Below are 144,179 nucleotides of genomic sequence, written 5' to 3'. Positions count from 1 at the left end.
GTTTGGGGTAAAATGAAACTAGGTGAATGAAAATGTATAATCTATCTAAAATGACATATTTATGTATATGTATATACATATATATATACATATATATATGTATATATACATATATATATGTATATATATATATATATATATATATATATATATATATATATATATATATATATATATATATATATATATATATATATATATATATATATATATACACTAAGGTCAATAATTTCTAATACTAACTCTCAAGGTTTGGGTTATGTGTACTCAGATGCACCACAGGACTGATCTGAGTTGTTCCTTAATCCAGTCTTAACAGCAGATATAATGTCAAAATAGAAATTTTGAAAGACACACAGACAGACAGATACCTTATTATTCCAGAGACCACCAGAAGACAAAGAGCAACCAATGAGCATGTAGACTCTAGGACCAGTAGTATGTAAGTAGTGATCATGAGACCTATCTAGTTGCATCCTAAACCCAAAATCTACCTACCCTTCTTGCATATCTCCAGAAGAAAGAAATGAGATTCAGTCTCCAGGCAACATATCCAGGAGCAGAGATATCTTTGCTTATGTCAACTATTAATTCTATTCTAGTCAGGCCTCACATGATCATTCCTACAAAAACACAACCCCCTCCATCATAGACTATGAAAGCTTCCCTTGGAGGTTAGAAGACAATTTATATTTTACATGTTCTCAGTTCCATGCTAGATCATATATTCCCTAGTGTCATTGGGATCCTTGCCTCTTAATATGGAAAGTAATTTGGGACTACAAGGTCCTGTCTTGTCAACAACAAAAAAAAGCTTCCCCCTTGTTTTAGTCACATGGTACATTATTGCCCCTTAAATAAGACCTATTGTTCTTATGGAAGTTATAAGTAAAGTAAAGCAAGTCCAAATTATATCTGACATTTACTGTATGTTATATTTTATATTTACAAAGAATCATATATACACATATATAGTATACGTTATCTCATTTGGTTATGCAACAGCTTTCTAAGATAAGCTGTTTTACAGGTAAGTAAACTAGGGCTCAGAAAAATTGAGTAACTTTCTGATCATCACACCTCTTGAAAGGAGTAGAAGCAATATTCAAACTCATATCTCAATTCTAAACCAATTGATTTACTCACTATCCAGTCACCATATTCTTTGAACTGATAAGTTATTGCTTAATAATTACACAATTAGGAGCTCTCAAATCATATAGAAGCTTCTTTGTTGTTGTTATATTGGTGGTCATTTTATCTTTTAGGTCAACTTTCTGGGGGTGCAGAGCCAAGACGGCAGAGGAACAGTATGGACTTCCTAGGGCTCTCCTCCCAAACCCAGGCATATACCTGTAAAAAATGACTCTAAACAAGTTCTGGAGCTGTAGAACCCACAGAATAGTGGAGTGAAACAAATCTCTAGCCCAAGATAGCCTGGAAGGCCATCGGGTATTTGCAGCATCCCGTAAATTTTGGCAGATTGTCTCATTATTATCATTCTCTTGAATGAAGTTATTGATTATTTCTACAATTTCTTGTTTAGTCCACTAATTCTTTAGGATTAGATTATTTAGTTTCCAATTAATTTTTGGTCTACCTTTCCATAGCCTTTTATTGTATATAATTTTATTGCATTATGTTCTGAGAAGGATGCATTGACTATCTCTGCCTTTCTGCACTGGATTGTGAGGCTTTTTATGCCCATCATCAATTTTTGTCTGTGTGCCTTGTACCACTGAGAAAAATGTACATTCCTTTCTATCCCCATTCAGAGATCTATCCTATCTACCTTATCCAGAGATCCATTCACCTCCTTAACTTCTTTTTTGTTTATTTTGAGGTTAGATTTATCAAGTTCAGAGAGGGGGAGGTTAACATCCCCCCAATAGTTTTGCTGTCTATTTCTTCCTATAATTCCCTCAACTTTTCCTCTAAGAATTTGGATGCTATACCACTTGGTGCATATAAGTTTAGTAATGATAGGGGGGCAGAGCCAAGATGGCGGAGTAGAAAGACACACATACACTAGCTCCGAACCCACAGCCCATAAAATATCTGTAAAAAAGAACTCCTAACAAATTCTGGAGCAGCAGAAGCCACAGAACAACAGAGTGGAGGAGTTTTCTGTTCCAGAGAGCCCTGAAAACCTCTTGCAAAAAGTCCGTTGTGCCCTGGGCCCAGAGCCAAGCCCAGCCCTGCCTTGGCCACGCAGCACTGAGAGGAGTGGATCCCAGTGGGCTTCAAGGATGGAATCTCCAGCAGCCATGTGGGTCCCTCCACCCACGGGAGCCAAAGGTTGGTGAGAGGGTCTTCTTGGCTTACTGAGAGGGGAGTGGGGTGCCCCCATAACTCAGGCCCCCTTAGGAGGCAGCAGTGGAGGAAGGAGCAGACCAGGGCTCCCCAAGCAGGCAGGAGCCTGGATCCATTGTTGAATGTCTCTGCATAAACCCCCTGAGGGAACTGAGCCCCATGTGGCGTCCCTGCCCCCACCTGAGCACCTAAACTTAATGTCACACTAAATAGCAGCCCCGTGCCCGCCAAAAGCCTTGAGGATGGGAAGCAGCATTTGAATCTCAGACCCCAAGTGCTGGCTGAGAGGATCTGGAGGCAAAGTGGGTGTGAAGAGAATACTCAGAAGTCAAGTCACTGGCTGGGAAAATGCCCAGAAAAGGGAAAAAAAATAAGACTATAGAAGGCTACTTTCTTGGTGAACAGGTATTTCCTCCCTTCCTTTCTGATGAGGAAGAACAATGCTTACCATCAGGGAAAGACACAGAAGTCAAGGCTTTTGTATCCCAGCCCACCCAATGGGCTCAGGCCATGGAAGAGCTCAAAAAGGATTTTGAAAATCAAGTTAGAGAGGTGGAGGAAAAACTGGGAAGAGAAATGAGAGATGCAAGTAAAGCATGAAAAGCAGGTCAACACCCTGCTGAAGGAGACCCAAAAAAATGCTGAAGAAAATAACACCTTGAAAAATAGGCTAACTCAACTAGCAAAAGAGGTTCAAAAAGCCAATGAGGAGAAGAATGCTTTCAAAAACAGAATTAGCCAGATGGAAAAGGAGATTCAAAAGCTCACTGAAGAAAATAGTTCTTTCAAAATTAGAATGGGACAGATGGAGGCCAATGACTTTAGGAGAAACCAAGAAATCACAAAACAAAACCAAAAGAATGAAAAAATGGAAGATCATGTGAAATATCTCATTGCAAAAACAACTGACCTGGAAAATAGATCCAGGAGAGACAATTTAAAAATTATGGGCCTACCTGAAAGCCATGATCAAAAAAAGAGCCTAGACATCATCTTTCATGAAATTATCAAGGAAAACTGCCCTGAGATTCTAGAACCAGAGGGCAAAATAAGTATTCAAGGAATCCACCAATCACCGCCTGAAAGAGATCCAAAAAGAGAAACTCCTAGGAACATTGTAGCCAAATCCCAGAGTTCCCAGGTCAAGGAGAAAATATTGCAAGCAGCTGGAAAGAAACAATTCAAGTATTGTGGAAATACAATCAGGATGACACAAGTTCTAGCAGCTTCTACATTAAGGGATCGAAGGGCATGGAATAGGATATTCCAGAAGTCAAAAGAACTAGGACTAAAACCAAGAATCACTTACCCAGCAAAACTGAGTATAATACTTCAAGGGAAAAATTGGTCTTTAAATGAAATAGAGGACTTTCAAGCATTCTTGATGAAAAGACCAGAGCTGAAAAGAAAATTTGACTTTCAAACACAAGAATGAAGAGAAGCATGAAAAGATAAACAGCAAAGAGAAGTCATAAGGGACTTACTAAAGTTGAACTGTTTACATTCCTACATGGAATGACAATATTTGTAACTCTTGAAACTTTTCAGTATCTGGGTACTGGGTGGGATTACACACACACACACACACACACACACAGACACACACACACATGCACATATGCACACACACACACACACATAGAGACAGAGTGCACAGAGTGAATTGAAGAGGATGGGATCATATCTTAAAAAAATGAAATCAAGCAGTGAGAGAGAAATATATTTGGAGGAGAAAGGGAGAAATGGAATGGGGCAAATTATCTCTCATAAAAGAGGCAAGCAAAAGACTTTTTTAGTTTGAGGAAAAAGAGGGGAGGTGAGAGAAAAACATGAAGTTTACTCTCATCACATTCCACTAAAGGAAGGAATAAAATGCACACTCATTTTGGTATGAAAACCTATCTTACAATACAGGAAAGTGGGGGATAAGGGGATAAGCAGGGTAGGGGATATGATGGAAGGGAGGGCATGGGGAGGAGGGAGCAATTTGAGGTCGACACTCATGGGGAGGGACAGGATCAAAAGAGAGAATAGAAGTAATGGGGGGCAGGATAGGATGGAGGGAAATATAGTTAGTCTTATACAACACGACTGTTAGGGAAGTCATTTGCAAAACTACACAGATATGGCCTATATTGAATTGCTTGCCCTCCAAAGGGAAGGAGTGGGGAGGGAGGGAGGAAGAGAAGTTGGAACTCAAAGTTTTAGGAACAACTGTCGAGTACCGTTCTTGCTACTAGGAAACAAGAAATACAGGTAAAGGGTTATAGAAAGTTATTTGGCCCTACAGGACAAAAGAGAAGATGGAGATGGGCAGAGAGGGATAATAGAAGAGAGGGCAGATTGGTGATAGGGGCAATTAGAATGCTCAGTGTTTTGGGGTGGGGGGAGGGGACAAAAGGGGAGAAAATTTGGAAAACAAAATTTTGTGATAATGAATGTTAAAAGTTAAATAAATAAATAAATAAATAAAATCAACATAAAAAAAAAGTTTAGTAATGATACTGCTTCTTTGTCTATGGTGCCTTTTAGCAGGATATAGTCTCCTTCCTTATCTCTTTTGATTAGATCTATTTCTGCTTTTGCTTTCTCTGAGATTAGGATTGCTACTCCTGCTTTTTTTACATCAGCTGAAGCGCAATATATTCTAAACCAACCTTTTACCTTTACTCTGCGTGTATCTCTCTGTTTCCAATGTGTTTCTTGTAAACAGCATATTGTTGGATTATGGTTTTTACTTCATTCTGCTATCTGCCTCTATTTCATGGGAGAGTTCATCTCATTCACATTCACAGTTATAATTACTATCTGTGTCTTTCCCTTCATCTTATTTCTTCACATTTATGCTTTTAGTTCTTCCTTCTCGCTTCCCCTCCACACCAGGGTTTTAATTTTTGACCACCACCTCCCTCAGTCTTCCCTCCCTTCTTTCAGCACCCCTCCTGTTTTTCCCCTTTTTCCTTTACTACTTCTTCCTCCCTTTTAGCCTCCCCTCCCTTTTCTTTCCCCTTTCCCCTCCTACCACCTATATGGCAAATTAGATTTCTGTACTTAACCAAGTGTGTTGTTCCCTCCTTGAACCAAATCAGATGACAGTAAATCTCCAACAGTTCTCATCTCCCTCACCTCTTTCCCTCTACTATAATGTTTTATGTCTCTTCCTGTGATGTAATTTACCTTTTTCTGCCTCCTCCTTTTCACATCTCCCATTATAATTCATTTGCACCCTTAAATCACTTTTTTATCATCATATCATTTAATTTGTACATACTCCCTCTATCTATGTATATCCCTTTTAAATATCATAATAAATATAAAATTCCCAAGATTAACAAGTATCATCTTCCCTTATAGGAATGTAAACAGCTTGCCCATATTGAATAACAAGTTTTTCCCCCTGTTTACTTTTTTATGCCTCTCGAGACTTGCATTTGAAGATCAAATTTTCTACTGAGGTCTGGCCTTTTCATCAGGAAAGTCTGGAAATTCCTTATTTCATTGAATGTCCATCTCCTTGTCTGAAATATTATGCTCAGTTTTGCTGGGTAATTGATCCTTGGTTGCAGTCCAAGCTCCTTTGCCTAATGAAATATTATGTTCCAGTCCCTTCAATTTTTTAATGTAGAAGTTGCAAGGTCCCATGTGATCCTGACTGCAGTTCCTCAATATATGAATTGTTTCTTTCTGTCTGCTTACAGTTTTTTCTCCTAGATTTGATAGTTCTGGAATTTGGCAATAATATTCTCTTGTGTTTTCAGTTTGGTATCTCTTTCAGGAGGTGATTGGTAGATTCTTTCGATGATTATTTTGCCCTCTGGATCTAAGACCTCTGTGCAGTTTTTCTTGATGTTTTCTTGGAAGATATTGTCCAGGTTCTTTTTTTCATCATGGCTTTCTGGTAGCCCAATAATTCTCAGATTTTCTCTCCTGGATCTATTTTCCAGGTCAGTTGTTTTTCCAATGAAATATTTTACATTTTCTTCTATTTTTTTCATTCTTTAGTTTCTGTTTGACTGATTCTTGATGTCTCATGGAATCATAGATTTTTTTCTTCATTTAACTTTTGTATCTCCTTTTCTATTTGTCCAGTTGTTCCAGTTAGGTTTTGTATCTCTTTATCCATGTGTTCAATTTTCGTTTTAAATTTTTCTTGAATTTTTTTCATATTTTTTAACTCATTGGCTAATTTTTCTTCTGCCTCTCTAATTTGTCTTTTAAAATCCTTCTTGAGCTCTTCCTGTGCTCTTTGGGCTTGAGACCAGTTCATATTCTAATGTCTTTTTTTTTTCTAGTTTGCTTTCTGTTCATGGTGATTGCCTTTTTTCTGGGTTTTAGAGTGGATGTCTACTTCTGGGGCACAGGAGGCTCTTTCCTGTAGTTCTTGTGCTTCGAACTCTGTGCATTGTTGCCTCTGGTTCTTTCAGTTAGAAGCTAGAATGCTGCAATTTACCTGATATTGAGCTGGCTAGTGTGCCAAAGCAGAGGCCACATGAAGTCTTTGTGAGTTTTCCTGGACCTCACTGCATGTGGGAATGTGCAAGGGGTGGTCTGGCTACAGGAGTTCTCCTCTCCTGAGCTAGATTATGGGCAGGCTCAGTGGTTGGTGAACCCCATCTGCACTAGTGTCTTTCCCATTTCCTTGGCTGTGCTAAGGCATGCCTGGGATCCTGGTGTTGGTGCTTACAGCTCCATCCCCCCTAGGACTCAGGATCTCCTTCTGGTTTGCTGAGGTGGGGCTGTCTGGGATGGCTCAGGTCTTGCACTGGTCCCCTTCAGCCACAGGAAGAGGGACCCCCCACTTTGTGATTTTCCTGGCCTCTCAAGCTAAAAGACTGTTTACCCCTTCAGATCATCCCACTATTCCAGGATTTTTTCCTGGGGAAATATTCTCTGGGTTTTTCAAAGTCAACAAGGGGACGGAGATAGTACTTACAGATCATACCACCATCTTGGCTTCCGGAAGTTCAAGTAGGTGACTGACAGGCATTTAATCTGCAGGCTGATAGTCTCCCAAGTGGCTGCTGTTGTTACCAGGCGTCCTGTGCTTCTCTCTCACTCAACTCCACTGCACTCCAGTCCTGGGCTGATATGTTTGAGAATCCTCTCTGCTGCTTCTACTTCAGATTGCCCAGGGCTTCCTGATCAGCTTTGCTATGGTGGGGTCCATGCTGGTACAGCTTGTGTGCTGTGCACTCTGCCTCTTCCAGCCCCATGCAACAGATCCCTCCCATCAAACTTCCAGGTTGTCCTTCACTGAAAGTCTGCTACACTCTGTCTCCTAGATGATTCTGCCACTATAAAATTTGTTCAGATTCTCTTTTTAGAGGTATCTGAAGGAGTTTATCTTAGAGCTTAGGTGAGTATGTACTCTCACTCCACCACCTTGACTCCACCCAAGAAAAAGTCTTTTCAATGGAGTGAAAAAGGTAGAGGTGAGAGGGAAAGAATGAACCTTATTCTCATTGCATTTGCCTTGAGGAGGGAATAACATACACACTCAATTTGGCATGAAAATCTGTCTTACACTACAGGACAACTTTTTGCCTCTAAGATAGAAATGAACCAGCAAGTTTAGTGTATTACTTTGAGAGATGAGTTCATTTCATGGAATGGGGAGTAAGATAAATGTTTAGAGTGGGGTATGATTAAACATCTGTCTGTCAAATCGTAAGGATGAAAATGTGATGACACAAATGTCATTCATATTGCAGTAATATGCATGATCTTTTGCTTATTCAGTAGTTTGAATTACCTTTTCACTATTCCTTTCCATTCATAGGCAATAGAAAGTTAACTACATTCTCTGTTACATATTTTTGCATTAACTACTGCCTTCTTGAGCTGCTCAGCCCAACAAGGTAATTCTTGTATCAACAGTTTCTAGTTGCAATAATACAAGGTACCTCCTACCTGAGATCAATGCAAGAAGTGAGTCATAATTTTATATCTCCTGGTAACCTGGGGAGTAGCGGCAAGAAAAAAAGAGAACAGGGAAATAGACACATAGCTATTCATCAAAAATAAGTACTCCCTGAAACACAACAGAAAACATCCTATATTAGAAAACACAATTTATGGATTTAAGAGGCCCTGAATCTAAAATTCAGATAAATTCATTCTTAATAAGAAGCCCTAAAAAAAGCAAAAAGAAAAGTGGGGAAAAAGACTTTTTAAAAAAAGGTTCCCAAAGACTTTACAGCTTGACAAATTGGCAAATCCCAGTACTTTACTCTATAACCTTCCACAGACTTCTCCTGAGACTTTATAACAGGGTCAAAGTGTCTGTGTGATCACTTTTACTGTTTACAAAAAAAAAATTCTAAAGTTTTAAGATCTTTCTAAATATTTATTTTTATGACCTTTTGAACTCAGATTGAGAAGAATGCAGATGGAATAGTTTTAAGAAAAGGAATAACAAATAGTCCAGAAGAAAATAAGTAATATTGCAACTAATTTTAAGGCTGCATACTGCTCCTCTTATAAAAATATTTGTCAATTGATGATTTACCGTAATTTTATATTTTTTAAAAAAAATTTCTAAATCTGTTTTTCCCATAAATATTTATAAATGAAATATGAATACCATAAAATAATATCCAAGTGTGGCATTCTTGATAAAAAATATTTCAATACTAAGTGATTTTAGAATAGATTTTGAATACAAAGAATAAAGGATTCCCTTTCTGTTGATTTTCCTCCTCCATTAGTAAAATATTTGTTGTGTTTTGATTGAATCTCAATTCAACTTTTCATCCATGTATAATTTGTGACAATTGGAATAGTATTGTATATATTATCATTGCAAACAGATCTCACAAAAGTTGATTTTTTAATCCACACTAAAAAACAAATCATCTTCAAAAACCTGTGGGTTGAAGTTTGTGGATGTTCACTTTCAACACTGAAGCTATTCTGAAAGAAATCACATGTAACTTTCATTAACTTTCATAATCATCATTAAAAATGCCTTCATGTTAGGAAGATCTTGGATCCTTTTCCTTTAGACTAGTTTAGGGACAAAGATTTCCCAAACATTTTTTATCATTTTCCCACAACTTAAAATCTATTTTTACTATAAAACAGCTTTACATCTTCTACAAAATTTTGAGCTCAATACATAGTCTTATAGAATATTAGTGTTGAAAGGGGATAATTAATTTTCCTATTTTTCCATACTTATTCAAAATGGAAAACTGGTTAACAATTTTCATGTATCTGAAGAACATCATTTTATCATCGTCAGAGAAATCTATATCTGTGAAACAGAAGTAACATTAGAAACCTAATTCATCTTATCACCTATTATCAAATTAAGTTAAACATGTATTTATTTTGAAAGATTTTTTTTTACTTATTGGGTTAAATATTTTCCAATAACTTATAAAAGATTTTTAACAATTTTTTTAAATTTTGAGTTCCAAATTCTCTGCCTCCCTCCTGCCCCTTCCTTGAGAAGGTAAATAATTTTATTGCAATTATACATGTGAGGTCATGCCAAACACACTTACATATTAGGAATATTGCCACAGAAAACACAAACAAATTAAACAAAGAAAAGAAAGATGATTATTTTTTTAAAGCATGCTTCAATCTGAATTTGGAGCTCATAAGTTCTCTCTGTGGAGGTGGATAGCATTTTTCATCATGTGTCCTTTGGAATTGTCTTGATCAGAATATCCAGGTCTTTTACAGTTATCGTTTACAGTACTGCTATTGTTATGTACAATATTCCTCTGGTTCTGCTCACTTTACATTGCATCAGTCCATATAAGTCTTTCTAGGTTTTTCTACAACTATCCTACTCGTCATTTTTTATGACTCAATAGTATTCCATCATGATCATACACCACAAGTTGTTGAGCTATTCTTCACATGATACAAATCCTTTCAATTCCCAATTCTTTGCCACCACAAAAAGCTTTGCTATAAGTATTTTTGTACAAATATGTCCTTTTCCCTTTTCTTTGATCTCTTTGGGATACAGACTTAGTAGCAGTATTGCTGAGTGATACTGCATAGTTTTACAGCCCCTTGAGTGCAGTTCCACCTTGCTCTCCAGAATGGCTGGACTAATTTACAACTCCATCAATAGTTCATTAGTGTTCTAATTTTTCCACATTCTTGCTACCATTACAGAAATTTATCTTATTCAACAGGGTAGTAGGACAAGAAGGGAATAAGAGAAGGGGAAGGTGACAAAAGGGGTGGCAGATAAAAGTAGGCAGCATTCAGAAGCAAAGCAGACTTTAGAGGAGGGACCAGATAGAAAGAAAAAAGATAGCCAGAAGAAAATAGGATGAAAGGAAATGCACAGTGAGTAATAATAACTGTGAATGTGAATGGGATGAACTCACCCATAAAATGGAAACAGAAGAATGGATTAAAAGCAAGAATACAGGAATATGTTGTTTATAGGAAACACACCTGAAACAGAGAGACACACACTAAATAAGGGTCTGGAACAGAGTTTATAATGTTTCAACTGAAGGAAAGAAAGACACAAATAGCAATCATGATCTCAGAAAAGACAAAAGTAAAAATAGGCCTAATTGAAAGAGATAAGCAGAGAAACTACACCTTGATGAAAGGAGCCATAGACAATGAAATAATATCAATACTACAATATATGTATCATATGGAATAGCATCAAAATTCTTATGTGAAAGTCAAATGAATTACAGGAGGAAATAGAAAATAAAACTACAGTAGTGAGGGACCTCAACTTTTTTCTTTCAGAGCTACATAAAAATAGCCATAAAATAAATAAAAAAGAAGCTGAACAGATGAATAGAAGTTTAGAAAAGTTAGATATGATAGACCTCTGGAGACATTTTTGAATAGCGTCAAAAATGAAAATAGTGAATGCATCACCAATGAAGATGAAATTAAAGTAATTATTAGGATTTATTTTGCCCAACGACATGCCAGTAAAACTGACAATCTAAGTGATATGGATGAATATTTGCAAAAATATAAAGTGCTCAGATTAGCAGAAGAGGAAATAGAATGCTTAAATAAACCTATCTTAGAAAAAGAAATCAAATGAGCCATCAATGCATGTCCTCAGAAAATATCCCTAGGACCAGATGGATTCATAAGTAATTCTGTTGAACACTTACAGAACAATTAAATCTAGTACTATATAGACTACTTGAAAAAATAAGTAAAGAAGGAGTCCAATCAAATCCTTTTACAATACAAATTTGCTTTCGATACCTAAATTATGGAGAAGTAAAACAGAAAATGAAAACTATGGACCAATTTCCCTAATGAATATTGGTGCAAAAATTTTTGACCTGGAATCTCTGGAATTTGGCTATAATATTCCTAGGAGTTTTCATTCAAGGATCTCTTTTAGGTGGCAATCAGTAGATTCTTTCCATTTCTATTTTACCCTCTGGTTGTAGGATATTGGAACAGTTTTTCTTGATAATTTCTTGAATTATGATGTCTATGGTGTTTCTTTGCTCATGGTTTTCAGGTAATCCAATAATTCTTAAGTTATCTCTCATTCATTTATTTTCCATGTCAGTTATCTTCCCAATTATATATTTCATATTTTCTTCTATTTTTTTCTTTCATTTGATTTTGTTCTATTGTTTCTTAATGATTACCTTCCAATTGCCCAAGTCTAACTTTTAAGGAATTATTGTCTTCAGCGAGCTTTTGCACCTCTTTTTACATTCAGCCAATTCTGCTTTTTAAGAAGTTATTTTAATAAGCATATTTTTGTACTCCTATTTCCATTTGGTCAATTCTATTTTTAAGATATCATTTTCTTCAGTACCTTTTGTGCCTCTTTTACCAAACTGTTAATTCTCTTTTAATAATTTTCCTCTTTTGCTTTCATTTCTTTATCTATTTTTTCCTATGACACTTTTATTTGGTAATGTGGGACTGGAGCTTAGAACTCTGTAAACTTTTTATAACATTTCATAAAGCAACCTGTTTTGTTGTTGAGGAGGCTCTTACTATTATAACAATTTTCCTTCTATTAAGCTGAAATCTAGTTTGTAACTTCCATTCATTGGTGGAAAAAAGCAGTATGCCATTGTGGCATTATAATGAGGTTGCTATCAACTACAATTTCTGTTATGATGATAATAGGATACATATGCTGTCCAGGTGCAATCTTAAGAATAGATTGCTCATTCAATAAATGATGATTTGATTACTTCACAATGTCATACAGGTATTAAAGTAGCTGACCAAACTGGGTTGACAACGAATTTCATTGTTACAAAGATAATTAAGAGTTTGGAGATTTTTTAAGGTGTTTCTTCAACACCTTTTTAAAACCAAAAAAAGAAAAATTAAATCTGATAGAGTGGAAAGAGCACTGACTCAGTCAGAAGACCTGTGTTAGAATTCCATCTCCGATAGTCATTACCTGTGTGGCTGAATGTAATGTTAATTAGAGTTCAAGAGCTCAGGTACCTTTTGTTACTTTCTAATGAGGCACTGGGTCACAGGGTCATGCCCTCTGGCTCTGAAAAGTGCATATATACTTTGAGGTGAGGTGAGGCTTACTCTTTAGAAGAAGGTTCATGTGTTGGATGAGACTCTGGGTAGCTGTTAAGGAGCCCCTGCTTTGAAAACCCAGATGTTGGTGCTTCTCTCTCTGGTAACTATGTATGTATGTAATGGTCAGACAGCTGGATATGTCTATCGATCTCTGATGTATGTATTGCTTATTATCAGACAGTTAGAAGCACTGTCTCTTGGTCTTTATTTCTCTGCATGTATTTTCTCTGTTGGTGAATTAAAGTTGCTTTCCTTACAAAAGCATATCTAAGAACTTGTGACAGCAGGCCCTCCTGTGTATACCAGGGTACTTGCTGCTTCACTGTGGAAAAATCTCTAAACCTCCATTGGTTTCAACTTTTTTATTTGTAAAATGAGGGAGATGGATAAGATGGTGTCTAGAGTTCCAGCTCTAGCTCTATGATTCCCTTATAAAATGGAAGCAAAGATTAAAAGATTTTTTAAAAAAAAGTACTGAGCACAAGCATATGAAGTGGTTTAGTCCAGCCAAATTTGTTTTTAATTGTAACACTACACCTTGGTTCACATGTTATGGTATGTTTCATGTGTGTAGTTTTTTTTTTTTTATAAATCAGCAAACTAAGTCAAAAATTATGCATACACTAACTGAATTGAAAAACTTTCAGATCACTAATCTGAATGACTGAGTCATAATTTCAGGTTTTTTCCTCAATAGAAAATTTCACCTCCTTTAATATTTAATCTCCCTTTGCCTGTGTATAAGCAGTTTCTGTGGATAAAGGGGGCATTCCACATGGAATTGAATGCATTTGCCTTTCCATCAGGATCCTTGAGGCTTTGTTCTACATGTTCAACCTTAGGCTATTCTTTTAAATTACCACAATGAATTCTAAAAGATGATGTTTAAAGCACAAAAGGAACTCAGGAGATCAAAATAATATACCAAAAGGTCATAGGAAGAGAATTTTATTTCTATCTTATGTTACCTAAATGTTAAAAGCTATTTCAAATTACTTATTAATTTGTGGATGCCTTTGTATGTAGATTTTTCAGTAACAATTAAAATTATGAAAATCATTCCCAATGCTAGTCATGATTTATCCATGTTGAAAGTCAAAGCTTGATTCTTTTTTTTCACTTAACATTTAATAATGTCTCACATCTGTGTGCACATGTAATTGAATCATGCAAAAGGGCAAGATCCAAATGATATCTAACTGAGCGACTTTAGTTGCTTAAAATTTCTAGACCTCAGTCTACTTGTGTAAAGTAAGAGGATTGGACTAAATGATGCCCTTTCCAGTTCCAAATCTAGAATAATCAAAGATCAGATCTAAAGAAACAAATGTATATTGCCAAATTTGTAGGTAACCAGGCCACAGAGTAACATCAAAACAACCAATTCCTAACTGTGCTTGCAGCCCAACTTCCAGTGCTCAAAATGGGTTCTTGATGCACAGAAAAAAAGTTGAAAAGGAAGGAAAACTTTTTTTTCTTGGAGCCAGCTAAAATTTCATCAGGTGTCAGTCTTCAGCAGTATTGGCAGAGTCAAATTCCTCTTAGCACTTACTTGATTATAAGTACCAAAAAATAGAGGGATTTATTGACAAACCAGATGGGAAACAATAATTAGTTCTGTCCTAAGAGCAATGGATCTGGACTTGGAGAATAGTAAGCAATTCAAATGCCCTCTTTGTCACACAGTAGGTAAATCACTGACCTTAGGTAAGTCACTTAATGTCTTTAGTCTATTAACACATTTTTAAAATGAGAGAGTTGGGTAGATGACCTGGACCACTTCCAGTGATAAATCTGTGATCCAATAACCCTTACTGCCTATGTAATCCACAGAGCAGTCTTAATCTCATGGGTGGGACTTGGGATAAATCCACATTCATCCTTTGATGTTTGAATACATTCACTAGAAATTAAATTTTAGCAAGGTAAGTACCCATTAAGCTTTAAGACTATTTTGGCTTAAAATAGGGATGGGGGGGGAGCAAGTATCATACTGAAAATCCTGAAAAGTCAAAAGGAATTTTATTTGAAAATAGCACTTGTAGCTAGCTGTGGTGAACAGCTATAATTATATCACATCTACGCCTTAATGTCTTTTGTTTCTTTCAACTTTGTGGCTTATTTAAAATACAAAATACTTACTTTCAAACATGCAAAAAAAAACCCAAAATTTTTAAAATGAATAACCCCATAGGAAGTAGAATCAAGGAGGTTTTCTATGATGTGAAGATCAGATTTGAAAATAAAAGAAAACCATAGAAGCAAGGGAAGTAATCCATAGAAACAAGATTATTTGAATTGATCTTGAGCCAATGAAAAACATTCACATTCTCTTTGAATTTCTATGGGGACTTAAGTACAAATTTCGACTTTTTATGTCATCTTTTGCTTTATAGTTTCAAAATCACACCCAAAAATAAGCAACTGTTTTCTTTTAAAAGCCATTTATTAAATTAGAGTGATGATTTCCCTTGAAAGGAGCTGGATGGAAAGGAAAAGAGAAGTAGACAGATTAGCAGAACTAAGTAAGTATACGTGGTTGTAAAAAATATTTTAAAATCCAATTATTTACAGATTCTGGACTAGGAGAAATTAAACAAGGTAAAAGGTAAAAAAAGGTAAAAAAATTCTGAACTCACATAAGTGGCAGAGAAGTATTAAAGAGATAATTGGCAACTATATCCTAAAAGGATTATGGCAAAATCCTGGTGTGTTAGAACCTGAAGGGACTCAAGTCCCCTACAAATATCCCAGTTCTAAAAATGTACCAGGAGAAACAAAGATAAAGCAAACAAAAGGATATGAATGGCTCTGTCCAGGGAAAAATTGCACAAAAATGCTACGAGAATCCTACAGAAGTACAGATCAAAGAAAAGAAGATATAGGAACACTAAAATTTAAAACAGATTGATTTCACAGTATAATACAGAGCCAGAGCAGGATCTCCATAAGGGGCAAGAGACAGGATTAGATCAGCATCCAAACACCCTGGGCCTGAAACTTGGCAACATACAAGAACAAACAATTTCTGAAAAAAGACAAGGCCTATTCGTAGTCACTAAAGTCAAGATCAAGCAAAGCCTACCCATACCAACCAACGCATAAGAGTACTGTTTGACCTAAGCATAAGCTTGCAATCCAAACCCTGAGGCTGGTGATAGGAGTAGATATAAGAAAATATTGAAAACAATGAAGAAATACCTTGGCCTGAGAGGAGCCCAAGTGATAAGCCCACTAGAAGAAATCAATTCTACAAGTATAAATTGAATTGAGGGGGGGAGGGGGCACGGGGAATGATTGGACTTTGTAATGCTAAGTACTGAGAAGAAATTAAACAAAAGGGAACCAAAATTAGAAAGCAGAGGTAGCAACCCAGCTGGATTCCCCCAAAGATCACCTCCAAAGAATTTTAAAATAATGCCCCAAATCAAATTTTGGAGCAGCAGAGCCAAAAAAAGGTCAAGATGACACATTTTTCCAGCCAAGACTTGAGAGGTCAGCAGGAGAGGTCTGTGACACCATGGTGGAAGCCTGCACAGAGCACATGCAGGCAGTAGCAACACCAGTTGTGGCTACTGGAGGTGGCCACAACTGTGGGGGCGGTGGCAGCTTTGGGAGCTCTTAGCCTGTAAGGGAGTCATACAACTGGTCAGAAAAAGATTACAGCTGACCCTTTGCTGGCACTGTGTACAGCTGGTGCTAATTGGCAACTCTATTATCCATAAGCAGTTCTGGGTCAGGGTAGAGAGGAGTGCTTGTGGTTCATCACAAGGGAACAGAGGCCCACAATTTAGGGTCAAAGAAGAGCACTAGCACTTGTGGCAGCAGGACAGCAGAGAAAAGTAGAGTGGTAGAGGAAGAACTGGGGGGGGGATGAGAGTGATGCAAGAAAATTATGGGAAAAGAATTAACAGCTTGATTAGAGAGGCACAAGATAATCTTGAAGAAAATAACACCCTAAACAACAAAGGTGGCCTAATGGTAAAAGAGACACAAAAACTCACTCAAGAAGAGTTCCTTAGAAAGCTGAAGAGGCCAAATAGAAAAGGAGGTATAAAAAATTCACTGAAGAAAAGAATTCCTTAAAAAACACAGTTGGCAAAATGAAAAAAGAGGTACAAAAGCTCATTGAAGAAAATGATTCTTTAAATATTAGAATTGGGCAGGTGGAAACTAATGACCCATGAGACATCAAGAAACAATAACATAAAATTGACAGAATAAAAAATAGAAGAAAATGTGAAATATCTCATCAGAAAAACAGCTGATCTGGAAAACAGATTAAGAAGAGATAATTTAAGAATCATTGGACTACCTGAAATCCATAATCAAAGAAAAGCCTACGTATATTTCAAGAAATCAAAAGGGGAAATTGCCCTGATAACTCAGATCTAAAAAATAAATACACTGAAGAAAATCTTAAAAACAAATCTACCAATAAGCTCCTAAAAGATATCACAAAATAAAAACTCCCAAAAATATTATAACCAAATTCCAGAGCTCCCAGATAAAGGAGAAAATATTTCAAGCAACCAGAAAGAAACAATTCAAATGTCATAGAACCACTGTAGAGATCACAAAAGATTTAGCAGCTTCCATGTTTGTGGAACAAGGGGCTTGGAATATTGTATTCCATAAGGAAAAGGAGCTAGAATTACAATCAAGAGTGACCTATCTGGGAGAATAGATACTTAATCAAATAGAGACATTTTGAGTGTTCCTGAAGAGTAAATCAGAGCTGAATAGAAAAATCTGACGCTGAAACACAAGACTCAAGAGAAGCAAAGAAAGGTAAATATGAAAGAGAATTCACAAGGGACTTAACATGCTTAAACCACTTACATTCCTATATGGGAAAGTTATACTTGTGATTTCTAAGAACTTTCTCATTATTAGGACAGTTGGAAGGAGTTTACATAGACAGAGGGCACAAGTGTGAGTTGAGATGGGATGATACCCAAAAAATCAGTGAAAGAGTAAGAAAGAGGGATGTGCAAGTAGAAGGGGGAAGGGAGAGGTAGAATGGAGAAATGTTTCTCACATCAAAGAGGCACACGAGGAAAAACCTTTACAGTGGAAGGAATAATTGTGGGATGGGCAGTGCTTGATTACCACTCTCATCAAAATTGGTTCAAAGAAGGAAGAATATATATAAATACACACACATACATATATACATATATGTGTATATATACATATCATATGCCAGGCCTAGAGGCCTGTGTGGGCTACCCGAGTCTTCTTACCTCACCTCCGAGGTCTTCGGTTGGCCAAAACCGGATGCTCATATGAGAGAAAGGACGTTCCAGAGTCGAACAAGGGTTGAGTTTTATTTCAGGGTCTCGGTTACAAGTGCAGGAGGGTCTTCCTTAGGAGGAAGAGGGGGAGATTTCCTAAGGAGGCTAAGATCTTAGGGGATTGGAAGTAGAAGTACAAGCGGGGAGAGAGGGGGAGGGGAGAGAGGAAAGAAGAGAAGCGGAGCCTACTGTCCTCTTGGCTCCTCACGTGCTAAGAGAGCTTTCAGGCTTCCTCAATCCTACTTAACCTTCAGCCGCATAGTTTGCATCTGAATACGGTGCTGTTAGATAACAATAGTGTGCCCAGATCCAGGACAATCTCGAGGGCGGGGAGATCTCTCTCCCATCACGTTTCTCATGGGAAGAGGCGGAATTACTCGAGATAGCTCGGTTCACCTCGATTCCCTGCCGTTTCCTGGGGGGGTCTCGTGAGAGCTCTAAGATTTAGAAGCTCCCACCTTTACCCGCCCGAGACTGTCCACACGGAATTGAGCTTCCAATCCCAACAATCATATATATACATACATATATATACATATACGTGTATATGTAGATATTGTATATATATATATATTTACTTGGGTATAGAAATCTGACTCTAGGGAAATAGGAGGTGAAGGGGATAAGAGATATGGGGTGCTGATAAAAGGGAGGGGGTATTATGAAAGGCATTGGTCAGAAGCAATTTTGAGGAGAGAACAGGATAAAAAGAGAGAGGAGAATTATAAGAAAATAGGATGGAGGGAAATACACAATTAGTCATTATAATTGTGAATGTGAGTGGGATGAGCTTACCCATAAAATGAAATTGTATAAACTGAAACCCAGCAGTATGTTACCTACAAGAGAGACACTTGAAATAAGAAGCCCAATAAGAAGTCAAAGAGTTATTATAAAAGGCTAGAGCAGAAGCTATTTAGCTTCAGCTGCAGTAAAAAAGGAAGTAATAGCAATCATGATCTCAGAGAAAGCAAAAACAAAAATAGACCTAATTAAAAGAGATAATCAGGGAAACTACATTTTACTAAAAGGCACCATAGTACCTTTAAAGTAATATTTTTTTAAATTACCACAAGTTTCTCTAATAAAGGTCTCACTTCTCAAATATATCAGAAACTGAGTCAAAGAACCCTTCCCCAATTGACAAAGGGTTAAAGGATATGAACAGGAAGCTTTCAGAAGAAGAAATCAAGGCAATTAACAGCTTCATAAATCTTCTATAACTATTGATTAGAGAAATACAAATCAAAATAACTCTGGAGTAACACCCTACACCTTTCAAAAATGATAAATGCTAGAGGTGATGAGGGAAAATAGATTACACTAAATAAGCTATTGGTGGCATTATGAACTAGTCCAATCATTCTGGAAAACAATTTAGAACTATGCCCAATGAGTTTTAAAACTATATATACCCTGTGACCCAGGAATAACACTACTAGTTCTTTACCCCAAAGAGATCAAAGTGGGGGGAAAGGACTTACATGTACAAAAATATTTATAGCAGGTATTTTTGTGGAGGCAAAAAACTGGACATAGAAGGAATGCTCATCTATTGGATAATAACTAAACAAGTTGTGGCATATAATTATGATAGAGGAAATAATAAGAGGGTAGTTTCAGGGGGAAAAAAACATGAGAAGACCTATATGAATTGCAAAATTAAGTGAGAAGTGGAAGATCATTGGGCACAGTAACAGTAATACTATAGTGATAACTGTGAAAGACTTGGCTGCTCTGATCAATACAATGATACTTGGATGATTCCAAAGGACTCATAATTAAGAATACTATAGACCTCAGGAAAGAGAACTGAAAATTCCTGAGTGCAAAATGAAGGATATTATTTGTCATTTTCTTTATTTCTTGTTTGCTTTTTTTGCAATGTGGTTAATGTAAAAATATATTTTGTATGATTTCACATGTATAATTTATTCAATTTTGATTGCCTTCTCAGTGGATGGAGAGAGGTAACAGGGAGTGAGAGAATTTGGAACTCAAATTATTAAAAGGAAATAATGTTGTGAATAAATAATAAATTCATTTTTAAGAAAACAAATAAATGAAATAACCCACCAAAATGCAGAAAAGCAGAAATCTTAAACACATCCTTTCTTGATCACAATGTAATAATAACTACAGCAAAAATTGGACTTATGAAGAAAATTAAAATTAGTTTTTAAAAAAGTTAATCTTAATGATTTGGTCAGTCAAAAAAATAAATTGTGAAAACAACAGAAAATTTCATTAAACAAAATGACAGCACTGAAACAAAGGATGAAATATTATGGGATGGAGTATTGAGGGTAGAAATATATATTTCCAAACATTTTCATGAGCAAAAGAAAGAAATAACAAATCACTGAATTCAGCATGTAAATAAAAAGCTAGAAAAGCAACAAATGAAAGTCCCTAACTAAATTCCCAACTAGACATTTGAAAATTAAAATAGAAATTAACAAAATTGAAATAAAAATTGAACTGATAAATAAAAGTAGGGGCTATTTTTAAAAACTGATAAAAATAAATAAACAAGTAGCTAATCTGATTTTTAGAGTAAGAGAGTAGGAATCAAATTATTCACATCAAAAGCAACGATGGGATGCTTGGGTGCATGTACTTGAATCCTGAGTTCTAAAATCATATTTCTCTCTAAAAATCACATTTCTACCTAGCCTCTAAACACTATGCCAGGCAGTTTTTCCCCAGCCCAAGGACACAGCCTGCCCCACAAAAAACTGTTATCTCCTTTTCTGCTATAGTAGCCAGATACACCTATAGAATTTATTAGTTTGAGCCAGCTGTGTACTAGTTAAACTGACTGTGTACTGGGTCATAATGACATTTACGACTCACTGACCAATCATATGTATCCTAGACTTAGACATATGTATACTCCCTTACATTTACTTGTCTAACAAGACATTGATGAGAGCAGCCTGGTACTCCTTTGTCAGTTGACTTAATGACTTTTCAGGCCTAAAACCACACTTCCATGTAGCACCCTCTTGGCCTATTTCCCAATGAACTCTGGGTAAAAGATCTGTGCAGTAGATACTAAAAGTTTATGCTCCTTTAAGAACTAAGCACTCCTTAATAACTCCCCCATCTCACCCTGAATCACCCAGTTAGCATATTTGGCACGTTTTACTACAGAATATGCATATAAACTTTACCATGCCCCTCTAAGGTTGCAGGTTCAATAAGAACTCTTACCCACTGAAAAGCATAACAAATCTTTACCACCTTGACCTCAACAATACTTGAGTAGTGAATTCTTTTCCAAACGGCCCACACAGGGAACTCGTCTTGAAGTTGCTGTACCTCTATCTCTCTAATCCTCATCAATGAAAGAGTAGAATTCAAATAAATTGGAAATGGAAGGAAAGGAAATTATGAGAAACTGTTTTGATCAATAATATGCTAACAAAATTGATAACTTAAATAAAGTGGATTAAATAGTATATTAATGACAGAACAAATAAATTATTCAAGTAGCTCAATAGAAAAAGATTTTTTTGAATAAGGCCTAAGTGAACTCCCAAGGGAAAAACTATAGGACCAGATACATTACAAATGAATTCTAATAAACATTCAGAAATCAGTTAATTCCAATATTATATAAACTATTTGCAAAATATAAGAAAAATAAATAATTCTTCCAAACTATTTTTGTAAGTCAGATAGGGTCCTGATACCTGAACTAGATAGAGATCAAGTCAATGAAGTTAAGTGAACTATAGGACAAAATCACTAATCAGCATTAATTCAAACATATTCAAATATTTTATTTTACTAGCATTAAATAAAATATTAGCAAATAAGCTACCACAACATGTTAAAATTTATAAGTTAGATTTGTGTTCTATGAATACTAAGATTGTAAGGTGGGTTAAGTATAAGGAAAATTGTAGACAATGATATTAAAAGTATTTTAAAAATACATAATTTTGAAAGACTTAAGAATTCTAATTAATACAATGACCAACCACAATTCCAGAGGACTTTATTCTAAAGCATTCTCCCCACCTCTAGACAATGAGGTGATGGACTCAAGTTGCATAATACAAACATTTCCGACAGTCTATGTTTGGATGTGACTTACTTGCTTATGCATACTTTCTGCAGGGGCTTTCTTATTCTAATGGTGATGGGATGGGGGAAGAGGGAAGGGCAAAATGGTATAGATCAGTAAAAAAAAAAAAAAAAACAAGGAAAGGGATCATTGAGATATCATGCTTTAAAATGCAGATAAAAAATGAAGGAAGACCTGAAATTAACGAAGACAAGCAGGAAAGCTTTAAAAGTTCCAGAATGAATGCTACACATACAAATACATATGCATATGCATATATACACATATGTGTGTATACACACATACATATATAATACATATACGCATATGTGTTTATATACTTATATGTGCTTATACATATGTATGCAAAAGAAAAGCTACATATAACAGAGATCCACAGATTCATTATATCCCTCTTTTTCTGTTCTTTTATATATATGGAAATACCCATTTTATTTGGCATTTGTTAAATTCCAAATAAAAATAAAGCCTATTTTTAAAACTCTATCCTAAATACCACTTGAGAAAAAACTTAAATAAATAGGACAGATGACTGTGAAAAGGAGCTGGGGCAGCCCCTAAGTGGTAGAAAGATGATCAGACAAATATTTAAAGAAGGAAGAGAGCAAACAGTAATCAAAGATGACCAAAACACTGACCACCGATGGTATATAGCCAACTGATATTAAAAGGACAATGAGTCAGCCCCTTTCCCTCTTGAAATATCCCCAGCTTTCTCTTTCCAACTATTAGTCTCAAATAGATAGCCTGGAACAGTGGGATGATAACTGGCTCTGAAATCAGAGGACTAAGATTCCAGTTCTGTTTATGAAACTTGCTTTTTATGTGACCTTAAGTAAGTCACCAAGAGACTGAATTTTTCTTGAGGGCAGGGACTGCCTTTTACCTCTTGTTGTATCCTCAGAATTTAGCACTTAGTTCCTGGCACCCAGAAGGAACTTAATAAATCAGTTTTATCATCTGTAAGACAAGGAAGCTAAACTATGTGGTAGCTGGGTAGTGCAGTGGATAGAACATTGTAATTGGACTCAGGATTAGAATCCTATCTCAGATTCTAGCTGTGTGTGTGACCTTGCCTGGGTCAATTTACTTACCTGTGAAACAGGGGATAACAATAGCATCTATTTCAAAGGGTTATGGGGGTCAAATGAGATATACAGGGTGTTCTAAAGGTCCTAGTACAGTTTAATCTGCTAAAGCTTAAAACTGCCCTAATACTTTCAGTACACCTTTTACATAAAACACTTTGTAAACCTTTAAATCCTATATAAATGTTGGGGACTGTGATTATAAATGGTATCTAAAATGGTATTATCTCTATGAGATAGTCAGAAGAAAGTTGCAGATACAGAGTAGTATCTGTAGGGCAAAACAACGCTGGTCCCTTCCTCTCCAAGAATGCCCTCCATCTATTCTGTAGATATAGTGTATGCAGATATATATATATACATATACATATATCTGTTCTCTCTTCCATTAGAATATAAGCTCCCTAAGAGCAGGAACTGTTTCTGGGTTGGTTTGGTTTTTCTTTTCATCCTCTGGGCTTAATAGTCTCTAACACGTAGTAAATACTTAAATGTTTTAAAAGGGGCAGCCCTTAACAAATGCTTTTTAAACATTATTAATCAAATAGAGAATAGGGTGGAGTTAGAAGGAGAAAGTGATAGAGATAATCTGTGGATTTGTGGAAGCCCTTATGTAGACAATATATGAAGAATTTTAAATACCATTGACCTCTAACTGCAGGAAACAGATTGAAAGGCCTGACTATTGCAAATAGAAAATCAATATTCACACTATATTTTAATATAACATTTCTCATTTAAAGAAATCTATAAATAAGCATTAAAATTTTCATGTAAATATTATTTCATCTTGTTTCTCTAACTCCCCAAGGGGCAAATAAAATTCTCTAAGATGCATTGACTTCTAAAAACTGCTATTAGTGGACTGATTAACTTCATTAATTTCCACCACATTTTTTAAACGGACAATTAGCATTTCTCATTACATAAGATGAAATTGGTGTGGACACATTATGCAGATTGCCTATTGCTCCTGTTTCTTATTTCAGTTGTTTTCCTGTTTATTCAGGATGAGTAGTCTAATGGAAGATTGTTTGCATCCTCAGGAGAATCAAGTATAATGAGAATAAAATGTCACATTACAGTGACTAATTAGATGACCAAAGGGATTGAACAGGAGGGTGAAAAAACACATCAAGTTTATGTTCCCCAGTGATGATTGTAACTTTCCAAATATTGTGAATTTCAAGAGTTTGTTTTGACAGAAGTTCCACATACTGGATGTTTAAACAACTATCTAAACTGCTCAAGCTTCAAAAACTAGGCAGTTTTTTTAAATGGAATTTTTTGGTGAAGATTTTTGGTATTTAACATTTCCAGCTAGACTAGACATAAGAGGGTTTCTTTTTGTATGATTTCAGCAAGCATTCCATCAGTACAGGAATAACAATGAGGGGAACTTTGAAAGGAAGTAAGCACAGTTTCTCAAGAGTTTGAGATGGTTAAGGAGGGGAAATCTAGACTTGATCTTAAAAAAGGAATCATAGTATATAATTGACAACAAAAAGAAGAGGACAACAGAAGGTGAGAGGAATAGATAGTATCATGGAAACAGTGAACATGAGCTTGGAAAGACTTCGGGAGATAGTGGAGGATAGAAGAGGCTGGCATGCTATGGTTTATGGGGTAATAAAAGTTGGAAGTGACTAAATGACCAAACAAAAAGTAATGGAAAGAATAAAACCTGGGTTCTACTCTTGTTTCAAACACCTAGCTGTGAGACCCTGGGCAAGTCACTAACTTGGGCCTCAGATTCAACGATCTCTAAAGTCACTTCTAGCTCTAAATCTATGATACTAGATGTTAATGGTTCTAGAGTCAGGGAACATGGGTTTTGGTTTATCTTTGTTCACTACCAACGTGACCTTGTGTAAGGCACTTAACTAAGGGAATTTCCTCAATTTTTTTCATCTGTAAATTGAAGAGGTTGGGTTAGATGGCCTCTAATGCCTCTCTTAGTTCTAGATCTATTGTCTCAAAATAGGAGTGGGTAATGACATACAGTCAGATAAAGACAGCCTTGGAGTCTGAGGACATGAGTTTGAATCCTAGTTCTTATTATCAATATCACCTAAGAAAAATCACTTTACCACCCTGGTGTTCAGTATCCTTACCTGAAATATGAAGGGCTTGGAGTAGATGACAGCTGAGGTCACTGTGGGGTCCATATCTTTGAACCTATACTAGATATCCTTGACTTGAAAATAGAAAGTTTCAAAGAGTTTAGAGGAAAAAAAATAACTAGGATTTTATAATCCAGATTTCAGAGGGGAAGATGTCTCAAGAAAATTAGAAATCTTTAAAGAACCAAAGAGCATCTGGGTGGCACAGGGTTTGCACTTGACCTAGAGTGAGGAAGAACTGAGTTCAGATCCAGCTTCAGACACTTACTAGCTGTATGACTCTGGGCAAGTCACTTAACTCTGCCTCAGTTTTCTCATCTGTAAAATTACTTGGAGAAGGAAATGGCAAACCACTGCAGTATCTTTGCCAAGAAAACGCTCAATGGGGTAAAAAAGAATTGGACATGGCTGACATGAGTGAATAACAAAAAGAGTCAAATGAGGAAGAAAAGGGGGATGGGAGATCTTATATATACACACACATACACACATATACAATAGAAATAAGTTAAGGTTGTCTACAAAAGCATGACTACAAAAGAGTGGGATTGTCATATAAGAGTAATAATAAGAAAGCTGTAGCCTAGAATGAACCAAGGCATGTTGTGTTTTCTTCGTTCTCGAAGTGGACCATAACATCAAGATGATATGACTTGCAGTTGACTTTGATTTGAGTGAGGGAGGGCAGTGCAAGGTCACCAACCTCCTTTTCTCCTCCAGAGCCATCTGGGTCCAGTGGCCTGATATTCATTAGAATGACTGGAGATGGCCCAGGATGAAATGTGAGAACCTGGCCATTTTAGGCTAAGGTCTTATCCCATTCTCACTTTGAGTGAGACACATTCATTCAATGAATAGGACTCTTTAAGTAATTACACAAGGGATGGCCCCTTTAAAAAAATCAAACTGGGAGGGGAAGACCCAGTGGACACCTGAATAAAAGAGAAACAGTTGCTATTTAGTGTTTACATTCACTCTGTGCTAGGTGAGCAGGGACCTGTAGTCCAGTCTATGAGCTCCAGAGTAGTCAAGGCACCTAACAAATGCTAAAGTGTATTTCAGATATATTGAGGGAAAGAGGAAGGGTTAGAACCAATATTTGAGGAAATAATGGATTATGAAGGAAAGAAAAAAATTTTCAGTTAGTATTTCACTTCTGTTTTCCCTAGTAAGGAGAATATCTTCAGTCTGGCAACCACAGAACAAAGGTGATTAACAGGTTTTGAAACAAAGACAAACGAATAGATGGTAAAAGAGAACCTAGCAGCATTCATTTACTTCAAATTACCAAACCTGAATGAAGTACACCCCAGGTTTCTGAAAGAACCGGAAGATGTGATGGCTGATCTCTCCAAAAACATCGTAAAGACTAGGACTGGAGGTAATAATGTCTATTTTATAAACTATAAATCAGTTAAGTTTTATTTCAATTCCTGGCAAAATTGTAGTAAATATTAAAAAGAATGTTTGTGAGTAGTTAGAATGGTCATCAATACAAGTCTGCACAGATACATCTAGCACAAGTCATCAAAAACTAACTTTACTTCTTTTTTTAGACAGGGCTTCTAAAATATTTGATGAGAATATAATGGACCTGGCATACCTGAACTTAGACAAAATATTTAACAAAATCTTTCAACATGTTTTTGTTGTTGTTTTTTAAATAAGTGAGGTCAATTTGGAATTGGTTCAAGACTTGTATCCAAAAAGTATTTATGATTGACTCCGTATCAACATGGAGAGCCAGCAGACAGGCAAAGGACTCTGTGTTCAGCCCCGTTACATTCAATGATTTTATCAGTGATCTCACTGAATGTATAGGTGATGTGTATTAATTGTATGCATGGCACAAAGTTGGGAAGAATAGCAGGGGTCAGAGCCTTCAAGGTTGTCTTCTCCCTAGTTGTGTAATTCCTGCTCAGGAAGAAATCAGAAGTATGAGGTGCCTCTGGCATGTATCTTAGGGGTACATGGTTCTGAGTTGAGGAACAAGTGTCAGGATCCAGAGTACAAGTGAGCAGGTAAGAAGATATGGTCCAGGGTCACCTTTCAGGCTTCTGACCTTATTTGAAAAACACCAGTGGCTCGCTGTTACTAACGAAAGGAAGCATCGCTACAATAGTTCATTTGAAAAACACCTCTTGGTTTTATTGCACTGGACATTCCATACATAATATCAAAAAAAAAGCCAAACAAAGACAGAACTAATGACACCCAGGGATAAAGAAAGGATCAGACAAGAACAGGGGCAAGGGTAGAAAGTTTCAGAGCAAAGAATACCACTGGGTTTCATTTGTGAGGGGTGGTAGATGCACCACAATTTTGTATGCAGTGGTATTCAGATTATGGCAAAATTATGGTAAGAGAAAACAAGTTGAGCAATAGTCTTTCAGAAAGGCTGCCATCAGACTTGCCACACCCAACTTCTAGCTTGCCCCACTCTCATGTGTGGGACCTGTGGGTTCCAACAGCTCCACAATCAGGGCAGCCCAACTCTTCATAATACATGGTCCTTGCTTTTTTGTAGAGATGAAAAACCAATGTTCCTGCTCTTTAGTCATCAGAAGTCACATCAATCAATCACTCACCATATATTAAGTGCCCATTATGTGCTAAACACTGGGGCCAAAAGAAGCAAAAGACAATCCTTACTCTCCAGGAATTTACGATCTAATGTGGGAGATAACATGCAAACAGATATACACAAGACAAATAGAGGTTAAATAGAAAATAATTAACAGAGGGAAATAACTAGAACTAAGAGGGGTTAGAGAAGGCTTCCTATTGAAGACAGGGTTGTAGTTGAGACTTAAAAATATGAATTCAAATCCAGCCTCAGACACTTACTAGTTGTGTGACCCTAGGCAAGTAACTATGTAAAATGAAGACATGCTAGTGAAGCAAATGTCAAACCACTCCAGTATCTTTGCCAAGGAAACTCCACATAAAGTCATACACAACTAAATGACTGAGCCACAAAGGAAGCCAGCGAGGTCAGTGGCCAGACAGAGCTGAAGAGGGAAAATATTTCAGGTATGAGAGATAGGCAGATAAAATTTCCAGAGCTGAGAGATGGTTTCTTGTTCCTGAAACAACTAGGAGGCCAGTATCACTGGATTAAAGAATACATGTTGGGGAATAAGATGTAAAAACACTGGAAAGGAAGGACAGGGCCAGGTTATGAAGGGCTTTGAATGCCAAACAGAGGATTTTGTATTTGATCTTAGAGGCAATAGGAAGTCACTGGAGTTTAATGAGTAGGGAGTGACATAAGACCTGCGCTTTAGAAAAATCACTTTAGCAGCTGAATGAAAGATGAATTGGAGTAGGGACAGACTTGAAGTAGACAGACCCACCAACAGACTTTTATAATAATCTAGATGTGAAGTGATAAGGATCTGTACTAGAGTGGTAGCAGGGTCAGGGAAACACAGGGAGTATTCAAGAGATATTATGAAGGTAATTCAACAGGATGTAGCAAGCTTTGGTGTTGTTCTCTATGGTAATAAGGAAGGTAGGACTGCGGGAGAGTTTAGGGGCAAAGATAATGAATTCTGTTTCAGACATATTAAGCTTAAAACAGTTACTGGATATCCAATCTGAGATATCTGAAAGGCAAATTGGAGATCTGAAGAGACATTGGGACAGGATAGACGGATTTGAGAATCATCAGCATGAAGATAGTTGTTATATCCATAGAAGCTGTTGAGATCACCAAGTAAAGTAGTATAGAGAGAAAAGAAGAGGGTCCAAGACAGAAACCTGAGGGACATCTACAGTTAGGAGGTATGATCTGAAGGAGGATCTAGCAAAGGAGCAGGTGGTCAATAAATGTCTCTTTACAATCCCTGACTTCATAAGTAAGGAACAACACAAAATGCTAAAAGGGAGATTACATGTGCATGTTTTTCTACATCTTTGTATAGGAGTCAAGAGACTGGGAAGTCTAGGGGGCCTCTTAGTTGGACAATGTCTTCAGCATTCTGTCACTAGATAGTATGGAGCACCTTACTGCCAAATATAGGTGGAGATATTTAAAAATTGTTTGAGATGCTAAAGGTCAAGGTCATGATGATAAAGTGACTTCATAACTTAGTTTTCTTTAAAACCATGTGGAGCAAAAAAAATGCTTTGCTTGAATAATTTCTCCAAAAGGATGAAACTGACAACTCTAATAACAGTAATTCTTGAGCAGTTCCCATCTAATGTTGGTGTTAACTATTGATCATTTTCTTAATTTTTGATTCTGCTTTCTCAGTTTTAAGCTGTCCAGTGGCCACCTCTGAATTAAAACAGTCTCTTTGAGTAATAGAAGCACTTAAAATTGAACATTTCATAAGAAAACTGTACTGGAAACTTTCAATAATGCTACATGTGTATAGCATAAAATTTGGCATAATGTGACTCTAAGAAAGTTGCCTGTAGAACTGCAAGATTAAGGGACCTGCCTAGGATCATATAGTCAATGTGTGTTAGAGATAGGACTTGAACTCAGCTCTTCCAGCTCTGAGGCCCAGTTTCTGTCCCTACATCAATGATGTGGCAGGTAGGATATAAATCGTTATTATGGCTGTGATCACCACCACCATCATCTTGTAGGTCTGCATTCAGTCCATACAGGTGGGATACCTGCTATACCAAAAGAGTCTTTTCTTAAGATTGTCTTACCATTATAGCATGGACGTCATGTAGAGGGTTATAGTGCTGCTACCAATAAGTTAAGTGATCCTAATATTCCCTTCACCTAAGTGGTAACTGTCCTATAATTTATAGCCTTTGGCTGTGCCGGAGAAAGTGTGAGGTTAAAAATTTAACCAAAAATCATTCAATCAGCGTAAGCCAGAGGCAAGGCCTGAACCCAGGTCATTCTAATTCTAAGGGCAGATCTCTGCCCACTGAACCACCTTGCTTCTCCATTAATAAATTGCCATAAATGTCTGCTGGAGATAATGATAATGATAGAGAAGCTTATATCCAGTAAGACCTGGGAATAAAAATTCTCATCTTAGTCATCATCTGTCTTTAGTAGAGAGATAAAGATGTCTTAAAAGAAAAAAATGCTTTCCCTTACATGCCCATGCTGCCATAAACACAGACATGCCATTAGTCTGGGAGCTAAGGCAGATGAATCACTTTTTGGTGAGAAAATGAAATCTACGCCTTCCCTTCTATCAACAATCCAGATAGTAACCACAATTTTCTTTCTGCATCAACTCCAGATGATGAAACTGATGCCCAGACTCAAATGTTCAGCTATCAGAAAATAAACAGCTTTCCATCAAGAATGACTTAAAACACTGACTCCAGAGATGTATACGTTTGCAATCCATATGCAGCTCTATTTACTTTTCTATTATCAGTGTGAGTTGACAAACACTATTTGAAAATTGTTTTAAGGTATGAATGAGAGGTTTCTAAGTCTACTCAAAAATGCAAAGCTGCATTATTTTTTACTAGCATTAGCATATCAAAAAAGAGCAGATATATGAATATTCCCCCAGAGCAATGACCTTTTGTAATCCTGGACTCATATTTAAAGGGTTTTCGTTCAACATTGAACTTACACCGTCAATGTTTAGATATACCTTCAGTGGTCTTAGCTCAAAATCAAGAGTCAGAGACTGAGAAATGTTAAGTCTTAGATCTGTCACCAATACCCATTCTGGCATAGGGAAAAAGAGAGGAGGTAAAGCACAGGAATAGAGAGATGTGAGTTAGAGCCACTTTGTACTATTAAAGTTGATTTTTGAATCCACTTTATATGGTAACACTTTATATGAAGTTCTATTCAATTCCATGTTGTTCACTAAGGAAGACTAGAGGTGACGGCAGAGGAAGTCAAAGGAGATTGGCAATGAGAACATGGGAAAGGAGTGAAAGACAAAAGTTATGTATTTCTTTTACTCGAAAATATGAGTGCTACTAAGTTATACCATGTTAGGAATAAAGTATGATATCAGACAAATCTGGCTAGCTTTAAATATTACCACTTAATGAACATTTGCTTTATCAGAATTCATTTGATAAAATAATAAATAAAAATTCAACTTACACAAAGGGTGTTCTGCGTCCATGAGGTGCAGTCATCACCTTGGGGAGTGCGCTTCCCTTCTCATGAGTCATAATGGAGGAAAAATCATTCAAAATCCTACAACCAAAACCAGGTCTATGTTCTTCTCACATCAATGGAAACAAAAGTCAAAGATTATGTTAGCCTAATAACTAAACCCAGCTTCTCCATTCTTCTCACAATATGTTCTAAAACACCAGATGCAGGATCATTTGGCTCCTTTCTTGGCTACTCTTTAATAAGACCAGAAAAATGTTTATCCCAGAACACACTTGGTTCTCTTTCAGTTCAAGTGAGCTTTATAAGAGCAGTAGCAGGTAACAAGCCTTTTGATAAAGGTCTGGATATGGGACAATAAGTAATTCCGTAACAAAAAAACCACAAAGCAATTACCTAGAAGCACCCTTTCTCCAAGGAAATGGGTGTGAACATAGAATAAGGTTTTTTTTAATTATCAAGCAACTATAAGTGCTACAAAGTGACTTGCCTTAGAAGTTCTATAATGGAAAAAAGAAATATAATTAAGGGTTTGGATTAAAGATGAATATCAGCTGTAATGAATGCATCATCAAGAACTGTGATTACTCAGGATAAGGTTAAAAAAAATTGGAGGACTAAAAGTCAATAAGATGAAAAATACAAGATAAAATGTTTGACTTCTCATGCGAGGTAGTCTGTAGGGGTGAGAGATACGTGTTATGATGTTGTGCAAATTACTTGGACAAGCAATCCTTTAGATGAGATGTCATTTGAGGACAGCAATGTTCATAAATCCATACTAATTAATCCTCAGAAAACAAAAACTTTCAGAGGTACACCTGGATGACATGTTACTGAATTTTGTATAGCATATTATAGTCACTGAGTCAATTCAGAATGTCTGACCTCAACCAACGGAAACTAGATTGGGATAATTTTTCCACCATTAATTAGTTTTTTATCCATTGGGTTCTGGATTTCTGTCATGCATGTTTTTCACTGATTTTTGTTGTATTCTGTGATTTTTAAGCTAGATGGTATTCCAAGGAAATGGGCAAAAGTTTAAGTTCTGAACACACATACTTCATTTACAGAGTCCGCTGATGGTAGAGTAGCTATAGAGTAGCCACACCTGGAGTCAGGAAGACTTGAGTTCAAATGCTGCATCAGACAACAACTAACTGTGTCCCTAGTCAAGTCACTTAACCTCTTTTCAGTTTCTTCAGTGATAAAATGAGGATAATAATAGCATGCTCCTCACAGGTAAAAAGGGTTTAGCACAATGCCTGGCATATGGTAGGTGCTATATAAATAATTATTGCAATACCTTTTGGTGTGGAGGAAGTAAAGCATTTCAAATATCGGTCAAGTATGCAATGAAATACAATGTATGAAAAGTCTAGTCGAAAATTAAAAAAAAAAGATCAATGCCAAGAACTGACAAATTATTGCATAAAAACAAACTAATTAATCCTTAGAAAACAAAGACTTTCAGAGAAAGTTGATAACTTAGATGAATTGTTATTGAATTCCATATAGTGTGTTACAGACTTTCTGATATTAGAATATCAATAAGATCAAAAAAATACATACTAAAATTGTAATGAAAATTTTAAAAAAACTTGTCATAGTTAAGACATTACAAAAAGGAGAGGATTGAAGATTAATATGCATAATGATATCGTGGACAGGGCACTGGACTTAGAATTAGGAAGACCTGGATTCAAATAATATCTAAAATTTCTATTAACTGTAAGACCCAGTGACCAAGTGACCAATTCACTTAACATTAGTTTCTCATCTGGAAAATAAGGGGAAGAAAGACAGTACCTCTAGGGATCCTTCTAGCCCTTAATGTATTACAGGAAAAAAGTTAAGTTTTACTGATGAAACTCAATTTTTCATTCAAGGCTACTCCAAAACTATTAGAAGCACAGGTGAGCCTATAAGGTTTGGGAATCTTCATCAGACTATAAAATAATCCACCAGAAATGTTTTGATAATTTTTACTTCTTGTGGACTTGTAATTTTGTTCTCATTGAGGAATGAACTCTAATAAATATATTGATATAGTGATGTAATACTGTTGGGTCTCACTGTAGAGCACAGAGTTGACAGCCTAGCACTTGATTTTTTCTCTCCTTTCCTCTCTGCTGGATAGGGCAGAGCTGACTTTTTCCCAGGATTTGTATTTCCACCCTAGTAGTGATTTAGGGCATGATTTTTCTTTGGCCACCACCATGACCTCCTTAATCTGTCTGGAGACTTTTATCAGCCACATCCTGTTACAACTATTAGCTCAGCTTTGGGGGTAGATGCAATATGATTGCACGCAGCTCCACATGGTCTCCACCTTTGTTCATTTATAGAAATTATATCAGACAAAAAGTTGTTAATGCAATCATAATAACCTGTAGCCTTCAGTTAGGAAAATGCCTAACATTCATGTAGAGATTTGGCTCTCTGTTCCAATTTCAGTACTTGCATATATCCAAGATGGGCAGCTAGGTGGTGCAGTGGATAGAGCACCAGTGCAGGAGTCAGGAGGACCTCAGACACTTGACATTTACTAGCTGTGTGACCTTGGGCAAGTCATTTAGCCCCAGTGGCCTCATCCTGGGTCATCTCTAGTCATCCTGATGAATATCTGGTCACTGGATTCAGATGGCTCTGGAGGAGAAGTGAGTCTGGTGACCTTCACAGCCCTCCCCTCACTCAAAACAAAGTCAAGTGCAAGTCATGTCATTATTTTTCTTATGGCATGGTCTTCTTTGGCAACAAAGGATGAACACACATATATCCAAGATATAGGAAACATTAAGTAAAGGAAGCCAATAAAGGCTATTACAGGGTCTTTTACTGGACAAGCATAAAGAAGATAAATTTAGGAAAGGAGCCTACCTTTCTTTTGGGAAACTCCCTCCATTCATGAAAGGGTGAATAAAATGGTCACTTCAGTCTGAATACTCCATATCAAAATACCTGGAGAAGTCTAATGGACCACTTAGACCTCTCCTTTCTCTCCTGTAACTTTGCACCCTTTTAAAATCCTTTTGATTTCTTCTAGTAGTGCCACCAATACTTACCAAATCTCCCCACTGAGTCTCAGGTAAAACTGGGAATGTCATTTCTCAGATCTGTCTTCTTAGTCTGTTTCTGTGAAGGCTATGTGTGTCTCCTTTAAAAGTTCTGCGTATAACTCAAGTCCCTCTATTCTCAAAAATCACAATATTTAAATAACTTAATATTCAAATGTCACAAAATTAAAAATAAATAATTTTAATATATTATAGATTATATCCTATCGTATTATATAATATTTTTATATATCATATAATATTATATATCCTATCATATATTGTTATGTTGCATAATATATATCATATCATTATATATTATAGTATATCATATTATTTATGTTGCATTATGTTACATGTTATATATTGTATCATGTAATATATCATATCATATTATTATGTATAATTATATGCATTGTTATGTTATATATAATATATTATATGTTAACATATATTATTGTGTTATATTACCTATTTTACTGCTTATATATTATATGTCATTAATATATTGATATTTTTATAACTATTAACAATAATAATAATAATTTAAAACTCAGGACTACAAATGAATGCGTGTTCTCTGAAGTACAAAATCCAGATTTGTTGGGGGTGTAAGCTCAGTTCCATGTGGACAGTCTCGGACGGGTAAAGGTGGGAACTTCTAAATCTTAGAGTTCTCATGAGGCCCCCCAGGAAACAGCAGGGAATCGAGGAGTGAGACCGAGCTATCTAGTGTATTTCCGCCTCTTCCCGTGAGAACGTGATGGGAGAGGCATCCCCGCCCTCGAGACTGGCCTGGATCTGGGCACAAATATTGTTATCTAACAGGCACGGTATTCAGGTGCAAACTATGCGGCAGGAGAGCTTAATTAGGGTCAGGAAAGCCCGAAGGCGCTCTTAGCACTGAGGGGCCCTTACAGGACAGAAGGCCCCTCTTCCCTCTCCCCTCTCTCCCCACTTCCACTTCTGCTTTCATTCTCTTACTGTAAGATCTTTGCCTCCTTGGGAGATTTCCCTCTCTCCTAAGGAAGAATTTCCCCTGCACATGTAACCAAGACCCTGAATAAAGCCTAACCCTTGTTCGACTCCGGAAAGTCTCTTCTCTCATACGTTTATCCGGTTTGGCCAGCCGAAGACCTACGATAGGTAAGGTAAGACTCGGGTAGCCTTCAGGCCTCTAGGCCTGGCACAGATTGATTCTTTTTTTTTCAGTTTTCAACATTCACTTCCGCAAAATTTTGAATTTCAAATTTTCTACCCATCTCCCTTTTCCCCCCACCCCAGGACAGGATGTATTCTGATTAATTATCCTTTCCTCCAATCTACTTTCCCTTCTATCACCATCCGCCTTTATTCCCTTCCCTTCTATTTCCTGGAGGGCAAGCTATATTTCTATACCCCATTGCCTATATATCTTATTTCCTAGTTGCATGTAAAAATCATTTTTAAAGCTTTGAGTTCCATAGTCTCTCCCTTTCCCCTTACCATCCACCCTCATTGAGAAGGCAAACAATTCGATATAGGTTATGCATGTATATCCATATAAAACACTTCCATAACAGTCATAGTTTGAAAGACTAACTATATTTGCCTCTATCCTGTCCTACCTTCTATTTATTCTATTCTCTCCTTTGACCTGTCCCTCTAACAAAGTGTTTGCTTCTGATTACCACTTCCCCCAATCTGACATTCCTTCTGTTATCCTCCCTCTCTTATCCCCTTCCCTCCTGCTTTCCTGTAGGGTAAGATGAACTTCCATACCCAATTAAGTGTGTATGTTATTCCCTCCTGAAGTCAAATCCAATGAAAGGAAGGCTCATTTATTACCTCTCATTTTACCCTTCTTCCCCACCATGGTAAAAGCTCTTTCTTGCCTCTTTTATGTGAGATGATTTACTACATTCTACCTTTCCCTTTCTCTTTCTCCCAGTACATTGCTCTCAACCCTTAATTTTTCTTTTTATATATCATTCCTTCATATTCAGCTCACTTTGTGGCCTCTCTCTCACCCTCTCTCTCTCCCCCTCCCTCACTCCCTTTCTCTCTCTTTCTCTCTCTCTTTCTATAAATATACATATACAATATATATGTACACACACATGCATATGTATATACACATATACATATGTATACGTGTGTATATATATATATATATATGCATACATACATATATATTCCCTCCAACTATTCTAATACTGAAAAAGGTCTCATGAGTTACAAATATCATCTCTCCAAGTAGAAATGCAAACAGTTCTACTTTAATAAGTCCCTTATGTTCTCTCTTTTCTGTTTACCTTTTCATGCTTCTCTTGATTCTTGCATTTGAAATTCAAAGTTTTTGTTCAGTTCTGGTCTTTTCAACAAGAATTCTTGGAAGTCCTCTATTTCATTGAAACACCGTTATTTTCTCCTGAAGTATTATACTCAGATTAGCTGGGTAGGTGATTCTTGTTTTTAGTCCTAGCTCCTTTGACATCTGGAATATCACATTCCAAGCCCTCTGATCTCTTAGTATAGAAGCTGCTAAATCTTACATTATCCTGATTGTATTTCCACAGTCTTTGAACTGTTTCTTTCTGGTTGCTTATAACATTTTCTTCTTGACCTGGGAACTCTCCAACTTGGCTATAATATTCCTAGGAGCTTTCCTTTTGGGATCACTTTCAGGAGGTAATTGGTGGGTTCTTTCCATTTCTATTTTACCCTGTGGTTCTAGAATATGAGAGCAGGTGTTTTTTTTTATAATTTCTTGAAAGATGATATCTAGTCTCTTTTTTTGATCATGGCTTTCAGGTAGTCCAATAATTTTTAAATTATCTCTCCTGGATCCAATTTCCAGGTCAGTTATTTTTCCATTGAGATACTTCACATTGTCTTCTATTTTTTCATTCTTTTGTTTTGTTTTATAATTTCTTGATTTCTCATAAAGTCATTAGCTTCCATTTGCTTCATTCTAATTTTTATGAAATCATTTTCTTCCATGGGCTTTTGGACCTATTTTTTCATTTGGTCCATTCTGCTTTTTAAGGCGTTCTTCCCCTGATTGGCTTTTTGGAGGTCTTTTGCCATTTGGATTAGTCTAATTCAAAGCTGCTGTTTTCTTCAGCATTTGGGGGAGAGGGGTTTCCTTTAGCAAGCTGTTGACTCATTTTTCATGATTTTCTTGCATCACTATCATTTCTCTTCCCAATTTTTCCTCTACTTCTCTTACTTGATTTTCAAAATCTTTTTTTTGCACTCTCTATGGCATGAAACCAATTCATATTTTTTATTGGAGGTTTTGGATTCAGGAGCTTTGGCTTTGTTCTCTTCTTCTGGTGGTATGCTTTGATCTTCGTCATCACCAGTGACATAAGAAAATATCCCTTAATTGAGAAAGTAAGAATCTATAGTCTGGTTTTTCCCCCCACTTGCTCATTTTCCTAGCCAATTACTTGGCTTTTGAGCTCTTTGTTAAGTGGACAGCTCCAGATTCCTTAGCAGTGGCTGCCATTGCCCTGGGACTGGGGCTAGTGATGGGGTCAGATCATGCTCCCCTCTCAATCAGGTGAGAGACACTCCCCACTGACCTTCAAAGCTATCTTTGGCATTTGTGGGTTGAAAAGTCTAGAAACCGCAGCAGTCGCCAGCAATTCAGTCCCCTAAGGCCTACTCCAGTTCCATCTATGTTGGTATGGCCCTGGTCAAACTATGTTTCACTCCCAGTGCTTTGTAATAGACCTTTCCTGTTGACCTTCCAGATTGTCTTGGGCTGGAAATTTGCTTCAGTCTGTCATTTTGTGGATTCTGCTGCTCTAGAATTTGTTTAAAGTCATTTTTACAGGTTTTTTGAGGGGTTTGGAGGGAGAGTCCTAGCAGGTCCCTGCTTCTACTCTGCCATCTTAGCCCAAATTGGTTTTTAAACCCCTCTTACATTGAGAAACAGAATTGTTCTGAAATAACAGAAATTCCAAAAGGGTAGTGGAATACTACAACATGACCTTCTAGCATGACACATGTCACAAAAGGTTGACAAGGTTATTCAAAAGTTAGATATAAGCATGTTCAGTTGGCCTAAGGATTTGTCTGACTTTAACTCTATTAAAAACCCATGGGCTCTCATTAAGACCAGACATGGGAAAAAATGAACCATTTGTCAAAGATAAGATATGCAATGTGGTAAAAATGTGATTCCATGTTCAAGAATTAAAGTTGTCAAATCTTATGAATTCAGTGTCATCATTTAAAAAAAGTGATGACAACAAAAGGAGGACTTGATACACATTAAAAGTTTTTGTTTTAAATGTAAAAATATCATTAGATTGTTGTGAAAGTCAATAAGTTTACTTTGTCCCCATTAATTTACACACTGCTATAAGTAGGAAGTGTGTTCCCACCAAAATAAATGCAGATTTTAACTATTCTAATACTCAGAGAAAAATTACTGAAAAACAATGGTAAAAGACCCATCCCTGTAGATAATATAGGGCTTTTCTCTACTAAAATCCTATAATGATACTTCATCATAGTCTAGGGGTGACCCTGGGTTTCCAAAAGCTATTCCAACAGAGCAAGCTTTTTGAGTTACCACCTTCAAACATGGGCTTGGAATCAGGAAAACCTGATTCAAATCTGGTCTCAGACATTTACTAGCTAAGCAAGCCATTTAATGTGTGTCTACCTCAGTTTCGTCAACTATAAAAGGGGGGCAATATTAACAACTACTTCCCAAGGTTGTTCTAAAGATCAAATGAGACATGTTTTAAGCATTTAGCACATACTCTGGTACATAGTAGATACTTAAAAATGTTTGCCTTCTTCCTACCAAAAGGAAGAGGTTTAAAGCAGAGCTTATTGTGGACTATGTGCCTCTTCTCTGGGAAAAGCTCACAAACAAAAAAGATGACCAGCAACTGACAAACTTTGGGGCCTTGGCATCTCAAAAAGACTATCTATTAAAGACACGAAGATATCTATTTATGTAAATGGAGAAAAGATCCACAATGGAGAAACTGCAAATCTGAAGTACTGAAGACATTTATTGCAGTTGGGTCCCTTGAAAGATCTTTATTAAGTAAGAAGGTATCGTGAGAGTCTTTAAAATAGCTTAGAACTGCTCAACACTTGTGAGAGGCAAAATTGCAAAGCTGAATACTCTCTTGGTTTCATTTAATAAGATCCTGAAATAAAAATATACACAGAGACTAAAATAATGTAAATGAAAACAATGCTAAAAGGCAATTGAACGCTGATTAACAGTTGAAAGGACTTTCTCAATTTCCATAGTTATCCTGAATGTCTAAAGATAAAAGATATATCTTTACTCACAAAAGAAAGGAAGGGGGCTATGGAAGTGTAATAAGATATCTTTCTTCAGACTTCATCATCATCTTGTTTCTTGGTTTTCCTTAAATGGTTTTCTTTGTTATATGGAAAACTTTAATGGTAGAGTAGGGAAAAGTTTGCAAAGTTCTTTTTTTAAAAAATATTGCCTAAATTGAGCTTTTCAATAATTCAGGGAGGTTATTATTATTCCTGCTATTTTTCCCACATTAGAGATGAGAAAACTGAGGTAGACAGAGATTAAGTGACTTAGCAAGAATCAAACAGCTGGAAAGTATCTGAGGCAGGATTTAAATGCAGGTTTTTGAGACTCCAGACCCAGTGTTCCATGGACTGCACCACCTAGCTGTTTCATACAGTGGCTAACATTTGTCCTTGCCATCAGTGGAAATCCCTTCATCATTTGCAAATAATGAATGAAAGCTATGACAGCAATTAATTTCAAAACATCTGTTGTTCTTACCATAGAGAAACAACGCCACAGATTCATGTCCTCATTGTACAGATGATTGAGGTTTTGAAGCAATGATAGAAACTGAGTCTGAGGTTTTACTCCCATAAAAAGAGACCCTAAAAAATAAGGAACTAATCCAGATTGAACTAGAAAATGATATAGACAAGGAGGACTGGAAAGTTCTCCTCACTGTACTTAAGATGAACATGAAAGTTATTAGCCTTATCTTCTTTAAAGATCCCTTTGCAAATTTTGACTGGAAATTATCCAAACTTTAATTGAAGTCTTAGAGTTCCAAGAAGAATTAATGAGATGATTGAGGGTTCATGCAGGAAGGAGTATTACTCAAAGTAACTATCTTTCAATGCGTAGTTTATGCACAAACACTGAGCACTTTATTAGTTAAACCCAAGCCAATCCAAAAAACATGGCATCATGTCCAAAGCAATCTGATGCATGTATGGCAATAGCAAAACTAACAAATCTCATAGTCCTCAAGGAGCTTATATTTTGCTGGGGCAGATTGATAAATAAACTGATAAATAAACATAAGATAATTGGAGGAAAGAGATAGAATCAACAATTATGGAAATCAAGAAAGGTTTCATGTTGCAATGACATATGGGCTGAACTTGAAGAAAGCTAGGGATTTTAAGAAGTAGAGGTAAAAAAAAAAAGAGTATATTCCAGGTATGGAAAACAGCCAATGCAAAGGCCCAGGGATAGGCAATGGGGAGTTTGGAGAATAACAAACATGACAGTTTGGTTAAAACACAGAAAGAGTGAGGGGAGCATACAGTTTAAAAGCAAGATACAGATGATGATCCAGCTATGGAAAGTGAGAACCATCAGGAAGAGAATCACCAAAGATCCAATGAAAGTGACTATATGACAGTATCAAGGAAGAGTAAGTGGACAACAGTAAAAAAAAAAAAAAAAAAAAAATTTAAAAGCTTCAAGGGAATTAGAAAAGGAGCCTGAGTCCTTGAGGGGCTGGGGGATTCTAATATCATTGTTCACAAGCTTCCACCCAATTTGTTCTACATTGATTAACAACCAGACTTAATTAGTTTTTTAGAGAAGGGTTTTACTAAAGTGTTAACACTTGCTACAAAACATTTCCCAAAAAATCTGGGATACACACAGTACACACTGTGTAAGTACATGCAGTACATACAGGTCCTTAGGAATGATGAACAATTATAATGGTGGTAAGGCAAAGAGGTAATTCACAACTCTTGATTACTGGAAATTCTTTATCCTTTTATGGAGTGCTCTGAAATTCCCCATATGTATAGGTCTCTGCTGGGTCTGAGAGTCAGTGCCCTAGGAGAGTTCTAAAGCTGTCTTTCCTCTATGCATCTAATTTTTCCTAGTGTGTCTCCCACTTCCTGGCTGGATGCATTGTTTGCTCCTCATCCACTCTCTACTCCCAAGATCTGGAAAAAGGAAAAATATAGTTCACTGCACAATTCACAACTTTGCTTTATTGAGAAGTCTGGTACTTCTAGGTTTAACTGAGGTGAGCTGGATCCCCTTCTCTTGCCCATATAATACCTATCTCACAAGGTTCTATGAGGAAAGTACTTTGTACATTTGAAAGAGTAAAGGATTTTGATCATTATCATTTTATCTTCATAACAATCCTATGACAGAATTCAATTATCACCTTTGTCAAATCCATGAAGTTTTTAGTGGTAGAGCTGGGACTTGAAACCCCATTTCCTAACTCCAAATTCAATGCTTTTCCTACTACAACATAATTATCTTCATCATATCCCAACATGATTACAGCAGTTCTTGTCTTTCCCTGAACCTTGCCCCTCATGCTTCTACAGTGATAAATTCTATTGCCCCTGGTATCTGACCTAACCTGAATCTCTCCCACTATATCTTTTTCTTTCCTCTAGATAAGCTCTTGTAGAGGGTCAAGGGATCTGACAGGTAAAACATACTGTATGGAAAGTCACAGATGAATAATAAACCATCAGGTGGAATAAAAGTCCACATCTAAAATGTACAGATACACTATTCCAGAGAAGCTTTCAATAACTATATCCAATTAATACTTAGATAACCACATCACACCTTATGGAAGTCATTACAATCTTGCAGGACCCCAGTGATGAAACGAGCTGCCAGTTCATGGTACAGGGGAAGCAGGTCACAGGAACCTTCTGTAATTGATTTCATAATAGCAAATAAAGCAGACAGCTGGCATAAAAGGCAGCTGAAGTCTGGAAGGCCAAGTTCAAAGCAAGCAAAGCTCAGGCACAGAGCTCTAGGTTCAATGAGTCACAGAGAACCTTGGGGAAAGGTAGTTCAGATTCTTGGCTAATTCCCTGAAACAGAAATTTCTCTGACAGTGTCTAATGTCCTACTGAGACATTTTATTCTAAAGTCCCAAGACGAACCCTGTGGATTCTGGTTCTAAGTAAAATGCTGGTTCTTAAAGGGACCTTGTTTATGGAGGGGGAACTTGTTTATGCCTTGTTTAACATCTAGGAAGGAGAGCATTGTCCTTGCTGCCCAGAGTTTTAAATTTCCACATCAAATGGAAGAAATACATCTTCTTACACAACTTGGGGTTCTACAGTGAAGCTCATTTTCCGAGTCAGACAAAGTGGACAGAATAGGGGTTACTGGTAGTCTTCAACACTGGATGCTGATCATGCTGGACTATGCCCAAACCTTTAACATAATCAGGAGGACTGAAGTTGCTTCTCAAAGAAAAACACAAAAACAAGTATTATTTTTGTGTGTCTGTACTTCCAGGCCTATCATAAAGTGCTGGGGGCAACGGGAGGAGAGAGCTATAAAACCAAGTATTAAAGTTTGAACATTTGACATAATATTAAAGTATCATCAACTAAGAGATGGAAGGAACCTCAGGGACAGTCTAGTCCAGCCTTCTCATTTCATCGATGATAAAACAAAGGTCTCCAAACATTCTCTTCTTTCCAGTATTGATGATCTCATATTCTTCAGTTTCAAAACAGCTCTCTTCCAGAAATCTCAGCAGATTTCACAAGACTTACTTTCATCCATCTTTATCAACCCTTATTCTTATATCCTTTGGTCTTAGCAAGAACTACAAGTTCAACTGCAAGAACTGCTGTTAAAGGCAAATGCAGTCAAAGGAACAAGAAGTGACCACTTTGACTTTTAGAATACTTTTGGTGCTTTCTTAAGTTCCTTTGTCTCTAACACGGATTCCAGAGCAATCAAAAAATACTTGTCTTTCAGATTCTCACTTCTATTTTCAATGACAAAACATGTAACTTTTGACACATAGCATAGACACAGACATATAGACTGGCATAGAATGTGGGCCAGATATGTCCAGCACATACTCTATGCTTGCTACCTAAAAATAGTGTATATAAAAATATGTTTCTGCCTTATATTCCTTGTAAATGATCTCTAATGAGTATATATCTGACTAGCCAAATAAAAGACTCCACCTTTATTTTTGGGTTTATCTCTGGACTCCTACTTATTCACTGAACCTGTCCTCATGAACCCATTGAGACTGATGCATAGTGATCCCTGAAGGTCAACTTTAAATTTAATTCCACCACAGCCATCTTAAAGAAGTGAGGGAGAAATTCTAGGCAGAAGCCCATGCTTCCTTCCCCAAGGCCAGAGTTTGGTCTAGTTTCCTTATCCAGTGTTCCCTTGCAGAATATTTAAAGATATGTCTAGAGGGACCAAGCCAAGATGGCGGAGTAGGTGGATGCATCTGCTGTAGCTCTCCCCCCATATCCCATAAAATACCTGCAAAAATGACACCAAACAAATTGTAGAGCAGCAGAATCCACAAAACAACAGAGTAAAAGAGATTTCTAGCCCAAGACAGCCTGGAAGGCCAAAAGGAAAGGTCTATCACACTGGACTCAAAGTGGAGCACAGCCCATGGAGTGTAACCCAGCCTTGGCTGCACCACACAGCAAGGACAGGACTGGAGCAGGCTTCATGGCACAGAATCACAGGTAGCAGGTGCAGTTCCCAGATTACTTAACTCACAAGTACCAAAGACCACTTCAAAGATCAGTGAGAAAGCTCCTGCACCTGGATGAGAAGGGAGCAGGATCCTGCCCTAGCCCCAGCCCTGGCCCATGGAAGTCACTGCAGCAGCATCCCCTTTTGGAGGCCTGAGCCTAAAGACCCTGGGGAAATCAAGCAACTGATCCGAATCTCAGCCCTGAGTGATAGCCCTGGGGTGAGGAGGAACTCTGGCATGGTAAAGCTGGAGGTAGTTGTGGAGAGGGAACACTACTTGCAGACCCTGGGCAGAAAAACTTCTGGCTGTTCCCAGACCAGAGCTCAAGCCAGGAAAGGAGTAAACCTTGTTTGTGCCACGTTGGAGGAACTGAGAACTTGCAGGTCCCTAGAGTATACATTTTGCTTGACAAAGCATTCAAAGATCAAGTAACTGACTGGGAAAATGCCAAAAAAAAGTGGGGGGGGAATCAGACTATAGAAGATTACGTTTTGATGAACAGGTATTTTCCTCCATCCTTTCAGATGAAGAAGAACAAAACATATAATCATAGGAAGACATAAGAGTCAAGACTTCTTCATCCAAAACCTCTAAAATAAATTTGCAATGGTCTCAGGCCATGGAAGAGCTCAAAAGAGATTTTGAAAATCAAGTAAGAGAGGTGGAGGAAAATCTGGAAAGAGAAATGAGAGCAATGCAAGAAAATCATGAAAAGTGAATCAACAGCATGCTAAAGGAGACCCCAAAAATGTTGAAGAAAATAACACGTTTAAAAATAGGCTAACCCAAAAGGAAAAAGAGATCCAAAAAGCCAATGAGGAGAAAAATACTTTAAAAAGCAGAATCAGCCAAATGAAAAAGGAGGTGGAAAAGTTCACTGAAGAAAATAGTTCTTTAAAAATTAGAATGGAGCAGATGGAAGCTAATGAATTTATAAGAAACCAAGAAATTACAAAACAAAAGCAAAAGAATGAAAAAATTGAAGACAATGTGAAACATCTCATTGGAAAAACAACTGACCTAGAAAATAGATCCAGGAGAGACAATTTAAAAACTATGGGGCTCCCTGAAAGCCATGACAAAAAAGAGCCTAGACATCATCTTCTATGAAATTATCAAGGAAAATTGTCCTGATATTCTAGAACCAGAGGGTAAAATAAATATTAAAAGAATTCCCTGATCCCAAAAGGACAACTCCTAGGAATGTTGTAGCCAGATTCCAGAGTTCCCAGGTCAATGAGAAAATATTGCAAGCAGCCAGAAAGAAACAATTCGAGTATTGTGGAAATACAATCAGGATAACACAAGATCCAGCAACTTCTACATTAAAGGATCAAAGGGCTTAGAATATGATATTCCAGAAGGCAAAGGATCTAGTATTAAAGCCAAGAATCACCTACCCAGCAAAATTAGTATAATACTTCAGACAGGGAAATGAATTAGAGGACTTTGAAGCATTCTTAATGAAAAGACCAGAACTGAATAAAAAATTTTACTTTTAAACACAAGAATTAAGAGAAGCCTGAAAGGTAAATAAGAAGGAGAAATCATAAGGGACTTACTAAAGCTGAATTGTTTACATTCTGATATGGAAAGGTATTATTTGTAACTCTTGAGACTTTTCTCAGTATTTGGGTAGTTGGAGGGATGATATACATATAGCAGAGGACACAGGGTGTGTTGAATAGGAAGGCATGATATCTAAAAAAAAAATTAAAGGGTGAGAGAGGGATATATTGGTAGGAGAAAGGGAGAAATGGAATGAGGCAAATTATCTTTCATAAAAGAGGCAAAAAAAACTTTTTCAATGGAGGGGAAAAAGGGGGAAGTGAGAGGGAAAAAGTGAAGTTGACTCTCATCACAGGAATAGCATGCTCACTCAATTTGGTATGAAAATCTATCTTACACTACAGGAAAGTAGGGGAGAAGGGGATAAGTGGGGTGTGGGGCAATGATAGAAGGGAGAGAAAATGGGAAGAGGGAGTAATTAGAAGTAGATACTTTTGGGGAAGGACAAAGACAAAAGAGAGAATAGAATAAATGGGGGACAGGATAGATTGAAGGGAAATATAGTTAGTCTTTCACAGCATGACTATTATAGAAGCTTTTTTTCCATAACTACACATGTATAGCCTATATTGAATTACTTGCCTTTACAGTGGGGATGTGTGGAGAGGGAGGAAGGGAGAGAAGTTGGAGCTCAAAGTTTTAGGAATGAATGTTGAGAATTGTTTTTGCATGAAACTGGGAAATCAAAAATGCAGGTAATGGGGTATAGAAATCTCTCTTACCTTACAAGAAAAGAGAGAAGATGGGGATAAGGGAAGGGATGAGAGTGATAGAAAGGAGGGTAGATTGGAGGAAGGTAATTGATTACCCCTTCACGGTGTCTTAGAGTGGGGGAGGGGAGAGATGGGGAGAAAATTTGGAACTCAAAATCTTGTGCAAATGAATACTGAGAATTAAAAATAAATAAAAATCAAAAAAATGATATGTCTAACTTGAAACAAGTCATGCTTGACCCCTTGGTACTTCTTGGGAATTTCATGGAGGGTAGGGACTAATTGTTTCTGTATCTCCAGGGCCTAGTATACAGCCTTGCAGGTAGTAGGTGATTTTAGATGTCTGTTGAATGAAATTTCCCATAAAGATGAAACACACAAGCCATATAAACTGTAGAACTAGAGTATTAGGCAACTATTTACTTAAATATTTTTATTGGCCATGAAAAATGGACATTCAATGAGATAGAGGATTTTCAAGCATTAAAAGGTAAGCTTAAAACAGGAAGCTTAAAAAGGTAAACAGAAAAGAGAAATCATAAGGAATTTAATAAGGTTAAATTGTTTACATTCCTACATAGGAAGATGATATTTGTAATACGTAAGACCTTTCTCATTATTAGGGTAGTTAGAAGAAATATACACAAACAGAAGGTATTGGTATAAGTTGAATATGAAGAAATGATATCTAAAAAATAAAATTAAGGAGTGACAGAGGAATGTACTGGGAGAAAGAGAAAGGGAGAGGTAGAATGAGGCAAATTATCTCAAATAAAAGAGGCAAGGAATATCTTTTAAAGTGGTAGGGAAGAGTGGGGAGAGGTAGGGGTGTGAGTGAACCTCACTGTCATCATGATTGACTCAAAGATGGAATAAATACACTCAACTGGGTATACAAATCTACCTTACCCTATAGGAAAGTAGGAGGGGAAAAATATAAGAGAAGAGGTGAAGGATAGAATGGAGGAAAGAATGGGGGAGAGGGTAATTAGAAGCAAAACATTTTTGAAAAGGGACAGGGTGAAAGAAGAGAGAGAATAGAATAAACAGAGGTGAGGGGAAAATAGGATGGGGGGAAATACAGTTAGCAATCATAAATGAGAAAAAAATTTTAAAATAAGTTCCTCTAATAAAGGTCTCATGTCTCAAATATAGAGAACTGAGTCAAATGTATAAAAAATAGGAGTCATTCCCCAATTGATAAATGATCAAAAGATACAATCAGTTTTCAAATGAAGTAGTTAAAGGTATCTACAGCCATGTGAAAAAAAAATTTCATTATTGTTTGTAGAAATGCAAATTAATTTTTTCTGAGGTACTACCTCATACTTATTTGATTGGCTAATGGGGCAGAAAAGGTAAATGATAAATGTTGGAGGAGATGAGGCATTAATGGTGGAGTTAGGAACTAATTCAACTATTCTGCAGAGCAATTTGGAACTATGCCCAAAGGGCTATAAACCATCCAATACCACTACTAAATCTGTGTCCCAAAAGAAATTTTAAAGGAAGGAAAAGGATCTATTCCTATAAAAATATTTATGGCACTTCTTTTCTGGGGTTAAAGAATTATAAATTGAGAACAAGCCCATCGATTAGGCAACGGCTAAACAAAATATGATATGTGATTGTGATGGAATGCTACTGTACTATAAGAAATGATGAGCAGGAAGCTCTCAGAAAAACCTGAAAAGATTTACATGAGCTGATGCAAAGTGAAATGTACTGTGTACAAATAACAGCAATATTGTAGGATGATCAGCTATGAATGACTTAATATTCTTAGCAATACAATGATCCAAGACAACTCTGAAGGGCTTAATGATTGTAATGGCAAGTAAAATAGGAATTTTTGCTGTTTTGTTTTAGTATAATCAAGTGCCCCTGATTGAATCTTGCCTTTATCAATCAAGAGTCTTTACTAGAAGTAAAGTACAGAAACAAGAGTTTCTTTCACTAGAAACAGTATATATATTTGTATTGTTAATTATTTTAATGTGAGTAAAGATCTTTCCCACCCATTAATGGGACTGCGCATTAAGGGGAGTTTGATTAGGGAAAATTTGTGAGAAGGCCCAAGCCTTTTCTTAATGAGGCACTGGTTCTCAAGGGTTGTGATGCCCTCTGGCTCTAAAAAAGGTATAAATACTCTGAGTTGAGGTTTTACTTTGGGGGCTTACTGACAAAGTGTTTGTTTGGCCAGATGAGGACTCTGGGCAGCTGGTAAGGAGCCCCCTGGCTTTGAAAACCCCCTCTCATTACTCTAGTCAGAGAGTTGGACCTGTCTGTTGAATTCAGGCAAAGGAAGCCATGTCTGTTGCTCTTTGATTTCTCTGTATTTTCTTTGAAGTTCAGGGTGCTGACTCCCCCGAATGTTACTTGTGCTTAATTAAAGTGATTGCTAAACCCTTGAAAGTTGCTTTCCTTTTATGAATGCAGATCTAAGAACCTATGATAGCAGGTCCCCACTGTGTATAATGGGGTGCTTACTCTTACAATGATGAAAAATGGTATTCATCCCCAGAGAAAGAACTGATGGTGCCTGGATACAGACTGAAATATACTTTTTTTAACTTTCTTTTTTTTTCTTGATGTGTTTTTATTTTGCTTTTTTGGCTGTTTTCTTTCACACCATGAGTATTATGGATATGTTTTGCATGACTGCACATATATAATATATTGAATTGCTTACCTTCTCAGTGAGGGTGGCAGTGGGGAGGAAGGAAGGAAGAGAATTTGGAATTCAAAGTTATAAAATTGAATGTTGAAAATTGTTTTTGCATGTAACTGGGGGAAAATAAAATACTAAATTTGAAAAATAAAATAAGAAAACAAATAAAATAAAAAAATTAAAAAGTTACTAGAATTTGTCATTTCCTTCTCCAGCTCATTTTACAGATGAGAAAACTGAGTTAAGTGACTTGCCTAGGGTCACACAGTTAATGTGTCTGAGGCCAAATTTGAACTCAGGTGGATGAGTTTTCCTAACCACAAGCCTAGCACCTATGCACTGTACCACCTAGCTGCCTCAGATAACTCCTTAGGTTTTATCTGTTAATTCAAAGACCCTCTAAGCTCAGTGTTGATGGAGAAGTTCCCCCATACTGGAAGTTTCCTGTGCTGAGGTATTGGACATAAAAAGACAAAAATGAAAAAAAAAAACCCAGCACCTAACTGACATTTGCTAACTATGTGATGATAGGCAAATACAGGAACCTCTCTAAAACTATATTTTCATATTTAAAGTGATTAGCTGTAAAATAAAAAAGAACACCGCCATTGCCTACTCACATCATGGTTGTGAGCAAAGTTCTTTATAAGCTTCAAAGCACAATGGATATATAGCCACACATACATATATACATACATACACACATATGTATATATATGCATATATATGTAAAACTAGAATTTGTATAACACTTTAAGATTTACAAAGCACTTTAAGGTATTATCTCAACGGATCCTCACAACAACCCTGTAAGGGAGGTGTTGGTATTATTCTCATTTTTTTGATGAAGAAACTGAGACTGAGAGAGGAGAACTGACTTGCTTTGGGTCACACAACTAAGTGTCTGTGGCAGGATTTGAATTTGGGTCTTCCTGACTCTCAGTTCCATGCTCTATCCACTCCACCATCTAGCTGCCTCAATAGCTTATTTTTCTCTTGAGAATCTTACCCTTCACTGGTAAGATTTCTTCATATAGTGGCCAAGGCTGAAAGATGTAGAGGAAGAAAGAGACCTTAGAGGTCATGGAGTCCAATCCATTCATTTTACACATAGGAAAACTGATGTATAAAAAGACATAAAATTAGTTGCTCCATTAAACAGAGTGACAAAGTAAGGATTTGAACCCATGTTGTCTGACCTAGGACACAGAGCTGTGCCCACTCACTGCCTCTCTTTTCTAACTCTATTTTTACCATTTTATGAGGCAGTATTCATATGATAAACCCAAGTAAGAGGGTTCTTGGCAGTCAGGAAGCAGTATGAGTACATCAGGAACCTGGGGAAAGTTCACCAACAGCAGAACATAAGGCTGCCAAAAACAGGCTTAATAAACTTCACCAGTGTTACAACAAGGCCCACCCTGAAAATCAGATGTAGATTGTAACCCACATTTCCTATTTTTCTTGATTTGCTATTTTCTTAAAGTAAAACATTATAAGGAAAGCACTGGTCTTCAGGTCAAGAGCCATGAATTCAAGTTCCAACTCTTTGCTATGAAATATCTATGTGATCCTGGTCAATTATAATCATGGCTGGTATCCATAAAGCACTTAAGTGAATTAGCTCAGTTGAGTCTCATGATGGCAACTTTGTGACAAAAACACAATAGCTCTTTTAAATGCAAGGAAATTGAGACCCAGTGACTCATCCATGACCACATAACTAATAAGCATCAGAGGGGCAGTTTTGAACCCAGACCCCAGGTCAAGAATTCTTTCTGTTACGACATGTTTCCTATCAAGTCATTAACCTTTCTTCTAGGCCTCAGTTTCCTTATTCTGAAAATGAGAGGGATGGACTAAGTCATCTCTTATCTCCCATCTCTAAAATTCTGAGTTCAAATTGTTTCTTTACTTATTCTAGGAACAGCTGGTTTTTATACTTCACCATGAAGAATATTCGTTTTTGCAAACGTTTCCAAATCACCAATCAAAGAGTGGCATCATTCAGTTCAATTCAATACAACAAGCATTTACTGTGTATATTGTATGCCAGGTACTTTACTAGATGCTGAGATAAAAAGATAAAAATAAAATAGTCTCTGACCTGAAGAACATTGCACTCTACTAGCAGAAACAAAACAATGAACATATATATGTATAGTTATATACTTTTATGTTATATATTATGTATTTTATATGTGTATATAGATACACACAAAGTGTTTTCTAGAAGGATTAAGAAAAAATCTATAAAAGATGAACTGAGTTGGACTTTGTTCAGCCAGTCATTCTCCAATAGATGGGTGCCCTTTGTCTCTAGTTCTTTGCTATAACAAAAAGTACAGTTAGAAATAATTTTCTACGTACAGGTCTTTTCCTCCTGTCTTTGACTTCTTGGGGTTATATACCTAGTAGAGTTCAAAGAGTATGTCCAGCTTCATGACTTTTTGAATGGAATTCCAAATTGTTTTTCAGGATGGTTGGACTAATTCATAGCTCTAGTGACAGGCATTAGCATGCCTGCCCTCCCACAACTCTTCCTACATTTACCATTTTGATCTTTTGTCATCTTTGCCAGTCTGGTGGGTATGAAATGAAGCTTCAAAGTTGTTTGAAGTTCGTTCAGTTTTCACACACCCATGTATAACCACACACATACCTATGCCCGATATTTTAAACCGAGTGAATGATTGCATGATAGATTTGATTCCCAGAAATCTGGTGGATAGGGAAATTCTAAGCCCTAGGGAAAATGATGACAGTCAGCAACAGGAAGCATCTTTTCAGCTGTGCAAAGACAAATGAACAATATTTTGATGTTTCTAAGGAACATTTTCCCAGCCTGCTTAATTTTAGAAAGAGTAATTTTCATATTATTTTTCTGGGGAAAATAAATTAAAGCATTTTTAAGAGTTGTCTTTTAGTTTGTGTATTACTTCTCAACCAAAAACAAATGGGTGGGTAGGGGGAGAGATTTGCCTGGATCCAAAATTAAAATTTCTCTTTCCAAAATAACCCGCCTTACCTTTCAACACTTCCTCAACAGAAGTTCTCTGAAAATATGAGCTTGTGATGCATGCCTGTGATGCATTTGCTTTCAGAGGGCATTGCCATGAATAATGTCCTATTAGAAAAGAGCAACTGAGTAGAACAATATCCTAAATATTCTAAATATTTCCAACTTTCTGGGAACATAGTAATGCTTTTTGGAAGATTCACATTAATGCTTTAGGATTACAAAGTATTTTAAACACATATTTTACAACAACCTTATGAAGTATTATTTTCCCTATTTTCACAATGAGGAGGTTGAGGCTCAGAGGAGTGTAAGTTACTGACAGGATCACAGCTTTAGAGCCAGAAGGGACTTTAGTGGTCATGAAGTCCGGTTCTCTTACTTTACAAATGAGAAAACTGAGGCACAGCATAGTTAAGTGATTTGCCCAGAGTTACATAACTTCTAAGTATCTGAGGCTATATTTAAACCCAGGTCTTTCTGACTCTAAATCCAAAACCCTATCCACCACATCATGCTGCTTGGTCAAAGTAGTACAGCAGAAGACTAGGGTCTTCTGTCCTAGTCAAGAGAAGTTTTCTCTATAATATCTTGATGAATGACGAGGAAAACAAAAACCTGATAGTTCAATGTCATGCTCTTTATTGGAAAAAGTATTACCAGGGTTTTAAGTACAGTCTATGTTGAGTTGCCTCATTGAATCAGCCTTAGGAATGTGCGATAACTCTGAAGGACAAAATCAGCTCCAACCATATCTGGACTGGTTTTAACTCAGTGTGACCCCTATCTACCCTAACTTCCCCAAGGCCCCTCCTCATTCAGTCCCAGAACTATTGGAAGGTTAGATATCAGAGCTAGGTCAGGAGGTGACTCAGAGAATTTATCAATGTCTTTCTAATGGTAGGGAATGCCTGGGTTGGAGGAATACTGGATGAATTGACAAGAACAAGAATGAATGGGGGAAAGATGGAGGTAATCATAGAGGAGCATTCCCTGTTCTTTCAAAGTTTCAACCCTTAACAGTTTTCCTCAAGGACTTATGTCAAGAAGAAATTCAACTTCTAAGGAATTCAGTTCATTCCAACCTAACATGGCTTGATTCAGAACCTACAATGTGTTACTGTCCTGGGTGCTCAGGATAAAAGAGGAAAGTCCCTGCTATCAAGAAATTTAGTCTAGATAATTAGGATAAATTTGACTTCATATTTAGAAAGCAAAACCTTTTCTTTGCACTTGTCTACTGTTTCTATCAATAATTCTCACTCTTTGGGGAGTTGTAATACCTTATTAAATCATCTTTGACTTTAAAGGAACTTTGCCATACTTTTAGAATCAAAAATGATTTTTTAAAAAAAATTAAGAAATTCCAAGTATTTTTTTCAAAGCTTTGGAAAATACTATGTGGCAACTGGAGAGTTTTGGGGGTCTTACAAAATTAAGATTAGAATCATTGAGCTACAGCATAAAATAAGATAAATAATTTTCGATGAAAATGCTGAAAATGAAAACTCCTGAAAATCTCCATCTTCATCTCAAAAACTCATGATGTCAACTATCACTCTCTCTTCCTTTCCTCAGGTCTCTCTGATAAAGAGCTAGCTCTTTTCCCTGGAAAGACCCAGATTTCTAGAGGTGCCTTTCATTCAATCATCTTCTGGTTTCTCCAACAGATTGTTCCCTCAATTATCTCCTAACTCTCAATAATCTTCACTTGAACACTATTTGTTAATTTCTTTTCTGCTGTCCTCATACATGCCCAATCTCCTCTATTCTTAAAAAATCTTCACTAGAGACTAGACTATCACTCTATCAACCTATCATTCTATTTCTCTGTTCCCTCTCTTAGCCAAACTTTTCAAAAGTGCCTCTACTTCCTCTTAATTGCTTCTCAATCCTTTGCACTCTGGCCTCCATCCTCTTTCATTCAAATGAAACTACTCTCTAAAGTTACAAATGATTTCTTCATTGTCAAAGCTGATGACATGTTTTCTCACTTCTCAACCTTCTTGTCTTCTTTGCATTTAACATTGTTGAACATCTTCCCCTCCTAGATACTCTCTATTCTATGAGGTTGTCTTGGTATTTACTTTTTCTATACTTCTACCTGTTTGTCACTATTTCTCATTCTCTTTTTTAAGTTCTTCACCCATCTCACACCTCCTAACAGTGCAAGGTATCAAAGCTCTGAGCTGTACCTTCTCAACTCTTATTATGCTTTCTCCTTTAATGATCTCATCAGTTCCTGTGAGTTTATTTTTTTTCTATTTAGATACTTCATGGGTCTATATATTCAGCTCCAGTCACTTCCTTTAGCAGTGGTTTCATGTGCTAATTGCTCTTTGGAAACATCTCAAACTCATCATATCTAGACCAGAACCAGAATGCATCATCTCTTTTTCCCCCAAACCCCAATCCCTCTCTAATACTAGACTTCCTGTCAAACACAGTATCATTTTTCCAAGTTCTCAGGTTTGTAACCTTATCATTCCCTTTGACTTATCTCTCTCATATGCAATCAGTTGCCAAATCTTGACATTTCTAGAGTCTAGAAATAGCCTTCTATCATTCCCAAAACCAATCTATCCTGCACTTAGCTAGTTGCCAAAATGATTTTCCTTTATGATCATCACTCCCTTTCTCTATATATTCCAGTGGTTCACTATTGCTTCTGGGATAAATCAAAAGTTCCTCTGTTTGGCTTCTGCAACCTTTCATAAGCTGGCTCCAATCTATCATTCTAGACTTGTTCTGCATTATTCCCATTCTTACCTTCTCTAGTCTTGTTACCTGGCCTTGTTTCTATTTTGCACACATAACATTTTATCTCCTACCGCCGGCATTGGTTGTCCTCATTCTTAAAATGCATTCCCTACTCACCTCTGCCTCCTTCACTTCCTTTAAGCACTTCCATTTGCCTCAAGACTTTCAGAATCCTCCAGATTGCTCCTCCATTCTATTTTCTATATATTTGTTCTTTATACCTGCATATGTATACACACATATGTATTATGCATGTATGTGCATAATTTCCCTGATTAAATAAAAGTTCTCTGAGAACAGGAATTATGTCTTTGCATCCCTAATTCATAGCACAGTGCCTGACTGTACAGTAACTGAGGAAACATTCAACAATATTTAACTTTAAGGGGCAGAGCCAAGATGTTGGAGAAAAGACTGGGGCTTTCCTAAGGAATCCCAAATTCCCCTCCAAAAAACTTTAAAATAACACTTAAAAATGAGTTCTGGAGCAGCAGAACCCACAAAATGATGGGATAAAACAATTTTCTAGCCTAAGACAACCTAGAAGGTGAGCAGGAAGGTCTGTTGCACCAGAGTGAATGAAGCACTATCCAGCATAGACAATGCCAACAGCAGGTATTGGAGGCAACTGAAACAGCCTCAGCAGCTTCTGGAACTCTAATCCCACAGATGGTAAAGACATCAAACAACTGGTCAGAAGGAGATTACAGGGGTACCCTTGCTGATACTGGGTACAGGACTTTGTTTATTACCGACATGTGGATCCAGATCACAGTCCTGGGTCACAATTTCAGGGCAAGATGGAAGACTAGCACACCAGAGTTTGCAGCTGCAAGAGAGCACAGACCCTGGCTACAGTTCCAGAGGAGAAAATAGGGTTTGTGGTCCTTCATGGACCATAGCACAGGTCAGGAGAGTAATAAACACACCTCTCCTCAGATCATAACACCTTGGAAGGACTAAAAACCTATAGGTAGCTCTGAAAATAGTTGCACAGAAAAACCCAAAGTTTGGAACAATGACACATCCACCCCAGGAGTAGAGCCCAATTTTAACATGAAGTTAAAAGTCAAGAAATAGGTTGGAATATGAGCAAAAAAGAATTGAAACCACCATAGAAAGTAGCTACAGTGACAGGGAAGATCAAAGCACAAACTCAGAAGAAAATAATAAAGTCAAAACAGCTATATCCAAAGCCTCAAAGAAAAATATGAATTGGTCTCAGGGCCAAAAATAATTCCTGGAAGAGCTCAAAAAAGATTTTAAAAATCAAATAAAAATAATTAGAGGGAAAACTGGGGAAAGAAATGAGAATGATGCAAGAAAATCATGAAAAAAAAGAGTCAACAGCTTGGTAAAAGAGGCACAAAAACATGAAGAAAATAACACCTTAAAAATAGACTAGGACAGATGGTAAAAGAGGCACAAAAATTCACTAAAGAGAAGAACTCCTTAAAAAGTAGAATTGGCCAAATAGAAAAGGAGGTACAAAAGCTAACTAAAGAAAATAATTCTTTAAAAATTAGAATTGGGTAAGTGGAAGCTAATGACTCCATGACACATCAAGAAATGATAAAACAAAATCAAAAGAGTGAAAAAAATAGAAGAAAATGTGAAATATCTCACTAGAAAGACAACTGGCCTAGAAAATAGATCAAGGAAAGATAATTTAAGGAATATTGGATTACCTGAAAGTCATGATCAAAAAAAGAGCTTTGACATTAAGTGCCCTGATGTTCTAAAATCAGAGGATAAAATATAAACTGAACAAATCCATCAATCACCTCCTGAAAGAGTTTCCAAAATAAAAACTTTCAAGAATACTATAGCAAAATTCCAGACTTTCCATACCAAGGAGAAAATATTTCAAGTAGCCAAAAAAGAAACAATTAAAATATCATGGAGCTACAATCAGGATAACACAAGATTTAGCAGTCTCTACATTAAAGTATCAAAGGGCTTGGAATATGATATTCTAGAGAGCAAAGAAGCTAGGATTACAATCAAGAAATATCCAGCAAATTTAGTGTAATGTTTCAGGGGGAAAATAGGATATTCAAAGAAATAGAGGACTTTCAAGTATTCCTGATGAAAAGACCAGAACTGAATAGAAAAATTCATTTTCAAATACAAAATTCAAGAGAAGTAAAAAAAGTAAACAGGAAAAATATATCATAAGGTATTTAATAAGGTTAAACTGTTTACATTTCTAAGTGGGGAAATGATACTTGTAATTCCTAAAATCTTTCTCATTAGAAGGGCAGTTAGATATACTATACATAGAGAGTACTGGTTTGAGTTGATTTCAATGAGACGATAGCTAAAAAATTAAATAAAATTATGGGGTGAGATTGAGGAATATATTGAGAGAAAAGAGAGGGAGAGGTAAAATGGGATAAATTATCTCACATAAAAGAGGTGCAAAACACTTGAATATGGACAGGGTAAAAGTAGAAAGAGAAGAAGTGAGATAAACAAGGGGAAATAGGTTACAGAGAAATATACAGTAATCGTAACTGTGAAAAAAATCTTAGAGCAAGTTTCTTAAAATAATACAAGTCATTCACCAACTGATAAGTGGTCAAAGGATATGAACAGGTAGTTTTTAGACAAAGTAATTAAAGCTATCTATAGTCATATGAAAAAATTCTCAAAATCATTTTTGATTATAGAAATGTAAACTAAAACAACTATGTGGTACTACCCCACACCTATCACATTGGTTAATATGACAGAAAAGGAAAATGACAAATATTGAAGGGGGTATGGGAAATTGAGACACTAATGGAATTGGTGGAATTGTGAACTGATTCAACCATCCTGGAGAACAATTTGTAGCTATGCACAAAGGGCTATAAAACCATACATATATCTTTTGACCCAGCAATATCACTACTAGGTCTGTATTCTAAAGGGATTTTTAAGAAAGGAAAAGGACCTATATAAACAAAAATATTTGTAGCAGATATTTTTTGTGGTGGCAAAGAATTGAAATTGAGGGTATGCCCATCAATTGGAGAATGGTAGAACAAGTTGTGGTACATTATTGTGATGGAATACTATTGTGCTGTAAGAAATGATGAGCCGGATGATCTCAGAAAAACCTGAAAAGACTTACATGTACTAATGCAAAGTGAAATGAGCAGAACCAGGAGAATATTGTAAATAGTAACTGCAATATTATACAATGATCAACTACGAATGACTTAACTATTATCAGCAATGCAATGATTCAAGACAATTACAGATGATGAAAGAGGTTATCCACCTTAGAGAAAGAACTGGTAGAGTCTGAATGCAGATCAAAGCATACTTTTTTAAAAACTTTCTTTATTTTTCTTAGAATTTTTGTTTGTGGTTTCTTTTAAAATATGACTAATATGGAAATATGTTTTGTATGACTACACATGTATATCCTATATCAAATTACTTTCCTTTAAGGGCAGGGTCAAGATGGCAGAGTAGAAGGATGGACCTGCTCTAGTTCTCCTCCCATATCCCAGTAAATAGCAACTTGCTAAAGGAGAATCAAAAAATACCTGTAAAAAATGACTAAATAAATGCTAGAGCAGCAGAAGCCACAAAATGATAGAGTGAAACAGATTTCCAGCCCAACACATCCTGGAAGGCCAATGGGAAAGGTCTATTGCACTGGGCTTGGAGTGAAGCAAAGACCAGCATAGGCAACATGGTCCAGGGAAGGACTAGAGCAGGCTTCAGAGCACTGAATCACGGGTAGCTGTTGTGGTTTCCAGGTTTCTCAACTCACAAATGCCAAAGAAAGCTTCAAAAGTCAGTAAGAAAGCTTTTTCACCTGAATGAGAGGAGAGCCTGGTCTGGCCCCACCCTGGCCCCAGGATGGTGGCAACCACTGCAGGAGTAGCCTCTGCTTTTGGAGCCCTTGGCCTAAAGACCCTGGAGAAATCAAGTGACTGATCTAGGCCTCAGTTCTGAGTATCAGTCCTGGGGTGAAGAAGAGAGATGCTATAGTGGAGCTGGTGGCAGCTGTGGAGAGGAAGTCCTACTCACATTTCCAGGGCAGAAAAGAATGCTTTTGGGGGGGGGGGGGCGTGGAGCCAAGATGGTGGAGTAGAAAGTTGCATATACTTTAGTGCTTCCCCCACAGCCCACAAAATATCTGTAAAAACTGACTCTCAACAAAGTCTAGAGCAGCAGAAGCCATAGAACAACAGAGCAAAAGAGGTTTCCAGCCAAAGGTAACCTGAAAGGTTGACAGGAAAGGTCTATCTCATGGGTCGATGAGCAGAGCAGGGCCCAGCTCTGGCCACCTGGCATGGGGAGGAACAGGACCTGAACAGGCCTCCAGGGAAGAATCCCCAGCAGGGAGGTTCAACCCACAAGTGACAAAGAAAATTCCAAAGGTCAGTGTGGGAGGGCTTTCCCAGTTGGGTGAGAGGGGAAGCAGTAGCCCTAGGTGACAGCAGAGGCAGTGGCAGCAGACTGCAGACAGCTACAGTGGCTGGGAAGCAATCTGAGTCCACTGTTCGGGCAGCTCAACTTAAAGCTTCTGGCAGTAGGGAGAATCTGATCTAAACTTCAGGCCTGAGTGACGGCCTCACACCCACCCAAAGCCTAGGGGAACCTAGCAGCTGAGTCGAATCTCATGGTAAAGGATTCAGAAGTCAAGTAAATGTCTGAGAAAATGCCCAAAAAAGGGGGAAAAAATAAGATCATAGAATAAGGCCATTTTTTTGGTGAACAAGTGTCTCTCCCCATCCTTTCATATGAGGAAGAACAAGGCTTACTGTCACAGAAAGTTAAGACCCCTGCCTCCAGGGCCTCCAAAGTGAACTTAAATTGGTCCCAGGCAATGGAAGAGCTTGAAAGGGAGTTAGCAGCTTGCTAAAGGAGAACCAAAAAAATGCTAAGGAAAATAAAACCTTTAAAAAGAGGCTAACTCAATTGGGAAACGAGGTCCAAAAAGCCAATGAGGAGAAGGAGGCATTAAAAAGCAGAATTAGCCAAATGGAGGAGAAGGTTCAAAAGCTCACTGAACAAAATAGTTCTCTGAAAGAGAGAACTGAGTTCAGGGAAATGAATGACTATGAGATAAACCAAGCAGTTAAAAAATAAAACCAAAAGTTTGAAAAAATAGAAGATAATGTGAAACATCTTACAGCCTAGACATTATCTTCGATGAAATTATCAAGGAAAACTGTCCTGATATTTAGAACCAGAGGGCAAAATAAATATTGAAAGAATCCACCAATCACCTCCTGAAAGACAACCAAAAAGAGAAACTTCTAGGAATATTGTGGTCAAGTTTCAGAGTTCCCAGGTCAAGGAGAAAATATTGCAAGCAGACAGAAAGAAACAATTTTAGTATTGTGGAAATACCATCAGGATAATACAGGATCTGGCAGCTTCAACATTAAGGGATTGAAGGGCTTGGAAGAGGACATTCCAGAAATCAAAGGAACTGGGATTAAAACCAAGAATCACCTACCCAGCAAGACTGAGTATAATACCTCAGGGGAATAAATGGCCATTCAATGATATAGAGAACGTTCAAGTATTCATGATGAAAAGACCAGAACTGAAGAGAAAATTTGACTTTCAAACACAAGAATAAAGAGAAGCATGAAAAGGTAAACAGAAAAGAGAAATCATAAAAGACTTTCTAAAGCTGAGCTGTTTACATTCCTACATGAAAAGAAAATATTTATAACTCTTGAGACTTTTCTCAGTATTTGGGTAGGTGGAGGGATAGTATACACACACACACACACACACACACACACACATACACACACATATAGGCAGAGAGTACAGGTTGCATTGAATCAGAAGAGATAATATCTACAAAAAAGTATAAGATAAAAATTAAGGGGTGAGCAAGGAAAATACTGGGAGGAGAAAGGGAGAAATGGAATGGGGCAGGCTATAACTCATAAAAGAGAGAAAGAAAAATCTTGTTCAATGGCAGAGAAAAGGGAGAAGGGAAGAGGGGGAAAAGTGAAGCTTCTCTCTCCACATATGACTTAAGGAGGGAATAACATGCTCACTAAATTTGGTATGAAAATCTATCTTACACCACATGAAAGTAGGGGAGGAGGTGACAAGTGAGATAAGGGGAATGATAGAAGGGAGGACAAATGGGAGAAGGGAGTAACTAGAAATAAACACTTTTGGGAAGGGACAAGATCAAATGAAGGAATAAAACAATAAGGGGATAGAGTAGGATAGAGGGAGTCTTTTGCAAAACGACACATACTTAGTCTGTATTGAATTGCTTGCCTTCTCAGTGGGGATAGGGAGGGAGGGAGGGAAGGAAAGAAGTTGGAATTCAAAGTATTAGAAACAAATGTTGAGAATGATTATTGCATATAACTGGGAAATAAGAAACACAGGGAATGGGGTATAGAAATTTATCTTGTCCTACAAGAAAAGAGAGAAGATGGGGATAAGCAAAGTGTGGGGTATGATAGAAGGGAGGACTCAATGAGGGAAGGGGCAATCAGAATGCAAGGTATTAGGGGGTGGGGAGGGGAGAGATGGGGAGAAAATTGGACGTGTTATAAAGTTATGTAAAAGCAATTAGTAAAACAATTGGCTGAATTAATTACTGAGACTAAATAAGAGACATCTTTAGTTTGGGGGAAAGAATTTTAGTCTAAGTTTCCTAGAGGCAGGTAACTTTGGGTAAGATTTGACATTGATGGAAAAGTTAAGATTTTAATGGTAAATTTGATTTTATGATTGTTATTTAAGCAGGAACTAGAACAGTTTTATAGAAAGGCATGTAAGCCACTTAAGACTTGCCTCAAAAGATGTTCCTTAACCAATGTGAAATTATATAGTCATATCTGAAACCTAGTTATTGGAACTTGCTATTTTTAGATGCTATGGGACTATTAACTGAATGTTCTTCTGAGTCTAACTCCAGGTATGAATAGCAAGAAAGGTGGTCTGAGCTTTCAATCCATGATGCCAGTAAGCCTGTGAGATGCTGGCATGAATTGAAAAAGGTGATCTCATGGGAAGGTGGGAGAGTGGCTGTTCAGCCTGGGCTGATGTAGGATTCTCCTGACTCAGTTTCCCCACTGATACCTGGCAGACTTTAAGCCTCACTGAATGCAAGTTGACAATCTACTCCTGGCTGGAACTGACATGAAGTTAGGGAGATATTGTTTCCCTACAATGTCCCTACTCTTAGTGACAATTTCCTATGGTCAAAAGGTTTGTAAGCTTAATACCAGATCTATTAAATTACAGATCGTTGGTAGGGGAACATCCAAGGTTAAGTCTAAAATTCAGCTATTAGGCTTAGGACCTTAAAGCAACAACAATAAGTTAGGTTTCTTTAATTCTTAGTAACAGTGTGGAGAAAAGTAGGTCAAGGGCTTATGAAGCTAACATCCATAGTTATTATTTGTGTCTCAGTTGGTGAATGTTAAAAAAAAAATTGTTTGTGGTCTATATTGTAAATGCATTCAAAGAAGTATCACCTGACCAAAAGTTGGAATTGTTTTATGTGATATGAACTGTGTTAAAAATGAAAAAAAATTTTAATCATTTAATACATCACCAAAAAAAGAAAAAAAGAAAAAAAGACAACTGGACTGATGCAGATTAACTTTCAAACACTGTGTGTCCTTTGTAAGTGCTTTCCCCATTAGAATGAAAACTTCTTGAGAGCAGAGACCATGTTTTTACCTTTCTTTGTGTCCTCACAGTTTAACACAGAGTTTGGTATGTAGCAAACACTTAATAAATTCTTGCTGACTGACTGACAAAAAAAAAAAACAAAGAAAGAAAAGAGTGCTTTTGGTTGTTCACAGACCAGCGCACAGCCCAGGAGAAGAGTAATTTCTCTCCCTTGATTGTGTCACCTTGGAGGAACTGAGAACTTACAGATCCCTGGTGATGTCTCAAGAATAACTGCACAAAACCTCTGAAACCTAGGGTACTATACCCTCCATTTGACAAAGGACTCAAAAGCCCAGTAACAGGATAGGAAAATGCCCAAAAAAGGGGAAAAAATAAGACTACAGAAGGTTACTTTCTTAGTGAAAAGGTATTTTCTTCCATCCTTTCAGATGAGGAAGAACCAAGCATACTATCAGAGGAAGATATAAAAGTCAAAGCTTCTGCATCCAAAACCCCCAAAAACATATGCAATTGTCTCAGCCCATGAAAGAGCTCAAAAAGAATTTTGAAAATCAAGTAAGAGAGATGGAGGAAAAATTAGGAAGAGAAATGAGAACAGTGCAAGAAAATCATGAAAAGTGAGTCAACAGCTTGCTAAAGGAGACCCAAAAATTGCTGAAGAAAATAACACCTTTAAAAATAGACTAACCCAAATGGCAAAAGAGGTCCAAAAAGTCGATGAGGAAAAGAATGATTTAAAAAGCAGAAATGACCAAATGGAAAAGGAGGTTCAAAAGCTCATTGAAGAAAATAGTTCTTTAAAAATTAGAATGAAGCAGATGGAAACTAATGACTTTATGAGAAACCAAGAAATTAAAAAACAAAACCAAAAGAATGAAAAATTAGAAGACAATGTGAAATATCCCACTGGAAAAACAACCGACCTGGAAAAATAGATCCAGGAGAGATAATTTTAAAATTATTGATCTGCCTGAAAACCATGATCAAAAAAAGAGGATAGACTTCATCTTCCAAGAAATTATCAATGAAAACTGCCCTGATATTCTAGAACCTCCTGAAAGATATCTCAAAAGGAAAACTCCTAGGAATATTGTAGCCGAATTCCAAATTTCCCAAGTCAAGGAGAAAATGTTACAAGCAGCCAGAAAGAAGCAATTAAGTATTGTGGAAATACAATCAGGATAACACAGGATTTAGCAACTTCTACACTAAGGGATCAGGGGGCTTGGAATATGATATTCCAGAAGTCAAAGGAGATAGGACTAAAACCAAGAATCACTTACCCATCAAAACTAAGTATAATACTTCAGGGGGGAAAATGAAATTTCAATGAAATAGAGGACTTCCAGGCATTCAGTTGAAAAAACCTGAACTGCATAGAAAATTTGACTTTCAAATATAAGAACCAGGAGAAACATGAAAAGGTAAACAGGAAAAAGAAGCTTTAAGGAACTCATTAAAGTTTAACTGTTTATATTCCTACATGGAAAGACACTATTTGTAACTCATGAGATCTTTTTCAGCATTGGGGTAGTTAGAGGAAATACACACACACACACACACACACACACACACACACACACATACATACATACACACATACATATATGCACATAGAAGGCACAGGGTGAGCTGAAAATGAAGGGACAATATCTAAAAAATAAAATTTACTGTTGAGTGGAATGTACTAAGAGTAAGAGAAAGGGAGAGGTAGAATACAGCAAATCATCTCACATAAAAGAGGCAAGAAAGAGCTTTTACAATGGAAGAGAAAAGGGGAGAGGAAAGAAAATAAGTGAGCCTTACTCTCATGGGATTTGACTTAAGGAGGGAATAACACATACTCAATTGGATATGGAAATCTATTTTACTCTGGAGAACGGCAAGGGGGAAGGGGATAGGAGAGGGAAGATAATAGAAGGGATAGCAAATTGGAGAAAGGGATAATCAGAAGTAAACACTATTGTGGGAGGACAGGTCAAGGGAGAGAATGGAATAAATGGAGAGCAGGATAGGACAGAGGGAAATGTACTTAGTCTTTCACAACATAACTACTGCGAAAGTGTTTTACATGGCTCCACATGTATGACCTATATTGAATTGCTTGTTTTCTCAATGAGGGTTGGTGGGGAGGGAAGGGAGAGAATGTGGAACTCAAAGTTTTAATAATGAGTGTTAAAAATTGCTTTAGCATGCAACTGGATAATAAAATGTACAGGAAATGGGGTATAGAAGTCTATTTTGCCCTACAGAAAAATAGAAAGGAGGGTAATAGAAGGGAGGACAGATTGGAGGAAGGGGTGGATGAGGTGCATGCTGTCCTGGGATGGGGAGAGATGGGGAGAAAATTTTGAATCTAAATTCTTGTGGAAGTGACTGTTGAGCACTGAAAAATAAATAAATTCTCTAGTAAAAAAAATTACTTGCCTTCTCAAGAAGGGGAGAAGGGAGAGAGAGAAGGATAGGTAATTTGAGACTCAAATTTTTTTAAAAAATGATAGCCAAAAAATTTTACTTGTAATTGGGGAAAGATAAAATATTAAATAGAAATTTTAAAAAATTTAACTTCAGACTGTAAAGTTGTCAATCTGATTGTGGAAAGTCATTAGTGAAATAAGAAAACTCACCCTGAATTTGTTAGGAAATCTATATAGTAAACATTTCTACTATCTCCACAGTACTAATGAAATCATTGTTTTCCCTTCAAAGTGAGTAGTGAAAATGAATATGGTAATTTTCATGACAGAGTCATAACTCTCTTGTTACTATATACATGTATATAGAGGAGGAGGAAAACCTTTATGTACCTATTGTATCCTATTCAAATCAAACATTTATGGAACCTTCTATATACAAGAGACTCTCCTACTTGCTAAGGATACAAAGACAAAATACAGCACATTCTCTACAGTATATAAATAGATAAGTAAATAATATGTTTTGAGAAGAGAGATGGTGCTAACAATTAAAAAGATAAGGAAAGGCTTCCTGTACAAGGTGGTATCCAATTTCTGCCTTCTGGAATACTAAAAAGGTTTCTAGGTCCAACTTCCTCTCAAAGCAAAGACTTCATTTCCTGAAATATGTATGGAGTGTGGGATTTGAAGCCAGGAAGACCTGGGTTTGAACCTCATCTCAGATACTATTTGTGTGACCCTGGTCAAGTCACTTAACTTCTTTAGGTTATGTGTGTGAAATGAGGTTAATAACAGCACCTACTTCAAAGGCTTGTTGGTGGTTAAAATAAAATACATATAAACTGGCAAACTTGAAAGTGCTAGATAAATGTCCAAGATAATGATTATTTTGCTACTAGCCGCCTCCCCCCAAACTCATATAATTCATAATTGCAATGGGAGTTAAAAGTCTTGCCCGCCCATTGATAGGCCTCAGGTGGGGCTATTAAGGCAGGCTTTATTAGGGGAGGTCTGTTTCCTATAAAGGCCCACACCTTTAGCTGATTGCTAATGAAGGGTCCCGAACTCCCCCTCTGAAAAGAGTATATATACTCTAAGGGGAGGTTTGGTTTGGTTTGTGTGTCAGATGAGATTCTGAGAAGCCACTAAGCAGCCCCATCCCCCTTTGAAAACCCAGATGCCAGTGCTTCCCTCTCTGGTAACTATGCATGCATTTATGTATGCATGTAATGGTCAGACAATTGGAAGCCTGTCTGTTGGTTTTTATTTCTCTGTATTTTCTCTGTTTATTGAATAGATAAGAGGCTTGGTGGCTTTGGAAGTGTAAAAGATAAAAAGACATGTCTGGAAGCATTTGGTTGAACTAACCAAAGTGATTGTTGACCCCTCAAAAGTTGCCTTTCCTTTGATAAATGAAGATCTAAGACCTTGTGAAGGTAGGCCTCCTCTGTGTATGTCAGGGTGCTTACCAATACGATGGTTCAACTCTTAATGGTAGAAGTTGCAACTCAAAACCTGTACTGTATTATTCAGTAACAGAGATGGAAGTATTGGAAATGGTGGATTTTTGTTTTCCTAACAATAATAAAGAACAAAATTTTGGAGGTTTACATAATTATTTTCTCTTGATTTTAGCAAATCAACATTTATGTATGCTTGTTAGTTTAAAGCCTGCACCCTTACCTTCTCATAAAATGTTTTCCACACTAATTACAAAGCTCCAAACACAGAGAACTGAAGAAAATCAGCAATTTTATATTATCTTCAGTAGCAGACTCTGTTTACAAAGTATGGACTGTAAGCAATTATAAAGCTATTTATAAGGTCTCACTACCAAAAGTGGAATTTTCTGTTTTCTCTTTCTTCATGATTCTAAAATGAGCAATGAAAGGCTACATCCTGTTTGAAAAAACAAAATTCTAAATAAATTTGTCAGGGAAATTCCTGCATACCCAACTGCAAACTTCATTCATTCCTAAATGTAAGCTTATGATAATAATATCTAGAAAGTCCATCATCATCCCTACCACTACCACTTGACATGGATGGAACTGAGAAATATGACTTCACAAAAAAGTACATTAAACTGTGCCTTTATCAAGTGAATCTTTTTAATTATACTAAAGTGATATTTGAACTTAATAAGTGTAAAATTTTAATATCTACAAAGAAAAAAGAGAGTTGAAGGCTTCATTCTTGAATCCCACAGTCAATTTGAACTATCAGATGAAGGCAATTTAACAAACACCCTGCTCTCCTCTGGTAAAACATATAGAACATAAAGCTATCTAGGAGAAAGCTATGGCTGAAAATATTAAGAGACTGGCATCCTGAAATCAAAGGTGAATGGGGAGAACACTTCGTTCAATAGTAACAAAACATAGGGCTCATCAGTCTGTCTACAAGCATTTATTAAGTGCCTACTGTGTACCAGGGACTTTGCTAAGTGCTTTACAAATATAACTTCCTGCCTGACTCAGCCCAGCAGTAGGTTGGAATCAAGTCATTATGTCCTAAAAACAAAGGAGCCACTCATCCCATACCCAGAAGTAAACTTGGTAGGAGAAATACTTCTTAGCAAGCACTTTAAATATGATTTCATTCTACTCAAGAATTGAGTGGTTGTTGGAGAAAGAAGAGTGACCTGTTGTTGGCTGCTGTCATCATTGGGGGTGGAGGGGGTGAGGGTAGGGGAATGGAAGGATTATATTGCTGTCCTTCATATATTTTCTCTGTAAATATTCCTTTATAAAAGTTAATGATTTTAACTGATTAATTCATGTTCAGGAAATAGCAACTGATGAAATTGATGTTGAGAAGAGATTGGTCAAAATGATGTTATAATAGGAATCGGGAATTAATATTGGGAGAAAATTACTGGATAGAGGCTCATGAATAATAGTATTAGAAAAAGCCCCAATCCCTTAGGGTTACCCCTAGAAACTTGATAAAAAGAGGGGGAAATTTCTCACCTCTGGGACTCTATGATCTGACCTGCTAATCTAAATATGTTCTGGGAGAACCCAGAGCCTCTGTACTACACATAGGGCCTTATCTAAATTGCATCACATCCCATCACATGTTCAGTGACCCACTTTGAAATTCTCAACCTGGTATTCCCCTTATTGGATTCCCTAATTTACAGGCTTTATTAGAGGAAAATAAGGTAAATATTTTTCTCTCTTTTGTTTTAGACTATGATTGTACAATAGTCAGTTTTTCTGACGTATCTCCTCAAAAGTCAGATCAATTTCTTTATAAAAACTTGCTCATTTGAATACGTGTGTACTGGTGTTTATTGTTTTACTCTACTGGATATAAATGTTACAGTTACTGAGAGAAGTATAGATTTTACATCTGTAAAGTATTGCTGCCTAGCTTATAAATGCTCATTTTTAGACTGCTTTTCTTAATATGAGATCCTTATAGAGTAAAGATCCATAGGATGAGGTTTACCTGCTGGCCTAATTCCCCCAAGTAATTAGCTTCAAGTGCTTAATTCCTTTTGAGAGTCCTTTTGAGAGCTATGTAACTTACCTCAGTCTGTTTTTCTTTCTTCTCAAAATGAGCCTGTATATGTTATTGTTCGGTGAGTCTGGAATTCTGTTAGGTTTGGCCTTACAGTGAGAGTGATCCCCAGAGGAAATTTTAGGCGTCATATTTTTGAGGAACCAAGAGAATCTGGGTGTTCCTTAAGTGGAAAGAGACATCTAGAGATTTTCTCTGGGCTTCCAGTTGGATTCTCTATATGTTTTAGGGATTCGTGGAGAAAATTTTGGGTGTTCTATGTTGTAGGGACTCATAATGATTTTACAGACCGAAACCAAGTCTGTGAATATGAACCCAGAGCAGAGGAGGACCTCTTAGTGGAAGAAAAACTCAAGTGAACTAATCCCTGCCTGGGTGCAGGACTGGAGAATTGTAATGCCTGTTAACCTGATTGAGTAGTAAAGGTGCAGAAGCCTTGGCCCAGAGCATTTATGATGAGGAACAAATATAAGCTTCCCTCTTACTGGAGTCTCAGCCAGTGCACTAATATGAGGAATGGAGACTCTACAGGTCTCTAATGATAGTAGCTCACTTGTGTGTGCAAATGTGGGGCTGGGTGTCTCTTGCCACTTAATGGGCTCTGCATGCAACGGGACATAAATGAAACTGTCTTAGTTGTAAGGTTTCTGAAATTTAAGAGTTATGTAACACTTCTAGTCAAATAATTAGAGGAAATGTGGCTCGGGAAAAAGAGTGCTGGGTTTAGAATTAGATTACATGAATTCAAATCCTAGATATGTCACTTAATATGTGTCTCCTTGGACAAATAAGAACCTCTCTACACTTCAGTTTTCACATGTGTAAAATAAGGGATTTAAATTAGGTTACCTCTAAGATTCCTTCCCACACTAACTCTATGACTCTGTGAGTCCTACATCTATATCTCCAGGCCTTCTATTCCTTTTGAGCTCCAGATCAATGTTAACAGCTGTGTCAAACTTCACAAGTCCAGAACCAAGCTCTGAATCCTTCCTAACCTTACTCTTCCCACTGCCTTTGCTCTTTCTGTGATACCATCATTTATCCCTGTCTTTAACCATGGAGTTATCTTTGACTCTCCCCTCTGCCTCATTTTTCATATTCACTCAGTCACCAGATCCTATCAACTTCACCTCTCCTAGTTCCTCTGTACTCATTTTCCACCACCTCAGTACAAGCTTTCATCAGCACAAGAATAGATTACTGTACTAGCTTCTTCTCCTCCCTCCAACCTATACCTTATCTCAAATTTAGATCTCCCTAAGTACCTACCACAGTTTGTACTTCATAAATATTTGATGTATTTGTGTGTTATGTTGCATAATCTTTCTCTTAAAAAAATGTTTTGTTGGTACTTTCTATTTCTATGTCATTATCACTTCCCATCCTAACCCACAGATCAAACCCTCCATTATGATAAGCAAAAACATTTGACACAGAAATCTTATCTCAGAATATATACCATTTTCTGTCCTAGAAATCTTCCACCTCTATTATGAGAAGATGGGTATAAGAAAAGAGTAGGTTAATAAATACCAGTGCCAACAGAGATTCTCCTTCCTAGAAAGCACTGAAGAAAATTTCCAGTGGAAGTCTTGCCAATGAGCACAGAATACTCTCAGATCAGATCAATACCAACAAAACTGGAACTATCCCAACTTTGAGCCACTCAACAGGCTCCTAAGCCAAATGGGGGGAAGCTAAGTCTTTTGATGCATGTTTCACCTCTCCCTACTTTTTGTACAATGGAAAATCTCTTCTCTTTAGTCTTGTCTTTTTCTCTCCTTGCTTCTTGCTCCCACAATCTTCTTTAGTCCTCAAGGTCAGGGAAAATCTATCTGGGGGAAGGGAGAGTTGAGAGGTTGCTGGGAAAACTGCCCAATTCTGCAGGCATCTACGTCCTCTTCCCAATCTCTTTGGCAATGCCTGCAGGAAGGCTGGCCAAGACAGATGCCTTTTATTTTTACATCCCAGACAGTCATTTCTATATCTGTGGCCTACCCTCAGAAATTGAACTCCCTTTCGAAATAAGGAAAGATAGTTAAGTAACTGACTGATAAAATGACCCCATCTGACAACGTATGCAATGTTCTGCACTCAGTCTTCCATCTCTCTGCCAAAAGGAGCAAGGTAGGTTTCATTATTTGTTCTCTGGAACCATTATTAGTTTTCCGTTTATTCCTCCACACCATTTTCATTTACATTGTTTTAGTCGCTGCATATATTATTAGAACATCTTCTTGTGAGTTTTTTTCACACCCTTTGTTCTATGTTTTTTGTGTTCTAGTTTTTTTTCTCCAAGTTCATTAAGATAATCTCTCGTCTCTTCCAGATTGTATGATTTTGTGATTAAATCTATAAACATAAAAATTATCAATAGTTAGCTTTTACGGTCAAAGCCTTTACAATTAGCGTACTTGTGGTTGAAATGTCAGGGCTCTTGTTTTGAACAACTTCAAATCAGTAGCAAGAGATTTGATTCTTTTTTAAACGATGCTATTTTCAGGCTTTGAAGTCTTGGTTCACTGCATTTTGGATTGCTCATAGAATGAATGAACTTTATATTACAACAGAGACCAGTTCAGTACAAACTGCAGATGTCCTTAACATCTAAATATGGAAAATAGTTTCACATCCTTTCCTTGCAATTGTCCCACGCCACCTAGTGTCCATGGAATTGTGCTTAACACTAAACATTTAGAATGGTGTAGTGGGGAAATAAGACTGGATTTGGAGTCTGCCTCCCTTACCAGCTGAATGACTTCACTTTAATCTCCCTGGGTCTCAGTTCCCTCATGTGTAAAAAGAGAGGTAATCCCAGAGAGAAGGCACTAGCAGGGCAGGGGAAGGAGTCTTGCAGAAGTTCAGAATTGAGCCGAGTCTAGAAGAAAGTCAGAGTAGCCAAGAGGATATATAAATATAAATTATTATACAAGATGATTTTTAGTAATAAAATAATCTCAAAGAGCAATACAAGGGTACTTCAGTGTATGATCCCTCCTTTAGAGCAGATCACAACCCAACCAGACCTTATCCTCTGCTATCATTCCTGTATATGGACTCTCACAGAGATTCAAGGGTTGTGCTGTATATCTTCCTGTAAGTCATGCTACATTCCAGGTGTGCCATATTAGCACTCATTCTTTTTATCTGTTATCCCTCATTTTCCCTACATGACTATCCTGCTTTGTTTTCCAATCATATATTTTTCTGTACAATGTCCCTCATACAACTGCTTGTGCCTAGGTCATCATTGAAATAGGCTACAACCTATTTACATGTACTACATATCTCTTTTTCTTTTGGGTCAACTATAACTTCAATTCTTCAAAGACTACTGTGTTAGAAGATTTTTAAACTATACAGTATATCTGGGAGAACATTTATGTTAAAATAAATAAAATATAAAAATATTATTTATATTCATGTATAAAATATGAATTTTAATGCCAGAGAGCACCTTGGGATCATTAAGAGCTCTGCACAATTTCTTAAATACCTCTTCTGTCCATTTCATTTCTGGGCCCAATTCATTGTACATATGCTATGTCTGATACCAGACAGGTATATTTGTACACTAATTCAAGGGAATGATTATGCAACTACACATCAAAGACTAGACAACAGTTATTTTTCTTCCATTTGTTTTTGAGGTTTTTCCCTCCCATATATTAGATGTCTTGAGTAATCATAGGTCTCATTCAGGAGACCCTGTAATGTTCTATGGTTTAATGCAATTAGTACAATATCATCAGTAGACAGGGGCACCAGGAGAACTTCATAATTTATAGGGAGTCAGAGGGAGTCAGAGTCAGTAAAGATTTATTAAGTGCCTACTATGTGGAAAACACTGTGCTAAACACTAGGGATACAAAGAAAGGCAAAAGATAATCCCTTCCCTCAAGGAATTCACCACCTAATGCTGAAATACAGGAGGAAGGGGACAGGGGAGAAGGGGACAGGAATATGAAGAAGTCAGGTTGTCAGGGTGGAAAATGTTGATTTCATCTTACAGAATGATGAGTTTCTGTAGATGTTGAAGTCCAGGAAAGTAACTGAGTAGAAAATGACAAAAATTCCCTGGGAGAGATCCTTTAATAAAGAAGAATCAGGAAAGAACTCCCAGATGTCCACTTCCCACTCTCTCCAACAAGAGAGAAGGAGGGGCCCCAGGGGCAGTGGGTGCTGAGGATATGTGGGTTTCCACGTAGATTTCATCTTGTAGAATGATAAGTTTCTGCAGATGTGGAAGTACAGGAAAATAGATAAGTGGAAAATGATGGAAACTCTTCTTGCATCTGTCCCCTGTTTAAGAAATGTTCCATGGCAGTGGTAAACCATTGGTGAGCACATTTCTTGGTTATATTCTATGCTAATGATCTATGAGCTTTGTATTTGTCTAGAAATCTTACTTTACCTTCATATCTGCAAGAGATACTCCTTGTTGGAGATAGAATTTGATTCAGTTGAATTAAGTCCTTGTTTGTTTTGCAGTTTGAAAACAATATATACAGCAGAAACTAACATTTTTGCATCTTTTGGCATCTTTCAGGCAGTAAGATGTGGAGAGAGGGAAGGGAAATGTGGATGAATATAAAATATAAAAATCACTTATGGAAACAGTTTGCTCCTTTCTATTATTATCATCAAAGTTATGCTCGATCCTCACCATTTCCTTCAAAAGTTTAACCCATGTGACCCATGTTGCCACAACAGAAAGGTCAATAAATCCCAGAAACTGCCTTACTTACTAATGGATTTATCCCTTTTCCCACCCAAGAAGCATGGCACACAAGAATGACACCTGTTTAGAAATCAAACTCATTTATAAAACACCTAAAAAGAGAATGGAGGAAAATTATAAATATCATTTTTTTGAAAAGTGAAAAGTATTAGAGATAACAAATCTGCCAAAAGTTTGGTGTCAGATCCAACTGATTTTGATCATCCCATATTCATAGATGAAACACATAAAAAGATAACACATTGGTCACTATTTTTTATAATTCTCTAGGCAACTAAGTGGCACAGAAAATAGAATGCTGAACCTGGAATTAGGAAGATCTGATTTTGAATTCTGCCTCAGACACTCACTAGCTGTGTTACCCTGGGCAAGTCACTTAACCCTTCTCACCCTTCATTACCTCACCTGCAAAATGGAAATAATAATAGTACTTCTTTACAGGGCTGTTGTGAGGATGCAATGAGATAATATTTGTAAAGTACTTTCCAAATTGTAAAGAGCTATGTAAATGCTAGGTGTTACATGTTGTTATAATTTATGTAGAAGAAGCACTACATTTTTCCTCTAACATCTCAATACTCAGTGTGTTTATGAGAGAAAAAAAATTGACTCATAAGAAGACAGGAAGAACAGTTGGGTCACAAAGATTGACAGAGAAAACATACTAGAGGTCACAAAATTTTGAAAGCATTGAGTGGTTATTTATAATATAACATAGAGGGGAAAATAAAAAATATCTTTAAAACTGTAGACAATATTACTACCAAAAAAGGCAATTGAGAGGACATCAATAACTACCGTGCCATGTTCTTCCTTTCTCATCGTTGTAAAAATCATTGTAAATCTACTCACTCATTTACTATAATCCTAAAGAAAAAGTAATCAAATAGAAAATATACAATAATATTGTCATTAGATCCTAAATGCCCAAAATTCCTACTTCCAAAAGCCAAGTCCCTTATTTACTCAACCTAGAGATGGCAAATATTTTGTCCCTGTCCATCCCCTGGGTAGAATCGGAACCAAGGTAAATTTAAACAGGGATATAGCAACTAGGCAGCTTTCCAGTACTTCTTGAGCTAAATTTTCAGGTCAATTCAATCAGTGAATCAATAAACAACTATCTTCCAGGAACTATGTCAAGAGCAAAGGATATAAAGAAAGGTGAAAGGCAGTCCTTGCTCTCTAAAGAAAAATAAAAGACAACCTTTGCTCTCAAGGATCTCAGTCTAATGTTGGAGAAAACACAAACAGCTATGTACAAACAAGCTACATACAGGATAAAACTAAAATAATCTACAGAAGGAAGGAGCTAGAATAAAAATTTATGGAATGATTTACAAACAAATCCATATTTATGCATATGTGAGGCACTGGGGAACACAAACTAAAAATAAAACTGGTCCTATCCTCCAGGAGCTTCTATGGGGTAGGGAATAATATAACACGCACAGATAAGTAAATAGATATATCAGTAACAGATCATCAGAGAAGTAAATAGCTATTTTCAATAAGGAGAGAGTGCTAAGAACATAAAAAGTGTGAGATGGAGAGGACAAGGAAAGACTAGGGATTATAATAGGTAGAAGTGAGAAAGAAGTGGGTCCCAGAAGGGACAACTTGTATAAATCAGGAAGATGGGATATGAATTTTTTTAATCTACCAGGCCAGTTTGATTGAATCATATTGTATAGAAGAGAATAGTGTGAGATAAGTATTGAAAGAAAGATGAGAGTGAGATTTTAAAGGGACTTAATGACTCCTGTTCTGAACATATTTAGTTTCAGAAGCCTATAGGACATCCATTTCAAGATATCCAAAAGGCAATTGGTGATGTAAAACTGGAGTTTAAGTGAGAGACTAGGGTTAAATATACAAATCTGGGAATTATTGAATAAATATGATAATTGAATCCATGAGAGCTGATGAGATCACCAAGTGCGATGGTGTAGTGGGAGAAGAGGGCCCATGACAAAGCCTTGGGCGACACCCACAGTCAAGGGACATAACATAGATGAAGAGCCAGAAAAGTAGACTGACAAGACATCAAGTAGGTAGGAGAAATATCAGAAGATAGCAGTGTCATAAACCTAGATGAGGAAATACTCAAAAACTGAGGGTAATTGACAGTATCAATAGCTGCAGAGAGATTCAATGGAAAAAGAGGAAGATAGGATGAAGAAAACCCATTTCTGTTCACTGAAAAGAAATAAATTTAAAAAAAAAAAGTGCTGTACTCAAAAAGTGGTTGCAGAGAGGTCAAGAAGATTGCAAAATGCTATTAGATTTGGCAATTAAGGGATTATTGGTAACTTTGGAGAGGACAATCTCTAAAAAGGGAGGTAGCTAGATTGCAATAATCCAAAAAATGCATGGTAAATATCTAGCATAAGGGATTGTATATAGGGGATACTCAAAGGAAACACCAACATGGTCTTTTCCTTTACTGCTTCTGGATTTAAGAGATTCTTAGTTTTTCAGGAATATAGGAGCACATATTTTTTCTATTATCTTGGATGTATAAGATTTGATTATCAATTTCTCATAAAACCAGAAGAATTCTTTAAAATCCTTCCCTGTTTTTTCTGTTTATGTCAATACTTTAAGCAAACTCACAAAAGAAGGAAATGTAAAGCAGTCCATTCAGCAATAGCTTCCTCACTGCTCTTAAATGTCCTGATGTTTTTTGCCATTACAACATTATAACATGCAACACATACCAACTCAGAAAGACTCACTAAAAATATACTTGTAAACTCATAGTAGAAACATGCGTAGGAAATGTATCCTATTAGTCTTAATATGAGTATGTCTCCTTAGTGAAATAATCATGAATTACACTAATGCTAACACTCTATTAATAGAATACTTCCATCAAGTATACTCAAGAGGAAGATAACTATTGTGTCATAATGCAAAGAAGACTTTGTAATCAGAAGACATAGTTAGCAGTCACAGTCTCCAAGTTGGAAGAGAGACTTTAGACTTCATTAAACCCACCCTGTACATGAACAAGAATGCAATCTATGTCATGCCCAGCAAGTGATCATCCAGACTTTGCCAGAAGACTTCTAGTGAGGAGTAACTTACAGCCCTGTGAAGCAGCCCATTCTATGTTGGGATAACCTCTTTTTTACCTCACAATCCGTCCTTCTGAAATTTTCACCTATTGTTTCAGTTCTCTGGAATGAAGCAAATAATTTTTATGCCACTAATTCTTGATATCTGACAACTTCAAATACTTGACAACTATTATTTCCCCTTAAGTTTCCTTTTCATCCCCAATTCCTTCAAGTGGTCCTCAAATAACAGGTTCTCAAGACCTCTTACATCCTGGTCATCCTCTAACTTACCAGTGATCTTTCTAAAAGATGGTTTGAGAAATGAGCAAAATGATATAGATGTGTTATGAGCAGGGCACATTACAGTGGGTCAGGTAACTATTCCTCTCTTAATGAAGCCTGAGATTGTGCTAACTTTTTATGACAGTCTTATTACACCATTAACTCATATTGAGCTTGCAGAATCCCCCAGAATGTTTTTCCCCCACACAAATTGCTATCTAACTGCACTTTTCCCATCTTGCACTTGGGAAGTTGAGTTTTGTAACCTAGGTATGTGGTTTTACATGCATCCCTATCGTCTAAATTGTTGGATTTGACCCAATGTTTAGTCTAGTTACATCTTTATAAATTAGAACTCTGTCATCCATTATATTCACTATTCCTCTTAGTTTTTTATTTTTATTTTAATATATTTTATTTAATGGAATACTTCCCAATTACATGTAAAAAAAATCATCTATTGGCTCAGCCTGGGGAATTTTTCTTAGGCAGATGATTTATGGCTTGTTTAGTTTCTTTTTCTAAAATTAGATCATTCAAATACTCCCATTTCCTCTTTTGTTAATCTGAGCAATTTATGTTTTTGTAAATATTCATCCATTTCACTTAGATTATGAGTTTTAATGGCATATCATTAGGCAAAAGACCCCCTGATAGTTGTTTTAAATTCATCTTCATTGGTGGTCATTCACCTTTTCATTTTTGACACTGGTAATTTGATGTTCCTCTCTCTTTTTTAAAATAAAATTAACCAAGGGCTTATCTCTTTTATTGATTTTTTTTCTCATAAAACCAGTTCCTAATTTTATTTATTAGTTCAATGTGTTTTTTTATTTTCAATTTTATTATCTACTTTGATTTTTCAGGATTTCCATTTTAATGTTTAATTGAAAATTTTTAATTTAATAGACTCTTTCTTTGATCATAGCTTTCAGGTAGTCTAATGATTTTTAAATGATCTCTCTTCAATCTATTTTCCAGGCCAGTTGTTTTTCTGATGAGATATTTCATATTTTCAATTTTTTTTATTCTTTTGACTTTGATTCCTTCTTCGTATCTCAGAAATCATTAGTTTCCACTTACCCAATTCTAATTTTTAAGGAATTATTTTCTTCAGTGAGCTTTTGTACCTCTTTTTACATTTAACCAATTCTGTCTTTTTAAAGTATTATTTTCTTGTATTGTTTTGTTTTGTTTTTGCCTCTTTTACCAAGCTGTGACTTGTCTTGTCATAAATTTTCCTTGTTCTCATTTCTTTACCCAATTTTTTCTCTACTATTTTTATTTTGAAATTCATTTTTTAAGCTCTTCCAGGGATATTCTTGTTGTGCTTGTAACTCTTTTGACATCACTGCCTTCTGAGTTTGTTTCTTGATCTTCTTTGTCACCATAGTAACTTTTTATAGTTGGGTCCTTTTTGTTGTTGTTTTGCTTATTCATTTTTCCAACCTATTTCTTAACTTTGAAGTTTATGTCAATGTTGAGCTCTCTTCCCAGTGGGAGTTGGGGGTGGGGGAGAGATTGTCCCATGCTTCAGGTTTTTTTGCACTGCTGTTTTCAGAGTTAGTTCTTGGGGACTGGAAGGTTTTAGGGCCCCAGATCCTCGGGACTGCAATCAATAATGCTTCTTATGGTCCCTTTTCCGTTGGGACCAAAAGTGATACTATTATTCTTCAATGCCTGTGCTCCCTCTTGACCAAACATGTTCTTCTCCATCTTTGAACTGTGACCCAGAAGTGGGTTTAGGCAATGATGTTGCCAAACAACATCTAGTTCTGCATCTCCTATAATGTCTTTCTGACCAATTGCTAAGTCTCCTTATCATCTCTGGTTATCATCTTATCATATCAGCTCCTGAAGGTGCTGCTGCTCCTCTCACCACCACTTAGTCCCACTACTTCTGCTTCATTCACATGGACTCCAGCCCAGCCTTGATCCCCATGTCACATATCTCTCCTTCCAACCTCCTAAGTTGTCTTGGTCTGGAAGAACGTCTCACCCTGACCTTATGTTGACTCTACCATGCTAGAATTTGATGCAGTGACATTTTGAAATTGTCTGCAAGGGAATATTAGGAGAACTCAGTTGAGTATTTCCTGTACTCTGTCATCTTTATCTCCACCCTCTAGAAATCTCTACTCCTCTTAGTTCTGTGCTATATAAATATTTAATAAACATTCCACCTGTATCTTAACCCAAGTCATAGATAGAATCTTTACCCCACAGAACCTAGTACATGTTCCTGTGACAATCCACCTCTTTCTACTTGGGCATTTACCTATTAATGATAACTCTTTGAGTTTTCTCTACACTTGTTTCCCCTTCTGTAAAATGGGGACAATAATATTTATACTTCTCACATAAAAAGTTTGTAAAAACAAAAACACCATAGAACCTTCTATAAACGTTTACTCTTCCTTCTGAAAAGTTATAAAGCTGCATTTGATAACTATGACAACTGCTGCCATAATACAATTATGAGAACATTAATTTTGGTTAAATTCTTAAAATTATAAAAATATTTTCTATTGGTTTGACATTTTAAAAATTGCATAATTTTGTTGGGTGACTGCTGGCTAGCTTATTTTTTTCCTTCAGGTTATATTGACTACAATACTAAGGGAGAGTTGAACAGCCAAAATCCAGTTAAGGAGTACTAAAAAGGCCCTGTAGAGAAAATATATTGGTTTTGGAACTGCATATTCTACCTTGTCCAAAAAAAAAAAATCTGACAACATTTTGTACTTGCATGAAACTGCTACAAAATCAACTATATGTTTTATAGAACAGATTGTAATTTAGTTCAAATATAGCATATCTTTTTTCGTCTTTTTTAGTGGGGAAGGAAGACAGACTTGTGAACTTTATTGGTATGGGGAACTTCTGATTAGAAAACTCCCTGAACCAATGTAGATCAATACCTGCTCTACAATTTTCAGTTATATAGAACTGTTTGCATCACTGAGTGATTAAATGATTTGCCCAGAGTCATCTTAGTCAATGTGTGTCAGAGCTCCACCAAGTGAATGAATTTCAATAAGATTGAGGGGCTTTTATTCCTCTCTCTGTTGTCTGCCATCATTTCATAGCCTGGAATGTAGTTCTGACGATTAAGAATTTAGCATTGTCCTCTCAGACACTATTCTTGCTTCATAGGCAAGTATCACAAGATAAATGGTAGCAAACAGCTACATAAACTAACCAGATAGGTTTCAATTTTTTTCAGGCACAGATAATTGAGAGGGTATGTGTTTGTAAAAAATCCAGATGATTGTCCTTTTTTTTGATTTAAAAAAGACTATAAAATAATATTTTAAGTAAAATTCATGGTTTTTACAGAAACATATGCTTAGAAAGAAATTACCTTATAATAAGCCTATTATCAGTCTTGCTCAATTTAACTTTTACCTTCTCTCATCTATGATCCTTTGGCTTATGAGAAACCCACTTGCTTAATAACATTACTGTTATCAATTGTTCGCTTCTAGCTATTTGAAGTGGGACCTATAATAAGGCACCCTTACTACCCATATGGCTCCCTTCAGAACAATTCAACAAGCATTTTTTAAATATCAACACTGTCAGACACTGCAAGGCACTGGGAACACAAAGACAAAAAGGAAACAATTCCTTTCCTTAATAAGCTAACATTTACCACAAAAACATGTAATGAAATAAATACAAAATATTTCTTCAAATAAATACAAAGTAATTTCAGTGAGAGCAGCTGTTTTAGTACAGGTGCATACAGGTCTCAAGTGCAGGGTCAAGGTCTGAAGAGACTGAGCTAATGAGTAATAATTTTTTTTTAATTCTAGTACTAAATTCGAATATTCAGGAAAGATATAAATTAACAAATATACCTCTCCAGGTTCCCATGGGGACACATGAAAGTAGATCACTACCACAGTCTTCATGGGAATTAAAAGTCCTCAAATCAGAAGTTTTTAACTCCAAAATGCACCTTAATGCATTTAGCCAACCTCTCTTCCAGGGCTTCCCACTGCCCAGGGCAATGCATGCCTATGTAACCTGTTTAGCTTCTTAGGGCCCAAGGTCTGGGCAAAACAAATACTTCCTAAGACAGGAGCACTAATAACTTTGGAAAGTGGAAGAAAATACTCCTTGAAAGAAGTGGCCCTTGAGATGATCCTTGCAGAAAATAGGAGGTTTCATAAGTCAAGGAAAAGAGGAGCAATAATAGACCTTTGAAAAACATGCAGAAATAAACTGATCACACAATGGGATTCAGGATATAGCATTCTGTCGCTAAAATGACAACACATTCTTGATTTGGAATTAAAGGTATAAAGACAAAATGGAAAACAGTCCCTACCTCAAAAAGCTTACATTCTCCATGGGTGGGGGTACAGGTGGGATACCAGATGTAAAGACATGCATTTTTGTTATCATTTGCAGAAAAGGGGAAATACTAAGAGCTATGAGGATTATCAAAGTCTTCCCACAGAAGGTGGCACATGGGCTCTCCTTTGAAAGAATGTAGGAATTCTAAGAAACAGAGGTAAGGAGTGAGTGCATTCCAGACAGGGAGGACAACTTATACAAAGATAGGGAGATGGTGGATGGATGGCTCTACTCAAAAAATAGAAAATAGTCTAGTTTGGCTGGAGTGAAGAGTAAATGAAGGAAAATAATATAAAATAAGTCTATAACAATGAGCTAAAGTCAGAATGGAAAGGGTCTTTAATGCCAAGCTGAGGAGTATGTATTTTAATGTTGTAGGAAAGAGGAAGCCATTGGTGAATCTTGTGAGAAGAATGGCATACGTAGGCCTGTACTTTAAAACACTATAGGAAGTGTGGAAGATGTGTGAAGGATGGTTAGAGAAGGGGAAGAGTGAAGCCCAGGATTGCAATTAGGAAGCTATTGCAACAGTACAGACCTAAACCGTAACAATGACAAAGAAAAGGATGAATGCAAGAATTCTCCCACTTCCCTGAATGCCCCTACAGTAGAAGACTTACCACCTGGTCCTTAAAGCTCTGGAATTTAGGGTTACGTGGTTAGAACATGATGAACATTTTCCAATTTGGTTTGGGAATGCCAGCAAAGCCTCCTATAATCACTATTACTCCAATTTTCATTACTCTCCACACAACATTCCTAGAATCCTGCCAACTTCCTGTTATTGCAGAGCTGTTCACATCACTAGATTTACCAGGTTATAGTGTGACAAATACACAACATACACTACTGAGAAATAGAGAAGAGGAAGGGTACTATGAAGAAGATGGTTTTTCTCTGATAAATATTAGGTACATCTAACTAGAAGTCTATGAATTCTAGTTGAAAATAAGAAATAGCACTAAAACTTAGATGCCAGCTAAAGGACTCCTCTCTTTTACCCACCTATTTCTTTGGATTGTTTTGAGCTAAAAACCTCTCATTTTTCAAATAAGGAAACTAAAACTCAGAAAAGCTCAATGACTTTGTCTATGGTCACAAGCTAGTAAATAAGAAAGCTGGAATTATATTTAGGTTCTTCCATTTCAAAGCCCAGTGTTCTTTCCAATGGACTTCAATTAGTCAAACAATGAAAGAAGAAGCATTTATTGAGCACTTTCTGTATGGGAGTTCAAGGTGATGGTAGTGGTTTGAATTTCCTGGTACCTGTTTTCTTATCTCTTCCTCAGAGTTCCCTGTGGCTTCAGCTAAACTCATTCATCCACTCTATTGGAGAGTCTGTCACAAATATTACCTTCAAGTTCCTAAAAGTGCTATAACCATATGTAAAAATTATCCTGAAAATTTCCAGTAAGGCACTTTGATACAAAAGACTCCCTATGTCTTCTGCTGCACAGGTTCACTATCTACTTAAAGAATGGAGTTTTTAACTTTTGGTGGGTAATGAACCCCTTTGCCTATGGACCCATTCTCCAAATGATTCTTATCATCTACATTCATAATTGAAGGAAAAGCTAATTTTCTATTAGAAGTTAATGAAAAGAAAAATATAATATTATTCCCATCCAAATTCATGGACTCCCTAAAAACTACCCAAAAATACCTTGGGGGCCAAGGTCCTCTGGTTAAGAACTCATACTCAAGGATTTTTTTTCTATATTCAAACCTTAATTACTTGGTTTCTTTGTCCTCTCTCATATTCTTCATTTGTGATCTTGTCCAATAATCATATGCTGTCTTTTGCTTAGAATGTCAAATCTACTGGACTGTGAAGAATCTGGAGTGATAAGCTGTATGCACATGGGTAAGGCAAAAGTTCCTGGCTTTGTCAACTATCCTGTGTGATTTTCTGCATATTACGCCTAAAATACCATGTAAGTCTGGATTTTGCAATTCCAGTTTGTTTTCCATTCAGTCTGACTAGGATATCTATTCAATAATAATTCTATAAACATACACATACACAGTCTATTAAGGCAACTCTCTCCTCTTGTGGGTCCCCTTTCTCTCTTTTATTTGTTTTTTGCTTGCTTTTGTTTTTGTCTTTATTTTATTTGTTTTTTTAGCTTTCAACATTCATTTCTATAAGATTTTAAGTTTTAAATTTTCTCCCTCTCCCTCCACTCCCTCCTCCCCAACACGGCATGCAATTTGATATAGGCTATACATGTACAAAAATATTACACATATTTCCACATTAATCATGTCATAAAGAAGAATTAGAACCAAAGGGGGGAAATACCACGAAAAAAAGAAATGAAAAAAGGCGAGAAAATAATATGCTTCAATCTACATTCAGACTCCATAGTGCTTTCTTTTAATTTGGATAGCATTTTCCATCATGAGTCGTGGAATTGTCTTAAAACCTTGCATTGCTGAAAAGAGTTAAGTCTGTCAAATCAAAGTTAAGTCATCACACAATGTTGCTGTTACTGTGTACAATGTTCCCCTGGTTCTGCTCACTTCACTCAGCGTCAGCTTGTGTAAGTCTTTCCAAGTTTTTCTGAGGTCCACATGCACATCATTTCTTATTGCATAATAGTATTCCATTACATTCATATACCACAACTTGTTCAGCCATTTTCCATCTGATGGGCATCCCCTCAATTCTAATTCTTGGCCACACAAAAAGAGCTGCTATAAATATTTTTTACATGTAGGTCCCTTTCCCATTTTTATGATCTCTTGGGGATACAGACCTAGAAGTGGTATTGCTGGATCAAAGGGTATGCACATTTTTATAGCCCTTTGGCCATAGTTCCAAATTGCTCTCCAGAACAGTTGGATCAATTCGCAATTCTACCAATAATGCATTAGTGTTACAATTTTCCCACTTCTCCAACATTTATTATTTTCCTGTTTTGTCATGTTAGCCATTCTGATAAGTATGGTGTGGTACCTCAGAGTTGTTTTGATTTGCATTTCTCTAATCAATAATTATTTAGAGCAATTTTTCATATAATTATAGATAGCTTCAATTTCTTCATCTGAAAACTGACTATTTATATCCTTTGGTGGGTCCCCTTTCTGTAGGGAGCTACATGGTATTAAAGAAATAACAAAATAAATTTGAAACTGCAGAAGTAAAACTCCCTAGAGAGAAAAGAAATGAGAATGCTAAGAAGTCAATTAACCCTCCTCTCAGGTGCAATCCACTTTCCCTATGGACATCTACAGTGTTCCCACCAATCTAGTCAGGAAAGGCATCTACAAAAGTAAAGAACCCCGGGATACCTGCTTCATCCACCTGACCCATAATACTGATCTTATTATTTATTCCTTCTAATTTACATCCTATGAAATGCCAGATCATCTGTGACTGGACTCCCAGCACAAATTTCCTTCCTGGTCCCAGACAGAACTATGCTGGTAAATGTTTACCAATCACTCTCTCTAAAAAAGTAAAATGTGCAAATTTAATTTAATCTACATTATTGACCTCTTCTCCATCACTCTGTTAAGTCTAGACTCTAGACAATCAACTGATTTATAGTTTGCCAAGTTTTGAGGAATACATGCTCATGCTGAAAATTTAATAATCAGCTTGTGCAAGCTGTAGAGCTGGTTCCAGGAAACCACTGCTCCCATATTGCACTTTGAAACTGTGCTCACTACATACAACTAACCTCCAAACTAGGTACCTGTTCCCATGTATTCGATAACCAACACATTATCCTGAGTCAAATTCTCCTATGCTTCTAATATTCACTTTTGTTTCTGTCAGGATCAATAGCCCTGGACATACACTGAAACTCTTTTCATTCCATTCAGCTCTGTTGTCTCATTTTTTCTTACTATCTCTTATTTCCATTTTATTTTCTATTCTATTTTCCATTTTCATATTTGTTTGCACATTTTCTTCCTCATTTGATTATGACCTTCTTGAAAGAAGGGATTGTCTTTTGCTTTACTTTGAATTACCAGTGCTTTATATCTTCAGATGCTTAATAAATTTTTTGTTAACTGACTTCCTTTTTATTTTTAAAATAAAATTGCAACAAGGTTTATTGTCTACTGAGTGCAAGACAGTGTGCTATATACTGTCTATGTGAATTTTTTTTTAAAAGTGTTACCTGCCATCAAAGAACTCACATTCTACTGGGAAGAAACAATTCATATAAAAATGAAAATACAAAGATAGATAGATGATAGATAGATGGATGGATGGATGGATGGATGGATGGATGGATGGATGGATGGATGGATGGATGGATATAGATAGATAGATAGATAGATAGATAGATAGATAGATAGATAGATAGATAGATAGATAGATAAACAGACAGATGTAACATATACATAGTAAATGCAATGGAACAGGGCTTGGGCATGCCCAGGACCAGCCCCTCAGGGCACCTCCATTTTAGGATATCATGCCCTCACTACACAAATAAATACAAAACAAAGTAATTTCATGGAGTAACTAAAAGTGAGTGGATCTAAAAAGGTCTCAGATACCAGATAGCACTTGAGCTGAACCTTAAAGGGAGCTAGGGAAGCCAAGAGGCAGAGGTGAAGAAGGGAGCATTCCAAGTATTGGGGAAGGCCAATTCTAAGTTGCAGGTTCAGGAGATGATGTGTTGTATATGAGAATAACTCAATAGATTGCTTTGGCTGGAACAGTGAGGTGAAGTGGCATGAAATGAACTTGAAATATAGGCTGGAGCTGTATTGTAAAGAACATAAGTGCCAAAGGAGTATGTATTGTATGCTTGAGGCAAGAAGGAGCAACTGAAACTTCTTGACCAAGGGAGTAACATGGTTGGACTCTTGGACAGGTGGACATTTCCTGCCCTTTTTCATCAGTCCTCTTTTTGTTTTCATTTCCCCCCACTCCCTAATATATCTACATTTTACAATTTGCTTCTGTCCATTGATATCTAGCTTAACATAAAGTCACTTCTATAATGAAGGTATCAATGTATGTATGAGTTTTTTAGTCAAAATTTAAGGAATTATAATCATGAGGTATTTATCATGATAAATTTCATGGTAAGATTTTTTTTGGTTGAAGGAGAGAACCAGAAATATTATATACATATCCTCTTGTGGTCAGTACTTGTCACTGTGGCTTATGCCATGTCAAGTGGTACTGTTTGTTTTGTTTTATTTTTCATATCCAAGGCAGAAACAAATTGTATTAACTATAAATTATAATTAATAAGGTTTCAGCACTTTTCAAATGATGCTCTCTTGACTTTTGTGGTTTATAAAGTAAGCAATTATTCACAGTATGGTGGAGGGAAAGTACTGGCTCTGTAATCAAAAGATACAGATTCAAGTGGCAGTCTGCCACTTACTCATGGGGTGACCTTGGTCAAGTCTCTTAACCTCTCTGAGACTTAATCAATCTCTTCAACTACTAAATGAAAGGATTGGACTATATGACCTCTAAGGTCTCTTCCAGTTTGTAAGATGTTATACTTAACTATTTTTTGACAATTGAGAATTTCTATCCTATAAATGATTTCAAAATTGTATCATCTTCAATCTCATTTCAACCTCCTATTTATATTTAAATCTTTATAGGACTTCTTTCAATCCTGTACCATGTCTTGGTAGGAATAGTTAAGGAAAAGTGAAATTGACCACACTAAATTGGTCTTGTCTGTCCATTCCCCTTTCAGCTGAATCTCATATGTGATAATGGATAGGACTGTGGCAAAAGGGCAAAGGGTAGTCAGAAAAATAAGTGGATATCATCATAGAGTACAGCTAATCTGTTCATTAAGAAGGAAATGCACAGTTTTGTTTACTAGAGGAGCTCTCTGTTAATGTGCCATCCAGCAGAAGATCATACCCTTTCCACCTTTAAATTTCTAATGAGATGAAAAAGTCTGCTTGATAACAGTGCTTAGTTGAGCAGATGCTCATTAACTGAAATCATTATAATCACAAGTCACAATATTATAGGAAAGGGTAGTGAACATAACAAGACAAAATGATGTACATGGTGACTACAAAAACGTACAAAAAGAACAACAAAATACAACTGAAAGCTGTGTGATTATAATGATCAAATTTGATGCCAGAGAAGAAATCAGAGAAATGCATCTCCTTCCTTTCAGTGAAGAGGTAGGCAACGATGGGTGTGGAAAGTCATTTAGGCTATGAGTTGCAATGGATGCATCAAGCAGTTTTGCTTAAATCTTTTACATATTATTTTTAACCTTTATAATAAAAGAAATCTTGCTGGGATAGTGGAGGAAAGAAGGATGTGTTCAGAAATGTGATTAAAAAACAAAAATCAACAATAAACATTTTTTAAAGTCATTATATCATGTTAAACTTTCAAAACATAGGAGGTGAAACTCAGAGGCATATAACTAGGTTACTCAATAATTTTGGTGAAAAAAAATGCCCAAATGTTTATCCACAAGCGTAGTCAATGTACATTGAAACTGGAATCTGTTTTATTTATATATGTACTATAAAGCAGTATGCATTCCATTCTCACACACTACCTTTCAAGTACAATCTATAAATATCACATATTCAGATTACACTGAGCTAGTACTAGAAACTTGCTCTATAATATGCTGTTATCTTATGAAAATGATTACCTAACAAAGTCTTATGTGAGTAATGTACTAGAATATTATTGTGAACCCTCTTTTCTGTAATCACTCAAATACTCCAAAGTTAGTCTGATCACAATCAAGAGAAATAGGTTTCAAGCTCACTGTCAACAGAAACCAGAATTATTCATAAAAATGATGTATTTTAAAAGTTAAGATAACACAGAGGAGGCAAGTACCCACAATGAAGGGAACACAGAATCTTATTGACCAGGACGTGCTGTCTCTTGGCATTGTTGGTTTCTATGGTGATTTCGAGTTCCAGGTACCTCCAACTGATGTAGCATGATGTGCAAAAGAAGCACAGCATATGTCAAGACAACCTAGGAGATGATTTGGGACACAGTTGTACAAGAGGTTTTTTAAAAAAAAGAAAAACCACTTTTTTTACTAAGTTAAATTTTCTGAGAGCTGTAACTATAAGCCAATTTTATCTTCTCCAGATAATATACCAATCAGTTTTTATTTTCATGGTGAATTCAGATATAAATTTTCTGCGTAATAGGCCTAATTTATTTGGAACATGCACCTGTAATAAAACTGGAGTTCTACTTAAATTACATACTGTGTGAACAAACATCCCAGCACTACCATAATAAGATGTAGCTTCATTTAAAGGATTTACAAATACATCATCATTAACCAGAGAAGCAACATGGTGAAGTAGCAGTCTACTGATTCAGACTCAGGAAGATTAATCATTGACTCTAGCTATGGAAACTCTCTGAGACTATAAGTTAAAGTTACAAATAAGTTGTTTCTCTATATTACATGAAATCATAAGTTGGGAGAGATATTTACCCATACTGAGCATATTTTTTAGACCTACAGTAATTGTACAGTAGTGATGCTATTATTCTGAGTCCAAAATCTAACTTCTTTTTTTATTTTATGTTATTTATTTTCAGTGTTCTACAATCACTTCCATATATCTTAGATTTTTTCCCTCCCTACCCCTCTTCCCCATTACCTCCCCACTCTCTCCCTGAGACAGCATACAGTTTTATATAGGTTCTGCACATACATTCCTATTAAATACATTTTCACCATAGTCATGTTACAAACAAGAATTATAATGAATGGGAAAAATCATAAAACAAACCAAAACATAATACAGAAGAAAATAATCTGCTTCATTCTGCGATTGAATTGCACAGTTCTTTCCCTGGATGTGGAAGGCATTTTGCCTTAAGATATCATTGGGAATTACTTAAGTCCTTGTATTGCAATGAAGTACTAAGTCTACCAGAAAAATTCCTTGCACTTTGTGGCTGTTGCTGTGCACAAAGTTCTCCTGCTTCTTATCCTTTCACTCAGTATCCGTTCATATAAGTCTTTCCAGGCCTCTCTGAAGTCTTCTGTTCATCATTTCTTATAGTACAATATTATTCCATTACATTCATATACCGTAATTTATTCAGCCATTCCCCAATTGATGGACATCCTCTTGATTTCCAGTTTTTGTCTACCACAAAGAGTGCTGCTATGAATATTTTTGTATATGTGGGACCCTTTCCCATTTTTATGATCCCTTGGAGATACAATCCTAGGTATAGCTAACTCAAAGGGTAGGCACATTTTTGTAGCCCTTTGGGCATAGTTCCAAATCATTCTCCAGAATTGTTGGATCAGCTCACAGCTCCACCAAGAATGAATTAGTGTTCCAACTCTCCCACATCTTTTCCAACGTTTATCATCTTACTGTTTTGTCATGTCAACCAATCTGATAGGTATGATGTGATATCTCAAAGTTGTTTTGATTTTCATCTCTCTAATCAATAGTGATTTAGAGCATTTTTTCATATGACTATAGATAACTTTAATTTCTTCCTCTGAAAACTGCCTGTTCACATCCTTTGACCATTTATCAATTGGAGAATGACTTGTATTCTTGTACATTTGACTCAGTTCTCTATATGTTTTAGAAATGAGGCCTTTATCACGCAAAAATTCTTTCCCAGTTTTCTGCTTTCTACCTAATCTTGGCTGCATTAGGTTTGGTTGTGCAAAAACTTTTCAATTTAATGTAATCAAAATTATCCATTTTGCACTTCATAATGCTTTCTATCTCTTGTTTAGTCAAAAACTCTTCCCTTCTCCATAAATCTGATAAATACACTATTTCTTGCTCCACTAACAGTGAGTTCTTATTCCTGAAACTGGGATGCTTGGGTTTATCAAACAGACCATTTCTATATTCATTGACTACTATGTCTTGAGTACCTAACCTATTCCACTGGTCTACCCTTCTGTTTTTTAGCCAGTACCAAGTGGTTTTGATAATTGGTGCTTTATAATACAATTTGAGATCTGGTAGAGCTAGGCCTCCTTCCCTAGCATTTCTTTTCATTAGTTTCCTTGATATTCTGGACCTTTTGTTCTTCCAGAGGAATTTTGATATTATTTTTTCTAGCTCTAGAAAACAATTATCTGATAGTTTGATTGGTATGGCACTGAATAAGTAAATTAATTTAGGTAGAATTGTCATTTTTATTATATTAGCTCAGCCTACCCATGAGCAACTGGTGATTTTCCAATACTTAGATCTGACTTAATTTGTTCAAAAAGTGTTTTGTAATTGTGTTCCTAGAGTCCCTGGATTTGTTTTGGCAGGTAGACTCCCAAATATTTTATAGTGTCTACAGTAGCTTTAAATGGGATTTCTCTTTCTATCTCTTGCTATTGGGCTTTGTTAGTAATATATAAAAATGAAGATTTGTATGGGTTTAATTTGTAACCTGTAACTTTACCAAAGTTGTTTATTATTTCAAGTAGTTTTTTTACTTGAATCTCTGGGATTCTCTAAGTATATCATCATATCATTTGAAAAGAGTGATAATTTGGTTTTTTCTCTAAATTCTAATTCCTTCAATTTCTTTTTCTTCTCTTATTGCTACAGTAAACATTTCTAGTACCATATTGAATAATAGTGGTGATAATGGACATCCTTGTTTCACCCCTGATCTTATTGGAAATGCATCTAGCTTACCTCCATTGCATATAGTGCTTGCTGTAGGTTTTAGATAGGCCTAAAGGATCCAAGGTCTCCCATTGCATCCTGGGTCATCTCCAGTCATCCTGATGAATATCTGGTCATTGGATTCAGATGGCTCTGGAGGAGAAGTGAGGCTGGTGACCTGCACAGCCCTCCCTCACTCAAAACAAAGTCTAGTGCAAGTCATGTCATTATTTCTATGATGGCATGGTCTTCCACAATGAGAGGATGAACCCAAACACAAAATATAGATCCTGCTTATTATTTTATGGAAAGTTCCATTTATTCCTATGCTCTCTAGTGCTTTCAATATGAATGGTATTGTATTTTTTCAAAAGCTTTTTCTGCATCTATTGAGATAATCATGTGGTTTCTGTTAGTTTTGTTGTTGATATGATCAATAATGTTAATAGTTTTCCTAATATTGAACCATCCCTGCATTCCTTGAATCCAACCTGATCCTAATGTATTATTCTCATGATAAGTGGCTGTATTCATTTTGCTAAAATTTTATTTAAAGTTTTTGTATCTATATTCATTAGAGAAATTGGTCTATAATTTTCTTTCTCTGCTTTGGCTCTTCCTGGTTTAGGTATCAAAACCATATTTGTATCATAAAAAGAATTTGGAAGGAATCCTTCTTCCCCAATTTTTCCAAATAGTCTATATGGTATTGGAATTAACTGTTCTTTAAATGTTTGATGTAATTTACTTGCAGATCCATCCAGCCTTGGAGATTTTTTCCTAGGGAGTTCATTAATGGCTTGTTCAATTTCTTTTCTTGAAATGGGTTTATTTAAGTATTCAACTTTCTCTTCTGTTAATCTGGGCAATTTATATTTTTTAAAATAATCATCCATCTCATTTAGATTGTCGAATTTATGGGCATACAGTTGGACAAAGTAATTTCTAATTATTGTTTTAATTTCCTCCTCATTGGTGGTGAGTTCATCCTTTTCAGTTTTGATATTGGTCATTTGGTTTTATTTTTTTTAATCAAATTGGCCAAATGTTTATCAATTTTATTGGTTTTTTTCATAAAACCAACTCTTAGTTTTATTTATTAGTTCAATAGTTTTCTTAATTTCAGTTCTGTCGATCTCTCCTTTGGTTTTCAGTATTTCTAATTTGGGATTTACTTAGATATTTTCAATTTGTTCTTTTTCTAGCTTTTTCAGCTACATGCCCAATTCATTGATCTCCTCATTCTCTATTTTATTCATATAGACATTCAAAGATATAAAGCTTCTCCTAAGAACTGCTTTTGTAGTATCCCATAAGATTTGGTAGGTTGTCTCATTATTGTCATTCTCTTGAATGAAGTTGTTAATTGTTTCTATGATTTGTTGTTTAACCCACTCATTATTTATGATTAGATTATTTAGTTTCCAATTAATGTTTTATGTATCCTCCCATGGCCTTTTATTACATATAATTTTTAATGCATTGTGATCTGAGAAGGATGTGTTGACTATCTCTGCCTTTCTGCACTGGATTATGAGGATTTTATGCCCTAGTACATGGTAAATTTTTGTCTACATGCCATGTGCCACTGAGAAAATGGTATATTCCTTTCTATCCCCATTCAATTTTCTCTAGAGATCTATCATATCTACCTTATCCAGAGTTTTATTCACCTTCTTAACTTCTTTCTTATTAATTTTGAGGTTAGATTTATCAAGTTCAGAGAGGGGTATGTTGGGGTCCCCCACTAATATAGTTTTGCTGTCTGTTTCTTCCTGTAACTCCCTTAACTTCTCCTCTAAGAATCTGGATGCTGTACCACTTGGAGTATATGTTTAGTAATGATATTGCTTCTTTGTCTATGGTGCCTTTTAGCAGGATATAGTTTCCTTCCTTATCTCATTTGATTAGATTTCTGCTTTTGCTTTGTCTGAGATTAGGATTGCTACCCCTGCTGGTTTTTTTTACATCAGATGAAACAGAATATATTCTGCTCCAACCTTTTACCTTTAATCTATGTGTATCCCCCCCATTTCAAATGTGTTTCTTGTAAACAACATATTGTTGGATTATGGTTTTAATCCTTTCTGCTATCTGTCTCTGTTTTATGAGAGAGTTCAGCCCATTCACACTCAGAGTTTTAAAAGAGTCAAATCTTGGTAAAGGAGAAAAAAAAATACTGAAGAAATTTATACTTTAAAAAAAACAGAATAGCTCAAATGATAAAAGAGGCAAAAAAAATCCAAGAGAACAAAGAATTCTTTAAAAAGCAAAATTAATTGAATGGAAAAAGAAGTACAAAAATTCACTGAAGAAAAATTCTTTAGAAAGCAGAATTGGCCAAATGGTAAAAGAGATACAAAAGTTCACTGAAAAAAAAATTCCTTAAAAATTAGAATTGGGCGAGTAGAAGTTAGTGATTTTATGAGACATCAAGAAACAATAAAGCAAAATTAGAAGAATGACAAAATAGAATAAAATATGAACTATCTCACTGGAAAAACAAATTAACCTGGAAAATAGATCCAGAGGATATAATTTAAGAATTATTGGACTATCCTGAAAACCATGGTAAGAAAAAAGAAGCCTTCATATTATCACTCAAAAAATTGTCAAGGAAAACTGCCCTGATATTCTAGAACCAGAGAATAAAATAGAAATTGAAAGAATCTGTTGATCATCTCTTGAAAGAGTTCTGAAAATAAAAACTCCCAGAAAAATTATAGCCAAATTCCAGAGCTTCCAGAGAAAATATTGCAAGTAGCCAAAAAGAAACACTTGAGATATTGTGGGGCCATAATCAGGATAACACAAGATTTAGCAGCTTCTACTTCCAAGGATGGAAAGCCTGGCATACTTCTGGTGGGCAAAACAGCTAGACTTACAACCAAGAATCACCTACCCCAGAATAACTGGATATAATCCTTCAGGGGGAAAATAGATATTCAGTGAAATAGAGGACTTTTAAGTATTCTTAGTGAAAAGACCAGAGCTAAATGGAACATCTGACTTTCAAATATAAGACTCAAGAGGAGCATAAAAAGGTAAACAGGAAAGAGAAATCATAAGGGATTAAATAAGGTTAAACTGTTTACATTCCTACATGGGAAAATGATACTTGTAACTCCTAAAAATTATTTTATTTTTAGGGCAGTTAGAGTATACATAGAGAATATTGGCATGAATTGAATATGATGGCATGGTTATCTTAAAAAATAAAACTAAATGAGAAAGAAGAATGTACTGGAAGAAGAGGAAAGGGAGAAGTAGAATGAAGTAAATTCTCTCACATACAAGCAGAGAGAAAGAGCTTTTACAGTGGGAGGGAAGATGGAGGGAATTGGGGAGTGGCACTCATGAACCTTATTTTCAGAGAAATTGGCTCAAAGAGGTAATAATATGCATACTTGGTTGGGTATAGACATCTATCTTATACAGGAAAATAGGAGGGAAATAGATGAGAGAGGGGAAGAGGGGGCGATAGAAGGAAGAGAAGATTAGGGGAAGTAAAAATCAGAAACAAAACACCTGAGAATGAACAGGGTGAAAGTAGAGAGTAAGATAAACAGAGGGGTAAATAGTATGGAGGGAAATACATAGCATTCGTAACTGTGAAAAAAATTTACAGCAAGTTTCTCTGATAAAGACCTCATTTCTCAAATATATAGAGAACTGAGTCAAATTTATTGGGGGAAAAGGCTATTCCTCAATTGATAAATGGTCAAAAGATAGAAACAGGCAATTTTCAGATGAAGTGATCAAAGTTATCTATAATCATATGAAAAAATGCTCTAAATCACTATGGATTAGAGAAATTCCAATCAAAACAGTTCTAAGCTACCACCCCACATCCTTTAGATTGACTGCTATAACAGAAAAGGGAAATGATGAATTTTATAGGGGATGTAGGAAAATTGGGATATTAATGCACTGTTGGTGAAGTCATGAACTGATTCAGCCATTCTGGAGAGCAGTTTAAAACTATGTCCAAAGGACTTTGAGACCAAGCATACATTTTGATCAAACAATACCACTACTAGGTATGTATTCCAAAGGGATTTTAAAAAAGGACCTATATGTACAAAATATTTATAGCAGCTCTTTTTGTGCTGGCAAAGAATTAGAAATTGAGTCGATATTTATCAATTGTGAGATGGTGGAATACTGAAGTGTTATAAGAAATGACAAGCAGAATGTGGAAATATGTTTAATAGGAATGTGTATGTAGAGCTATTTCAGATTACATGACATCTTCGGGGAAGTGGGGAGAGAAAACATTTATGGAAGTGAATGTTCAAAACCGAATATAAATAAATTAACTTAAAAAAAGAGAAATGACAAGTAGGATGCTCTCAGAAAAACCTGGAAAGACTTACATGAACTGATGCAAAGTGGAATTAACACAAGGAGAACGTACTATAAACAGTACCAGCAATATTGTATGATGATAAAATTTTAGTGACTTAGCTATTCTCAGCCCTACAGTATCCAAGACAACTCTGAAGGACTTATGATGAAAAATGCTCTCCATTTCCAGAGAAAGAACTGACGAGTCTGAATGTCCAAAGCCTACTTTTTCTTTGTTTTTCTTGGAGTTTTTTTACCTATTTTCTTTTATAATGACTAACATGGAAATATGTTTTGCATGTATAATCTATATCAAATTTCTTGCCTTCTCCATGATTGGGAGGGAAGGAGAGACTGAGAAAATTTGGAACTCAACATTTTTTAAATGAATATTAGAAATGGTTTTTACTTGTAATTAGAGAAAAATAGAATATTGAATTAAAAAAAGAAAATTCCTAGAATAAAATGAAGTTGTACCTAATAATATGGAAATTCCAAAGGGTACAATGGAAGTGTTGGACAGTTGTAGTGGTATATGGGTGATGTAGGGGAGGATGGGGATGGTAGAGCAGGAGTTAGAAGTCAGGAAGAGTTTTTAGGGAGAGTAATAAATAAGTAGTGAGAGCTTGCTAGCCATAGGGGTATCATACATGAACTGTAATGCTCACAGTGTCTGTGGGCTTATAGTGTGGCATTGTGGGACAAAAGCCAGAGGTGCTAGACCATGGTCACTATAATTTCCTTCAGAATGAGTGGATTGAGCAAGCATGTTGTAGAGACAGAAGGCCATAGGAAAAGTGGCAAAGCACTGGGCATTGGCCACTTTCCTTTCTTCTCCAAATCATTGAAACCTGTGTTCTCTGAAGAATCATAATGGCAAAAGGCAATGGAGAGATTTATGGCTGGTGTTAGTAGGCTATATCATATTTTTTAATTGAAAATTTTTATTGACTATGCATTGTAACCATAAGCACCCCAACATACACAGGGAGGCCTGCTATCACAGGTTCTTAGATCTGCACTCATAAAAGGAAAGGCAACTTTTGAAGGTTTAACAATCACTTCAATCAAGCACAAGTATCAGAGAAAATCAAAATTTCAGAGAAATCAAAAATCAATAGACAGGAACCATTAACATACATACATCTTTACCAGAGAGGGAAACACCAACATCTGGGTTTTCAAAAGGGGGGTGGGGGGAGGGAGGGTGCGGCACGGCTGCTTAGTACTTTCCAGTATCATCTGGCACACATACCTTCTTCCAAAAATTAAGCCCCAAATTAAAAACTCACCCTCAGAGTGCTTTTCACCACTTTTCAGAGTCAGAGAGCATAACCCTCAGACACAGTGCCTCAATAGAAAAAACAAAAGGTACTAGGGACCCTCCTACAAAACAGCTCTCCTAATCAAGCTTCCCTCAATGGGCAGGCCCATCAATGGGTGGGGAAGATCTTCTTTAAACACATTATTCAGTCAGAAGCACTTTTAGTAAAACAAAAATAGCAAAAGATCCTAATTTGATTGCCATCACATGCATATATACATGTGCATACCAAGACATATATATACATACGTGTATATATATACACATATGAACATAAATATCCTGAAACATAACAATTCAGTAATTTGGATTTCTTTATCCTGTTTTCCTCCTCTTTTACTGAGAAAACTTAAATCTATCTTCACAGGTTTCCTGTAGGATATAGCTTCAATTAGCATACTTCTACCTATAATATCTTCAACTTGTCCTTGCCCATTAAATACTTCCTTTTCTGCCAGTAATTATATTCAGGTTGTGTTTAGCCTAAAGTAACCTTCTCTCAGCCTTCCAACCCCCTTGATTTATTATTTTCTCTCTCCATTTTATCAAAGAGTCTTCTTAGATTTGTGGCTTCTATTTCCTTAGAAGTCATTCATTTTTTATAGGCTATATCATATTAAAAATGATGACATGGGTGGAAGGAATAATATTTCTTAAATTATTGAGAGGGTATATGATCCAGAAAGAACACAGAACAGTCACTTAGTAAGGATGAGAAATAACAGATGGACATCCTGTATGATCTCTTGGTACTCGCAGAATGTCAAAAGATCTAGAAGAATACCTCTAGTATATTGAATGGTTCACCTAAGGAGACTTCCCAAATCTTCAATTTGTCTTCAGTTTTTCAAACAAAAAGTGAGTGTTGCACACTCCCTGACCCCCACTTTTCTTTGTAGGTCTTATTTTATTGGACTCATTTTATTTTCATTTCCATCATATGCCCATCCCAGAACAATGCCTACTGAATCCCCTACCACCACTACTATTACCACTCTATTTGCTCCCTTCCAAACCCTGAAGGAAAATGGCCTAACATCTACCAGTTTTGTTGATTTTTCTATCTGTGGCACTGTGTTTTATAAAATATGGGTTAACAGTTTGTAATATCCTGAGAAACCAATTGATAGTAAACACAAGGGAGAAATACATAATGAGGAAGGAGCTTGATATTGATAAAGACCTCTACATTCTTTAAGTTCAAACCTTGTATTGTTAGATTAACAGAATGCAATGCACTTGCATGTGATTACTTTGGCTGCTATCAGAATAATATTCACTAAATTAAAATTTAATGCTATGTCCTCAGTTTTTAATAGATACTGTTGATAAATATCCATTTGAATAACATTTTGGTGTCTTTCACAAAAAAGTCATTGTCCCATTACATTACGTTATCCAATGTATGCAAAGAATAAAATCATCCTTGAATTCAGTGCTGGAGGGAATAAAGGCTTTACTTTATTTCATTTCATTCTCACAGTGATTTTTTTTTTTAATAATCCAGCATGCTTTCTATTTTATGGAAAATTTTTTTCTTCCAAGAAATGTGCTCAGTTGAAATAATTAACTCATCTCAAGTTCAATTTCCTTCAGTTCAACAAACATATAAGTACTTAATATCTGCAAGGTTGTACAAAATCCATTAAAGTAGTAAGCAAACTAAAATGCTTTTTTTGGAGGCATATATATATTCTAAAAAGCAAACAAAAAAATCTGAGATACAGCTAGGTTGAATAAAAGGGGAAAAGATTTGGAATGAAATAAAATTTGTGTTCTTTTCAAGCAGAAAACTATACCTCTGGGTTATTGTTCAGGCGTTTCAGTCTTGACCCACTCCTCATGACCCCATGTGAGGTTTTCCTGGCAAATATATTTGAGTCATTCGCCATTTCCTTCTCTGAGCTCATTTTACAGATAAGAAACTGAGGCAAGCTAGGTCAAGGAACTTGCCCAAGGTCACACAGCTAGTAAGTAACTGAGGCCAGATTGAACTCAGGAAGATAAATCTTCCTGACTCCAGGCTTGACACTCTTCACTGTAACACCTAGCTGCCTTTGCTAATCTCTAAGGATGCAAATAATAAAAAAGATAGTCCTTGTACTCAAGGAGTTTATAAACAAATGAAGAAAGACTATGTACAAAAAGAAGTTGAAAAGGTGGGGTGAGTGAGTGGCCATCAGGGCTATCCTGAATAGAGAAGCTGACAGAAAATGGAGTTACCTGTAAAGTTCAAGAACTCCTTATAAAGGCAAGCATTAGGAAGAGTTTATTGCTCTGCCCCTTCTCCTCCAATTCAGGAGAGGCAACTGAAGGAGTTAAGAAGACATAAAGAACAAAAACTGAGGCAGTCTGTGTGAAGATGAGATTTCAGGTGATGAGCTAAGCCTAGAGGAGGCATAATGTTCCTGAAGTAGAGTCTCTGATGGAAAATGAAGAGCAAATTAACCTCTAATTGGTTTGGGCAACTCTCTAAGACTACATACATTGTACAACAATTTCAGATCTGCATTGGCGGTGGAGGTTTCTGCACGCGGAATTCCTCATACCAATGAAATCATAGATCTAGGCCAAAAAAAAAGAGTGTACATAAATTGATAGTTAAAGAGTACATGGGAGATAGCTTTAGAAGGGAAGGCAGTAGCAGATTGGAGGACACAGGAGGTAATACCTGAGCTGAATGTTGAGAAAAACCAGAGATTCTAAGTGGCAGAAATTAGAACATTACCAGCATGGGCTCATCATAGATCTAGAAGTAGAAGCGATCTCAGAGGTCACCTAGTCAGATGAGGGATCTAAAGCCCAGAACAGTTAAGTGACTTGTCTAAAGTCATGTGGGCAGTGAATTTATTAATTTTTCTACTGTACCATTCCTTGTGAGTGAGGAACATAGAGTAAGTGAGGGAGTGGATGAACCACAAAGCGTATGGAGGGGATGAATAAGAAAGGAGATTGAAAAGAGGGAGGGGACATGATGTGAAGAGCTTAGAAAAACAAACATCTCTTACCTTTGTCTCCATTTCTCGACTATCACAGTCACCCCTCTAGTGTAGGTCCAAACTACATCTTTTCTGTATTACTGCAACAGTCTCTGAATTAGTATCCCCTCATGTTTTAGTCTATCTTCACAACTGCTGAAGTAGTTTTCCTAAAATATAGATCTATGACACTCTCCTCAATAAACTCCAATGACACCCTATTGCTTCTAGGACCAAATTAACTCCTCTGGTTTAATCTTTATTCTTTATGACATACTAAGACACAGACATCTGATAAAAATCCTACATACTGATATGAGATGGTCAGGATCCAAGACCACCCCTCTCTTTTTATTACTAGGAAATACCTTGTTTTCCAGAGCTATAGCCCAACAAGCAAGCGTGGCAAGACAACAGTGCTTTGTGCTCACCCTCTGGATGAACGCTGCTGCAACTAAATCACAGCACCTGATGGTCCCTGAACTTGGACAAACACCAACAGGCCCAGACACAAAGTGCTGCTATGAATGAACTACTTGTCACTAAACAACTTTGCCTCACTGTTACTGTTGTGTCTCACACATTTCTGCTTCACTACACTATTTGAGTCTTTATCTAGACAGAAATATATAGATCAAGGTTTAGCCCCACTGCCCTGAGTCTCCTACTACAGAATGCCTTGACAAGTGTCTAATTTCCCTCCCTCAATGAAATAAAGAAAGCTTTTTGCTTATAGTGAGTTTTTCGGTATTTTTGGAGGAAACGGTGGTTGCAAAACCTCTGTGATTCTTTGGTCATTTCTTACCAGAGTTGACAAGACATATCTCAGTTATATGTGTATATAGTTTGTATGGACATATGTAACATAGATTTAAATGTATGTATACATTACATGTGGCAGCTAGATGGCACAGTGGATAAAGTCCTGGACCTGGAGTGTGGAAGACATCTTCCTAAGTTCAAATCTGGTCTCAGCCACTTACTAGCTGTGTGGCCCTGAGCAAATCATATAATCCTGTTTGCCTCAATCTTCTCATCTATAAAATGAGTTGGAGAAGGAAATGGCAAACCACTCCCCTATCTTTTCCAAGAAAACCCGGAATGGGATCGTGAAGAGTCAGACATGACTGAAAAGACTGAACAATAATAAATGTTATATGTACTTTTGATAGAGGGAGTTTCTCCCCACCTAATAAGTGCTTACTATGTGCCAGATACAGTGCTTAAACACTGGAAATACAAATACAATCCACCCCAAAAGACAAGGAAATTAAATTCTAATGGGGGTTGGGGAGGGAAGATAACACATAAAAGAAAACTGATAAAGGAAAAGGAGGACACAAAGATATCTGAGCAGGTTGTGGTTGAGAAAGGCTGGAGTGCAGCCTGAAGAGAATGAGACTTGTTTGGCTGAAGAGTCCTCTGTAAATGGGGGTTTAAGGAGGAGCTACCCACTCACTTGGAGAGGTCTATCGGGGCAAAAGGTACTTCCACTGTATGAATTCCATGGTGGACTGAAGTTTTAGAATGAATAGTTGAGGCATAGTAGAGACAGTCTAGAAAGTAGCCTGGAGAAGAATGAAAGATCTATATAGATCACCTGTGAACATTAGCAATTTATCTTCAATTTATAGTTTTAGAGTGCTGCCAGAAACCACCGAGATTAAGTGATGTGTCCATCCATCACTTAGGATCAAAAGCAGTACTTGATCACAGGTCTTCCTGGCACCACAGCATGCCCTCGATCCCCTGCCCCACACATTTAATCTCTTGTGTGTGATGTCTTACTGAATTAAATGGTTTCGGAAGTCCCTTCTGACCCTGAGTTGATGACATAACAATATAATAAATATACTTGTCACAAATTCTGAATCTTTGAAATAGATTTTAAAATTAAAGATACATATATAACGATACATACATATACATATAAGTATAAAGATACATACATATCAATGTATGATATTGAAATGGGAAATTCATTTTATATTGATCAAGCGAACATAAGCTACAAACTCAAATGTTACTAGAGCAAAGTTTAATTAAATCCTATTTTGTTGTTTAAATTTTCATTTAAAATTTTCTTCTGTTGGACTTTTGTAATCAATATTTAGGACTATGTTGCCACCTACTGGTAGAGACTTTAAAGGCATACTACTATAGGGTTCAATTATTTTAGTTGCATCCAACTCTTCGTGGGTCTGTTAAGGGTTTTCTTGCCAAAGATAGTGAAGTGGCTTACCATTTTATTCTCCAGCTCATTTTACAGATGAGGCAAACAGGGTTAAGTGACTTGCCCAGAGTCACACAGCTAATAAGTGTCTGAGGCTGGATTTGATCTCAGGTCTTCCTGACCGCAAACCGAGTCCCATCAGCTCATTAGTTTGTGAATATACTTAGTACTAAGGGCCTATTTTCTTCATTTTTCCAAGTAAGTAGACTAGTACATATTCATTCAGGATGTCAGAACTTATTAGAAGGAAGACCAGTCCCCAGAAAGATCTCAGATGCCAGTGACATGGGAATAGTTGAAATGTCACCCATTTGTGGTACCGTTCCATTACAACAGAGGGCTTTAACTAATTCCAAAATTATTATATCCTTTTTAGCAAGGAAAGCAGGAGGTGAGGCTATATACATCTATTATTATACTCACATCTTATTGTATTGTTATTTAGATACCAAAAAAAATTATATCCAGGGAATCTATTATTTATAAAATGCCACTTGAAGAATGTTGCATAATGACTCCATTTAAAGGATTCTGAAAGTGAGATATTGACAGTTGATAGTATCTATGAATATCAGCTGCAGTTTCATTCTTATCAGCTATCTATCCTGAGTCAACTGGTGAGCATACTCATACCTAAACAAAAAAACTGATCTTTTCATAGCCTATATGAAAGAAATTCTGTTGACCTTCCATGTTCATAAGTTCAAATTTTCTCATGATCATGATAGATAATCGTGTATACATGAAGGATCACCTGGGAGGTTTCATCATAGCACTGGTCACTAATTAACAAAGTATGAAATCGCTGCAGGAAAAGAACACAGCACTAATTTACATGCTCAAATGTTTCTTTAATTGAAATTCTCAGAACATGTTTGTCTATACGTATGCAGCTCGGTCTACTCACAGGATTGTGTTCGTCCTTTGTTTTCGAAGAAGACCATGACATCAGAGAAATGGTGACATGACTTGAACTTGACTTTGTTTTGAGTGAGGGAGTGCTCTGCAAGGTCACCAGTATCACTTTCCTCTCCTGAGACATCTGGATCCAGTGACCATATATTCATCAGGATGGCTGGAGAAGGTCCAGGATGCAATGGGAGATCTTGGCCTATTCACAGAATGGGCATTACCTCACTCTAAGTCAGAGCATGTTGTAAGATCACTGGATGAAGACTATCAATAGACCTGGATTATAGTCTTAATTCTGCCAACAATGTGATCCTGAGCAAAACCCTTCACCTTTCTGGGCCTCAGTTTCCAGGATAAGATGATCCATTTCCATATTTGTAAAAATAATGTAAAAATAGTTAGACTAAACCTAAAATATTTCCTTTTTACAAATCCTACATTTAAGGATTTTGAATCTAAGAAGCTACGAACATATGAACTTTGACATTATTTTGTCTGATTACAGTATATTGACATTCCACCTCTTCATCTGCCTTGACCTTCAGTCTCTTCACCCTCCATTTTTTCCCAAGCCATCTTGCTTATACTGGCTATATACTCCTCCCTTATCCATCTTGACCTATTAGTGAACCAATGCAATTCTACCCTTTCTTCTTCTCCTAAATCCCTTGGTTCCTTGTCTTGCCTTGTCAAGCCTCAACCTTGAATTACGCCCACCATCTGTGGAAGAAGAAAAGGAAGGAGGGAAGGAAGGAAGGAAGGAAGGAAGGAAGGAAGGAAGGAAGGAAGGAAGGAAGGAAGGAAGGGAGGGAGGGAGGGAGGGAGGGAGGGAGGGAGGGAGGGAGGGAGGAGAAGGAATGTCTACCACTTAGGACCTAGAATTACAGTTGTGAACATAGATGCATATTTCCCCGGAACTAAGATTATACCTAGGACCCTGACACTGAGTTAGAGTAATATGCTGTCCCCTTGGGGAACCAGTCCAGACTTGCCAACAGGGGTGAAAATACAGCTAAAGGTATCAGTTCTGTGCCAGGGAGAGAGAGAGCCTAGAGAGAATTTGAGGTATTGGTGCTATGACCTTTTATATTCATCTCATAGAAATAACTAGAATACAAATGATCCATAAGTTTATAAGAGCTTTGCAAAACAAGTGCATCATGAGAAAAGAAACATTACTGACTCTGAGGATTAAGGATCCTAACTGGTTTCCCTCCCTCCAGGCTCTTTTTCCTTTGATCCATCATCCACCCATTGGCCAAAGAGATATTCTTAACTCACTTCAGTAGTTCACAATTATCTCTAAGGATCAAATACAAATTCTTTTGTTAGCTTTTAAAACCCTTCACAATCTGGCTCCAGTCCACTTTGCCAGCCTTGTTATATATTACTCTCCTTCATAGACTCTGTTGTCAAGCCACAGTGGCCTTCTTGCTGTCACAAACACAGAAAATTCCATTTTCTATCTATGCTTTTGCCCATACCTGGGATGTACCCTCCCTTCCCTTTCACTTCTTATATTTTCTAGTTTTCTTCAAATTTTAGCTTGTTTGCTGATTCCTAAATGAGATCTTTCTTGGTTCTACCTGTTGTTGATCTCTACCCTCCAAAAAATTATCTTATACTTATGTTATATATACTTGTAAATGTACATGTCTACCCTAATAGAATGGATTCTTCTTGAAGACAAGTTCTGTTTCATTTCTGTCTTTGTATCCTTTGCACCTAACATGAGGTCTAACATATATAAAGGGTACTCAACAAATTCTTGTTGAGAAATTCCAGGAGCAAAGATGACCGAGTAAGCAGTAAGTCACTCTCACTCTCCTTTACTCATCTTGTAAAACCCAAAAAATATCACCCTAGGAAAAATCCTGGAATAGTGGAGCCAGCAGAAAGACAGGGTGCAGCAGTTTTTTTAGCTTGAGAAGCTAGGGGGATTAACAGGAAAGGTCCCTCTTGCTGAAGGGAACCAGTATAGGACAGGAAGTGTCCAGGCAAGCCAGCAGCAAGACCCACCTTAGCAAACCAACAGAAGATCCTGAGCCCCAGAGTGGTGGAACTGGCAAACACCAACACTAGGGCCCCTGTGAGCCTTTGCATAGCCAGGGGAATCAGCAGACACTAAGGCAGAGAACCACCACTGGCACCATAGATGGGCATCCACCATCAGCTGAACCTACCTGTGCTATAGCACTGCCCTCAGGGAGGAGGAGACCTCCAGAGGCCAGATCACCCCCCTCCCACACCTTGTACCATGAACTTCACTGTAACCCCAAGGAAACACAGAAGACTTCACCTGGCCTTAGCACACACCAGCTAGCTCCCCCTCAGTACCAGGTAAGCCACAGCATTATACACCTTCTACCTGCCAGAACCTGAGGTCTCAGAACACAAAGTCAGTAACCAGGCCCTTAGCCCCCAGGACAAGAAGCGTGGGACAGAGTCCCCTATACCTCAGAAGTAGAGAAAGCCAGAAAAAAGGCAAAAACAATGAGCAAAAAACAACTTAGAAAAGCAAAGACCATAGATTCTTACTATGAGAAAAGGAAAGATCAAAATACAAATTCACAAGAGGAGCACTGTCACTATACCCACATCTGAAACCTCAAAGGGGAATATGAACCAGTCTCAAGCCCAAAAAGCCTTCTTGGAAGAGCTCAAGAAGGACTTTTAAAGTCAAATTAGAGAGAGACAGAAGAAAAATTGAACAATTCCTTTAAAAACACAACTGACAAAATGGAAAAGAAAATTCACCGAAGGAAAAAATTTCACTGAACAAATTCTTGTTGCTTTATTGATTAATTGAATTGATATTTGGGGAAAAATTCTTAAAAGATGGATAGCACTTCAACAGCCAGAGACAGAAGAAAGAGCATATCAGACATAGCTAACAGTATGAACAAAGACAAAAACAAAAGGTAGGATAGCATGCATCATCTTCAGTAGAGGCGTGTCATGAAGGAAATGGTCTGATTGAAACATAGGACACATGGAAGAGCAAAGTGTTACACGAAGCTGGAGAGGTAGGGTGGTGACAGAAAGTAAAGGGTTATAGTTGGAAAGTTAAGAAGTCTGAAATAAGTGTGGTAGTCAATGGGGAATCATTGAACAGTTTGGAAAAGAGGAACAACATGATCAGATCACTGTTACTGTGTTTGTCCTTCATTCTTGAAGAGGACCATGACATCAAGATGATGACATGATTTGCAGCTGACTTTGATTTGAGTGAGGGAGGGCCATGCAAGGTCACCCATCTTACTTTCTTCTCCTGAGCCATCTGGGGCCAGTGGCCAGATATTCATTAGGACAGCTGGAGATGGCCCAAGATGCAATGTGAGACCCTGGTCCTTTCAGTCTAAGGTCTGACTTTGAGTGAGATATACCCATTCAATGAAGAGGTTTCTTTAAGTAGTTACTCAAAGGATGGACCCCTTAATCAAAAAGAAAAAAATCAAATTGGTTGGGGAAGACCCCAAGAGTTGCTGAGTAAAAGAGAAACAATTACTATTTAGTAATTGTTAGTCAATGGAAAATCATTGAACAGTTTGGAAATGAGGAACAACATGATCAGACCATACATCTGAGTGGAGAATGAATCTGTGATTTCTGTAGCATATGGAACTCCTATATGAATAAAATTCTTCTAACAATGTAGATAAGTAGCTAGAGGGCAAAGTAGATAGAATTCCAGACTTGGAGTCAGAAAGAACTGAATTCAAACCCTCCCTCAGATAATTATCAACTATGTGATCCTGGAAAGTCTCTTACTTTGATTTTCCTCATATATAAAATAGAAATGACAATAATAATATTTCTTAAAGTTTTTGTGAGGATCAAATAACATAACAGACCTTAAATTGTTATGTACATGTTAGCTACTATAATTATGTTCTGAAATGTGTAGTCTCCAAAAGTTTCTTTCCTAGGACACTGAGAAGTGACTTGCCCAGAGTCACATAGACATTGTATTGAATGGCAGAGGCAAAACATGAACCCAAATCTTCATGATTCGGAGGCTGACTATTTTTTATGCCTTACTGCCTGTCACAGCTTTCTAGAAGTAATATTTATCCAGCATCAGTATGATATGGAAATTGGAGTAGAGGAAAGGGAGAGTAGAGCCAATACCTATTAGAAGACCATTAGTGAGAGGAGGGGCTAAGAGGGGAGATAAGAAAAAAAAAGGAAAAAAGAAAGTTACATGATAACTTTATTATGTATTTAAAAGGAATAGCAAATTGTACATAATAGTTTCATGTACTATCATCTTTTTTTCTATTCTATTACATTATGGAAATGCTTGTTTTATTTCTTAAGTTCAAAACAAAATTTAAAAAATTTTGATAATCCAGGATGGTAATAATACATACCTAAAATGGGTTGTGGCACTGATAAACAGGAGACAATGAGTATGCAGGATGTTCTCTGGCTTTTCTCTCTTAACCCTGAATTATATTGGGACACTAGATTCCAAAGGGGGAAAATCTATCTCCTCATGGCTATTTGTCCGTTCCTGGCTCTAGGATTAAAGGAGGTACAAAAGTTCATTGAAGAAAATAATTCCTTAAAAGTTAGAATTGGGCAAGTAGAAGCTAATGATTTTATGAGACATCAAGAAACAATAAAAACAAAATCAGAAGAATGAAAAAATAGAATAAAATGCGAAATATTTCATTGGTAAAACCATTGAACTGGAAAATAGATCCAGGAGAGACAATTGAAGAATAATTGAGAGTATCTTTTTTTGTGTGCTATAGATCACAATCACTAATGGGGTGCTTATCAGTTGATATAAATTAGTCAACCAGACTTACTTAACTTTTAGAAAGGGATATTTACTCATGTGGTATATAGTAAGAACAATTGATACAAAACATTGCCACAAAAAGTCTTTGATGCATTCTCCCACAAGTAGGACTCAATGGAAGTGTTCCCACTTGATTACGGTATACTCAGGAGGACTAGAGCATTTTGTTCATTATCTTAAATGGGCTAGTATGATTGATTGACTCAAGAACACCCACCCTTATGGATTGATAATGCAATGCTCCATGCCTTCATGAGCACAGAAGGGCAGATTTGATAAGAGCTTGAGAGAAGAGGGAACCTGATTTTCCAGTTTTTAGTTTTAAGAAAGATGTGTGGTTCCAGATTCTTTTCAAGTCCCTGAAGGGAGGAAAAAACTCTGGAAAGAAGCTGAAGGGGGCAGAGCCAAGAAGGAGGAGTAACAGCATGCACTTTCTAGAGCACTGCCCCCAAGCCCAGTCAAATACCTGTAAAAAAAATGGTGCTAAACAAATTCTGGAGTGGCAGAACACAGAGAATGACGAAGTGAAGCAAATCTCCAGCCCAAGACAGCCTGGAAGGTTGCTGGAAAGTGTCTATCACACTGCACTGGAAGCAGAGCACAGTCCAGTGTGGGCCACGCTGGCACAGAGAGGATGTGAGCAGGCCTTGGGGAGACTGAATCACTTGCACCTGTGGCAGTTTCCAGACTTCAGGACCCCAAAACGCTAAGGACAAATTGGAAGGTCTGTGGAAAAAGCCTGTGGGACCAGTGTGGAAGAGTGGAATGGTCCAACCCCAGCCCCAGGACAGCTGAGGGGGGGAGGGACAAAGGAACTTGTGGCAGCCACAGAAGCAGCAGACAAGAGACAGCAACTGTTTCTGGAGCTCTAAGCCCCACAGATTGTGAGGGGAAAGAGAGGCTAACAATACACCTCCCACCCCCACTGGAAGCAGAGAACAACCTTGACAAAGAGCTCGAAAGTCAAGTAAATGGCTGGGGAAATGAACAAAGACAGGAAAAGGTATCAGACTATAGGATTTTACTTTGGTGACAAGGAGGACCAAAGAATGTTAACAGAAGAAAACAAAGTTAAAGTACCTCCATCCAAAACCTCTAAAAAAATACGAATTGGTCATGGAAGAACTCAAAAAAGGATTTTGAAAATCAAGTAAGAGAAGTAGAGCAAAAATTGGGAAGAAAAATGAGAGCGATGCCAAAAAATCATGATAAGCAAGTCAACAGCTTGCTAAAGGAGGTCCAAAGAAATGCTGAAGAAAATAACACTTTAAAAAATAGACTAACCCAAATGGAAAAAGAAACCCAAAAGTCAATGAGGAAAATAATGCACTAAAAAGTAAAATTGACCAGATGGAAAAGGAGATCCAAAAACTCACTGAAGAAAATAATTCCTTAAAGATTATAATGGAGCAGATGGAAGCTAATGACTTTATGAAAAATCAAGAAATTATAAAACAAAATCAAAGGAATGAAAAATAGCAGGTGATGTGAAATATCTCATTGGAAAAACAACTGACCTGGAAAATAGATCCAGGAGAGACAATTTAAAAATTATGGGACAACCTGAAAGCCATGATCACAAAAAGAGCCTGGACATCATCTTTCATGAAATTATCAAGAAAACTGCCGTGATATTCTAGAACCAGGGGGTAAAATAAATATTGAAAGAATCCACTGGTCACCTCCTGAAAGAGATCCCAAAAGAAAAACTCCTAGGAATATTGTAGCCAGATTCCAGAGTTCCCAGGTCAAGGAGAAAATATTGCAAGCAACCAGAAAGAAAAAATTCTAGTACTGTGGAAATACAATCAGGATAACACAAGATCTAGCAGCTTCTACATTAAGGGATTAAAGGGCTTAGAATAGTATATTCCAGAAGTCAAAGGAAGTAGGATTAAAACCAAGAATTACCTACCCAGGAAAACTGAGTATAATACTTCAGGGGAAAAAATGGTCTTTCAATGAAATAGAGGACTTTCAAGCATTCTTGTTGAAAAGACCAGAACTGAATAGAGAATTTGACTTTCAAACACAAGAAGCAAGAGAAGTATGAAAAGGTAAACAGGAAAGAGAAATCATAAGGGACTTACTAAAGTTGAACTGTTTACATTCCTACAGGGAAAGGTAATACTTGTAACTCTTGAGACTTTTCTCAGTATTTGGGTTGCTGAAGGGATTATACACATATTGACAGAGAGCACAGGGTGAGTTGAATAGGAAGGGATGATATCTGAAAAAAATAAAATTAAGGAGTGAGAGAGGAAAATATTGGGAGGAGAAAGGGAGAAATGGAATTAGGCACATTATCTCTCATAAAAGAGTCAATAAAAAGCTTTTTCAATGGAGGGGAAAGGGGGGAAAGTGAGAGGGAGAAAGTGAAGCTTACTCTCATCACATTTGACTTGAGGAGAGAATAACATGCACCCTTAATTTGGTATGAAAATCTATTTTACACTACAGAAAAGGAGGGGAGAAGGGAATATGTCCGATGTGGGGGAAGAATGATAGAAGGGAGGGCAAAGGAGAGGAGGGAGTAATTAGAAGTAAACATTTTTGGGGAGGGATAAGGTCAAAAGCAAGAATAGAATAAATAGAAGGCAGGATAGGATAGAGGGAAATATAGTTAGTCTTTCAGAACATAACTTTTATGGAAGCCTTTTGCATAACTTCACATGTATAGCCAATATTGAATTGCTTGCCTTCTCAGTGGGGATGGGTGGGGAGGGGGGAAGGGAGAGAAGCTGGAACTCAAAGTTTTAGGAACGAATACTGAGAATTGTTTTCACATGCACCTGGGAAATAAGAAATACAGGTAATGGGGTATAGAAATCTATATCGCCCTACAAGAAAATAGAGGAGATGGGGATAAGGGAAGGGAGGGGTGTGATAGAAAGGAGGGCAGATTGGGGGAAGGGGTAATCAGAATGCACAATGTCTTGGGGTAGGGGGAGGGGAGAGATGGAGAGAAAATTTGGAACTCCAAATCTTGTGGAAACTAAAAAGAAATAAATAAATAAATAAAACACGATAAACAGATAAATAAGTAGATAAATAAATAAAAACAAGATGACATGTAAAGTTGCTAAGATCCCAATTGTGTCCCTATCTCAACTTGCTACATTAGTTTTTGGGTAATTACCTCTTGGATAATATCTGGGACTCTTCTGGTTGAACTAGGATATTTCACTGCCAGGGGTAGAGCTCATCTGGTATATATCCTCATCTATATACTCTCTGATTTCTGTGTGCTATCAGTTCAAATAAATGAGTTTATTTGTTATTTGCTGCGTGTATTCACTGTGAAACTGGCATTTGATGGGAAGGGAGTAAAGCTTTTGATTTATAGCTTCAGTTACCCCTTTCCTGTTAAGGGATAGTAATGAGGAGCTCAGCTTAAATCTAAAAATTATCTCTCCTGGACTATCAGCACAGGCAGCTAGGTGGCTCCATGGATAGAATGCTAGATCTAGAGTCAGAAAGACTCATCTTCCTGAGTTCAAATTCAACCTTAAACAATTACTATCTGTGTGACCCTGAGCAAGACACTTAAACCCTGTTTGCCTTGGTTTCCTCATCTATGAAATGAGCTGAAGAATAAAATGGCAAAGTATTCTAGTATCTTCCCAAGAAAATCTTAAATGAGGTCATGAAAAGTCAGATTTGACTGAAAAACAACTGAACCACAAAAGGTCATCAACATGTAAGGAAGAAGATAGATATAATTCTAGCCCGTTACCCTTTTTTGAGGAGAAGAGAGTGGCCAGCCTCTGGCCCCAATCTGCTGCCTCCCTTTCTGGCAGGAATCAATCTCCCATGGACAAGAATGAGTGGAAGAGACTCTAAAGATATCTATTCATACCTCTCTTCAAGTCACATCTAGACAGACCCATGCAGACACACATAATATACATAGGCAGCAAAACACATCACATACTATCTTATACTAACAACTGGAACTTGCAAAATGGAATTGAATGCAAATATCTTATCACTAGGGGGCTTCTATTGTATGCTAACTGAAGACACGTGTTGGAGTTTTTTAGATGAGATTTATGATTTGGGAAAGGATTGTACTAGATAACCTCTGAAATCACTTCCAAATCCAAGATTACATAATTCCACAGTTTTATTATAATTTAAACATGCAAGTGTCTAAGTTTCAACATCCAACATTTTTTGAAAGGAGAGAATATATATGTATGTATCTTATTATTAATCCTCAAAAATGAAAAATGCATAATTAATTCCATTCTGTTTAACATAGGATCCTGGGGGTTGGGTGTTTTGTTTCTGTTTTTGTTTTTTTGCAGGGGGGGGAGTATCAGTAGTACTTTATACATCACATTAATTCCTTGACACTAGGAATAGAATTTCTAAATTTGAAAAAATTCAGAAGATATTACATTTACCATGTAAGGCTCAGTTCAAAAACTGTAATAATAATTTACATTAAATGGAGCTTTATATTGTAATGTTTTGCATAAATTTTCTCATTTGCTTAATATAGATTTAGAAGATAATGACAAAATTTTCTGACTATTTGGGAGTTTCACTCTTTTTTTATTTTTACTTATAACATGACTGGGTTTTATTTTTTAGAATTTAGTTCCTGTAGGTTTTTTGAGAGACACTCTTTGATAATAGGCTATTCAGTTCTTTTGCATTTTTTCTATTCTTATTCAGATATTTGGAACATTATAAATTTGTTCCAATAGCATTGGGCAACAAAATATGTCTACGAAATTAAAAGTTATACAATCAATTGATATTTAAATAAAATACCTTCTAAAGACACAATGTTGACAAGTCAGATATTTTAAATGTCTTAATTCACAACAAATTAATCAGAAAGTTAGTAGAATATCATTCAATTTTGAAGGCTAACCTTACTGAAATATGAAATAACTCAGTGGAAAATGAAATGCCATCAAATTGTCTTTCCAGATGTTTAAGACATTAAATTCGACAGTGCCACGTAAACCAGTTTAATTCTTGAATCCACATTTGTGTATGGAAAAACTATTTTTACTTCATTAGAATTGCTTTGCTGAAAACAAGAAAAGTCAAGCCAGAATTCATCATTCTCTTGTATTATGAAATTTCCTATGAAGATTGCTTTTCAAAACTCATTTTCTAGTTCCCTTTGTTGATATGAATTGAAAGCACATGTTGTATGAACTGTTTTACAACTTGAGTGACATTATTCTTAGAACAGTCAGTAACTACCAAAATTCTCTGAAGCGAGAGGTCAAAGGACTGCTCCTTAAAGATGTATGTGAATGAATAAAGAATTCTTCCCCGCCCCCTCCAATTTCTGCACAATTCTTCAACCTCTGAAGTACTTCGTGGAGTATGTAGCCCAGGGCTGCAACACGGAGAAATTGACAGGGTACATAAGCAGTGGTGTATAAACTTTGGTATTCCTTTTCATCCAGGAATAATACTGGATACCAATTCTAACATATACAGTCTAAATAGTTTTCCATTCTGCATATTTTTTCATTCTTCATTTTCATCTTTTTTATGTGTCACTATGTTTCCTTCTAACATCACTTTATCTCTTTCTTCTGTCTTACTTTTTTTTGCTCTCTGTTCTCTAAAGTTTAATCTAATCATCTAATCCTAATCACATATGTATTTATCTCTTAACTGTGCTCAAAAGACAGCATGACATAGTGGATAGAGAGATATAGTTGAATTCAGAAAGACCTGGGTTGTTCAAATCCTACCTCTGATATATATATACACATATATATGTACATACACACACACACATTTCTACATTTTATTTTTTTCATTGTATTTTTAATAACTCTTTATACAAATTAAAGCATCTTTTCATTCCTGTGCTGGTTTTCGGCTGCCATCTACCTCCCATTTGTCTTACCCATCTAATTCCTCCACTCATCACCAGTATCTATACCTGTTTCTCTGAGCATGAACATTTCAACTTTGCGACCTCCACCCAAACCCTCATGCCCATCTCTCACTTATTTCTTCTCACCCCTTTTCACCAAAGTAAGAATATTTGTCTTCTGCTTATTATTTCCTTTTTTCTGTGCTCTGTGGAATTCCTACTCTAGTATAAGGAAACTATTTTTAAACCCATTTCTCATCTCTTTCTTCCACTTCCTTGAAAAATTCAAAATTGGCTTTTCCTGAACATGTATGCCTACTTCTATCCTTTCCCTTGAGAGCTGAAGATTTTATATCCACTGGCCCTCTTCAATGGGATCTTGACCTTTCATGCACACCTTGACTCAGTGGGTGAGGTGAAAGGATTGGTTTTTGCTTGCTCTAGTACCAGTTCTTTACCATCAATCTATGTTTTCATTTTCACTTTCTTTGAAACCTATTATATCTATTTATACTAGCCTCTTAAAAGCTGGTGGAGTGAGTATGCTGTCATTAACTGAAAACAAAAAGAATCATTATAAAAAACTTCAATAGTTGTAAAAAAAATGGGAATGACTAAAAGAAACTTTTATAACACTTTTTATTAATAATGAGGAATGTATTACTACATCAGTATATGAAATGGATGCCACAATGGGCTAACACTAGATTCCTAGTCAAATAGTGTTCAAACACAAGCTTTAAGGTATTAGTTTGCATAGAAGTTACTCCTCAAGAGTTCTTCAATGAAAGTTTCCTGTCTGTTTAATAATTTGTAGAAGAGGAGAGCCATAAAGATAAGCATGATATTTTTATTGTTATTTCAATTCACTATAGCTGTTTCGGTGCCAAGGAAAACACCTCCTCGAAATTACAATTTTCCATAATCATAATATTTGACTATATATATATATATGTATATGTCTAGTCTCAATAATTTTTATTTAGATGGAGGGTGGGGAAATTAGTCTGGAATAACAGAGTGAATTAAAGAATACTTTTTAAAGAAATACAATGTAATTATTTCCAACTGTTCAAAGTAGGTTAACAAGATTCAAACTATTACCTAGTAGAGATCCTTTAAAAGACAGTCCTTCAGAATAAACAACATAGGTTTCTAATTAATGTATAATTCTATGTAAATGAGGTCCTATAAAGTCCTTAAGGATGCTCGAAAAGTTTTCTTTTAAGTATTTTAAACATTTGTTTCATCATTCAACAGATATTTCTGTGTAATACATATACATGTATATATGCACACATACTTTGTGTGTTTGTCTATGTGAGTGCGGATGTGGCTATATATTAGACTCTAAGAAAAAGAAAACATTCTTGTCTTCAAGACATTTTGACTTTCAATGTTATTTTGAAGACATTTTGTATTTTGAAAATAGTCTAATTTGTTATTCTTTATACTTTTATAACTTAAGGAGGATCAAAGTGAGAAAACTGAGAAATTAACTGGATCCAATAAGCTGGTTAGAGGATGAACAATTTTTTTTAAAGAAGGAATTAATTGTGTATTGCTAATGCATCTACTAGTATGTGACATATCATATTGGACTAAAATTTTCCTTTATAAAATTTTATTTGCTTTATAAATTTATTGCTTTATAAAAATCAAGGCATAAGACTAGAATCCATAATAAGCAGAATCCACATGTAGTTGGATATTGGTTGATATATATAAAATATAAAATATTTGAAGGCCTTGGATTTGGAGTTGAGACCTTGATTCAAGTTCCCACTATTACACTTATCTAATTAAGTGACCTTTAATAGATCACTTAATCTCTCTGACATTTCCTTACTCATAAAATAAGTATAATAATATTTGCACAACTTACCTCCTAGGGTTATTTTTAGGAAAAGCACTTTTTTAAGACATAAAGCAGTACATAAATATACAGTCTTATAATATTTTGATGAAGGAAATATAGACATTTTAATAAGATAGTGCTTATACTTTATCCAGAATGGAACTGGAATAACATATATTGTTGTTTTATGGTTAATTATTTGAAAAGTGGATTGTAGGTTCTTCGTATTTTCATTGAAACAGATTTGATTCTGACCCATGAATTGTTTTTATCCCATGTACCCCAGTGAATTCCAGATGAGAGTAACTTGCCTGGGTACTGATGAACACCATTAAGATTTGCTAAGCCACACTGATTGAACCACCAACCAGTCTTATTATTGAAGTGACTACAACTCTTGACTGATTGACCACCAATCACGCATGCTGGACGACATCCATCACTATCAACATCAGAGGTGCTGAAAGGCATTGCATTTTGATTATCTTCCTTTCTGAGACCACGGAATGCATCACCTAAATAAAACAGACTGACAATGACTAAATGAAATGACTAATGAAAGCATTTCTCATTAATATAATTTAATATCTTCAACCTACTTTGCTATTGAAATTTCATGAACACTTTAATGGTAAAAATGATATGAACTACAATTTAATCCTTTTATCACAAGCAATGCTTCATATATCTGTGTCTATTCAGATGACATTATACACAAGAAAATTAATGCCTTGCAGAATTTTGTAGGCCCTTCAAGCATCTTCTCAAATTATCTATCTAGCCAGTCCTAAAAGTTAAAGTCAAGAAGATGGTAGCTGGATTAGACTATGTAAATAGCAAATCAGATAATGTAAGGCCCAAAGTATTACATATAAATCTGCCATCATTCTGCAGAAAATTTTTATTTGAATACCGAATCACTCACTCAATAGTTATTATTGACTGTGTGCAAGGCCCTGAGCTAAATTGCCACATTTTTCACTTCATTTGGTTATGGTGAGTTGGTTACAGATAAAAAGACTTTACATTAAACATTTTCACCCTTAAACTTCCTTATCTGTACCCTTTATTCCTAGCTTCACCAATCTCCTCTGGAGCTTCTCTATATGGATCTTCAACCACACTCTCATGTTCAGTCTGGATCTCATACCTACAGACAGGCTCAGAACTCTACTATCCTAAAGATAGATGTATACATATTGAGTATATGTGTACATTCTTGCCTTCACACTTGCTATTCCTCAAATTAACATCTATATTTCTAACATTCCAACACCAATTCTTTTACCTTTACAATCTTGCTTCCGTTTCTTAGCACTCTATTGACAATGCTGTCTCAAATGTCACTAGTAGCTTTTTTCTCTTTCTTTTCTGTTTTCTGTTGCTTTTAATTTTTACATCACAATCACTTCCCCTTTAACCACATGCCCACCACTACCACTGAACATTCTCTCATAACAAAGAAAATAATTTATGCAAACCAACTAACACGGTGACAATGTCTGGCAGTATATACCACATTTCATATCTGAACTGCCCCATCTTTCTACTAAGAAGTAGAAGGTGAGTTTCTTCAACAAATCTCTGTGACAAAGATTGGTCATTAATTAATTAATTAATTTCCTTTTATTATCAGTTTTGTTCACATTATTTTAACTATCACCACTATTGTGCATATTATCATCCCAGTTCTATTTACTTTGCTCTGCCTCAGTTCATACAAATCTTACAATATTTCTCTGAATTTTACTCATTGCTTCTTATCATGTAATCATTTTATATCACATTCATATGTGACATTATAAAATCATTCTCCAATTCCAATGATTTTTAATTGCCAAATGGTCTTTTAGCAATCCTCCTTGATCTTTTCCCAGAATTTAGCATATTGACTAGCCTATGCTTTTCAGTGCTTCTCATGATTATGCTGTGATATGGCTGTTAAATTCTTCTCAAGTGGGTCCCCAACTTCTCTGGTGGGTGCCACAAATTCTCTTTCCTTTGTCCTATTCTATCTTTTATTTATATTATCTTCTTTACCAAAATCACATAAACTTCCATGGTTTCAATTATCATGAGTATGCAAATGTCTCCTAAAATTCCACTGTCTCCCTGCATGTCTCATATTTCACAGAATCTTAGATCCTGGGAAGAATCTGAGAGGCCTAGTCCAACCTGAACCTGAACAAGAGTCCTCTTTGTAATATAACTGACAAATGGTAATTCAGCCTTTCTATAAAGGCATAAAGTGAAGGGGAAACCCACCACTTTCCAAGTCAGCAATTCCAATTTCATTTAAGTCTACTTCTCCAGTTTCTTTTCATTGCTCCAAGTTATGCTTTCTAGAGTCAAGCAAAACAAATCTCATGATAGACCTCCCAACTTGAAGATAAGTCAACATTCCCCTGTATCTCCACCCTCTCCCTGCAATCTTCTCCTCTCTAAACTAAATACATTTGTTTCAACCAATTCATGCATGGAGTAAAATTGAGACATCTCAACATCTTGCCTCTTTTAGATGCTCTCTAGATTATCAATTTTTAAAAAATAATTTATAGCCAAAACTGAATACCATATTCTATATGTGGCCTGAACAGGGCAGAGTGGGACCTACTTTACCTCTCTTAATCGAGGCTAAAATTTCATTAGCTTTCTTGGTTGCCAAATGACCCTGTTTTCTCATAAATTTAGAACTGAAAGGGGCTTTAAAAAGGACATTTTACAGAGAGGTTCATATTCTTCTCTTCATTACTGTTATAATATAGAAAATTATTAGAGAACAATACTCATAAGGCCAAGGTCAAGGTTTCCACTTTCATATAGATGAGTTACTTTTAATGCTATCTATATTACAAAGGTGTGCATTGACTATAAGGAAGTCCCAAATAAGACAGCATAGATAGATAACCACAATATAGGACCTCTGGTGAAAAATCATTTCAAAGTACTATCAGTAAAGTCATATTTATATAGAAATAATGGTATATTATCATCAAATTAATACCTAACATACCAAAAGAAACAATCTTGCAGAATTTATGGACAGACTTCTAACTTCATCTGTGACATATTTACTAATGGTTCTTTTTACCTCTAGAACACCAAATATACAGAATCACTGACCACATATTACTTTGGCATATGAAGGGCACAGGATTCCATTTTGCTAAGATAAAAACATATCTCAATTAATTATCCTTAAAATTAATAGCATGTATTTGAATTTCCAAAAATCCAACATACATGCAACCTATCATAAGAGTCTTGGTATAGGCAGAAAGAATGCAAAACTAGGAATCAGAAAACCTGGTTTCTGATCTCATGTCCACACTAGCCAATCTTAATTTCTCTGAATTTCAGTTTTCTCACATATAAAATTGGGATAATCGTACTTAATTTGTTCTCCTAATTGCATTTTTGTAAGGATCAAACGAGATAATCCAAATAAAAGCAATTTAAAAACTGTAAGACACTATACAAAATTAAGGTAATATCTCAAGAAATTTCAAGCATCAAAACTCAAAATACGGTCCCATTTTCTCATTTCCAACACATTCTACCACTAGCACCAAGAAGTTTATTACAATTAATGCCACATAACAGCATATATACATTGTTAAATCATCATAAAGTGTCACATGTTCTATTTTTATTTGCCAGCATAATTTAGGGAGAATAATTTTACCTGCATTTCCTGAATAACGTCCTAAGTGTATCTTAAAAAAGTTTGCTTCATCTTCTATCCAAAAGTTTTCATACAATGCATAAGCAGATGTTTCATCTTCAGATTCCAGTGTCACAAGTAGCAGAAAGCTGGTGTTTTTTTGATTAACGATGTAAAATATTTTTTTTAATCCTAGCCAAAATTCTCCTGAAGAGAGAAAATGTCTGGTTTTAAAGCAAAATCAATTATTGTTTACCATTTTTTATCTCAACTGCCAGAAACCAAGAAGTTTTATGTGGAAAAGTTGGTAGGGAGAAAGGGAATCTTTGCCCAAATGTTAATTTTTAGTTTAAATTATCCATATAGTTATTTTCATCTTTCATTTCATTGAGCTATGAATATTTTGCCCCAGAACCAAGTATAAATGAAAATAAGAAAGACTAGAAGTTACTTTAGACTACATCAACATGATAATAATAAATTCATATACATAGATATGTATAGTATGCCCTATCTCCAAGACAAGTCTGCCTGTAAGCTTCCTGAAACTGTTTAGTTCAAATCAATGTTCTCTGTCTTTTTGTGTTATGATTTCCTAAATGAAGGTTTATTTGGTATGACCTAGATAATTCAAAAGACTCATGGATAGAAAAATAATCGCTCAAAAATTGGTGAACATGAGGTCATAAACAGAACAAGATTCACAGGTTGGAGGTAAGCATTTCCAGAACTGCAAAATGGCAGGTTTTTCAGAGCTCTGTAGTATAGTGTCAAATTCCTACATCAGGCCAGAATGTCTATTTCCTCTCTTTCCAAGTAAAAATATATAGAGTCACCAAAAACTTCTTTTAACCTGCAGACAAGTCTATACCCACCAGTGAACCTTGAGTGTGAATCCCAGGGATCCTCTGGGTTAACCCCAACGTGCCCTCGGGGCTAGAGTCTGAATAACCAGTCTATGATCACGTTCTGAAACATCTCCCTAAGCTAAGGATCTGCTGATAAGTACATGGTGAGTGGAGGGTAGGATGAAGAATGCAGAAAACCTAGGTATGGTACTGTGACAATTCTCTATTTGGCATCAGATAGATAGAAATTAACAACTATATGCTTCAACCTATATGAACCCTGTGGCAGCTTTGGAGACTCTAGAACCTACTCCAGGGGTGTTTAAGTATGTTACCAATTTAGAGACCACTTAGAGGGCACAATACCAGATTGGAGCAAGGTTTCTGGTGAAACTCTAGAAGAAAGAAAATGAATCAGACAAATGAAATACCAACCCAAGGGGGTATGGTAAGTTATAGAATCTCACAGTCTTCACCTCTCTTAGTTTATTAAAATAATCTTGCCTAAATAGAAGAAAAAGTGGAATGGCGAGTTGAAGAAAATGTTCGACGAATTCATCATATGCAAACAATCTAAAAGAGAGCAAAGGGGAAAAAAGATTCTTTGTTCCTGAAGACAGGTTTTTATTTATTCAGAAAAATATATGTCATACAGTTTTTGGAAAAAAAATCCATTCTGAGATCAAGATAAAGGTATTGATGATGAAAAGTGGAAGAAAGATAGAAAAAAAGGACATGGACACCAATTAAATGAATTGCTATAATAAGGAAATCAAAAGAGACTAAAAAGTGCTTTAGCAAATACATGACTTTCTTGACAAGCAGTCAAGGGCAATACTAGTTTAGAATAAAAACTTATTTGTGAAATATATTTGAGAAGGTAATAGAAGACCACGAGCAGCAATCACCTCAAGAAACAGAAAAATAGTGGATGGTAAAACTAGTATATTGACCTGGTGAGAGAACAAATTAAGCAAAGCTATTCTAAGGACATTTTTGTAAAGGGAAAGAGGATAACAAACAGAAGAGAAATGGGAAAGATATTTGTAACATTGTTTTCACCATCAAGGACAAGAGAACCACTATACCTGGCTCTAAAATCCCTAGATATGCTTATGGAGGAGACAGAAATCTCACTTAAAGAGGACATATAGAAAAAGTACTTGTATTTGGCCAATTTTTCACAGGCTTAATTCATAACAAAAGTGGAATAATTGTGAGAACATTGAAGAATATATTCACAAAAAATCTAAAGGAGAAGGGGATGATAATAAAACACTGGAAAAAATCTCAAACCTTATTAAGACCAAAAGAAGTCAGCCAGGTAAATATCAACAACTAGTAACCTTAGCCTCCTTTCCCATCTGGAGAAAAATTTTATGACAATGATTTACACATGCATAGAGAACTTTCACAATTAATGGTGTTAGGAGGGAACAGGCAGACATTTATAAGCAATATTCCTCAGCAAATCATAATATTATTCTTCCACCATTAACAGAAAGAATACAATATTCCACTGTGCTTATTGTTGTTCTTTTTAAAAATCTGACTTGCTAGAGCCAATTCCCTTTAAAACTCATTCTAACAAGGTATCTGTCAAACATACATAAAATAATTCAAGTTTTCATGAAATATATAACAGAAAGAGCCTCATTGGATATCTGTGATAATTAATATCAGAAAAGTAATTAAACAGGGAGACATATGCTCATCAAAGAACTTAACTCTGTTGGGGAAGAGATCCAGCAAATAACTGAAGTTAAAGAGAAATTCCCTCTTATGGTGAGATTCTCTAGATGCTTCTGTTTCCAGATGACATTATACTATTTTATCAAGGCCTAAAACAATGCAAAACTTTTGGAAGGGATCCATAATCAACCAAAAGAATTTGGCCTAACCATATACACAGGAAAAAAAGAATGAGGAATGCCTGCTATACAGATTATGGCATACATTTAAATGAACAACACGCTGAGCTCTTCTATCAACTGATATATCTTAGACCAACACTATAAATGGATAACATGATTCCAAAAACACAAGGAAGGAAAAGAGTGAGTTGGATTGTTTTAGGGAAATTGAAAAGTTCTTTTAATGATCCCAAATTTCTCCCAGAAACAAATCTCTACCTTTTCAATACCAATATTCTACTAGTGTTATATGACTGCAAGTCATATAACCACATAGATATTAAGGAATTAGAAATGAGTATCACTAAGAGGGCAGTGGAGCAATTCATGGTGGGAGCAAATAGGCTACAACACATAACACATAAAGAATTATAAATAAAAACCAGAGTAATGACATATCAGTAAAGAAATATATGGTTGAAAAAGAAGATGGCTTAGTCATGTCATGAGAGCAACATTTAAGATACTGTGGCATCATGGAGTTGTCAAGAGAAATTGAGCAAGGCCTCAGAATATTGCATAAACTGCTATGTCAAACATATGGGAGGCCATGTATAAGGTATTCAATTGCACAGGATAGCAAACATGGACAAGTAGCAATCTGTATAGTTGGAGGGAATGTTCACACTGATGGGATCACAGATCCATTCAGTGAATGGATCAATTCATCACTGGATATGTGATATATTATATGTTTGAGAGTACCCAGACCAGTGGCTTAATAATTCTCCATTTTACTTGCCTATAATATTTGAAAATCATACAATGTAGGCATTAAAAAATAAATCATACTAGAATTCAAATCAAATATTCCAAACGAAAATTTCAAAATTTCAAATGACATTTATTTTATATTAAGAAGCATATCAGAAGAATTTCAAATACTCCTGAAAGGTGGCAGAAGGTAATAGAAAGAGCACTAAATTTAGAGTCAAGAAAGCTCTTCATTCTTAATCCCATGTGGAATATTTACCAGCTTTGTAACCCCAGATGAGTCACTTAACCTATCTGACTTTCTGTTTCCTCATCCATAAAATGGAGATGATAATAATAGTGGTAGTATTTATCACACAGGTCTGTTGGAAGCATGAAATGAGATATAAAAAGATTATTATCATTCTTAATCTCACTATTATATAATTAATATAACTATTAATCTCATTATTATTATCAATACTAATAACGACATTCATTGGGAATATGACCTGCATCAGCAAAATTCTGTCCAAGAGAGACATTTTCTGTAGGAGTGGTCTAAAAATTACCAAAATTAAGAAGGATAAACATGTAAAATTTGAACCTAAAAGATCACCAAATCCATCCAGATAATCACACCAGAGCCTTTGAAAATCAATTACTCCATTGATCCTTTTCTGAATCATGGTCCATCCACCTCCTCTGTAATCCATGTCACACATTACCTAAAATAAAGACATTTCAAAAATATTTATCAATATATCATTGTACTATACTTTTCCATCTTCATATTTTAAAAACTCACTTTTAACTGAAATTTATTTTTTTTTGCTAAATAATTTAATGTATTTGTATGACAGCAAGGTATTATGACTAAAAATTACCTTAATAAATGTTTCATGGAAAGAATCTTGTAATAATAAGAACTTATTAGAAAAGCCTAATACGAATAGTTATCATATCTGCAGTTATGATTTTCTCAGTAATACAAATATTATTTTATTTTGTATACTTCACATATGATTAGCAGTGATACTAGGCTGTGGAACACTAAGGAAATTGTGATAGGGCCCACCAAAGCTCTGTCAGAGCTATAAAGGCTTTGAGTTAGCCTATATTGAGTAATCCTATAAAAGTTTTGAGTTCAAACCCAGGGACTGACAATATATCTGTAACACAAGGACCAGACTATCTAAATTCAGGCACTCAGTCAACAAACATTTATCAAAAGCCTATTATGTGCCATGAATTGTACCTTTAAGCACTGGGGATACAAAGAAAGGAAAAATACAGCCTTGACTTTAATGAACTCACATACTAACAGGGGAGACAAGTAAAAAAACTGAATATACAAGCCATATACAGTGTAAAGAAAAGATGATCTTATGCTTCTTTGCATCCCTAATAAAGTGCAGATGCTGAGGGTGTGGGAGGAAAGATTTATTCACTTTAATTTCATTTGAAGGGAAGAAGAGAGAGAAAGCTTCCAAATGAATAAAAGAAAAAGAGAATTGCAGCTGGTAGGAGAAAAAAAACGATGATCTTAGAAGAAAGTTGCAGGGAGTGAGACGACAGAAAATAAAAGATGAACCGGAAAGGCTTCCTGCAGAAGGTTATAGCTGAACAAGATCTTGAAGGAAATTAGGGAGATCAGAAGACTTTCTTACTAAGGAGGGAAAGGATTTGGGGATACACCATGAAAAGTAAAAAAATTTAGGAGATGGGTTGTCATGTGCAAGAGACAGCAAGACAGCCAGTCCCATTGCATTGCAGAATACAATGAAGGTGAGTACAGGGTAATAAGGGGGAAGGGGCTGTGTTATAAAGAGCTTTAAAAGCTAAAGAGAAGTTTTATATTCGATCCTGGAGGTAATAAGGAGCCACCGAAGTTTATTGAGTAAAGAGATGACATGGTCAGACTTCTGCCTTACAGACAAACTATCAACTTTGATAGTTGAGTGGAGAATGAATTAGACTGGAGAGAGCCTTGAGGCAGGGAGACTAATAGAGAAAGGTATCATATTAGTATTATCTTGAGATGATAAAGGTTACTGGTTGGTTGTTGTCCCTCATTCTCAAAGAAGATCAAAATGACATCATTACACTAGAGTTGAGCTTCAATATCTCTCACTGTGACTGATCAACCAATACAAGCACAAAATATTCTACCACACGTCGGGCACAAATAATCTGTGTGAACTTTGAGGTGGATTCTCTTAATTTGTGGATCTTTTTTTTTAGCTATTCCAATTCTGCCTTGCTAATAGAGCCCAGCACCTTTCCTGATATGGGCACACCATACTGAGAGGTCCTATGCCAGCATCAACCCTGTCATACAATCAATTCTAGAGTTTTTAAGAAGGACCTTGAGAGTGTTCTTGGGTTACTTCTTCTGACCACCATGTGAATGCTTGCCCCGTGTGAATTCAACAAAGGTTACTACCAGGGTAGTGGTAGTATATGATTAGAAAGAAAGGGATGTGTAGAAGAGATGTCAATGAGAGTACAAATGACAAGTATTGGCAATAGATTGGACATGTGGGAGTAAGGACAAGTAGGCAATCAAGGGTAACACCTAGTTAGACTGGATGACTGAGAGGATGAGGGTACTATAAGCAATAATAGGAAAACTGGGAAGAGGGAAAGGCTTGGGAAGAAAGATAATGAGTCTTTTTTCATAGGTTGAGGAGATGTAAAACTGGGGCTCAAGAGAGAAGTTAGGGTTGGATAAATAATCACCAACATAGAAATGATAATTGTACCCATGAGAACTAATGAGATCATCAAGTTAGATAGTATAGAGGAAGAGGATAGACCCTTGGGGGATATCAAATGTTAGTGGGCATTATGTGGAGGAAAATCCAGTAAAGGAAAAGGTAGGAAGGAAATAATGTCACAGAAAACCAGAAAGGAGAGAGTGTCTAGAGAAAAAAGAATGATAATATCAAAGGCTGCAGAAAGGTAAAAAAAGGATGAGAATTAAGAAGAGGCTATTAGATTTAGCAATTAAGAAATCACTGTTAACTTTATAGGGACATTTCAGTTGAATGAATGAAGTCAGAAGCAGGATTGCAAAGGGTTAAGGAGATATGACAAGAAGAGAAAATAGAGGCCCCCACAGTAGGTGGCTTTCTCAAGGAGTTTAGCTATGAAAAGGAGAGTTACAGCTATAGTTTAGTTATCAGGGATTGTTAAATCATGTGAGAGGTTTTTTGTTTTTGTTTTTCAGGCTAGAGGAGACACAAGCATATTTGTAGGCATCAGGGAAAGAATCAATTGATAGGGAGGCATGAAAGATTAATGAGAGTGGGAATGACAGAGGGGGCAATCTTCTGGAAAAGATAGAATAGATGGTATCAAAGATGCCTTGAGAGGTTGGTCTTAGTAAGGATAAGGGCCATTTCTTCGTGTGAAACAGATGAAAGAGTGGGGGGAAGGTGTGAGTTGAGGAAAAGTAGAATAAGAAGGAAGTCTCAGAGAATAGCCTTTTTTAATGAAGTATGAGGCAAGTGGTGGAGAGGGATAATCAAAGGAAGTTTGAGGGAAATGAAGTTTTTAAATAGCTGTTGTGGTAAATGGGATATAGAATTGATTAGACAAGAACAAAAGGACTGCCCTATTGCAGTAACAGTCTAGTTGAGATTACATAACGTATCTGTAGTGGAACCCCTTAGCGTGACTATGTGATTTTCTCCAGTTCTGTTCAGGAACACAGGAATAACTAGTATTTATATGGTACTTTAAAGTCTGCAAAGTGCTTTGCAAATATTACCTCATTTTATCCTTACAAATACTGTGGGAGGTAGGTATTATTATTATCTCATATTACAGATAAAGAAACAGGCAGAGCATGTGAATTGTTCAGGGTCCCACGGCTAGTGTCTGAGGCTATATGTGAACTCAGATTTTTCTAATTAGATGTACAGTGTTCTCTCCACCTAGTTGCCTTTATAGGAGTGAAATCAGAGGATGGTGAGTGTAAATCAAAGTTGAGATCTGTCAGAGGATGGTTAAAAAAAAAATAGGACAGGGGGGAAATTACAGGGTATAGTATAGAGTTGGCCTGGTTCACCATGAGGTCAAGACTAGAAAAAAATAGGAGTATAGCTATTACAGGGATAATGGCCTAGGAAAAAACCAAGGACTGAAGGGACTGAAGGTCACAGTAAGGACATAGAATAGGGTTAGTGGTTGTAAGGCAGAGGGAAAAAATGAATGATCAAAGATTCTGATCAGATGAAGGAATTTCATAGTTGATGACTAGGGAAATGGAACATTTGGATTTGATAGTAAGATCAAAGATCTGACCATCTCTGTGTGTAGCTGAGGTAAAATGGAGTAAATCTTGTAAACTGAGTAAATTGAGGAACTGGGAAATTAGCATATTTGAGAGAGTATCCATAAGTATGTTGAAGTCTCCTAGTATAAAGGCAGGATATGGAGAGGAAAGAGTATAAGCAAGGCACTGAATTCATTGAAGAATGAAGGAGAATGCCCTGGATGTCATTTGCTAACAGACACCAAAATTTTAATTGGGTATAAATTTGGAGTACAAAGGGGCTCAACACCAGAAGGTTAGCCACTAGGTAATTATTTTTTAAGCCATTACAATTTGTGAATACCATCAACCAAGGCAGTGCTCTTCAAACTTTTTCGATCACTCATTACTGATAAATTTTAGAGCACATTCCCCCAATATATGTATATTTATGTATTTGCAAATTATATGCACATATTACTACTGTACTAATATTATGTATATTATAAAACATGCAAAAGTAGACATCTAAAAGGATGAAATAAATATTAAAATAATATTTGATTCTCAAGTCAATGAGGGGTCACAGGAGTTTATTGAGTAGAGAGCGACATGATCACATCTATACTTTAAAACAAATCATTTTCCCTGTGAAGGTTGGACCTGAAAGTGAAGAGACTTAAGTCAGGGAAACAAAGTAGAAGACTATTTAAATAGCTCAGGGAGGAGGTGATCAGGGTCTGAACGGTGGTGGTGTTTGTATAAATAGAGAGAGGTAAGCAGATGCAAGAGTGTGTGAAAATAGAAACAGGAAGGTGTGGCAGTTCTTTGGACATATATGGGGTGATAGTGATGATGGTGACAAAATTAGTGAAGTTTAAAAAGGGGAGGGGTTATTATTTAGAGCCACCAAAAATTTTAAAAGGTGAGAAGGAGGGAGAGTATCTCATTTCCTCCTTCTGAGGGACTCCTGTCAAAGCCACCTGGTGAGCTAAGGAACAGGGAAGTATCCAGGCAGTGCTATTAGGGGGAAATGCCTAATAACTGACACAGAAGAGGTGGAGCTGAAAACTTTGGGGGAAGAGGTTAGAGAAAATAGACTGAAAAAGTACGCATAAGGGTATGGAATGGCTATGTTAGAGATAAGATTGGTTATCACAGAGAGTATTAGATGCAACTCATCTTCCTACACTCTAAATGACTGATGACACACTCCAAGAGTCAGGTCATGCACATACATTGGAGACTCGTGGACTAAATTAGATGAGCTAGGTTGAAATCTGCATAGCAGGTTGGGGAAGACATGTTGAGGAAAAGGTGAATCCGTGAATACTTCAAATATATTTTGGCAAAATAACCACACTCAAGTGTTTCATACTAATTCTTAAAAGAAAATATAATATTTTCCTGCTACGATACATTTAACCATACTTAAGTTATGTACTTATCTTTAAACAATAAAACTAATCATCAGTTCAAGTTCTGACTCTTGACATGGCCATAGGCAAACCACTTGACCTCTTCTTATACATGACAAGTGCTGAATAAATACTTCTTAATTGATTGATCTAGCCTATGTTTCCTTACCTATAAAATTAGAAAAAATACCTGTAGTAAGGATCAAGTGAGATATATGTAAAGTATTTAGCAAACCTTAATACACTATATTAATGAACGAATCAATGAATGAATGAATGAATGAAAAAGGAAACATTTGCTGGAGAGTTTATTATACATTTAATATTAGATATTTTTCAGAGACGGGATTTGCATATACTTAGTTTGTTACATGCAACCAGAACTGGAAATGAATTGGGGTGGGGGTTTCTACCTTTCCCACAATTACTAAAATAAATTTATTGGTTGATTTCTCATAGAACCAAATTGTTTAATTTCAAAACGCATATAAGATCATATGGAAGGAAAATAAAAATTATTTTTCCTTAGTGAGTCCTAGACCAATGCTTACCATGTTATATCTTCATGTCAGTAAAATACTCATTATTGCTTTCATGACAAAATAAGATCCTGAACCAAATGGCTTTACTCTAACACAGCAACCATGACCATTGAAACTGGATTTATAAAACTTCTTAATTTTAAAAAATAGAATAATTCAGTTTGTCCTTTATTTAAGTACCAGTGGACACTGGAATTCCAGAAACCAAAAGAACTAAAAGTAGAATTCTTATAGATTCACTCAGAAATATTTAAGGAATACATTACAAAAATATTAAATTGGAACTCTGAATCTGCATGCTTATTTTGAGAAGCAGTGTGGTAGAGCACCACCCTTGAAACCAGTACAAACAGGGTTCCATTCCCTCCCTAAGACATACTGTGACCCTATGCAAATAATTTAACTTTCCAGTGCTCTTGGCAACTGTCTAAGACTGTAAGTTTAAGAAAAGGTACCAATGTACATTGACAGAGGAAAATCCTTGCTGGAGCTCCTTACACCAGTAAAACCATAAGTTCTATCTCTATGCTTTTTCTCTACTCTCACGCAACATGGAAAAGAAGACTCTTACCTCAAAAGGGTAACTGGAACCTTCCGGGTGTATTATGTATAAGCCACTTGGAGTTTTTGTCACTGTGCCAATTGTTTCTTTAATGTCAGTGCAATCCAAACCTAAAGAATAATCAAAAAGCATTCTAAAATGGCATTTTTATGAAGATGTGTAAGATGAACAAATGAGAATTAAAGAATTCAAACAGAAATTTATTTTCAGGAAAATGATAATTTTTAATCATTTTGACAAAAATATCTCAGCTCTAAAAGTCAGGTAAAGATAAAAAGAAGAAAAGAGATTAAATCCTGCTTTCCAAGTGGTAAAAAACAAGCAATAGCTACAAAATGCTTCTTCTATTCATTATTGACAGCATGAGATCTGAATTTCTTGCTGCTAAGATAGTCATATTGATTTAAATGAATAATCATCATTGCCTCAATATTTATCCTAAAACTATCTCTCTCCTCTCTCCTCCTTCAATTTTGAAAAAAAAAATTTAAAAAGATTTATTTCGATTTATTTTCTATTTCTTTAAGCCTCCCCAAATACCTTCTTAATATTGTCAATGTAAATAGCAATAGGCAAATGAAATTGAAATGACTCTATTTTCTGATCAGAGCTATAGATCAATCACGTATTTCTTAAACACTAATGCTATTTTAGGTGCTAGGGATATAAATACAGCACTCTTTAATCAACCTATTTACTAAATAAATATTTGAAAAAGAGTTTGATGTTACATTTCAGTAGAAATGAAAGCAATTAACAGAGAAATTCAAAGTTTGTAAAAGGAGTAAAGCCCATAGGGTTTAAACTGGAAAAAATATATGTATAATAGAGCTTACAAAAAAGAAAAGCTAACACTCCAGCTAATTATTCTATCTGAAGTCAGATGCTAGAAGCAAAGAGAAATTTGGGGAATGAGTAACAAGAGACTACATTCCTGGTAGAATCCAGTGAAACAACTGCCACATGAGACTAATGTGGAGGAGACCTAGGGAAGTAGCAGCATCACCAGAAGACATAGGCATTGTTTGAAGAGTATCCCTGCTCCAAGAATGTGCACAAGCTACACATGTTCCCTAAATACATGCCCTTCTAACTGACCACCCTAACCATATGTGTTCTCTTTGTATGCTCTTATACGTATATGCACTAGACACATATTCCCTACATGTGTGTCCCTCTAGTGTTCCCCATGTGTGTCTATATTTCCACTCTTCATATATGCATTTGTGGAAGGGTGTCCCCAAGATTGATAGAGAAAATGTCTTATTGCTACTTTTATTATTGTTGATATTTCATTAAATATTTTTCTTTTGAACTAATTCTCTAGTATCTGAAATGTATCCTCTAGCTGGTTAATAAAAGTAGATACATTGATTAGAGTTATGAGCTATGATATTGAGTAGATACAGACACAAAGAGTACCTTAAGCCTGTATGTGGCTTTGTATGGGAAACCCACTGTGTGATTTGATGTGTTAAGGCTGTCCCCAAGTGCTAGATAATTCAAAAATCTTAAGAGGCTCTAAAGAATTTTAGAACTAGGTAAATAGGTTAACTATTCTTCACACCTCCTCAGCTCTTTTTCTCAAACCTTTAGAGTCTATGATTTTTTGAAACTGGAAGGGACCTTAAAAGTCACCTAATTAAACTTCCTCATTTCACAGAAAACAGGGTCCAGAGATGCCTGGAGTTACACAGGCACAGAGCCCAGATGTGAATCCAGGTCTTCTACCTCCAAATTTATTTGAATTTCCATCTCCTCATCCCTATTCTTTCAAATTTGAAATGTATTTTGGCATGGAAGATTCTGCTACAAACTTTCTATCCCTGTATCTGAAGACACCTTAGCAAAAATAGTGGGCACCTATAATGTTTTGAGGGGCATAACGATATTCTATTCAGGTACAAAGCATCCTGAGTCATTTCAGTCATCCTGATGAATATCTGCTCACTGAATTCAGATGGCTCTGGAGAAGAAGTGAGGCTGGTGACCTGCACAGCCCTCCCTCACTCAAAACAAAGTCAAGTGCAAGTCATGTCATCATTTCTCTGATGGCATAGCCTTCTTTGACAATGAAGGACGAACACACACACACACACACACACACACACACACACACATGCACACAGAGTCTACAGTGTAGTTTACCTTATAGCAGGTATTAATCCCTCAAACTCTGTTATGCAATAACGATCTGGTCATACTCTTCTAAAAATAAAAGAAATGCCATTGTCTCATCCATGGCACTTCTGAAACATAAGAGGGATATGAAGTGGCAAAAAATGGCAAAGTTCTTACCATGTGCCTGAACTGGTCTATGAGGGAAAGGATCCAGATATTTTCTAAAAACTTCTGTATTCAAAAGAAGGATTCTATTCATAAGTTCATTCACCTACATAACCAAAAGAAGGGAAAAAACACATTTAAGTAAATTTATATTTGAATACACTTCTGATAACCTCTGATTCTTAGGTTAAGATTAATGTGCCACTATTATTCAGGCTGTTGGAGTTGAATTTCAGTATTTTATAAGTATATAAAATCAGACTGCATGCCTTGCTACTTTGAGGAAACATTGAAGGCTTAATTTTATTTCAAGCAATGATAATTATTAACTCCAATCAAGAGATAAGAGTAGATGCGTTATCACCAACAAAGAAATTAAACCAGTACCTGATTAGATAGATAATCCAAAGAAGCCTGCTGTTCATCCATCATATTTCTGAGCAGTTTTTTGGTGCTTCTTGTATAGGAAACAATGGAACTCTGCAAATTCCCTTAAAGCATAATGAAATTATTGAAATAATTATCATTTTTGTAGAAAACTACTAGACTGAAAATAAAAATCTTGAATTTCATAAATTTTAGCTAAGTGTAAGACCAATAAAACCTCAATTAACACAAATATTTAGAGAACAATGTTTAGGATAATTTTTTGTTAACCCTTTTTACTTTATCCCTTTTTAAAAACTTCTCTAAAATGTATTAGTGTTCTAATGCCTTAGTATGTATAGCATACTTCAACAACTTGAACAAAAGTGAACTAATTTCTATAGATATATTATTTAGAAGCAAGTCCAGAAGATGAAAGAAATATCAATTCCCATTACATATTGTATATATAGAAGTAGGAAATTGGCCTGAATCTAAACAAATACCAGAACATAATTTGAAAGCTGTTTTATTTTATTGAATACAGTTATCAAGTGGGTTTTTTTTAATTTCTTCTCTTTCTCATAAAAGTGAAGATAAATTCTTATTATTCAAAGGATTTGGATAACCAGGTACTAAGTTTTTGAGGTTTTGTGTTGTATTGGAAAGTCAGTCAACAAGCCTTAATTACGTGCTGAGCTAAGCACTCAAGACACAAGGAGCATTGCATTTGAAGTTGGACCTGGGATTGCATATCAATTTTGCCACTTATTCCTTAAAGAAGTGACTGCATCCTTGAGTTTGTTTCATGATACATACAATAAGGATAGCAATACCTTCCTTCCCTGCCTGCTTTACAAGGCTGCTATGAAGCTCAAATGAGATAATATATAAAACACAGACTTGAAAACTGGAAAGTACTATATAAGTATTAGGTATAATTGCTACTTATTTTTAATCATTTCACTTTATAGAATCAAATTTTTAAATCTAATATCCTGTTAAAGCATGAATCAATTCAAAAAATCTTTGAAAAATGGCTTCTCAACCTCTGCTTGAAAACAATCTAATGATAGAGAAGAATAATACATAGCATTTACATAGATAGCACTTTACATTCTTCCTTTCATTTGAGTTTCAGGATCACCAGTAAGATAAATCCTGCAGCTATTATCTTCATATTAAGAAACAGACTCAAAGAGGCCATACAGCTAGCAAATACCAGAGGCAAGATTGGAAGTAACTTCTCTCCCTTAAGAGGCAGTCCATTCCACTCTGGGATAGTTTTAATTTTCAGTAAGTCTCCCTTTATATCAAACCGAAGTTTTTCACCTAAGCTCACACTCATTGCTCTTGTTTCTGCTCTTTGTGGCCAACCAGAATAAACCTAACCCTTCTTTCATGATACAACGCCCTTGAGATACTTGAAACATCTGTCCTCTGTCCTCTTTTCTCCAAACTAAAGACAGCAAGTCAAGGAGCATTTCTTAACTATCTACCGTGTGCCAGGCATTATGTTGATCTCTGGAAGTACAAAGCAAAACAAATAAGAAAACTAAATAAAAGATAGACTCTGCTCTCAAGTAGTTAACAGTATAATGGGAGAGACAATGTGGAAACAACTCTTATATAGGATAAATTGTAGATAATCAACGGAGAAAAGGCACTAGCATTAAGGAGGATTAGGAAAGGTTTTTTGTAGAAGGAGAGATTTTAGGTGGGACCAGGGTTCTTTGAAGCCAGTTTGAACGAATTCAGAGTCAACTGCTATTTTTTCAGCATAAGCATTTATACCTCAAATCATCAAATGCCACAAATCAGGGCTTGATTTATTGTTTTCCTAATTGTTTAGACCTAAAAGTTGAGAAGATGTTAATAATACAAAAGCTTGTCATGGGTACATCCCCCTACCCCCAAAGGGATAGTTGTTACATTTACCAGTACATCCCTGACTATGACTTAAAGGAAACCAGGAAGGCCAAGCGATAGAAATTAGGAGAGAGAGCATTTCAGGTAGACAATCAGTAAAAATGCACATAGTTCAGAGACGGGATGTCTTGCATGAAGAACAGTAAGATCATTCACTGGATTTCAAAATATATGGGGATGAGCAAGGTGGAAAAAAGACTGGAAAGGTAGGATGGTGGTCCATTGTGAAGGTCTTTGAATAAAAAAGAGGATTTTATGCTTGATCTTGGAGGTGATAGGAAGCCACTAGAGTTTACTGAATGAGGGAGGTGGTTGTGACTTGTTCAGACCTGCACTTTAGAAAGATTAATTAGTTTAAGAGCCCAGTAGATACCCTAGTGGAGCAAGACAGAGTGGGGAGACCAAATAGAAGGCTGTTGTAATATTCTAAGCATAAGGTGAGGAGGCCTGCAGCAGGGTTGTGGCAGTGTCAGGGCAGAGAAGGGGACATATGTGAGAGTTATTTTGAAGGTAGAAGCACCAGGACTTGGTAAGACAGGATATGGATGATGAGGAGAGTAAGGAGTTGAGGATAACTTGTAGGCTGTGAGCCTAAGTAACTAGGGGGATGATGGAGTCCTCAATAGTAATTAAAGCAAAATAGGATGGGGGAGGGAAAGAAGCCAAATGTAAATTATCCTATGGAGGATCACAGTCCCACAAAGCAATACTAAAAAGGGAAAACTCAACTTTTCATATTTCTGTATCCTTTAACACCTAACTAGGAAATGAGCCTGCACATTGTAGGTGCTAAATGAACATTTGCTTCTATGTTTTGGTTTGTTTGGGAGTTTTTTCCATGTCACATGCTTGTTCACTTTACAGCCAGGAAGAATTTAACCTGGTCGATAGATTGTGAATAAACAGACTACCTCCTATAAATTTACATAATATCAAGTCAGTACCACCTTCTACAGACAGTTGTTGCAGTCTACAGATTTTAATTGATATAAGGCCAATGGGCCAAGATAGGCAAGTAAGATGTAGGTAAAATTACCCAAAATTAGCCTACAAACGGGACCATTTTTTTCATTTATAACATAAAAAAATTCAGCAACTTATAGATGCTATTTTCAAGGGTTACTTACTACACATAAAATGTTTTTCTTCTCGTGTAATTTTAGTTTGAACTGCACATGAATCACCACAATTTTCCTTATCATTGGAGTTACTTTTGCTTCCTGTATTGGATAATTCTTCAAGAATGTTGATAGCTGAAGAATCCTGTCACATCAATAGAGAAATAAAGGGGAGACAGACAAAAATGTAGCATATTATATAGTAATTACATATATGTGAGGGGAAGCATGCTCTAATGTATAGAAGAAATAAGGTAGCCTTGCATTCAGGAAGGTCTGAGTTCAAATTCTGCCTCTAACACATAATGTACATACAAAAACTGAATGACCATAGGCAAGTCACTTAGGTTCTCCGTGCCTCAGATAACTCTCTAAGACTGCAAATTAACATTAACATCATTACAGGGATGATCTTTATCACTAGAAAAAGTTTCCATAATCAGAGTTCCCCATACCACTCTCATATAATCTGGACCAAATCACTGATCTGGACCAAATTAGACAACTAAACCTATATTAAATATTTAACATAATTTCAATTTCAAATTCATCTTCCTTTAAAAGAAATTGATTTTCAAAAGTATGTAATATATATGAATGTATACGCACACATAAATGTTCCCTTGAATATTCTGACCTTCTAGTTAATCAGTTTTCTAAACTACAACCTCTATCTTCACTCTACCTCAGCAACATACAGGGAAGGTCATCTCCATAATCTTTGTTCTACCTTTGCTGTATCTCCAGGATATAAAATTTTCACATTCATCTCTTCAGTCGCAATCTCCTGCCTTTAATCCCTCTCTCTATCTCATTTTTCTTAACCCTATATTCAGTGTCCCCATGATCAGTAGCTACCTTGTCCTCTCTCCAGGCACTCTTTGCCAAAACCCAAACCTGCTTAAACTCCACTATTTGCTGACTGTTCCTACTCAGATGCTCTGAAAATCATGCAACTGTAGGATTGTGTTCACTATTATGTCATCTGCATGTAATTAGAGAGGCAGTGCAGTATGGTGAGTAGAAAATTTCCCTGACTCAGAAAAGCCTGAGTTCAAGTTCTGTCCCTCATAAAAGCCAACTCAGAGCAAGTCACTCAATCCTGAGGCACAGCTCAGGTAGCAAGAGAATAAAGCATTTGGCCTGGAGTCAGGAAGACCTGAGTTTAAATCTGGCCTCAGAAACTTACTAGTGTGAACCTGGGCAGGTCGCTTAATCTCTGTCTCAGTTTCCTCAGCTATAAAATGAAGATAGTAATAGCATCTACCTTGCAAGAATCAAATTACATAATTATTGTAAAAAAAAAATTACTTAGTTTAGCATACTAAGTGCTTATGTACTTCTCTTCAGGCAGGTCTTTATGACCATAAATTGCAGACAAGGTACTGCTCTTCAGTGGTGGAGTTTCTTTACTCATAGTTCCTCATACCTGTCATATCAAAGATTCTGTCCAAAAACCCCCAAAAATCTCTTCTAGGCCCTTGCTGCAACACAGAACTTTTATTTTTCCCTGATTGTCTCTATATCATACTCTCCACAGTGACTTTTTGTTGTTCAATCATTTCAGTCATGTCCAATTCTTTGTGACATCATTTGGGGTTTTCTTGGCAAAGGTGTTCATTGGAATAATTTGCCATCTCCTTCTCTAAACCATTGTACAGATGAGGAAACTGAGGCAAACAAGGTTAAGTGCCTTGCCCAGGGTCACACAGCTAGTAAACATCTGAGGTCAGATTTGAACTCTGATATTCTAGACCCTTTGCTCTATCCGCTACACCACCCAGATGCCCTCTCTAAAGACCTCTTCTACTCTAAGCCTTTTCATCTCCAGACCTCCTACACCACCCTATTCCAACCCCTCCCTCTCAAGCAGAAGACTTCATCACCAGTTTTTTCCTGAGAAAATAAAAGGCAGCCTCCTAGAGCTCCCTTTTCTCCCCCTTTCTCCCTTCCTTCCATTTCATATCTGAAAATCCTTCTTTATCTTCTGCCAATATCTCCTTCCTTCTTCTAGTTCCTGATTAGGTGGAACTTCTTGCTAACCCTTCTATTGTTATTCTTAATCCCATGTCTTCTAGATTTCCCCATTGACAATCCTTTTCTCTCACACTCAATCTCTCCTCCTTTACTATCTCTTAGAAGGTGCTTAATAAATACTTATCGATTAATTCACTGATTGATTGACAGAAACATGCTGGGTCTCCTTCATCTTTGAAACCTTGGACCCTGTCACTCTCTCAAGCAATTATCCTATATCTCTTCTTTTACAAATATGCTCCTAGAAATGGTCCTTTAAACTCACCACTCCTTTTTTTTCTCACTTCCCACTCACTTCTCAGTCTCATGCAATCTGTCTTCCAACTCAAACACTTCACTAAAACTACTCTCTCTCCAAGGTTAACAATGATCTCTTAATTGCTAAATGCAATTGCATTCATTCAATCCTCACCCCCCTTGACCTGTCTGAAGTTTATGATTCTATCAACCACACCCTGCTCTTGGATACTTACTCTTCAAGTTATCTGTGGTTCTTAGAGAGTGAATGACATTCCATTCCCCACCATCACCTCTATTTGGGTGATCAAACCATAAATTAATTAAGACGCATTCATTAAGTGTTTACTATGTGCCAAGCACTATGCTGACTACTATGGATACAAACAGAAAGCAGGGAAGATTCTGTTCTTAAGAAGCACAAATTTTAATTGGGGGAGACAAAACATATTGAAACATTCAGCTGCAGCATAGATGGAAAGGCACAATGGCACTCAGGAAAATCCCAAATCCTTAATGTTTATCAGCAGGGCAGATGGAAATGCCTGAAGCCATTTCATCAGAGCAAATGGTCAGGTCCTATGGGCAGAAAACTATAATGGCAGAGCATCTGGTAAGACCCAGTGGTCCTTAGAGCTCAATTGCAGGGCAGCTATTAAGGTCCAATGGTCCTCTGTCTTATAGGAAAGATTATAGTTGGTGACAAGGCTTACTGCAAGGATGTGAGTAGCCCAAAGGATGGAGTGGAGTGGGCACTCTGGATCTCTCTGCAGGAGTGGGGATGGGAATTTTGGATAGAGGGATGTGAAAATGGAAATGAATTAATGAATGAATTGGCATTTAATTATGTACATATAGGCCAGGTTTCCTCTATTCATTATGATTCATGTATTACCTTTTTGGCAAAATAACTGTACAAATTGTAAAAATGTATATTAATTAGGCAACATATTTTTGTGGAGTATATTTCTGAAAAATACCATATTAAGAACTAGACTAAAAAACAAGACAATCCTTGTCAAGGCAATATACTATGAGGAAAAGAAGGGTTTCAAGTACCCTACTTCTTACTTGCTTTTTAACCAGAAGATGGCACTATGAGCCAGGGTTTAGCTATGTAGAGGAGAAAATAGCCCTCCTTCCTTTGAAATTTGGGGGTGGAGGGGTTGCTTTAGGGCAAGGGTTCTTAACTATGGACAGATTTCAAGAATTCTAAAAATTTAGATGGGGAAGAAATTATATCTTTATTTCAACATAATTGATTTCCCAAGTATTTTATTTTAGGCATTTTCAAAACATTATTCTGGGAAGAGGGGTCCATGCTGACAGTTTCATGACACACAGAAAGATTAAGAATCGCTGCGCTGGAGTATAGACCCACCTCCCAGACCACAACTTTCTCCTTTCCCTGGGAGACCTAGGAGATACGATCTTCCTTTAGTCTAAGCTTCTACTCCACCCCTCATTCTGGAGGCTGGAAGTTTCACTGAAAAGCCTGAAACTCTAAGCCATCTAAATCTTGGTTATTCATAGACAAATGAAAAATGGTCCTAAGCCACATGGTTGGTATATCTTTGCTATTTAGGAGTTTGAATTTAAATCATTTCTAAAATCAAAACCATAGGATTTTCTCTCATTCACCTAAACTTCCCTTCAGGGAATGGGAAGAAAAAAGTTCCTTTCCCTACTATCTTCATCAGTCAGGAAAGTTTCATCCTTTCTCTCTATTTACCTCTGTCTCACAAACTATTCACTGATTTCCTCTGTTGTAATCTCCCATATAAACAATACATAGGCATCATGGAGAGGTTGTGCTCAACAATAGTTTTATATAAGACAAATGAAACAGTTAGAAATAGCTTTAAGAAATAGAGAACTTGCATAGAAATCCCCTGCTCAAGGAATCAGAAAAGGAGGGAAAGGAGTCAAGCCTTCTCTGCCCTCTGCTGATCTTTGATGAGTGAAAACAACAGCTCATGGTGCCTCCTTCTCCATAGTCTTCTCTGATCTCCTCAGCCAAAGATAATTTCTACTCCCTTGCCCTCCCCCCCCCCCAAAAAAAACAACACAATTCAATGCTCTTTGGCTGGGCCTTTCTTTTGTATTTATCATGTGTACCTTTGTATTGCAGTTTATCTTCACACAGGTAAGATTTGTACATTTACAATTACCCAGACAAAATTTGTGTTTCACAACTAGTTATTCTTTACTTTTTCTTTGTATCATGGAAAGGTAGTAGTTGACATAATGGGTATTTTAGAAAACTTAAAATATGTGGCTATTTACAGCTTTATTCAAGCCCATGTGAAAAGCGTAAAAGAGTTACGATTTTAAGAGAGGATTAAACCAATTATTACTTCATTAGCTTTCACATAATTCACTTACTTTTTCAAACTTCTGATACTGGCAGATAATAAATACATTTTGCTTTTGAATAAAATAGAATTTTAAAAATTAATTAAAAAGCTTAAAAAGATTTATACAAAATGTAAAGTCTAAATATGCATATATACAATAGGTATTTTTTCTTCAGGGTTTTATTTTCTAGCTTTCTAGATAAAAATAAATGCAATGTTTAAAGTACATGTTACATAACAGTTAAAAATAGCTCATTAAAATGAAATATATGTCTAACCAATCAGATATTCCATTAACTTGGTTATTGTCTTGAGTCCCATTTTAGGCTCAGTCCTACAATCGTTTTTCAAAAAATAAACTAGAATGGATTAGAAATAGTTTTAAGACCATTAAATCTCGTTATCAAATATAGTTTCAATGTTTTAATAAAAGAAACTCAATTATTCTATAACTAAATGTTGGCAGTAAAAGAAACTTTGGCAAATGTAGAAATTATTCTGTGAAAACTATCTAATCAGCTTCTTCTTATCAAAGGAATATAATTTACTTACCGTGGTAGAAAACTGTATGCAATTGCCTTGTACACTTTCTCCCCATATGAAAAAATATATATTTAGGCATATCGATGAAGTCAAGCTTAGAGGTACCATATTTTTCTTGAAGAAATGAAAACACTGCTTCAAATTCCAACTCTGTGGAAAAAAACTGCAGTGCACAGACTCTTCAGTTAAAAGTTTTTGGAAGATGTACAACACAAATAGAAGCCAACACCCCAATTCTTTAGTTCCTGTATTTAAAACACCGTTCATTTAAAAAACACAGGCACCTTGATCTGGTGTTCAGAAATAACTATGTGAAGTATTAAATAGCTGATATATTAGAGTTTAATGGATCTGTTTAAGACATTTTACAGGATGTGTCATTCCACTGCTACGTCTCAAATAATCAGAGTGACCAAACTCTACCATGTGAACAGAAAATAATTCATCAGTATTTGAAATTCACTTCTAAAAGAGCATAATAAGATTAACCCTACCTGACATTCTAAAAGAGATCATTTAGAACACCTAGGACTTTAACATAGAATTTTACTTTCTTTAGGTCATTTTTAAATATGCTATGCAATTATATTGTAGATAGAAGCTATTATTATAAATTCAAAGCTTTCCAGTAATAACCAAAAAAATTAAAATACTTAGAACAGAACTTCCTCCTACTATCCATGTGAAATAAGTATTCCTTTCTTGCATTTGGGGAAAAAAAATATTTCTCTGATAAACTGTATCTGTGGAAATTAGGATGTTCATAAAGAAACAAAAATATGGTCTTTTGTAAATGAAAAAAATTCCAATTCAGCAGTTATCTTCAAGGTCCCTTCCTACTCTGAGATTCTGTGGTTTTTGTGAAATCTTTTAAGCTTTATAGGCCTTGGATTATTTGTAAAATGAGGAGGTAGATCTTAATGACTTCTAAGGTATCTAACTTCCATGATCCTATGATCATATGTTAGAACCAGAGGAGTTTCATCCACCATAGAGAGTAAAGATAACTAGTTAATTTGATCAACCTTGGCATCTAAAGTGTATAAACTTGAATGTATTTTTAATTTCAATCATTTACATTGATAATGACCATATAAATTCCATTTTTTCTGTGTAGGCTAAATCCATGTCAGATACAGGCATCATCATTGATTCAACAAATTGCAATTGTTTTTAAGCAAATTACTCTGAACTCTATTTTATTTACCTATTTCTAACAGCTCATATTTATATAGATTTTACAGTGTATGCCTATTGTATAGTAGACTATTCTATCAACACTTTCTAGATTATCACTAGGACAATTCACTAAAGTAGGAAAATTATTCAACAGAAAAAATGTGTCAATAGTTCCAGAAATCATTTTGATACCATTTACACTGTCAGAAATAATTCTTGTAGGTATAGCTCACTAGGCATAAATCTCTCTGAGTATACTTGAGGTGCACTTTTCTAAGAATAGCTGTCCACGTGGACAATAACAGCTCCTCTTGGAGAACTGGGCAGCTGAGCTCAAACTGGCTTCAATTCCAAAATTAGTCATAGACAGAAACAGATGGCCTAGGGAAACAGCAGAGGCAAATTCCACAGAGTTAATTGTCAAGTGAAGCATTTTAGGTGAAAAAAAATATAGTAAGAAAGTTATAAAAAAAATTCATGAAATCGTATCTGAAAAGTTTATATTGAACATTTTATTCTTAGGTATTTTATTGAACGTATATATGCATCTCTATGATTAATACTTGAACATTTTAATACATGAATGTACAAGAGTACAGATTTCTGTCCATTCATGCTTCTTCATTTCTGAGCAGCTCTTATCCCTGTCTTCCCATAAATCTTTGACAGAAAGTACATGCGATATTCTAACATTCCTATACATCTCAATATTACTTGAGCACCAGGGTGGTCTATTACATTTCAAGGACAACTGATGAATCTCCACACAGTAAAAATTCAAAACATAGGAAAAATATTTTCCATTGCATATTGTCAGTTTCAAGGCAGAAGAATAATGTGTCATGTGATTAAGGAAATAAATTTAATCCTGACTAATTGTGTAAATGCATCATCATTGGCTGTTGACACTCTAAATCTGAAATTGTTAGCACTATCACATACATAGTTTTAAAAGTATGGATATTTATATAATCACAACCTATATCACTTCCTTTCCTTCCTTTTTTAATGTCCTGTTATGGGGAAGCAATGAAAATGATTTCTCAGTGTAGACACTTTCAAACAAATATTGATCTTAAGAGTAAAATTGCAATCTAAATACCTAGATCAGAAAATATGACATATTTATTTGTATAATTTCCCTCATTTCCCTTGGATATTTTAAATTTTAAAGGAAAGGGAGAAAAATATACACAATCAGCCAGGTCCTAGTCCACTGCCACTTTCAAAAACTGTCATTTATCTTTTCAATTTGTTTCAATTTGCTTAAGATTTTACCTAGTCTACTGTCACACAGTAATCAATAGTAGAGTTGAATCTGGAGCCAACATTTTAGTCAGCAATTTCCCACTCCTTTGAACAAAATAATAAATTCAACACATGTTTATTAAGTACCTCCAATAATGCTAGGAATTGAGTGAAATTTTTTTTAATTACACAGTCTCTACCCTCAAGTAGTTTATAATCTAGTAGCAAGAGGATGACATGCACATGAAAAAAAATATGATACCAGGTAGAATTTGAAAGAGAGAGAGTAAAGAATCACAAAATTTCAGAGTTAGAAGGGACTTCAGGGGCTATTTAGTTCAACCATTACTTAAACAAGAACTCTCTCTATGATATACCTGACAAGTGATAATCCAGACTTTGTGTCCAGGAAACTAACAACATTCTCTCTAAGAAAACTTGAGGGAGAAAATAATATTTTGATGTGAAGAACTTAAGGAAGACTTCATAGAGGAGACCCCCATGCTTTAATTAAAGACTACTTTTCAGCTTCAAGTGAGGCAGGGCTATTTTTAAATTAAGCTTGATACATACACACACAACATATGCATAGTTATTGTTGTTGTGTTCGTCCTTCATTGCCAAAGGACCATGCCATCAGAAAAATGATGACATGACTTGCACTTGACTTTGTTTTGAGTGAGGGAGGGCTGTGCAGGTCACCAGCCTCACTTCTTCTCCAGAGCCATCTGAATCCAGTGACCAGATATAAATAAGCATAAAAGGAATAAATATAAGGAAATCAAACAAGATAATTTGAAAGGGAGAGTATTCACATTTTAGGGGATCAGGAAAGTCTTCACATAGGACGGAGTGCTTGAATTGTGACTTGAAGAAAGAGAAAAATTCCGTGAGCTGGAAGAGAGGGAGAAGTACATTCCAGACATAGAGGGTGGCAAGTACAAAGGCATGGAACCAGGAGATGGAATGTCATGTGTTAGGAACCGAGAGAGAAGGCCAGTTTGGCTGGATCACTAAGTAAAATAGGAGAGTAATGTACACTGAAGATGGAAAGATAAGTTCAGACAATATTGTAAATTAAACAATAGAGGTTATACTTGATTCTAATTAAACAGTAGAGGTTATATTTGATTCTAATGGCAATAGAAAGTTACTATACCTACATTAAGCAGAAGAGTAACACAGCTAGATCTGAACTTAATGAAATTACTTTAGCAGCAATGTGGAGATTTCAATAAGGTGGGAAACACTTGAAGCAGAAAGAACAATTAAGAGACCACTGAAGTAATCTAGGTGAGAGGCAGGAGGATGCTCCTAAGTGTTTAATAATCAGCTATCAAAAGAAAAAAAAAAGATGCATGACATACTTTCAAGTTAAATCTCCTTTATTTACATTTTCTTAAGTCCAGACAATTACCAAGTCCAGAATAATAAACCAAGCCTCAATTTGTAACATTTGATGATTTCTGAGGTATTACTGCTCATATTGATAATTTAACAACTGGCTCTTGAGAGCTAGTTTGACCTGTCTCCACCATATACCTTGAAAAGATGTGGTAGGTCTAAATTAAGCTGGTAGCTACATAAGCAGAGCAAAGCGGCCAGATGAAAATATTATGAAGATAGAAATGTCAATTCATTAGGTACATGGGTAAGACAGAATAAAGAGTGAAGGAAAACACCAGTGTTACCAATCTGAGAGAATGGAAGAATTTACCACTAATTATGAATAAGTAAAATTAATGCATTATTTGGGAAATCTGACTGATTAATATAATGATGGCAATCCTCAATACCCAATGGATTTGTAGGATGACAGCCCTTTGGCCTAAATTAGGAAAATTAGTTTTCCAGATCACTGATATCTAAACACTTTAAAATCAGCCTTGCCTTGTTTCTCAGCTTAGACTTGCTCACCCAGCTTGTGCCCTGCCCTCATCCCCAGATATGAATT

General features: G+C 36.2%; 1 protein-coding gene and 1 long non-coding RNA gene across 2 annotated transcripts; one reads left to right on the top strand and one right to left on the bottom strand.

Annotated features, from left to right (window-relative positions):
- The first annotated feature begins 70,592 nt into the window (after window positions 1-70,592).
- On the top strand, window positions 70,593-115,573 carry LOC140505372 (uncharacterized). Its single transcript, XR_011967472.1, has 3 exons — window positions 70,593-70,785; window positions 82,917-83,042; window positions 115,311-115,573. It is a non-coding gene; the product is annotated as an uncharacterized lncRNA (long non-coding RNA).
- On the bottom strand, window positions 113,789-140,185 carry ANGPTL5 (angiopoietin like 5). The gene is made up of 8 exons (XM_072611287.1): window positions 139,808-140,185; window positions 134,634-134,769; window positions 131,599-131,702; window positions 131,224-131,317; window positions 128,935-129,035; window positions 122,750-122,870; window positions 118,710-118,895; window positions 113,789-115,539 (listed from the first exon to the last, which is right to left on the bottom strand). Exons 1-8 carry the CDS (start codon window positions 140,063-140,065, stop codon window positions 115,220-115,222), a joined length of 1,320 nt encoding a protein of 439 aa, XP_072467388.1. The 5' UTR covers window positions 140,066-140,185; the 3' UTR covers window positions 113,789-115,219.
- Window positions 140,186-144,179: the final 3,994 nt, after the last annotated feature.

This window comes from Notamacropus eugenii, chromosome 5 (genome assembly GCF_028372415.1).
Source record: "Notamacropus eugenii isolate mMacEug1 chromosome 5, mMacEug1.pri_v2, whole genome shotgun sequence".
Lineage (NCBI taxonomy): Eukaryota > Metazoa > Chordata > Mammalia > Diprotodontia > Macropodidae > Notamacropus > Notamacropus eugenii.
The sequence above is the reverse complement of the archived record's forward strand: the minus strand, read 5'-3'. Positions and strand labels throughout refer to the sequence as shown.

Excerpts from the sequence above, each read along its gene's own strand:
- ANGPTL5 (XM_072611287.1), bottom strand. The coding sequence starts at position 140,065 with ATGAACGGTGTTTTAAATACAGGAACTAAAGAATTGGGGTGTTGGCTT. Across the intron at positions 122,871-128,934 it reads GTTCCAGTTACCCTTTTGAG|GTAATGTGTGACATGGATTA; the intron begins GTAAGAGTCTTC and ends TCTTTATTTTAG. Across the intron at positions 118,896-122,749 it reads TGGATTTGGTGATCTTTTAG|GAGAATTTTGGCTAGGATTA; the intron begins GTTCAAATTTTA and ends TTCTCTCTTCAG.